Raw genomic sequence first — 144179 nt, forward strand, 5'->3', positions numbered from 1 at the left:
GTATTGTGGATACTGTTTTTGCACTCTTAATGTGAAAAATACATTTGAAAAAGTGATGAGTGATATAAAAAATGTTTGAAAATGCTTTAAGTGTTTTCTAATACAATCTGTGAGTGCATATAGGTATGTTTAAATGTTTGAAAGATTATATTTTTTCTGTTGCGAAGTGTGTGCCATGCGCTGCTAGCTTTGCTAGCTCTGTACACAGACTCTAGTGTGTTAATCAAGCACATGGTGACTAGCATGTGTGTGTTGCCTATATCCAAATAACTGATACAGCATTTTGGTCATTAGAAACTGTTTATTTGAATGAGTTACTGATGATTGGTTTGGCTCAGGGTCCGAAATTAACACCCGCCAAGCGCCAAATGCGGGTAGATTTTCCGTTTGGCGAGTATATCTCTAAAGGCTATCCGCCACAGTGGCGGGTGAATGTTCATACCAAAATAATAAAATTGTAAGCGCGCACGCGCTCTTCTGCTTCCTACGAGCAGAGAGAGAGAGCGAGAGCGAGTGAAGCCTTGTTTATACTTTCGCCTGGCTCCGCAGCGCGAGTCTCCGCAGACTGCGCGCGCACCTCCCCAAACGGACGAGGCGTTTATACTTGACGCGCTCGCCGTTGTACTATTCTTTGAAACGACAGGGGGCGACTCGAGTAATTGTCCTCTAAACCTTTAGGAATCAGCAGTGAGAAGAAGAAAGCTATATACACGTGACAGTGTTTATTTTAGTACACCGCCACCAACACCACAAAAATAATCGTGTAAAACCCAGTAAACCCTGAGATTATTACTCGTGACAATAAAACAAAATATATGGATATGAGAATGTGTATAAAACATAACTAAATTAACTATCTCTTACATATTTTCTAATTTCACTAAACATTTCATTAAGTTTCGTGAACATTTTTATTAAACATGGACCTTTATGTTCATTAAAAATACTTTGTATGCTATTGTATGCTGATTTTTTAAATGTAAGCAACTCATTTAGACGTGCAAACTGGGTGCCGGTGTGGTGAGAAGTTCGAGCTCGGCCAGATTCGGCTCGAAGTCGTTCATCTTCGGATGCGGCGCCGCGCGCGTTGTTACAAAAAATGTCGCGCACACCGCCAGGCGAAATTGGGTCTTGCGAACCCAACGCGCACGACCGCCCACACCGCATTGACGTCATTTTTGCCGCGCGCACCTTCGCGCTCGTGCGGACGCGTCGAGTATAAACCAGGCTTGAGTGAGCCCCGGCCGCGCGCGCGCACTCACTATTCAGAGCGAACAAGCGTCAAGCTTCCCCGTACTTTTTGACAAGCATCCTTGACAGGGCGGCCAGAGCTTCTTTGCAGCTCAAGTCGGCGGCGGTGTGTACGTACAGTTAACGCTCTATCTGTTGACGGTGCTGAGGAAAAAGGATATGTGAAGCTCCCGCCACTGGAAGAAGCGGTCGCCGCCCATTTGTGTCCTGCTCATCAAAGCCGTGCAGAGCGTCTTCAGCACTCGCGGATCGTGCATACTCCGCCGCTGGCCAGGCTGCTTCTGCTTTACACACCATGCATGGCCGGTCTTTTCTCGATAAAATTAGTTTTCTCATAGCGTTTGCAACGCAATACTCGTTCCCTTATCTCTCAGGGAACCGAGGTTACGTAAGTAACTTAGCCGAGTACATCCCTTGCACATGAGTCAGGAAACAAAACTGACAAAAAAATAAAATAAAATTATTTCACCCTAATGATAGTAATATTTCTTGTATTTCTCTCATTTTGATCAATATATATTGTATAAAATAATAATAATTAATTATTTATATATAAAAAAAATAATTATTTATATATATATATATATATATATATATATTTTATATTTTTTTATTTTTATTTATTATACATTTCAAATTTTGCTCTGGACAATTTTTTATGTTTGTATTCAACATAATATGCCTACCTTATTATCTCAATTAAAAGTACTGAAATGAATGTATGTGACAAAAAAAGGGCTGTTTATTATTTTGGCCGGTAAAAAATATGCTTGGCTGGTGGATTTTTTCATCTACCAGTCCCCGTGGCAGGTGAGCCAAAAAGTTAATTTCGGACCCTGGTTTGGCTTTGTTTTTGCAAGGCCGGGTTTTTTTCTTGTGTTTTATTTTTCTCTTTTGTGAGTGTCTGAAAATTGCTGCTGTGATCCTGAATCCTGTCCTGGCTGTGGACTCTTATCCCGGGTTTGGACTGGCGAGCCATCCCATCGTTTCGTACCTGGAAACAGAGGAAAAGGAGTTTTCTGATTGGGTAGGAAAGAACTGCATACATTGCTTTTTTTAAGTTTTCCAGGATTTCCCTGAAGACAAAATTAAGTCTTAAGACTGGAGCAACATCTGGGTTGAGCTGTATGTGGGACAGTCCTGGTACACATCCTAAACCAGTAAACACATCTTGGTATCCACTCAGAATGTCAGTTTGGTCTTTGTTCTCTGCTTTGTACACTCTTTTAATCAGTCCGAGTTTTGAGCACGCTTCTCTTGATTGATTCCTTTATTGTCATTGTACAGCCATACAATGAAATTTTTACTTGTTTCTAACCTTCCTAGGGTTACTGGTGAATCCTCTTCTACAATGTGGAATTCTGGGTCAAACTCATTGTCTTTGTAACCACATTTGAGCCTTACTTTACCCTTTGTCTCCATCGTGTGGCCAGAATATGTAACTAATGTGCAGTCAGACTTCTTCAGAGGTGTTTTCTTGTCAGAGGTTTTCTCAAAGTCTTTAAAGGACCACACGTTCCTCTCTGCTCCTGTGTCTAGCTTAAAGGTCACAGTTGCAGTTGTTTATTCTGAATTCAATTCTGAGTCCATTTCTTGTTTTCACTTTCCATGGTAGAGACTGTATTCATTTGTGTCAGCCATTTGCCAGCTGTTTGCTCACTTCGTTTAATTTCGATGGTACGTATAAACAATTCAGCATCTTCTTGTTCAATCTCATGGACTTATTTCTACAATCTTCTAGGTTTGCCTTTTTGTTGTGGTGTTTTGCACATGTGGCTAAAATGGTTCCTCTGCGAGCGCTCGTTACACATTTTGCCATAAGCCGGACACTTCCTTGGCTCATGTACGTCACCACACCTCGTGCACTCTTCCTTCTCTGTCCCCGTGTGCTTGACATTCGCCTGTCTGACAGTTGACTTTGTCTTGGTGATTTTGTTCACAGCCTCTTCTGCTTCTTCATGCAGCACTTTCATAATATGGCTTTGTGTTATTTAATTGGCACGACAGATATCCACTGCCTTTGCTAGGGTCAAACCTGTTTCCCTGAGAAGCCTAGCTCTCACGGTGTCATTGTTAACACCACAGACAATTTTACTCAAGTCATCAGTTAATCGTCCACATTCACAGTCTTTCGCCTTATTTTTCAAGTGAGTGACGTGTGCATCAATGGTTTGGTTCGGTCCCTGTGCTCTCCTGAAAATATGGAGTTAGGAGGCTTCAACTGCTCCGTGGTTTTCCTCTTGACACCATGTGATGTTTGTTGACTGTGTATTTTAATAATTCACTGAGACACCAGATTAATGCGTCTAACTTTATCATTTAATTATTTCTCTTTAAAAAACATCTACAAATGGCATCAGAGTCATTAAAACAATTTAACGAATGTCTGGAAGTGGCAAACACCATGGCTGATGAGTTGGAAACCCAAAAAGTAAAGTTTTTCATCATGGCATTTACCAAAATTTAAAAGAAAATGGCTCTGCACATGCCTCCCCCAAATATATCATTTAGTTTTTAGTTTTAGACTAAAAAGAAAAGAAAGAAAGGGAACTGAAGTCTCCAATGTTTAGAGGCCAGCACGGGATCATCCTAGCACAACGTGTTTGGAGGAAAAATTAGCAAAGACGATCGTAAGAAAATAATAAAACCAATTAACCACTCAGACCACTGGAATGCAGCTAATTAATGAAAAGGTAAGTGTGTTTTTCTATTTGTTTGTTCTGTTGCAAAATTGAAAGAATGAAAAAAAAAAAAAACTAAATAAAAAAATATATATATAACAGTAACACACAGTATTTCAAATAAATGATAAACACAGTCTCAAAATTTTCCAATATCAATTTCTGAAATTCAACCTCAAGTTTCTTAATTTCAAGTTCAATGTCTTGTTTTAAAATTCCAAAAGATTTGGGGAAAGTTATTCAAATATTAACACATTCTGTATATTCATAATTAATTGTAATTCGTTGTGGTTAATTGTTTATATATAGAGATACAACTATATGGGCTTTGTATTACCTTTTTGGGTAATTTAAAGTGTGTAAGTGATAACCAGTAGTATCGGTTATTGATTATTGATAATTAATAATTGATGATTAATAATCAATAATTGTCCATTCCCCCTCTTTTGAGCTGGTGTCGCTACAACACTCTCCGGTTAACCGGCAGGGGAGGGGGACTCGTGACTATTTTTAAAAACAATGTTCAGTGTCGTTTATTGTCAACGGCCACTTTTACGAGCTTTGAAGTCCAGGAAATTAATTTAAATTCCCTCTATCCTATTCTACTCTTGCTAATCTATCGTCCACCTTCATCTAGTAACTTTATCAATGAGTTTTCTGATCTCCTGGGGGATGCTTTGACGAGATATGACCGTATTTTAATAATTGGTGATTTTAACATTCATGTATGCTGCCCTGCTTCTGCTTTAGCTAAAGACTTTTTAAATGTAATGTATGTTTAATGGGTAAATGGTCCCACACACTGTCACGGTCATACACTAGATCTAATACTATCATACGGTCTATCGGTGGCTGATATTGAAATCAGTGACCTTCCACTCTCAGACCAGTGTTTTTTTTCTACACTTCTTCCAGTTCCACCCAAGCTGGCACCCGATCCTATTTTTTATTGGGTACAGTGGAGCGAATTCGAGCTGGTTTCCCTCCAGACATGCAGGGAAATAACATTGAGTCCACCTTCTCTCCCCAAGATATTCTTTCCTCTCGCTTTTTAAAACTGGTTATCAATACTGTTGGATCTGACATTCTGAACATTATCAACAATTATCAACTGTTTTAAAGTCACCACTGTGACTCCCATTCTTAAGAAGCCCTCACTTGATCCTGCTGTATATGAGAATTATAGACTTATATCCAACCTGCCATTCATATCTAAAATTCTCGAAAAATCAGTTTTTATGCAGCTGCAGAATTATTAGCTCATTCACTCTATCTCTGACATCTTTCAGTCTGGCTACAAAACCCTTCACAGCACTGAGTCTGCTCTTCTAAAAGTCCTCAATGATATTCTCATGACTACTGATGCTGGGGACACTGTAGCCCTAGTGCTATTAGATCTGAACTCAGCATTTGATTTCGTTAATCATAAGATCCTTTTATCTCGACTGGCACTCAAACATCCTCAGCGACCCACCTCACCTGTGGTGTGCCCCAGGGATCGGTTCTGGCACCTCTACTGTTCTCTCTGTATATGTTACCCCGGGGAACTATCATGAGTAGATTTGGTGTGTCTTACCACTAGATTTGACATCCAAATCTACATACCCATAAAACACAAAGATAGCCAAGCATTTGAGAGATTAGATGCATGTCTTCATCAACTTAAACTGTGGCTTACAAATAATTTTTTATGCTATTGAACGATGATCAAACCCAAATCATTCTATTTGGTTCAAATGAGTTCTCTAACAGTAATTGTACTGACCTAAGGACTCACACCACACCTCACATCCAACGTTAAAAAATTGTGTTTTTCATCTTGATAGTAGTCTTAAATTAAACAAACAAATTAACAGCACAGTTAGCGCTAGTTTTATCACCTTCGCCGGCTAGCCAAAGTTAACTCATATTTAAGTAGAGACAGCTTCGAGACAGTCATTCATGCTTTCATTTCCACACGACTGGACTACTGTAACTCACTATATGTCGGGCTTCCTCTGTCTGCAATCTCTCGTATTCAAATGGTCCAAAACGCAGCTGCCCGTTTGCTCACCGGCAGCCGTAAACGTGGTCATATTACCCCAATTATGCGCTCTCTACACTGGCTGCCAGTTCGATATCGAATTGTAAAATCTTAACTTTCACCTACAAAGCTCGTTGTAATCAAGCCCCTAAATTTAATCGTCAATCACAACCCACCCAGATCACTTAGGTCAAGAGATCAGCATCTTCTGTCTGCCCCTCAATCTCGCTTACGATGCAGAGGTGATCGAGCTTTTGCAGTGGCTGGCCCTCAGTTGTGGAATAACCTCCCACTATATGCTAGAACTGCGTCTACACTAGCTGAATTTAAATCTGTGCTTAAAACTCATATTTTCTCTTGTGCTTTCAATTCTTTGTAATTCTACTGCGTTTCTTGTCTTCGTTTTTATTTTTATTTTCGTGTTTCTAGTCATTTTTGCCTTTTCTGTTTTTTTTTTTTTTTTCATGTACTGCACTTTGGCCAACCAAGGTTGATTTTAAATGTGCTTTATAAATAAGATTTGATTTGATTTGATATAAATCATGGTTTTATCATCTGCAGTGCTTTTAAAGCATAAGCTTTATTTTTTTTTATTTTTTTTTGTTACAAAAGATTTATTTATAATTTAAAGTATTTGTAAAAATAATAATAATTTAATTTGATGAGTTTACTTTACTTTGCAATATGGCTTTTTTGAAAAAAGCACATCAAATAGTACAACAAATAGTATTTGTACAAAATACAACAATAGTACACACGGCACTGTCATTATTAACAGCAGCGCTAGAGGGCGCTTGACTTTAAAACGTAACTATAGGTGGTAATAAGCTGTTATTACTGTAATAAGCACATACAACCTTCTCTATTAATCACTTTCACCCTCTTTTATCCAGTCTAAAGAACTCTGTTCAACAAAAGCACTGCCCACTTACAAGATTATGAAACAACAAAACTTCCAAGAACTCTATTTATTTATTTATTTATTTATTTATGTGTTTATGTGTGTGTATATGTTAATGTATCAAGCCTTTTTAAACCATCTAACACATGTTGGTGCTGTCCCGCTTGTTGCAGAAATGATCTGTTTAGTGGTGAGACTGCAGTGAAAAGCAAACCCACTTGTCTTTGAAGTACTTTATTCTTGCAAGAAGGCCTTAGTACAGTTAATTCCCTTATAAGGTAATGCTTGGGACTTATCTTAGTCCCTTCATTAACGTAAGCTTGTGAAAGCACATATTCAGATTATCTACAGATCGTATCACCCTTGTCTTATGCAGCACACACACCTAAAGCTCTATATGGAAAGTTCCCCTGTTCCCTTTGACCCTCTTAAGCTTTACACCTTTTCTATCTGTGAAGCAAGAGATGCTCCAAGTTCTCTTGAAAAACACATGTGGTTTTAACACCCTTAAACATGTCATGGACCTATAGCTACACACATACACTCTCTTCCTATGACCCTTAAGTTTGCAGGCCAAGCTCAAACTAGGCTTTAGGTTGAGCTCGCCCTGCAAATTCAACACATCTTCATTTGAACAGATCAGATAAATTTCCATCACATAGAGCCTCTTTCACCTAGCTATCATCATATAGAGACTGTGTCTGTTCCCCGAATTTGGAAATCCAAAAAACGTTTAAACCCAACTAAGGTTAAAAATTTAATTGATGTTCAACAAATAAAAAACAGCTGTAATACAGATGAGCAAATGCTAAAGCTTGGGTTGCTGAATATTTGATCGCTTACTTCAAAAGCACTCATTGTTAATGATATGATTTCAGATAATAACCTAGATGTGCTGTGTTTGACAGAAACCTGGCTAAAACCAAACGATTACATTACTTTAAATGAGTCCACCCCGTAAGATTACTGTTATAAACATGAGCCTTGTCTGAAACGCAAAGGGGGAGGAGTTGCTGTAATTTATAGTAATATTTTCAAAACCACTAAGAAATCAAGTTTTAAATATAATTCTTTTGAAGTGTTAGTACTTGATGTAAAAATATATAGTATAAATGATAAATCACGTTTGAGATTTGTGCTGGCTACTGTATACAGGCCACCAGGGCACCATAAAGATTTTATCAAAGAATTTGCTGACTTTTTATCAGAATTAATATTGACTGCAGATAAAGTACTAAGTACTTGTTGGTGATTTTAATATACACATCGATAATGAAAAAAATGCATTGGGTTTGGCATTTAAAGACATTGTAAACTCAATTGGAGTTAGACAACACGTGTCAGGACCTACTCATCGTCGTAATCATAGTCTAGATCTAATATTATCACACAGAATAAATGTTGATGCCATTGAAAATCTGCAGCAGAGCGATGACGTCTCAGATCATTATCTAGTCTCGTGTAAACTTAATTTAGCCAAGGCTGCAAAGTCGACTCTGTGTTATAAATATGTTAGACCTATCACTTCTGCCACTAAAGTTTGCTTTATTAATAATCTTCCTGATCAGTTTCATCATCTTAGCATCCCGGATAGCTTCAAAGAACTTAATATTGCAACAGAAACTTTTAACTCTCTCTTTTCCAGCACTTTAGACACAGTTGCTCCGTTGCGCTTAAAGAAGATTAAAGAAAATAGTCCAATGCCGTGGTACAACGAGCACACTCGGGCACTTAAGAGAGCAGCCAGAAAAATGGAGCGCAACTGGAAGAAAACAAAACTAGAGGTATTTCGCATTTCATGGAAAGAGCTCGACTGCATACAGAGAAAAGCTGCTAGATCTGCTTATTTTTCAACCCTATTAGAAGAAAATAAACATAATCCTAGGTATTTATTTGAAACAGTGGCTAAACTAACGAAAAAGAAAGCTTCAAGCACCGAAGTTTTCCAAGCAGCACAGCAGTAATGACTTGACGAACTTCTTCACTTATAAGATTGATAATATCAGGGAGAAAATTATAACTATGCAACCGTCTACTACAGTATCGCATCAGGGAGGGCATTGTAGCCTCCCTGAGGAAAAATTTTATACATTCATTGCTATAGGAGAGAAAGAATTTACTAAACTACTCGTTAAATCATCTAAATCTACAACATGTATGTTAGACCCTATACCGACTAAGCTACTGAAAGAGATGCTTCCAGAGGTCATAGATCCTCTTCTTAATATCATTAATTCCTCTTTGTCTCTAGGATACATACCAAAAACCTTTAAGCTGGCTATGATTAAACCGCTTGTTAAAAAAAACGCAACTTGATCCTACAGAATTAGTCAATTACAGGTCGATCTCAAATCTACCTTTTCTGTCAAAGATATTAGAAAAAGCAGTGTCTTCACAACTGTTTCTTGAAAGAAATTATATCTGTGAGGATTTCCAGTCCGAATTTAGACCATACCATAGTACTGAGACTGCTCTCATTAGAGTTACAAATGATTTGCTCTTATCATCCGATCGTGGTTGTGTCTGTCTATTAGTGTTACTCGATCTTAGTGCTGCATTTGACACTATCGACCACAACATTCTTTTAAATAGACTAGAAAACTATGTTGGCATTAGTGGAATTGCACTAGCATGGTTTAAATCATACTTATCTGACCGTTATCAGTTTGTAGCAGTAAATGATGAGATGTCTCATCGATCACAAGTTCAGTATGGCGTACCACAGGGCTCAGTACTAGGACCATTGCTGTTCACTCTGTACATGCTACCCTTAGGAGATATCATTAGGAAATTAGCTTCCACTGTTATGCTGATGATACTCAGCTCTTTATTTCTTCAAAACCTAACGAAACTTATCAATTCACAAAATTAACGAAATGCATAACTGATATAAAAAATTGGATGACTCGTAATTTCCTACTACTAAATTCTGAAAACACAGAGATTCTAATTATTGGATAAAAAACTCCCACACGTAATAACCTAGAATACTGTCTAACACTTGATGGCTGCTCTGTAAAGTCTTCGTCGTCGGTTAGGAACCTGGGTGTGCTCTTTGATACCAATCTTTCATTTGAAAGTCACGTGTCTAGTATCTGTAAAACCGCATTTTTCCATCTTAAAAATATATCTAAATTACGCCATATGCTCTCATTGACAATTGCGGAACAATTAGTTCATGCGTTCATTACCTCAAGGCTAGATTATTGTAATGCTCTACTGGGTGGTTGCCCCGCACGCTTAATAAAAAAACTACAGCTAGTTCAAAACGCAGCAGCTCGAGTTCTTACCAGAACCAGGAAGTATGACCATATTAGCCCGGTTCTGTCAAAACTGCACTGGCTCCCTATTAAACATCGCATCAATTTTAAAATATTGCTGATTACTTACAAACCACTAAATGGTTTAGCTCCGCAGTACTTGAGCAAGCTCTTAACGCATTATAGTCCTTCACATCTATTGCGATCTTAAAATTCCGGCCAGTTACTAATACCTAGAATATCAAAATCGACTGCTGGCGGTAGATCCTTTTCCTATTTAGCACCAAAACTTTGGAACAGCCTTCCTACCATTGTCCGGGAAGCAGACACACTCTGTCAGTTCAAAGCTAGATTAAAGACACATCTCTTTGACCTAGCATACACATAATACATAGACTTCTATAATTCAGTGTTAGGCTGCATAGATTAGGTCAGCTGGAACCGGGAACACTTCCCATAAATCCTGATGTACTCGTTACATCATAAGAAGAATGGCATCTACGCTAATTTTAGTGTCTTTGTTTATCCCGAGGTTTTCCCGCAGCCTGCCGGATCCAGGCCGTATCCAGATCTGATGATGGACCTTCGCCTGGACCCGATGACAACGCAGTGCTGAAGTGCCAACTAGTCTCTCCCTATGGAGGATGCCTTTACCACTCTACAGATAAAGCGTCGTCGGGAAACTCAATTCGCGTATCTACCCCGAATTGATAAAATAAAATTTTGTATCAAAATTATAAGGAAACACCAGTACTTTGTTTAGGCTTGGTCTGTAGGGAATTCCAAACCTGCGCACATATATTCAAACGTACATAACTATAGAGCCAATTCTTAATGCGCATGTGACAGCGTTTCTCACAGGTTCGCGCTTAAAGTCTGTGTAGAGAGAATGGTGTCGTCTTAGCGGCCCCTAATTTAATAACAAATTATCGTTGCGACGGAAGCGAATCAATCAAAACTAACTTTAGCTGGAAAATAACTTTATTAAAGAACCGCTATAAAGCCAAAACAATCTCTGTTACCTTAAATTATACGTTTGTCTCTGTGGAGCTGCTTTGAAACAATCTACATTGTTAAAAGCGCTATATAAATGAAGATGACTTGACTTGAACATTTTATTACATTTTCAGCCATAAAACTGTATGCAATGTCTATTATTTTCTTATTTGATCTTTCAACTTGTCTGATAATCTTTATTAACTGCTGTGCACGATGAATCGGTTCGTCTCGAGGGGGTTGAGTCTTGGTGGAAGACCTTTGTCAGCATCTTTCTCTCCTTCTTCTCTGTCTTGCGAGCTCTCTTTGCGTGAATCCTCTGGAGGTGTTCAACTACAAGATCGTCCATAACAATCTCAACTTTGTCTGTCACATTAACATTTCTGTTTTCTGGTTCATCATCATCTGTTACACTCAATGCATTCAACCAGTCTTTAACATATTCAATTTCTGGGGAGTTTTCAGGAGAAGCATTTTCAGAAGAAGAAAAAATTATTCCAACATTTATTCCAAGCTTTATGTTGAATGTAACTAGTGATGTGTGTGTGTGTGTCTGAATGATGCCGCAGCTCTATATATATATGAAGAGTTTGGTTCCAAAACATGACAGAATAACACGGCGGATATCGCAATTTACGTAAAATGTATAATTGACTTTTCAATACCGACCCTATACAATACAGATTTTTGCGGGAACTAAATTTTTTTTTAAATGGCGTTTCTCGCGTTTTAGAACCAAACTCTTCATATATATGTGACCCCGCTTGTGAAACCCCGGCTAAAGTCGCAGAATCTAATTATGAGTTAACGAGCGTTAGTCATAGCCATAAAAATGACAAAAACAGTCCATGTGTGTTTATTGCTGTAAATGATAGATTATACCAATGGTTTTGAGATGCAATACTTACATTTTCATTTATAACATGATAAATACTGAAATTAATGATTTTATTGACACTACGTTGTACTTAGTGAAAAAAAAAAAAAAAAAAACGGACGTGGGCTTCCTCAACATTGATTTCAATTGTCTCTGGGTTTATTTCGCGCAACAACACTGCTGATTCGTATATCATTCGGTTCAGAAACTTCTTTTCTATTAAAAAGAGTAAAAACAGACTTTAATATCAATCCGCGAGCGGTGATCAGGTCAACACAATGAAAATAAAAGAGAGAGATTTAAGCCGGGTTTAGATGTCTGTGGTGATTTTTTCTTGTCATAGCCAATATTTTAAGAACTGCTTATTTGTTTTGTAGCTCAGTATTCTGCCAATAATATTAAACTTATTTTAAGGACATTTCTGCCTGCTACGTGTTATTTGCTGGATGTTAACGTTAATGCGTTGTTTTGACATCTGACATGGCTTCATCGGCGACACCAAAGTATGAGCAGGAACGTAAAATAGCTGCTTGCTTAAACAGCTTGCTTGATTTTAATCCCCAAATTATGATTTAACCGGTTTTATTGCGGATTATTTTCTGGAGGATGATTGTGATGATGAACAGGACACATTCTTTGACGAAACTGACGAGGAATTTGACGGTAAGTTCTTGTTATTATTTTTTTGTAATGTATATGTAAATGTATACTGTCAGTGTCCAGCCAATGTAATGCTAACACATATCTGTGATACAAAAATAGTGGATTTAAATGTTTATTACATTTGTTGATTGGGATTGAGTCAGTTTAAATTAATTACGTTTATGGCATGATGTTTATTTGTTTCATTACACTCTGAATTGAAGTCTGCTTACCACCTATAGGCTGTTTCTTGTTCCTATGCCCTCCCCTCAATTTATCAGATCCAGTCTGACTAAACTGAAAACATATTTTCTGATATTTTCATATAAAATGCTTCATTATCATATAAAATGCATCATTTAAATGTGGAATTAAACCCACTTCGCATTCTTGCATGTTACGCAATCATGTTTTTAGGTATCTTGCTTTGAATTGAAAAAAAAACGATCTTTGCTTTTTCAGGCAGTGACCAACATGATGAGGAGGACAAGCCAGTTTTGGTGATTGAACCCCAAGCTATTTGTCTGGCAAACATGAAGAGGGAACACCAGCAAGAAGAATTTGCTTCGAATGCTGGAAGTCCAGATGTGAAAGTGAAACTGAAAATCAGTTTCTCTTGCAACTGCAAGTATTTCAATGGGGAAAAGTGTTCTTTATTATTTTTTAAGAAACTCATACAGGTTTGGAACAACATCAGGGTGAGTAAATGATAACAGAATTGTAGTTTTTGGGTAAACTATCCCTTGAAATTAAATTTTATTTTTTTATTTTTTTACACCAGATTTACTCAATGTTACACCGTGGGCCAGTAAGAGAATGATAATTTCAGAGAATGAGAAATGTTATGTTATTTAATTGATATATTATTGACATTTCACTGCATTTTACTAATAAAGTTATACAAATCATTCCACTGAATTGACATGGTAATTGTTGCTACGATCAAGCTCTTGTGGTCCCCCCCCCATTCATTTCAATGTTTTTATGCTTTTAGCTTTTTGGACATGCACATCATAATAAATAGACCTGTTTTACAAAACTTTAAGAATTTTTCCACTGATGTGTCATATATCACTAAAAAGGGGAGAATCTCACCTTTAATGTGTTATATGGCACATATGGAGGATAACTATGGATCAAATGTGTTGCAGTTTTAAAAAAGAACCTATTTTTAATTGGAATTTCTCAAAAATATGATTTTCTGAGCCAGAATTTTAGAAAATCTTTGACATGGCCTTACTCAGTCAATATGAAAGATATCAAGGTTATATTTTCACAGAATGTTCTGTACATTGTGTAGGATGATTTTATGTAGAAAACATTGAATCACAAAAAAATTACTTTACCTGGGTTTTCACAGGCAGGGTCACATATATAGTTTGTGAAATATAGTTTTTTAGTGGACTCAAATGAAATGGGTTAACAGTAATAATATGCTCACATTGCTAGCGCAGTATGGCCTGGTTTCACAGACAGGGTTTAGATCTTGGGTTTGTAGAGGAAAGTTGAGTGTCACTCAGAGTCAAGAACATTCAAGACCACAGAGCAAAATCCTCAGTGTTAAAGTACACAGTTCAGAGTCTATATGAGCCCAATCTACAGAGAGGACAAAGTTACACTGGTATAGTGTCACTATATAGCAACGGATTTAAACACTCGGTTGGTCAGATGAGAGGAAGTTAATAACCACAGGAGGAGCTGATGATGTTTAAAGGAGGAGCTGTAACTATATATAATGAAGAGGAAGACTGACAGAAACAGAAAATGGCTGATAAGTGTGATCTGTGTCTGCTGGGACTGATCATTCTCTCTTCACTTCTCACAGGTAAAGAAATCTGTATTTTCTCTAAAGACATTTAGTGGAATTAGTCTGGAAAGAGTTCATTTGAACATGCTCAGTTTATTCTTGCACACATTCACGTTGTGATCTCAGAGTTGTGTATTGATACACACAGATCATACTGTATTATTCCTGATACTGGACATAGTGTCACTCAAACATCTGATGATGAAGAATTATCTTCATATTAAGAGTGTGTCAGTGATTTGAACAGCTCTCTGATAAAGACTAATAGTTTATTCTGGAGAGTGTGTTGTTTGCTTTAAGTCAGGAAAAATACTATAATTTAAAACTTCTGCTTTTTATGCTGGTGTGTTTTATTTTTCATTTATTAATATATATCATAATGATCACTGAGATATACTGTGTTTCAGGAACCAGTGGAGTGGATCATCTGTTCATCAGTTCTGGTGAAAATGTCTCTCTGTCCTGTAATAAAGCTCTTTCTGACTGCAAATCAACTACATGGACCTACTATGACAGTTATTCAGCAGTTGAACTGATTACTGGAGGGATAAAGAATAAAGACACAGAGAGACATGAGAGACTGAGTCTGGAGTCTGACTGCTCTCTGAACATCAAGAACGTCACAGGAGAAGATTATGGATTATACAGATGCAGACAATATGTGAATGGAGAACAACAAGGACTTGTTGCACGTGTTTATCTGCATGTTCTTCATGGTAAGTTTATGATTATGTGGTCAATTTAAAAAGGGCAGATATTTTCCCATTAAACTCAGATGATGATTAAAGAGTCTGTGATTTGTGTCTTGTGTTCAGTTTCAGTGTCTCCATCATCATCATCATCATCATCATCATCATCATCATCATCCTCACAGACCAGTCCAGAGATCAGTCCAGGCCGCTCTGTGACTCTCTCCTGTCAGTTGTATTCATATAGATTCTCCTGTTATTATTTGGTCAGGTCTGTGGGATTTAAGCTGTTGTGGGTGAATCAGGCTGGTGTTGATCTGAAGACAGACTCCAGATATCAGATATTATCATCATCAGATCAAGATCTCTGTATCATCACTCTGACTACAACACTCCTGAATGAAGATGACAACAGAGAGTGGAGATGTCAGCTTACTCGCAGAAATAAAGTCAAGACCTCAGTCAGATACACTGTCAAGTATTCAGGTGAGAAAACACTCTTTTCTGACAGATTTCTGGAAACTTCCACAGATTGGCTCTACTCTTTCTGATGGCTTCATACGTTTTGGAGTTGTAAAATATTAGTGGTCAAAGTCATAAACTGCATAACAATCCATATAAATCCCAATATTGGCCTCCTACATGGGTCATACATGATATATTGCATAAATCAGACGAGTGTATTAAAGCCTAGTATGACCCATGTAGGAGGTCGGCTTTAGGAATTATAAGGCTTATGTCCTTCATTCAAGCTGAAGGTTTATTTGCAGAAGCTCAACTGTGTTTCACTCTCATATAAACCAGGAATAAATTATACAGTAATCAGAGGTGTGGACTCGAGTCATGTGACTTGGACTCGAGTCAGACTCGAGTCATGAATTTGATGACTTCAGACTCGACTCGACAAAATGTACAAAGACTTGCAACTCGACTTGGACTTTAACATCAATGACTCGTGACTTCACTTGGACTTGCGCCTTTTGACTCGAGAAGACTTGCTACTTCCCATGAAAACTGGGGAAAAAATGTTCACACGGCCGCGCCGCTCTCAGTTTATCTGCATCTGTGAAAAAAATGTGCACCACCTGTATGCATGCAGCGAGCACGCGCGCTGCCTAAGCACGACATCCAATCACTGTAGTCCCACGTTGTTTTGATTCGACAGCATCTAAGCAGGCACATTGCAAGACAACCAATGAAGCGCAACACGCAACAACGCATGCTACGAATTTGAACGAATGCTAAGCACCTTATCGGATGTACCGTAACTTAACATAGCTGCCAACTCTCACGCATTCACTGTGAAACTCACGCAATTGACACTTTTCACACGCTCTCATGTCACACATCCATTTTCTCAAGCACAGAAAAATCGCAAAGCAAAGAGGACACGGAGACCGACAGACTAGACAGAGCAGGTTAGTTATGATATAAAAAAAATCTCAGCTCTCAGATTCTGTCACTTTTATTACGAAATTCAGACAAAAATACCGTTTTGGCGCTTGTAAATGTGACACGACAGATCCCTAGCGGCACGTGAACCGATCATATCTAGCTGATAGTAAATAACGTTAAACACGAATGAACACTGTTGAAATATACAGTACAACTTACCGAAATGTATATTCCTCATACATAATATCGACATATCAATCAAAGGGGTCAATAAAACAGCAGAAGAACAATTATGTCACATTACCTCAGGAAAGCCATTTAATGACCATAATGTTAGTTGGCTAGAAAAAAAGAGCTATAGAGAGTATTTTGCTAAATACTATATTGCATGTTTATTATATTTTTACTTATATCATTAAATAAAGTTGTTATTATAATAAAAAAACGCATTAGCCTATATTTAATTTGTTATTTTTAACCTTAAATAATACTGCCAGCTGATATAGGGCTCTCTGTATGTTTACAGCATTAGGTGAGTTGTTGTTTTTTTCTAGAGAAAAATTAATGCCTATCTTGTGTAGCCTACCTAATATTTATCCAAATGAGTCAATATTAAATCAAATCACAATAATTGAATTGAACTGAAATCATAAAAAAGCGTAGCTTACCAGAAATTGAACCATGTAAACATTGTAACATGTTGTCACTAAACCTAATAAAATTCAGTTTAGTTACAAAAATGTTTTGACAATCACAATACACTTATTGTGATGCAAAAATTACGTCACAATTATTAATAATTGCATCACAATTGCCCCACCTCCCCACACTGTATTTGATTAATGTCATTGTATAAAAAGAGGTTTAAATAAATAAAAATCTTACAGACATACATGATTTGTATACATTTTATTTCTGTGGTAATAGGACTTGAAATGACTCGAAACTAAAATGTTAGGACTTTGGACTCGACTTGAGACTTGTTGGCTTTGACTTGTGACTCGACTCGGGACTTGCCTCATCTTTGACTCGACTCGACTTGGGAATCGAGGGCAAAGACTTGAGACTTACTTGTGACTTGCATAACAATGACTTTGTCCCACCTCTTACAGTAATACAGTTATACAGTAATACAGTACAGTCTCTTCTCAACTACTGCCATTCTCCTCCTGACAGCTTGAGAGTGAAGTAAGAAGATAATAGATGACAGACTCGTGCACATATTCATCATTTCTGTGATGTGAAGCTCCAGTATTATGTGATGATGATGTTGTGTATATGTGGCATTATGTGTTGAACTGAACTAACAGACGTGATCCACAGATCCAGCTGATACAGCATCAGAAACTGAAGTCAGTGTGACTGCTGGATCATTATACAGAGGTACGACACGTTCATTTATACTGACAGCTTTATAACATTAAACTATCAGTCAGTCTGTAAATGCTTCATCAATAACTGTTGATAGTTGAATACCCTTGACTTCAGTCATGTACAGTTTCTCTTCTTCCTCTCATGTTTCCTGCAGTGATTGTGATTATTGTTGAGATGGCAGTGTTTGCTGCTCCTACTGTGATTCTTCTTCAGATCATCTGTGCAAGAAGAGCTGGTGAGTTTTGAGCCGCACACAATCTGATGATTCACACTCATCTGATCTGGAACAATCTGCAATCATGATAAAAACACATACGAGAGGTCAGTCAATGCTTTTATTTTGCAGGGAGGAAGGACTCGAAGCACCCAGAGGAAATAGAGATGCCGACAATATTAGAATAAAATACTGATGAGTTTAGAGCCAATCTGCAGCAATATTTACAATAGCAAAAACTTACAGAGGATGATGATGATGATGATACATTTTATTTGTAATGCGCTTTTCTCCAACCCAAAGCGCTACACAGTATAGTAAACATAATATAAGATGATTAAACAATAATTAAAAACAGAAAAATCAGACAAAAAAAATATAAATAAGATACACTTCAAAGACAGTAAGCATTTTTAAAAAGATGGGTCTTTAGAGACCTCTTAAAGCAGTCCAGAGTTGAGGAATTTTTAATCGCAAATGGAAGTTTATTCCACAACCACGGGGCGGTAACCGTAAAGGAGCGTCCACCCATCGACTTTAATTTGAATGTGGGCTGCTGTAGAGTAGAAGAGTCAGACGAGCGGAGAGAACGATTTGGAATGTAAGGAACAACTAGATCACAAAGGTATTCCGGTGCTATCCCATGAATGGCTTTATATGTTAAAATCAAGATTTTAAAATCGATACGTGCCGTTACTGGAAGCCAATGGAGTTCATAAAGAACAGGGGAAATATGCTGCTGAACAGTTGTGTGTGTTAATACGCGTGCGGCCGAGTTTTGGATATACTGTAATTTCTTAATATGTTTATCAGGGAGACCAGAGTATAGTGCATTACAATAATCCAGTCTCGACGTGATAAATGCGTGGATAAGCTTTTCCGCATCTTGCAGAGATATAAAAGGCCGAACTCTGGCAATATTTTTTAGATGAAAAAAAGCTGATTTTGAAACCAATTTGATATGGGCATCAAAAGACAAATGTGAATCAAAAATAACACCTAAATTTCGCACCTGTAATGCTGGGGCCAGTAAATCAGAATCAGTGATCAGATTTTGACAGTTAAACTTGTGCAAGGCTGTCGGCATACCAACAAGTAGAAATTCTGTTTTTGATTCATTAAGTTTAAGATAATTGGCATGCATCCATAACTTAATTTCTTCCATACATGCGCTCAGAGCTGTGATTGCAAGATTAGGATCCGGGAGTGTGTTAACATAGATCTGCGTGTCATCAGCGTAACAATGAAACCCCAGACCGTATTTTCTGATAATGTCACCAAGTGGGAGCATATAAATGCAGAACAAAGTCGGCCCTATCACTGACCCCTGCGGGACACCCTGCTGAACTAATGTGGCCTCAGATTTATGTTTCCCCATGCAAACATACTGAAAACGATCTGCTAAATAGGACTCAAACCATTTGAACACAACACCAGAGATGCCTAACAACACACGCAACCTGTTAAGAAGGATAATATGACATATAGTGTCAAAAGCTGCGCTTAAGTCTAGCAGGACTAGAATACTGCAAGCACCAGTGTCAGCAGAACCAAGTAGGTCGTTGGTGACCCTTACAAGTGCAGTCTCAGTGCTGTGTCCAGATCTGAAACCAGACTGAAACGGTTCCAAAAAGTTGTTATTGGACAGATATTGCTGTAACTGACCAACAACAACTCGTTCGAGAACCTTTGCCACAAAGGGCAGGTTCGCAATAGGCCTGTAGTTAGCTAAATTTCGAACATCACAGCCAGTTTTTTTTAGAACAGGTGTGATAGCGGCCACCTTAAGGGCCGGAGGAACCTGGCCAGTGGCTAGGGAGTTGTTAATAATTACAGTGATGGAAGGGCCGACATGTGATAAACACTTCTTTAGAACCTCAGTAGGCAAGGGGTCAAGAAAGCACGTGGATGAACTCATAGTCATGATCAATTTAAAAACATTGTCTACATTGACAGTAGTAAAGTTCGAAAGGGCAGTAGAAGGTGAGTTTTTTGAGTAAGACTCACTAGTCAGCAAAGGAGAGTCAAAGGAGATGGAGCTATAAATACTCTGAACTTTCTCTGTAAAATATTTGTTAAAATTATTACACATCTCATCAGAAAGACAGACAGTTTTCTTTTGAGATTTGAGAAGGCTATCAATTGTCTTAAATAACGTCCTAGGATTAGCAGCACCTTTATTGATAACGTGAGAGTAATATGCCTCTCTGCTAGTCTTCAAAGCAAGATGATACTGCAGCTGGTGTTGTTCAAACATTAATTTGTGAACGGTGAGGCCTGATTTTTTATACAACCGCTCAATCTTCCTTCCTTCAACTTTAAGTGCACGCAGATCATTTGTGTACCAGGGAGACGACTTGGAAAAAGATACAACTCGTTCTTTCACTGGTGCAACAACATTGAGAATTGAGGAAAGTGCAGAGTTGTAACAGTCAATAGAGCCAAGCACAGGAAGCTCCGCAACAAGGTTAGAAATCCTTTCAGGGTCAATATTCCTAATATTCCTAAAGGATATGACACGCTGTTTAGAAGACTGCAGGGAGGCAGAGATGGTAAATTCACTTGTCAGTAATTTATGATCACTAAAATTAACTTCATCCTTTGAAAGCTGATCTATACCAATACCCACAGAGCATAACAGGTCCAATGTATGTCCAGATTTATGAGTTGAAAAGTCGACATGTTGAATGAAGTTAAAACACTCTAACACATGCAGGAAGGCAGCTGCAGAGGAACAGTTTGGATTGTCGACATGAATATTCAGGTCCCCTATTAGCAGCATGTCTGGACAAATAGGACTTAGCAGAGTCAATAATTCTGCAAGTTCAGAAAAGAACCTCGCATCAGCCTTAAGTGGGCGATAGATTAAAACAACTAGTACTGGTGAAGTGCTGTTAATTTTGATAGTCAGGCATTCAAAAGATGACACAGCAGGTGTTGTAACTTCTGCAATAGACAAATCAGATCTATATAGAATAGCAAGACCACCACCTTTACCAGTGAGTCTAGGTCTGTCAATGTATGTGAATCCAGGTGGTTTGGCTAAATTAAGGTTGTAAAAGTCATTTGGTTGATGCCATGTCTCACAGAGACAGAGAAAATCAAGTTTTCTATCCAATATTTTATCGTGAAGCAGCGCGGCTTTCTTGTTCATTGAACGCACATTTAATTGAGCGAGTCTAATTTTAGAACTTGCGTTCTTTACGCGATTCTGCAACGACTTCTGAGGAAAATGTAAGTTAGATGAGCAGATGCCACGAAAATTAAGATGTCTTGAACGCCTAGATGAGGAGTGAAGTACATTTATTCCAACAGGCGAAGGATAGAAACATCGGCGGGAGCCACGATGCAAATATCTTGGCCGATGCAAAAGTTTGAATGATCGCAAAGTTTTAATAATACAGGTGCTGGGAGGCAGATGATTATCCAATGAAAAAAGCTCAGAATATGAGTACCTTATCATGTTGATGTTCCACAATCTTGATTCCAGTGTTCCACAGAATCCAGTTATAGCATAGACCAGTGAAAAGAATGTAGTAAAGGGAAACAGCATGCTTATATCCAATGGAATCCTGATAGAATTGTGAAGAGTCGCGGGAATCGTTCAGCGATTAAAATGCAGAGGCCGCAGCAGCATCAGACCGTTAGTAAATCCACACACGCAGACATACACCGACTTCAGCCTCGTTCAGGTGCCGCACCCGCCACTCGAAACAGGAAGACGCCGAGGAATCACCTCAAAAGCGATCAGCAATCCAAGCTCAACAGGAACCTCACATTTAAATGTTGAGATGAGAGGTAGGCCTAATAGGCTATAAAATCATTTAAAAAGTTGGTAGCAGAATAAAACAAATATTAAAATAACAAATAACTAAAACACATGGGTTGAGAAGCGGCATCCAGCTGAGCCAGCGTCCTCTCACACCCCAGATCCAGGATTGTTCATTGTTTTATTTTCTTCTTCTCAGAAAACAGAGAAAAAACTCTGAGCACTTATAGTGACATAATCAAGTTTAGATTAAAATGTGTGTTTTTTACATATAAAAAGACAGATTTATTTTCATTTATATGGATTTTATGGATATATTTGCAGACAGTGTTGAAAGTCATTCTCTTGCGCTTCATATGTAAACTGCTTTAAATATAATATTAATACAGTAATGGACAGACTCAGACTGTATAATCTCTCTCTGTTCTGTGTGATGGAGCTGATTTGAGGATTCTTGGATCTTGTCTGTTCATTCCTGGTTTTAGCATATTTTTTCATTTTGAATGATTGCTATAATTTTCTTAATAAACCGCTGCAGTTGTGTTTAATAAGTCTCCTTTCCTGAGATGTTTGTTAGGAATATGTTAATTCCCCTTCATGAGCTGGTAATGTATCTGTAAGTCCACTGAAGCGAGTTGTAGTTGAGAAGCCGCTTCAATAACCGAGAGCTAGATATTGGGTCTTAAACACCTCACGACACCCTGAAGGACCCACTGAGAGGTCAGACTTGAAGCACTGTTCCTGAGATGCTCTTCTTGGTGGTTAACTGTAAGCAGCAGACAGATCCAGCAAGAGGAGAACTGAGGATTCGGAGGCTCCTCTTGCCAGTCTCAGAGCTTCAATAACCGAGAGCAGGGCCGTCTCAGTTTAGTGGCGCTTCTGAAGCCAGACTGGTTGTTGTCCAGGAGGATGTTCTGTGTGAGAAATGGAGATAGTTGGTGGAAAACGACTCGTTCAAGTGTTTTAGCAAAGTGGTCCAGAAGTTCAGGGAGGCGGAAGTTAAATCAGTGGTGCTTGAGAAATACATCCCAGATCTTCCAGAGCATTTGTAGTGTTGATAAAGGAGTCTGGATCTGATATATTTCTCAAGGCTGGAGAGAGTAAAGCAGAACGTTATAATCCATGTGTGGAAACTCCCTGAAGACAGTTAATATCTGCTTTACAGACGCTCATGTGCAAATGCAGCTTTATTTTACCAAGCTGATGCTAATAATTACTTTACAGTACTTTTAAAATCTGTTTTATAATTCAGGAGTCATGAATAGTGGAAACCTTTTCAGTAACGAACCAATTTTATCACTAATAATTTCAATATTTTACTTCTAGAGTTTAATGGCATGCAGGAAACTACTAAAATAAAGAAGTGAAACTAGCAGTAATGCTAAGAATAGCCTGTAAGGGTGGATTTCCTGCAGGGGTTCAGTCTGCAAGACTGCCGAATGACTAAAGAAACGTTGTCAGCAAGATGGTAGAAAACTGCACATTTCTTGTCTATTCCACCCACTGCCACTTATACCAGCAACGGAAATAAGCGCAGTTACAACAGCTTAATATGTGGGAGAGCGTTGCTGTAGAGAGAGATGATATTGTATTGCAATATGAAGCACTTCAAAGTCAATACCAAATCAAAACTAGTTAGCACATTATTTGTAATTGAAAAGGTTTAATGACAAAATATGGTTATGATTACACTAGTTACAAAATAGATGTATGAGATGATGATAACATGTACCACTAATTGTACCCAGCATATATGAAATATGTTACCAGAGAGAGAGAGAGAGAGAGTATGAGGAAAGAGGTGGTAAAGAGAGAGAGAGAGTGTAGAGAGTATGAGGAAAGAGGTGGTAAAGAGAGGTAGAGAGTAAAACAAAAGAGGAGGTAAAGAGAGAGAGAGAGAGTGTAGAGAGTATGAGGAAAGAGGTGGTAAAGAGAGGTAGAGAGTAAAACAAAAGAGGAGGTAAAGAGAGAGAGAGAGAGTGTAGAGAGTATGAGGAAAGAGGTGGTAAAGAGAGGTAGAGAGTAAAACAAAAGAGGAGAGAGAGAGAGAGAGAGTGTAGAGAGTATGAGGAAAGGGGTGGTAAAGAGAGGTAGAGAGTAAAAGAAAAGAGGAGAGAGAGAGAGAGAGAGAGAGCCCCAAGAAAGGGACCCAGAGAAGAAGAGACAGAGCAACAGTTGCAATTGTAAGGCTGTAAGGACTGATTTCCCTGATAAAACAAAGCTCACCCTGCAATAAAGCCATAAAATGCCCCCTGGACAGCAGATAGCAAAGACAGAGCACAGGACATAGCCCTGACCAAACTTATCTCCTTGTCCCCTTGTTTGACTTCATCTCATCCCCCCCTCTCCCTCCTCAAGACACTGAAAGTTCATTAAGAATGTCTATATAACACATATGATGTATTTTGTGAATATGTTGTTTTTCCTTTTCATGTTTGGTATCATTTTAAGTGTCGCAGTGCGATTGGTAAAATGGTCTTAATTTCATTGCAGTCATTGGTTTAATGAGAAAGATTGAGAATTTAGGAGAATCCTGGATCTCCTCTCTGGCTGATATCTCTTTACAATATCTCCTGAAACCAGGTGCTCCCCCCCTGGGGTACATGGATAGGAAAAAACAACTCTAAACAACATTTGTATAACCCCTTTTGTTCTGGTCTGGTACTTAAGGCGAGGGGACAGAGCAGTCTTTGGGACCCTGTAACCAGGATCACCCCCCATACAGTGCTGTTTCAGGGTTCTCCTGTTGGAAAGCACTCTCACACCGCTGTGTGTCTCTGTCAGGAATACATTGCTTACTTACAAGTCATCTTTGAGTAAATGATGTCATGTATTTTCTGAATTGGCTTTTAATCATTTACTTCTGTAATTGGCATGATACATTTTTACCTGACAAATAAATGTTACATCTTGATTTATTCTGAAGTTTTAGAAATCATTCATTTTAGTAGATTAATGTGCAGTCTGGTGTTTCCGCAAATCTTTGTCCAGGATAGATCAAACTGAAGGCACTATGAATGGACCATGGGGCACATCTTAGGAAGACCTCCTGATTTCTGACTATCTCATGACTTAGCATGTTGTACGCTGCAAATATTATAAAAAAATTACACCTATGGGTCTGCAGTGAGCGGCTGCATAGGGTAAAATACTTGCACTGCACCCTCTGACTATTGCAGGATATTTTCTAATCAGAAACACAATCTAAATTTGATTATCATTTGAAATTGGAGTCAGATTAAGCGTGGAGCTAAAGTAATATTAAAACTAAATTCCAATAAATTAAGTGAACTTCACTGGAGCACTGAAAAGACATACACGCATTAAACCTTCGCCGTCGTTGGGCCAATGGGTGGTCCTTACACAATCTTGTTTTATCCTTTCCTGACCATGTGACTTTAACCCAAATGAGAGACGTTCAAACTGACCAATCAGATAATCACACTCCCCCCACCGCACTAAAGGTGTGACAGTTCATCGACCCCGAAGTACACACATCTTGGCCTACAGGCCTTGTTCACTATCAGCCCCTCTGTGCCTTTAGGAGCTACAAATGCTCCTTGTGGGAGAAAGAGGGGTGGAAAACAGTAAAGCAAATGTCTTTGTTCCTTTCAGATATCTTGGATTATTTTCAGTCCTACACTGAATATCTGATTCAATCCCTCCGCAGAAGTAGCAGTGCTTCACCTTCTGAGAATATAGTTCCCAGTGTGTGTATGGTTAGAAGAGGCTGTGTCTCATGTGACCTTGTTATTTGAACACGCTGTGACTATACAAATCTCTACATGGAAATAGGAAAATGTTGGCGTTATTTTGTCACTTATTGGGAGCAGTCGGGACATTACTATTATTATTATTACAGATCGGGCTCGGGTCGGACTCGGGCTCATTTAGCTTCTCTCCTTTCATCATGCCCATAATATACGTGCAGAGCGCAGGCTACTGTATGAAATATTGTTATATTGATAATATTATAAATATGCAACGCAATATGCGATTACGCGAGTGCAGTGCATCAGGTGACAGTTGAGCATGCAGAGCATCAGGGAGAAGTTGGAGCGTGGGGAGTTACTGAAAGTTCCCAATGCTTCAGGAAAAGCTGCATTTTGAAAGAGTTTTGATTTGATCACCACAACAAACACTGAGCCTGAAGCCTTCAACAGTGGATGCTGTTCTTCTTCTTCACAACACTCACCAATAAACAGCGAATGATGACCAACGTACATGTACAAGTTTTTTTTTTATTATATTTGTATTATTATCTAACGTTAGCCAGTTGGCGAAGAGTTCTTTGAAACGTTGTTCTTCAGTAAAGTTACTTAACATCTAAGAAAGGTCGGCCGTAAATCTTTATTCACTGCTGGATCACATTTGGCTATATAATATTCTCCACTGCATGCTTATGCTTCTCTGTAATGGACAGTCTGTATTAATATCTGTGGGCATAATTGTCGGTGGTGGTAGTTATGTTTGAGGCCTATAATAAAATTGTACCTCTTAGTAGCGTGTGTGTGTGTGTGTGTGCGTGTGCGTCTAGCAGAGACAGCGCGCATCAGAGAGAGCTTACAGTGATATTGATGTTGGTCTCGGGTCGGGTCGGGTCGGGTTCGGGGTGATAAATTGCAGACGTTGTCGGGCCAGGGCCGGGTTAGGGCTTGAGAAAACTGCGCGAGTTCGATTGAGTCTGTGTGTGTGTGTGTGTTTGCCACATTGAGAATGTTGTACAGGATCACCCCTTCATTTGTGTGTATGTATGATATGCATTGTTTTGGATCTATTGATTTTTTTTTTTGACAAAAAATGATCAGAATTTTTTCACCCACTTAACTTTGTAGAATCGAGTCAATTTTTCTTGTGTGTGTTCAGTTGTCAAACTTAGGAAAAGTAGCCAAGTCTTGTACCGCTCAGATTAAGGAAAGTATTTTTTTTAAATAAATAAAAATAATTTTGCCCACATTTGTCCCCAATACGGTTTTAATTGGACATTGGACATTTCAGTGAAACTTAAGGTGTGTGAAAACCCCGTACACGTCCATACACTTGAGATGCACAGAGATGATCAGATACAGGACATTTCTGATTACACACACTAGATGTGTTCAGAGATTTCCAGTATACCAGCAATTGCTGATGTTGTAATGTTTAAATCCTGGTAAGCATGAGGCCAAGAAAGTTCTCAGTTCTCAGTTCTTATAGATTTATTAAAATCCTAAAGCAATCCAACAGTGCCAGATGTTACATAATGGTCAGCATGTACAACACACTTCAACTCTTACTCTACACCTTTTATAGGTGACAACATGTGGACTACAGCGCCATCTCCTGACTAATACACTAACACTACATTCCCCCATTACTTAAAGGATTAGTTCACATCAAAATGAAAATTTCCTGATAATTTACTCACCCCAATGCCATCCAAGATGTCCATGTCTTTCTTTCTTCAGTGGAAAATAAATTAAGTTTTTAGAGGAAAACATTTCAGGATTTTTCTCCACACAATGGACTTCAACGGTCACCAAATTGTCCGAATCAATGCAGTTTCAAAGGGCTCTGAAGTGCTTCAAAGGGCTCCTCACGATCCCAGCTGAGGAATAGGGTCTTATCTAGCGAAACGATCGAACATTTTCTAAAGCAAATAAACATGTATATACTTTTTAACCACAATTGTTCGTCTTGTGCTGGTGTGCGACGCGCCAGGCATTACGTAATCACGTTGGAAAGGTCACGCTAGACGTAGGCGGAAGTACCGCCCCATTGTTTACAAGCGTGGAGAACACTTAGGGGGCGTTACCCTCGGTTTGGGACGGGACTGGAGTATTTTGCAAAATCTCCTTTGTAAAAGCTTTACAAGGCATAACTAGTCCTCACTTTAGATGAGCTCATAAAAACAGTTAACTGACCACAACTAAATGCTTTATAACTACCTGAATTAACCATTAATTATTGACACACTGAGTAACTATTACTATATGTCTGAATAATAAGATGTGAATTTACATTTAAATAGTTGATTTATGTAACCCAGGTCATTAACTCGGGTCACTAATATTAATAATTAGTATTATTTTATTTATATCGCAATAAAACTAATAGTCAGAAGAGAACATGTAGTAAAATGTTTTTATTTTATTTTATTATAAAAAGGAAAAGGTTCCTGAACTGATTGCTGATTGGTGAGGTGAAAGGTTAGCCCCGCCCCCTGTTGGAGAGTTCCAGAAGATCGCGCACAAGCAGAAATGTAGAGAGATTGCGAACGACACGAGAGTGAGAGCAGATGCGATTGAGTGATTTGAGGGAGAACAAACTGTTTAATAATCCAGCAATAGATTATTAACAAGTTGAGAAGTAGATTTATGAGGTATTAATTCTTTAAAAAGCCCACGCTTTGAGAAGAGTGCGATGTGAATCTGAACGCGACGAGAAGAAAAGACACTGACGTGATAGGATCTGAACTAAATCTTTTTTTGTCTCTGATTTATTTTTCTCCTTGGTGAGTACCAATTTCTTTATAAGAGATGTATTTAGGTAATGTGGATACTGTTTTTGGACTCTTAAGCCCTATTCGGACGGGACTCGTTTTCCAAACGACGTTTGAGTTACAATTCTTATCAACCTAACTTACGTCTGTGATTTCATGTACGGATTCGGAGACTAACATCTCCGTGTTTATTACCGAGGTAGGAGTGTCTGTGTTTTACATGTGGGCATTGCAGAAGATCACGTGTTCAGAATGCGTGGGTTGCGTAGGAAATTTGATCAAATGTATTTTGAAATTAAGTACTTTTAAAATTAAGCTCTTTGAAATATAAAGTAAAACGTCCTAACGTATTTTTAGTGTTTTGTAAACATTTTATAAAAATCGTAGTATAAAAAAAACTAAACATACATTTATCATCATGATTTTACAGAACTGGGTTCTTATAATAAACCCACTGGAATACATTTTTTTTTTAACTTATATAATTTACACGTTATGTAATTAAGTGCAGAAATGAAAGTAATCTTACCTGAAACTGATATTACAGTAGCCAGTCTTAACAGTTTACGTGATTTGGCTCTTCTTGTTGATTTCATTTTTTTATTTCTTCGCAGTGTACCGAACACATCTACATCCATTATCGGTGCGCAAACAGCAGAAACTTGAATACCGGCGCGATATTGAGAGATTGTACGGTAGTTCACGTTGACCAGAACACACAAGAAAAAGCGTTTTGGAAAAAAAAAAACATTTTCGGCAATCACAGACATTCGCATTCGGACGGGATTAGATTTCTCTGAGGACCGCCGAGTTTGATGAAAAACAGTAGATAATTTGCTCTGGAATTTTTACAGAAGTCGTGTGAGAAAAAGACAGACATGGCAGATTCGGACAGGATTAAAATCTCAAAGTACGTCTTTGAAACAGAAATTTCTCTAACGTCCCCCTGTGAAACTAGTCCCGTCCAAATACTTATGATGATTTAATCAATGGAAAATGACAAATTATAATATTATAAAATAAAAGTGCAAAATTCTAAATGTTATAAATGCATAAATGTTACATTTATATAAAGTTAAAAAAATATATATTTTCATAAGTGTTTACAACATGTATGATAAATAAATTTTGCTTTCCCACTAGAGGGAGACACAACATAAGGATGGAAACTATGAATGGCATTAATCACATTGATTTAGTAAACTAGTTATCATGATTTAGTAACATTAACCAATGGAAAATAGAAAATAATAATATTATAAAATAAAAGTAAATATTTCAACAAATTCCAAATGTTATAAATGCATGAATGTTATATTTATATATATTTTATAATTATATGTTATTTTCACAAGTGTTTAAAACACGTATAATAAATAAATGTTGCTTGCCCACTAGAGGGAGACACAACATAAGGATGGAAACTATGAATGGCATTAATCACATTGATCTAGTTCATTTTTATAACTTATGGTGTACTGACAGAATTGTTTTAAACAATTAGTGTACATATAATCTGTGAAATGCTTATGGATTATTAAATGTTATAACATATATATACACATATGTTATATTTATAAGTATTTATACCATATATGGTGCACTTATTATAAATGTTGTAAACACTGATTTATTTTTTCACACAGGTAAAGGATTCACACAGGTAAAGTAATCAACAGGTTTATTTGCAGAAGTATGTGATCGCAGCGATGGAAGCAGGAGAGTAACTGATGAATACAGTGTTCAGGATAGATGTCTGTTCTGAAATGGAGATCGAGGCAATGACTGAAGACGGATGAAGGAAGAAGATGACTGAAGACAAGTTGTTCAGGTAGGTATCGTGCAGGTAAGGAGTCAGGTAAGTGCATGCAGGTGAGGGCCAGAGAGGATGATGGGAAATCATGGAACGATTTATGACCAATTTTATGAACATGAGCCCATCATATTATCACTATATAAAAGATTGGTAGTAAATTAAATATAAATAAATAAAAATGTAACTTTAAAAATAAATATTTGTTTGTAAAAATGAAACAAATAAAAAAATAAAATACAAAACTACAAAATATGGGCTAACTTTACATGTAAAAGAGTGAAGTGAACTTTTGAACAAAAGAAATGGACTGGGGCTTACTCGTCCAGCCACTCGAGATCTAAAAAAAGTCTCTGGTCACAACCACTCCTGTAATTAGGAAAACATTACATTTCGAGTTACTGAATATACTTTTTCTCCATTGGGTCACCTGATGGAGTTTTAGGACACCATTAGGTCACTTGATGGAGTTTTTCGGTTCCTTGCCACTGTTGCCTTTGGCTTGCTCAGTTGGGGATATTCTGGGGATATTTAATTTGATTTTAACAATCAATAAATTCCACTAGAAACAAACCTTGTTGTATTATTTTAATTTAATACTGTGAAGCTGCTTTGAATTTAATACTGTGAAGCTGTATTGTGAAAAGCGCTATACAAATATACTTGACATGACTTGACTTTGCATGTAGACAAACGTTTCAGGATTTAATTCTAGTTCTTGGTGCAGTTAATGGCTGTTAAAAGGTACAATTTACATTTTTGTATTTTCTTGCCTTGAAAATAACTGAAAGGTTTTCTTACCGAAACCTTTGGGAGGACCACAATCTTTAATAGCAAGACCTGTCCAGGCCGGCTCAGCCACACAGTGCTGCACATAAGGGTTGGTTTCGACCTTCTGCTCTTGACCACCTCCTCTGCTTTGGGGCAATGGGTCGTCCACCCCTCCTGACCAATCAGCCTTGCCACTTTTGCGGCTGAAGGCCTCCGCAGACTGAAGTAACCTGACAGACAGAATGACAAGACTTTACTCATGCAAGTCATTTGTCACAGTGAATCAGTCTTGAATTAATGGGTGCCAATGCTGTATTGATAGATTTGGAGACTTACCGAGAAGATAGTCTTTCCTTTGAGCATATTGTGAAAGCCGCCACTTATCACAGAACGCTCTGTCTCCAGAACAGCCAGATTCACTGTGCTGCCTCTTAGATGGAGGCTGGCCCTGCAGTGAGACAGGAAACACCTCCACAAACTGGCAGAAAGACCGCCGCGTGCTGGTTTCAGCAACTGCTGCTGTCCCCTCGACTGAACAAGTCCTGTATAAGTGAGGAATACAACATTTATAGTAATATAATATACAAATATTTTGTGTTATGTCCTTGATGAATGAAGAGACATACCCAGCCATAGAGGATAAGAGCTCGGCTGCCTCCACCAAGTCCTCATCAAGGACCGCACCGGCGCTACGGGCCAAGTATAAATGTATTGAGTCCTGTTGGTGTGCTGATAAAAGTTTGGCGTCCACCCCAACCGCCCTACGCACGTCCTGTGTGGAGATTATGTGATAACATAATAACAGTGTTATTAAAACCTTTATTCTGAGATGACAAAGTCGCACTGAAAACAATGCCTGCAAACTATAATGCACTTACTTTTGACAATGAGATGGGATGATGTCAGCAGAGGAAGATTTGGGCGATAAGGAGCTTCTCCGCCGGGGTCCATGTCAGGCTGGTTATTGACCAAAAAACCCAGACGAATAAGCTCCTTCGTCAACGCCACCTGACAACCTCTATCAGGCAACAGCGTGCAGACATCACGGAAATCCCAAACCCTTCCATTGCGAATCCACTCTCTTGCAGAAGCCTCTGCTCTCTGGACCTCGGCTGCCCTTTCAGCATCTGTACGGTCTCGGAGGCATACAGTGGCCAGATGTAAAGCGATGTCCTCCTGCGGCTCGTGGCACTGCAGGCAATGAATTTTGATGCTTTCAAAAGATCTGGAAAACAAAAACACATGATATAATATATTATACAAATTAAACAATCATCTGAAAGAACGATACACAAATTAAATAGATTAAATAAAATAGATAGATAGATTGATAGATAGATAGATAGATAGATAGATGGATATATATAAAGAATATCGTGCAAAAGTTAATTTATTTCAGTAATTCAAACATTAATATATTAAAGGTTGTATCAGCGATTTCAGGCCCAAAAAAGCGCTCGTGCACGGCTGCATGCGAAGTCAGAGCTGAAGAAGAAGCCAGCGTCTATCAATGAACAAGAGAAATGGCTGAACATGGCTGAGTCAATAATCCCAAAGAGAAGGAGGAGGATTAGGGTGAGGGAATACCATCGTGTTTATTCCAAGACACGGATAGTTGTCAGGAAGGCTTTTGAAAGGTGGAGAGAACTTAAAGAACTGAAATATTTTAAATCGTACGCCGAGGTTTCACTGTTTCTTCTGGACAGGTGAGTAGCTGCTAGTGCTGACTTGTTTGGATGTGAACTGTGTGTGAAAATATCCTTCTTGAAAAATATGAGTGAAGCTCGACTAAACTTGGGTAGCTCTAGCTAACGTAGGCGACATGATGCACGAAACGGGAGGGAGGGGCGAGCTAACTTGGTTTGTTTGGGATCCCGCTTCAAACACAAACAGAAGTGACGTCACCCACAATCGCTGATACAACCTTTAATATTAATAAACATATTAATGGCAAAGGTGTAATTACACTATTCAGCACAAACAGGGCTACTATAATATGTGAGCAACATGTTTGCATTTTACATAGGCAGTAAGCCATAATCATCAAAAGTATAACAAATAAAGGCTTGAAATATCTCACTTTGCGTGTAATGAGTGTATATAATATAGTAGTTCCATCTTTTAAATTGATTTACTGACATTTTTTTACCTTTTTAACACACACACACACATCGCTGAAACACTAGAATGAATCAGTCAAGCCTAACCCTAACCGAAGCTCATCATGCAGCCTGTTATCATCATCACAAGCGAATATACGCATGTTATTACATTTATAAACGTTAATGAACTAATTGTTACCAGTAAAACCTCCGGGAATGACCCACGCTTGTTGCTCTCTGGACGGCGCCATCTTTGTTTACACAAGTCACTGGAAACGGAGACGCAATGGCTGCTGGGAACTGTAGTTCTACTGAGAAATTGCGCTGAATGTGAAAATGTCGTCATCAGAAGAATATGATATGGAAAGTTTCTGTTGTGCTCTAAAAGTACGAAAAATATCGTTACAATGTTTACATGGTACAATAACTGGTAGGTTACTGTTTTTATTATTGCTTGACACAAATTTTCAATAAATTTATTGTGATTTGAATCCGATTCGATAAATATTAGGTACAGATACATGTTCATTTTCCTCAAGAAAAAAAACATATCTCACCTAATGCTGTAAATGCCCTGTCAGCTTTTATTATTATTAAAGGTTAAAAATAACAACTCAAATGAAATATAATAGGGTTTTATTATAATGTTATAATATTTTAACGATATATGTAAAAAAAAAAATGTAAAAAATAAATAAAAATAAATATGTAATATTGTGCACATATTTAGCAAAATACTCTCTATAAGCTAATTTGTCTAGCCAACTAGCGTGCTATGGTCATTAATGTTCCTGAGGTAAATGTAACGTCACGTGTAGGTTATAGTGTTCTCCAGCTGTTATTGAGCTCTTCCACGGGTGAAAAACACTGACTGATGGATATTATGTATGAGGGATTTACATTTCGGTAAGTTGTACTGTATCTTTCAACACACCTATTGTTCATTCGTGTTTATTTGCTATTAACTAGTAGTGAAGAGTAAGAGATGATCGGTTCAGGTGATACAGAGATCTGTCACATCACATTTACAAGCACCAAAACCGTATTTATTGTTGAATTTCGTGATAAAATGGACAGAATCTGAGAGCTGAGAGTGTGTTTCATATCAATAGTAACCTTGTCTGTCGGTGTCAGTCCTCTTTGCTTCATGATTTTCCTCTGCGTGAGAAACTGGATGTGTGTCGTGAGAGCGAGTGAAAAGTGTCGATTGCCTGATTCTCAGCATTGGCAGCCCTGCATGAAGTCAAATTAATCTCCATAACACACCACTGAGGATTTGTTCTGCATGATATCAGCATTGACCAGCAGGTGGCGCTGTGTGCATTCCAAACCTGGAGAAATCAACCACTTTTACACACATCAGGCTGGAAAGCTTTAAAGCTTCATGAAGCTTCATCTCACCATCACTACCTTCAGGTTCACTCAGCTCAACAGTTATACGCTATATTAGCAATAATGATTATTTTGGGAGACATGGATGAGCTTTGATTGGTGGTTCCCATCATGCACTGCAACATTAGGCTTTATGTTTATTTCACCAGTGATGGTTGGTTGGTCAGATGAGAGGAAGTTAATAACCACAGGAGGAGCTGATGATGTTTAAAGGAGGAGCTGTAACTATATATAATGAAGAGGAAGACTGACAGAAACAGGAAATGGCTGATAAGTGTGATCTGTGTCTGCTGGGACTGATCATTCTCTCTTCACTTCTCACAGGTAAAGAAATCTGTATTTTCTCTAAAGACATTTAGTGGAATTAGTCTGGAAAGAGTTCATTTGAACATGCTCAGTTTATTCTTGCACACATTCACGTTGTGATCTCAGAGTTGTGTATTGATACACACAGATCATACTGTATTATTCCTGATACTGGACATAGTGTCACTCAAACATCTGATGATGAAGAATTATCTTCATATTAAGAGTGTGTCAGTGATTTGAACAGCTCTCTGATAAAGACTAATAGTTTATTCTGGAGAGTGTGTGGTTTGCTTTAAGTCAGGAAAAATACTATGATTTAAAACTTCTGCTTTTTATGCTGGTGTGTTTTATGTTTCATTTATTAATATATATCATAATGATCACTGAGATATACTGTGTTTCAGGAACCAGTGGAGTTTATGTGTTCATCAGTTCTGGTGGAAATGTCTCTCTGTCCTGTAATAAAGCTCTTTCTGGCTGCAAATCAACTACATGGACCTACTTTAACAGACATTCAGCAGTAGTTAAACTGATTACTGGAGGGATAAAGAATAAAGACACAGAGAGACATGAGAGACTGAGTCTGGAGTCTGACTGCTCTCTGAACATCAAGAACGTCACAGGAGAAGATTATGGATTATACAGATGCAGACAATATGTGAATGGAGAACTAGGACCTGCTGCTTATGTTTATCTGCATGTTCTTCATGGTAAGTTTATGATTATGTGCTCAATTTAAAAAGGGCAGATTCTCCCTTTAAACTCAGATGATGATTGAAGAGTCTGTGATTTGTGTCTTATGTTCAGTTTCAGTGTCTCCATCATCATCATCATCTCCATCATCTTCATCATCATCATCATCTTCATCATCTTCATCATCATCTTCATCCTCACAGACTGAGATCAGTCCAGGCCGCTCTGTGACTCTCTCCTGTCAGTTGTATTCAGTCTCCTGTGATTATTGGGTCCGTTATGGGGGAGTTGAGCTGTTGTGGGTGAATCAGACTGGTGTTGATCTGAAGACAGACTCCAGATATCAGATATTATCATCATCAGATGACTGTCTCATCACTCTGACTACAACACTCCTGAATGAAGATGACAACAGAGAGTGGAGATGTCAGCTTACTCACAGAAATCAACTCAAGACCTCAGTCAGATACACTGTCAAGTATTCAGGTGAGAAAACACTCTTTTCTGACAGATTTGTGAAAACTTCCACAGATTGGCTCTACTCTTTCTGATGGCTTCATACGTTTTGAAGTTGTAAAGTATTAGTGGTCAAAGTCATAAACAATCCTTATAATCCCCAATATTGGCCTTCTACATGGGTCATACATGATATATTGCATAAATCAGACGAGTGTATTAAAGCCTAGTATGACCCATGTAGGAGGTCGGCTTTAGGAATTATAAGGCTTATGTCCTTCATTCAAGCTGAAGGTTTATTTGCAGAAGCTCAACTGTGTTTCACTCTCATATAAACCAGGAATAAATTACACAGTAACACAGTAATACAGTAATACAGTACAGTCTCTTCTCAACTACTGCCACTGTAAACTGTGATGATGAACACAAACTGCATGTCATGATCGATATGAACATATGATGTTAATGTCCTACAGGTGATGCGTCTGAACATTCATCTTCTGCAGATCCAGTCGCTTCACCAACACTGATTCCAGTCAGAAGCTCAAACTCTGAGAAGACATCAAGCCGAACTACAGCAGCAGCTCCTACACAAGGTTCATGATCACATGATCACTGTATAAACAGATTTATCTTTGGTCAATGGCGATAGTCATTCTCCTCCTGACAGCTTGAGAGTGAAGTAAGAAGATAATAGATGACAGACTCGTGCACATATTCATCATTTCTGTGATGTGAAGCTCCAGTATTATGTGATGATGATGTTGTGTATATGTGGCATTATGTGTTGAACTGAACTAACAGACGTGATCCACAGATCCAGCTGATACAGCATCAGAAACTGAAGTCAGTGTGACTGCTGGATCATTATACAGAGGTACGACACGTTCATTTATACTGACAGCTTTATAACATTAAACTATCAGTCAGTCTGTAAATGCTTCATCAATAACTGTTGATAGTTGAATACCCTTGACTTCAGTCATGTACAGTTTCTCTTCTTCCTCTCATGTTTCCTGCAGTGATTGTGATTATTGTTGAGATGGCAGTGTTTGCTGCTCCGACTGTGATTCTTCTTCAGATCATCTGTGCAAGAAGAGCTGGTGAGTTTTGAGCCGCACACAATCTGATGATTCACACTCATCTGATCTGGAACAATCTGCAATCATGATAAAAACACATACGAGAGGTCAGTCAATGCTTTTATTTTGCAGGGAGGAAGGACTCGAAGCACCCAGAGGAAATAGAGATGCCGACAATATTAAAATAAAATACTGATGAGTTTAGAGCCAATCTGCAGCAATATTTACAATAGCAGAAACTTACAGAGGATTGTTCATTGTTTTATTTTCTTCTTCTCAGAAAACAGAGAAAAAACTCTGATCACTTATAGTGACATAATCAAGTTTAGATTAAATTTTCTTGGTTTTATGGATATATTTGCAGACAGTGTTGAAAGTCATTCTCTTGCGCTTCATATGTAAACTGCTTTAAATATAATATTAATACAGTAATGGACAGACTCAGACTGTATAATCTCTCTCTGTTCTGTGTGATGGAGCTGATTTGAGGATTCTTGGATCTTGTCTGTTCATTCCTGTTTTTAGCATCTTTTTTCATTTTGAATGATTGCTATAATTTTCTAAATAAAACCTTTGCATTTGTGTTTAATAAGTCTCCTTTCCTGAGATGTTTGTTCCCTTTCATGAGCTCGTAATGTATCGTAATATACATTACGGGGTGGTGGTGGCGCAATGGATAAGACACATGCCTTTGGTGTGAGAGACCCGGGTTCGAATCCACTGTGAGACACCAATGTGTCCCTGAGCAAGACACTTTACCCCTACTTGCTCCAGAGGCGTGCGACCTCTGACATATATAGCAATTGTAAGTCGCTTTGGATAAAAGCGTCAGCTAAAATGAATAAATGTAAAATAAATGTAAATATAGAATAGTAAGTGTGAGTATTAATGGGTCGAGTGTTGATGAAATATATGTGTTTTCAGCCGTTTCTTGAAGATGGCTAAAGCCTCATCAGCTCAGGTTGAGTTCGGCAGGTCGTTCCTCCAGCAGGAACAGTCCAGGTGAAGGAATGTCTGTTAGGCGAGCAGTGCAAGAAAGAAGAAATTCGATTTCTGATTGGCTACAGCAGTCAGATGACATCACAGGTGCCCTGATAGGCTGTAAAACATCATCAGCTCTTTTGTCTTCAGAAAGCTGTTTGTCTGTAAAAGTGTCACACAGATGGCTAGTTGGGTTAAAAAGTGCATCACGTCATGGAAATGCTCCACTACACCTGATGATGTGTGATCTGTTTTGGAGCAAAGCACGCTGGGTTAACTCTCGAGGGTCTTTCTGTACTCAATGCGATCGATTCACGTACTCAATGCGATCGATTCACAGTGAAGACGCTCCGCTCCTGCCTGGCTCTCTTTAAGAGGGATGAGAGCAAAGCATTTGCACATAGCGGTCCAGTCCCACTGCTTTGTTTATGAGGCTCACAGGTGGAGCTGGCGGAGGAGTTTGAGTCGGATCTCTGCCTTTATCAAAACTCAGCCGCTAGCTCCTCATGCCCAAACCAGAAGCATCGGCAGGCCCGTCCGATCCGGCAGAGAGCATGTTGTTGGCCCGGTCTATCTCTGAGGAGAGTTGAGACAGATGTTTTAAGTAAGCCTGTCTCCTCCCTCTCTCCAGGAGTTGGACATGATGACCCTTGCCATGGCCGGTGGAAAAGAGGACTCTCCTCCAGATAGATTAGAGGAGTGATTCCTTGCCAGGCAGTGGGCCCGGCTGGAGGCGATTCCTGTTGCACACCAAGGCGATGTTGCAAGCCGACTAAATGAAGGACCTCATCAAGGCGAGGGAGTGTCTCCAGATGCAGTCCTGGAGCTCCGGCGCTCCACAGACCTCCTGAAGTCCTGAGGCATCGGCCACTCTCTTCCTGCAATAGTTGCCATTGAGTGGCATCTGTGGGTAAACCTTTTGGGGCTCAAGGAGGAATAAAAGTCTTCCGGGCTTTTAATAACCCCATTGAGACAGTGGTCCAGAAGTTCAGGGAGGCGGAAGTTAAATCAGTGGTGCTTGAGAAATACATCCCAGATCTATCTTCCAGAACATCTGTAGTGTTGATAAAGGAGGCTGTATCTGATCTTTCTTCCTCAGAGTAAAACAGCACATTATAATTAGTGGTCGACTGATATTGTTTTTTTGATGGCCAATGCCTATACCGATATCTTCGAGTGCAGGGTGGCCGATGGCCGATATAAAGCCGATATTTATATATTTATATATATATACTGTATATATTTAATCAATATTTAATAAATTAGAAAACAAATCTTTAAAACAAACGTGCTTATACTTTAGATGGCTGCTCTCTTCTCAGGCGCTGGTGTTCTCAGCGCCGCCCGTCAAAATAAAAGTCTGGAGTGCCGTCAAAATAAAAGTCCCACTTTAAACACATCGGCCAATCAGAAAAACTTATCGGCCGATGCCGATATTTTAAAAATGCCAAATATCGGCCTATATATTGGCCTTGGTGATGTATCGGTCGACCACTAATTATAATCCATGTGTACAGGGGCGTAGCAAGCTTTTCAAAGGTGCGGGGGAAGGATGTGGTTTGTTTATTAACAATAAAAACGCAACATTTGCTAAGAATTATGGATCTTGTCGTCAACGTCAAGCCAACCGATCTAATAATGTTTATGGATGAGTAAATACATCGCTGTTTTTATCATGACTGTGATATGAAGCAAGTCGGGATTGCTAAGAGACAGCTATCAGCTCCACACGCGACGCGAGTCCCGCGGATATAAAAGGAATATGGACATTTCATTCTACCGAACTACACGCAAGTGCAGAATTACTACTCACAGGTCAGTTTATTAGACAAATTAAACTTGTGAGGTAACGCAGCGCTGTTTCACTTGGTCTAACATTACACTATACACTGAAAGTATAACATTTCAATGTGTTGAAATGTATGTGTTAGTTTGTCTGTATGAGACTAGCAGTAAGCTAGATCAACATTAGAATAACATACAGATCATATTCTAACATTTTATCATTGTTGAACTCTATAACATTGATTAGTTTTATGTAAATGTGTTCACCTGTTTAATAAAGTACATGTAGGAGCGGTCGAAGTCTTGGACGTGGAGCTCTCGTTTATATACTGTCTATGGGAGCTCTCGGCATCTCGAAAACACCGCGCTGATATTGATTCTCGTTTTAGTTCTCCTTTTTTTTTCTCCTAAATCTGCTTGCCATGGTCCATAATGTTTGAACGAAACAACAACAGCGTGCAGATAGACATTACGAACTACACAGTTGTCCACGTCTGTCACCTCGGTTACTATCAGAGGGCTCTGGTTGATATGGCAGTACGAGCGGAAACCAGGGAGAACGCGGATATGACGCCAGTGACGGCGAACAAAACGGAAATAAAGAAACGTGACGTGTCTTCGAATTAAATTACAAATTTCTCCTGGTTTGAAAGTTATTGGAAACAGTCGGGATAATGTAAGTACACAACTAAAAAAAATATATAACATAGATATAGTGATTTTTGCTATTTTTAAAGCAAAAAATTTACATATTGTACCTTTAATAATCCCAGGGGGAAATTATTTTTGTTACAAACTCCAGATATACAAACAACATATATATATAAAAAAAAATATATATATATATATATAGATATATATATATATATAAATGCAACCAACAACAACAACCAACTGACCAATGAACACCAACTACCTCTCATTTAAAAGAACCAAAAGTGGTCTTTCTGCCCTCCTTACAGGAGACAAACTGTTCAGCAATCTTTTATTCTGTTTACCCTGTCCAGCTTGTCTTTATGTACATGGCACACAGCAACACTGTTGAGGCGGGTTTGGGTCATGGTGCTGTGTAGCCATGTGTTCAGCCTCCGGAGGCTACTGAACCTCCTTTCTGACTCTGCTGATGACACAGGCACAACTAGGAGGAGTCGGGCAACTGTTTCGACTTGGTCAAAGAGACCACGGACCTCTGGGGTCATCCCTTGAAGAACAGCAACAATTTCAGCATTAGACTGGAAGCTGTACTTCATTCTGAACAATGCAAGCTGAACTAATTAGCATTAGTCTAAAAGACGAAATATAATACCGAAATTCTCGACATGTCAACAAAACATAAACAGAATATCTTCCCAAACACATATCAAGCTTATTTAAAAACCTAGAAAGCATAAACACTAATTCAAAGTACCTGGAAAAGGGAGATGTAAATATCCATAACCATAAGTTCTACCAGAAAGACTTGGGAGAATAAATACTGTGACAAATTATACATTTATTAACTGCCCAGCAAGCAATAAGGTTATTTGGCGTAGGCCCCGTCCGTAGCTCGCAATCTGAGGGTCTGGACTCTGCATATCCTGCCTGAAGATCAAAGCAGGGGCGCAGCCGACCCCCTTAACGGCATGCAGGAAACTACTAAAATAAGAAAGTGAAACTAACAGAAATGCTCTCGTTTGCAAAAGAATATCCTTGTGTTCAGAGTAGATGTGTGTTGAGCCAGTGCGGTTCACAATATGCACTTCTCAGACATGTTTCACACACATGTAAAGACACTTAACTGTGGTATAGTGTCAATAAATATCAACTCTAGCATGATTTACACACTCAGATTGTCAGGAGTGTGACAGCGCCAACATGTGTATTACATGGTTCATGATACTTTAACATACACACATGTAGCGCCCTCTCCCTTAGATTTAAGCGGGATGGGGTCCTGGGTTAGTTTATTATTAGATCTCTCTAAGTAACCTCTGAATATTATTAACTTTATTTCAATAAACCCTTATCTCAATATTGGTGTGCTTATGAACAGACTAAAATAACCACAAAGTCTTGTAAGTGAAATAGAAACTTGAAGTAGTTTACTCAAATAAAATGGTGAAAATCGAATAGAAATTGAAAATAAAATAATAGTCAAGACCACAGACACACACACTGTCAAGAGTTCAGGTGAGAAAACAGACAAAACTTTCAGAGATTAATTTTGACTCTGGCTTCATACATACTGTCATTGTGAAATAGTTCTGATCTAAGCCATTCAGTTCATTATTTGGCAAAATTCCATTGCCAGATGATGAGAATGTTTATAATAAATAGATTTCTCTTTACAGCGAGGTGTCTGTGGGCTGTGCTCTAAGTGTGACATTATATGATTTCCGTAGTGTTTTCATAGCTGTGATCTCACTGTTGAGGTCTGGAAACATGTTACTGCTGAGTGAGAGAACTCACAGTTTGACCACAATAGAGCCGTGATCATCTCTGAACCCAGTTGATAAATTTAAAGACTGCCCTTCTGCTGGTTCTGGCATCGGTCCAGAGAGTTGGCGATCTGTCTGATCTGCTCTTTCAGTGGACGCATCGTGCCTCGAGTTTGGGCCTAATCTCTAGTCATCCTACCACCTGCCCTCTAGACCCCGTCCCCTCACACCTTCTACAAGCCGTCTCTCCCACACTTCTACCAGCACTCACACACATCATCAACTCATCCCTCCATACTGGCATTGCCCCTACAGCATTCAAGCAGGCTTGGAAAACTCCACTGCTTAAAAAACCCACATTAAACACATCACTCAGAGAGTTACAGACCTGTCTCTCTCCTACCATTCATAGCGAAAAGACTTGAACGAGTTGCTTTCAACCAAGTGTCATCTTTCCTGTCTCAGAATAACCAGCTGGATGTCAACCAATCCAGCTTCAAGAAAGGGCATTCAACCGAGACGGCATTACTGTCGGCCACAGAAGCCCTGGGGATCGCCAAAGCTGCTTCCAAATCATCAGTCCTCATTCTCCTGGATCTGCTGCCTTCGACACTGTGAACCATCAGATCCTTATGTCCACCCTCTCATCCCTGAGTATCACAGGTACTCCACTCCACTGGTTTGAGTCCTATCTCACAGGTAGATCCTTCAGGGTCGCATGGAGAGGCGAGGTATCCAGAGCACATCAACTGACCACAGGGGTTCCCCAGGGTTCAGTGCTTGGACCCCTCTTGTCCATCTACACCACATCACTGGGACACATCATACAGGCTCATGGTTTCTCTTACTACTGCTATGCTGATGACACACAGCTCTTTCTCACATTTTAACCAGATGATAAGCCACAAAATCACTCTCCAGAACATTCTCATTCACGGTTCCTTGCTGGTGGAATGATCTCCCCACCCTCATCCGGAATGCAGAATCCCTGACAACATTCAAAAGACAGCTGAAAACTCATCTCTTCCGTGAGCAAAATAATTATTTTATTTTCCTTTAATCCTCCCTTGTCTGACTTATGCTACTCTAAGCAGTGCCTGAACTTTGCATTTTGAGCACTTCTTGCGTTGTTTTTGCCTCTTCATGATGACTCGCTTGCTGTATTCCTCATTTGTAAGTCGCTTTGAACAAAGGCATCTGCTAAATGACTAAATGTAAATGATTGGCTCGCCATGTCCAAACCACAGACAGAGCATCCATGGCAGGGACAGATCAGGATTCAATAGGGCAATGACTCAGATGACATAAGAAATAGAAAAAAAAAAGAAAAAAAAATGGCCTTGCAGAAACAAAACAAAAAATAATCATTATTCAGCTGTTCAATAAACTGTTTAAATTAAATAAATTGTCAGTGTCATCACGTTTGATTTGGCCTTAATCCAGATAGTTTCATTCTTCTTTCATGTGTATTTCTAACTTTTCCCGTTCGTCTCGATCTCTCTTTCCGTTGGATTCTATTACCCTTAAAGCGTGACTTCTGAGGATATTTTTCTCGAAAATAATCTATTTTTAACATTACGTAACTGCCACCTAAAATAATGACAAGTGACAGGTGAGCTCGAGTTGAGCCGAGCATCCGCTCTGTCAAATATCTCCAATAGGCAATAGTCAGAGGAGGAAAAGAGCTCTTTTGATGAGGCACAGAATGTTTTATGTTTATTGCTACTGAACACATCGGTTTCAATACAACACTTAAACAAACATTCTCGAGGTTCTCTGCTGGCCGCCGAGGGAACTCTGAGCGAGAACACACTCTCTTTGTCGCTGGTCCTCCGTTGTTCACAGGCCGCGCTCTTTTCCTCCTGGCACGAACATCAGGAATGCTGCGTTGTTTATCTGCCGGGCGTCCTTGTTGATGAGGGTCCCGCTGGAACATATGCCTTTTCAGCGATGTGGGCTGTAGCTCGACATGGCTCAAGGCAGTGAGGTGGTTTTCCAACCACAGGACGGACATAAGCGAGCCGTGACGGGGTCCTCTACGGGACATTGTGGGATTATTACGTGTATCCCGTATCTTTACACCCCCTCCACTGTCGCCAGCTGTTGGGTCCCTTGTGCATGGGCTCAGGCTGAGTAAGGGGAGTGCATGATCGTGAGCGCTCCTCGAGAAGCTCGGGAAAGAAAGTGGCGGGTCTCTGTGGGACGTTCATTTGGCACCCGAGTCAGAGACACTCGTGGACATAGCATCGTCCTCACCACAGCCGAACAAGACCATTTCCAGTGCTTCAGCCGGAAGGCAGACACTGTCTCCGGTGTATGGCAGTGGAGCTCAGGCGTGCGAGGGCTGGGCCGAAAAATTCAGAAGTAAATAGTTCCTATTTCTAATAGGTTTCATGTGTGTTTTTACTTCATATGACAATATACTTCATGCATGTAATTTGAAAAATTTACATATATTACATGTGGGTATGGGTATATGAGGATGTTTCATCACTCAAACTCAGGTGTGGTGATCTCTGTCCATTTCTGCTCATAGTTTAAAGTTTTATTAATTCCCTTGGGGCAATTAGTTCCGTCTACATTGGTGGTTCACATACATAGACAACACAATACATTTAAATACTAGGCACAAAGGTATATAGTGCAAAGGATGTGTGCTGTCCCCTATTATTTTATGTGCCGTCTTCAACACTTCAACACTTAACAATCTTGTGGACGATTATTCATTTATCAATTTAATCCAGATTACATGAACTAGTTCCTACCCCGGGTTTACATCCAACACTCAACACTTTACATGGGTTTTTTGTAGAGGAAAGTTGAGTGTCACTCAGAGTCAAGACAATTCAAGACCACAGAGCAAAATCCTCAGTGGTAAAGTACACAGTTCAGAGTCTATATGAGCCCAATCTACAGAGAGGACAAAGTTACACTGGGATAGTGTCACTGTATAGCAACGGATGTAAACACTCGGTTGGTCAGATGAGAGGAAGTTAATAACCACAGGAGGAGCTGATGATGTTTAAAGGAGGAGCTGTAACTATATATAATGAAGAGGAAGACTGACAGAAACAGAAAATGGCTGATAAGTGTGATCTGTGTCTGCTGGGACTGATCATTCTCTCTTCACTTCTCACAGGTAAAGAAATCTGTATTTTCTCTAAAGACATTTAGTGGAATTAGTCTGGAAAGAGTTCATTTGAACATGCTCAGTTTATTCTTGCACACATTCACGTTGTGATCTCAGAGTTGTGTATTGATACACACAGATCATACTGTATTATTCCTGATACTGGACATAGTGTCACTCAAACATCTGATGATGAAGAATTATCTTCATATTAAGAGTGTGTCAGTGATTTGAACAGCTCTCTGATAAAGACTAATAGTTTATTCTGGAGAGTGTGTTGTTTGAGAAAAAAGACTATGATTTAAAACTGATATGTTTTATGTTTTCATTTATTATATCATAATGATCACTGAGATATACTGTGTTTCAGGAACCAGTGAAGTGTTTGATGATGTGTTCATCAGTTCTGGTGAAAATGTCTCTCTGTCCTGTAATAAAACTCTTTCTGACTGCAAATCAACTACATGGACCTATAACAGCTTCAGTGATTCAGGAGTTAAACTGATTACTGGAGGGATAAAGAAGAACGACACATAGAGACATGAGAGACTGAGTCTGGAGTCTGACTGCTCTCTGAACATCAAGAACATCACAGGAGAAGATTATGGATTATACATCTGCAGACAATATGTGAATGGAGAACAACAAGGACCTGATGCACGTGTTTTGCTGCATGTTCTTCATGGTAAGTTTATGATTATGTGGTCAATTTAAAAAGGGCAGATTCTCCCTTTAAACTCAGATGATGATTGAAGAGTCTGTGATTTGTGTCTTGTGTTCAGTTTCAGTGTCTCCATCATCATCATCATCATCATCATCATCTTCTTCTTTTTCTTCTTCATCATCATCATCCTCATCATCATCATCCTCATCTTCATCATCCTCACAGACTGAGATCAGTCCAGGCCGCTCTGTGACTCTCTCCTGTCAGTTGTATTCATATACTGGACTCTCATATAGATACTCCTGTTATGATTGGGTCAGTTCTAGGGGAGTTGAGCTGTTATGGGTGAATCAGGCTGGTGTTGATCTGAAGACAGACTCCAGATATCAGATATTATCATCATCAGCTCCAGATCAAGATCGCTGTATCATCACTCTGACTACAACACTCCTGAATGAAGATGACAACAGAGAGTGGAGATGTCAGCTTACTCAGGGAAATGAACTCAAGACCTCAGTCAGATACACTGTCAAGTATTCAGGTGAGAAAACACTCTTTTCTGACAGATTTGTGAAAACTTCCACAGATTGGCTCTACTCTTCTGATGGCTTCATACTAGTGTTGGGTCCGAGTCCACCTTTGTCGAGTCCGAGTCAAGTCCAAGTCCTTACCAATCAAGTCTGAGTCCAAATGGGCCCGAGTCGGACTTGAGTCCGAGTCCTTAACATCCGAGTCCGAGTCGAGTCCAGCTGAGTCCACAAATATTTCAATGATTTGAAATTGACCTTTCACAAAGACCCGATCCTCTTAAAGGCAGGGTAGGTAGGATTTTATAAAAACAAAAAATGCAAATTTGTTTAAACTTTCTATATAAAACAATACATAATTAAAATGTAAGTACTCTGAAAAAAAGAGTATAAAAATCAAGTGACTCTAGACCCTTTAATCTGCATTAAACACAGCTCATTATTTCCATTCGGGACGAAACAAAGGATTGGCTTAGGCGACTGTCACTCTCTCGCAACCATGGCAACCACCCTTTTGCCACGGGATCTGCCCACTTGCGCGCGCACGTTTGATTTGAGGAATTCAAGAGGCATGGAACCTGGGAATAGCAAAACAATGTCAGAGAAAGAGCAATCAAAATTCACATTACCGGCATGCAGTTAGTGAAGGCAAACAAGGCAAAAAAAGAAGACAGTACAAGAAAAGGTAATGAACAAAAAAGTCTTTGGATAAACAAAGAAATAAAACGCCTGTCAATATCGTCGTGGATTTCCAGCGACCACCCCGTCCTCGACCTCTACTTCCTCGGACCCTAGTTGCACGCCACGGCCTCTTGCACGACCTCCTGCTTCGCCCTAAAATTATTTTTATTTTACAAAAGGGCATTTTACAAACCTACGTTTTGCGCATGTGCTCCTGCACGCACTTTTCCAGTCACAACACAGCAATCAAAGGAGGACGCGCTGAAAACTGTAATGCTGTTCTCTTTCTTCATAACTCGTACTGAGAAGGTTTGAGTTGCAAAGGAATTTGTGACTGTTTCACCTGTTCAACCACATCAAAGTTTCGTAAGTAGTAAGTCCGTGCTTTTTCTCTTTTTGTTCTTATGTGCTGAAGGGCCGCTGTGCCTTGGTGAAACGTGAAGAGCTCTTTTCCAAAACGCCATAAACCTAAAAAGCTGCCTCAAAGATCCAGCAAAAGTAATGATTATGAATATGTAAAATATTGCAATAAGACATTTTAATTGTTTATTAATTTCTGTGTCGGCTGCAAAGATGAAGTTGACGATAGACTCGCGATCTTCGCAGTAGGCTAGTGAACGCACCAGAGAAATGCACATTTATTAGGCTACATAGTTTTATTTTGTTTTGGATGGTTTTGTTTAGAACCAGCTTTCTGTAAATATATTTCACATTTTTTAGGCCTGTGAGGCGAGGGATGATATAATCTCCAGTTCAAGCACCTTATGTTGTGATTGATAACCTATATTTATTTTTATGTATGTAATCCAGAAAATTGGTTAATGAAAAAAATATTAAAATTAAGATACAATTAATACAAAACGAAATTCGTTTTAAAGAAAGGCTTTGTGCTTTCTGTTTTGAGGTCTCTGTGAAAGTTTGAAAGTCTAAGTGCCGCTTTTCAGAGCGCTCGCGTCCATAATGGAGAACTGTCACGTAATATTGTTTTTTCCTCATAAATGCAAACACGAAAAATAAAAGACAAAAGACGTTTTTAAAAAGACAAACCATACATTTTTGAAAAAAAAAATTATGGATTTATAGCGTTTTGGGGAAAATGGATGGATTTATACCATTTTGAAAATGTTTTTTTTTTACTTTGAATTGATCATCAACAATATTGTCGTTTGATTTAATAATCACTGTTGCAAGAAGTGCCTAGTTAAGTTTTTTTTTTTTTTGTAAGTGGAAAAAGTAGGGGCTGCCAAAGATTCTGTTTAGTTAGCTCCTTTTTTGTTTTTTTCTATAGCCTACAATAATATAGGTCAAATGCAGCAAGTCAAAAGACATACTGGACCTTCTTTGCCAGTTTGCACACATTTCTTTGAAGGATGGCAAAAATATCGCCTGAATATCGATATCTAGATATTGGAAAAAAATATCGAGATATTCATTTTTGTCAATATCTCCCACCCCTACATGCAGAACACCATACTGTATATGTTATGAATCTTACACGAAATTCATCTTCATCACAATGTAACTGATGGTAATGTAAAAAAGTGTATCAATGCAACCTGTTTTTAGCTTATATAACTAGCTCGTTAGCGAATCAAAAAATATATATTTTAAATTTAAACTTTACCAATATCAATATGTTAGGTTGATAGTGAGTACTAAAATACATCTTATTTGTTTATATTCATAAGCAATTAGCATTAGATTTTTTTATTACATGTGATTCTGACATGATGTCACTACATGCACAACCCGGTCTCACCCCAAAATGTCATGTACTGACGGGTCTTGACCATACGGCAACATACGACGAAAAGGGTACCCCTAAAACGTCCATATGAGACGAAGACATAAGCGCACCAGCAGCGCTTCCTAACCCGAATCGTCACATATGGACGTTTTAGGGGTACCCTTTTCGTCGTATGTTGCCGTATGGTCAAGACCCGTCAGTACGTGATGTTTTGGGGTGAGACTGTGTTACCATGCACTGTGCTCCTTCCTCTCCGCTCGTCTTATAATGCGTGTTCAGCTCAGCGGTCGGAGTCGCGCGTTCATGTGTTTTGGGGGCGTGGCTTTGTAAGGAGCCCAGAAGGGAGGGGGTGGAGTGAATGGAAATAATGAGCTGTCTTTAAAACAGTCGTGAGAGGTCTACAGACACTCGATTTTTATACTTTCTTTTTCAGAGTACTTACATTTTAATTATGTATTGATGTATAAATAAAGTTTAAACAAATTTGGAAAATAAGTTTTTTAGACAAATCCTACCTACCCTACCTTTAATTATTGTTGCTACGTCTGACGAGCCATTCTGCTCTCACTCCACACATCATGCTCTCACACAGTGAAAAATTTATTGTGGAGCTAAGACGATACTGACAATGCGCCGACAAGACAGAGCAGGTTCCTTTTGGTATAAAATAAAATCTCAGCTTTAAAATTTAGTAATTTTTGTGAAATTCAAACAATAAATACCATTTTGTGGCGCTTTACTGTATAGCGCCTTAGTTCAAGCAGCATGTGAACTGATCATCTATTTTAGTTATAGCACGATTTAAACATGAATGAACATTAGAAATGCAAAAAGATGTCAATACACACCTTTTGGTTTGGTTTGTTTTTTGTCAGACAAAAATGGTGGATATCTGCATTATGATTGGTCACATTATTCAGAATCTGCAAGGTAATGCTCAAGAATATGCAACACGATGCATTAAGAGCCAGGGGTAAACGTTTGAGCAAGAAGATGGTGATGTGTACATTTTTCTTATTTTCTTTTACATGTTAATATCGTATTTAGCCTCTGAAGGGCAGTATTAAATTAATTAATACATTTTTAAACAAAATAAGAACAATTTACACGCCCTGCCCCTGGCTCTGAATGGATGTTTCCTTCTTGAGCATCACTGAATGTTTGCAGTGTTTGTAATACCGGTAGTTGTGTATGAATCCCAGTGTGAAAAGATGGATCTCAAAATCATACAATCACTGCTAGTAAAGAGTCAAATATGCAGAAGATGCTGGAAAAGCAAAGAATGTGCAGGAGCTGGAGGATTCTTCTGAAGACCATTGGGTAGTTTAACGGTTCGGGACAAACAAGGGACTCACTAACAACCATAAAAAAAAAAAAAAAAAAAAAAAAAAAAACAGTTGTGAATCATTCAGGTAATGACAGTATTAAAAATCAAGCTATGTAATTTTTGTATTTTGTGTTTGTATTTTGTCCTGTGGACTAGGCTATACTTAAACATCTGTAATGTGAAAAAGCTTTTTCAGGTTTTTATGATCCTTGTTATTAAAAATAACACTTTGGAGGTTCTGCAAGGTGGATGTAAACTTATGACTAAAGTGTAAATGTAACAAAAATCATAACATTATTAGACCTCAAAATGTTACAATGGTTATCACGTTCTCATGTTGCTATGGTTACTAAATCATCACAATTTCATGACTCACAGGACTATAATTTAGCGGGTTCACTCCCACATTTAAATGCAGTTATCACTCCTTAAACTTTACAGTGTGAATGTAACCACTGGTCCTCTAGAAGCATGAAAAACAAAACTATTATTTAGATTGTGAGTAGCACTCCCTTTAAGCCATCACTTAGGCTACTTACCGCGTTCTGCACTCTCACTGAAACTCTCGTCATAAACACTTAAATTGTCCGCATTGCAGTGAATCTCTTATTTACATCGCGTCTAGACTTTGTTGTTTATGAGGAGATTTGCGAAAGGATAAAGCTTGCGCTGATACTGAACATTTTGAGCGAATTCTCCGCATGGTGACTCAAAACGCCTCTGATTGGCCACTGCGTTCATGCGCATAATATACATGTCTGTGATTGGATACAATGCTCAACGCTGAAACAACACAATGTAAGTAGCGTCGTTTCATTTTTGAATAATAAAATATTGTGTCCTCCAGTGCCCGGACTCGACTGTACTTGGCAAATTTTCCGAGTCTAAAATGTCTGTGTCAAGTCAGAGTACAAATTCACCCGAGTGCGTGACAAGTCCGAGTTCATTCAAAATTGGACTCGAGTCCGAGTACCCCAACTCTACTTCATACGTTTTGGAGTTGTAAAATATTAGTGGTCAAAGTCATAAACTGCTTAACCCTCTGGGGACCAAGCTGTTTTTGGGGTCCTTGAGATGTTCTGACATGCTCTGACATTTGTGCTTTTTTCAGTTATTTATAAACATGTTAATGGCAAAGGTGTAAATTCACTCTATATAGCACAAACAGGGCTACCATAATATGCGAGCAACGTGTATGTAGATGTTTGTATTTTTAAGAGAATAATGTTTATGCGTGGTTATTGAAAAAAATAAAAATGAAAGTTGCTGAATTAAGACCACAAAACACATATTAAATATGTGTCCACAAGACTTTTGACTAATGGATGTTGTCCCTTTGAGTTCTAGCTTCAAAATTATGTGAAAATAGTCTTGCTTTATCGTTCACAAAAAAATACATTGATTTAAATGGTGTAAAACAGGTTTTGCTTGGAAAGCCAATATGCGAGGGGGAGGAGTAGTTTACACCTTAGATTACCCAGTCCCACCCACTCTGCATAATGACTCTGCATAATTAGCCATTCATTCAGGTGTGACACTGACTGAGCCACAATGCAAGGACAAAAGATGTATTTAGAAGAAGACTTATATTGACCATTTAAGATTTCGCTTACATCTATCTTGTAAATATGTTTTGCTATTTTATTAAAAATGTTACAATTACAACAATAATTACAATTTCAACAATATTTCAAGTGTACTCTTTCTTTGTAAAAAAGAAAAAGAAAAAAGATTATAGGCCTACATTTTATCATATGTATTCATTAGTTTGAATATAGCATATATATATATATATATATATATATATATATAACGTTAGATATGAGCAGAAATTGCTAAACAAAAGTTATTTGATGTGGCAGTATATTCTACAGTAGCCTAAAAACTGTACCCAAATCTAGTCAACAAGTGACTGACTGTAACGTTGTTTTTATGAAATATCAGGGCATATAAATGCTAATTTGCAGTTTAATACGTTGCTTATACAAATACATTTTATTTCAACATATTCCAGTCGATTTTTACTCATCTCAGTAGGCTATAGCAAAGCAGTTTATTCTTTCACACAGATGCGCGATTCATATTTAGGCTAAACAGTCTTTACAAATATGTACCCTTCATTCATCTCACAGAAAGGCGAGTCATATTATAGAAATGCGATTGTTCTTTTTGCGGTTTACATAGGCCTACACTAACGTTATTCCATAACGTTATTCCACATCAACACTTGAGAAAAGAAAACAGCCTACCTCACTCCTCAGCGGGATCTATTGCTCCTCATATCAGGAGATATTGCTCCTCATATCAGCACTGTTCTGAGGAAACTTTTCTCCATAAGGTAACGTTAGGCTATATTATGCCTCACTCGATCGCGACGCGCTTTGTTTACAGCTGATGTGGGGGCGTTTCACAGACTGAAATGGTTCTCAGAATTTGCATTTGAATAGCGCGCGCTCTCCGGGGAGTGGTCAAATTACTGTGAATCATCTCGTAATGAGGTCGACTGGAGTCGCTCTCTTTGTATACAGATTACAGAAACTAAGAATATTTGTTTTTTATATAAATTACTTCATTTAAAAGATGCGATCTCAAGCTTTATGCCCGTGGGTCTGTTTGCCTGTTTGACTGAATTTTCGCGGAGTTATAGATCATTTTCGAACGCGTTTCAAATGGGAGTTTACTGACAGAGAGAAGGCAGAAATCGCATCATGTTAATTTTTCTTTATTTGTCAAAAAGCAAAACACTTTATTTTTATTGTGAGTAAACAGAAAAAAAATAGAAACTGAACAGGATCGATTGATGTATTACACGAAAATGAAAGATCAAAATTAACAGAGCATTTAGTGTTTATTTTTCATTGCTAAAAAAAAAAAACGAGCAAAACGCGCGGGCGCGTTTTTGGTCCCCAGAGGGTTAACAATCCTTATAATTCCCAATATTGGCCTCCTACATGGGTCATACATGATATATTGCATAAATCAGACGAGTGTATTAAAGCCTAGTATGACCCATGTAGGAGGTCGGCTTTAGGAATTATAAGGCTTATGTCCTTCATTCAAGCTGAAGGTTTATTTGCAGAAGCTCAACTGAGTTTCACTCTCATATAAACCAGGAATAAATTATACAGTAACACAGTAATACAGTTATACAGTAATACAGTACAGTCTCTTCTCAACTACTGCCACTGTAAACTGTGATGATGAACACAAACTGCAGGTCATGATCGATATGAACATATGATGTTAATGTCCTACAGGTGATGCGTCTGAACATTCATCTTCTGCAGATCCAGTCGCTTCACCAACACTGATTCCAGTCAGAAGCTCAAACTCTGAGAAGACATCAAGCCGAACTACAGCAGCAGCTCCTACACAAGGTTCATGATCACATGATCACTGTATAAATAGATTTATCTTTGGTGAATGGCGATAGTCATTCTCCTCCTGACAGCTTGAGAGTGAAGTAAGAAGATAATAGATGACAGACTCGTGCACATATTCATCATTTCTGTGATGTGAAGCTCCAGTATTATGTGATGATGATGTTGTGTATATGTGGCATTATGTGTTGAACTGAACTAACAGACGTGATCCACAGATCCAGCTGATACAGCATCAGAAACTGAAGTCAGTGTGACTGCTGGATCATTATACAGAGGTACGACACGTTCATTTATACTGACAGCTTTATAACATTAAACTATCAGTCAGTCTGTAAATGCTTCATCAATAACTGTTGATAGTTGAATACCCTTGACTTCAGTCATGTACAGTTTCTCTTCTTCCTCTCATGTTTCCTGCAGTGATTGTGATTATTGTTGAGATCGCAGTTTTGCTGCTCCTACTGTGATTCTTCTTCAGATCATCTGTGCAAGAAGAGCTGGTGAGTTTTGAGCCGCACACAATCTGATGATTCACACTCATCTGATCTGGAACAATCTGCAATCATGATAAAAACACATACGAGAGGTCAGTCAATGCTTTTATTTTGCAGGGAGGAAGGACTCGAAGCACCCAGAGGAAATAGAGATGCCGACAATATTAGAATAAAATACTGATGAGTTTAGAGCCAATCTGCAGCAATATTTACAATAGCAGAAACTTACAGAGGATTGTTCATTGTTTTATTTTCTTCTTCTCAGAAAACAGAGAAAAAACTCTGATCACTTATAGTGACATAATCAAGTTTAGATAAAATTTTCTTGGTTTTATGGATATATTTGCAGACAGTGTTGAAAGTCATTCTCTTGCGCTTCATATGTAAACTGCTTTAAATATAATATTAATACAGTAATGGACAGACTCAGACTGTATAATCTCTCTCTGTTCTGTGTGATGGAGCTGATTTGAGGATTCTTGGATCTTGTCTGTTCATTCCTGTTTTTAGCATCTTTTTCATTTTGAATGATTGCTATAATTTTCTTAATAAAACCTCTGCAGTTGTGTTTAATAAGTCTCCTTTCCTGAGATGTTTGTTCCCCTTCATGAGCTCGTAATGTATCGTAATATAGGATAGTAAGTGTGAGTATTAATGGGTCGAGTGTTGATGAAATATATGCGTTTTCAGCCGTTTCTTGAAGATGGCTAAAGCCTCATCAGCTCAGGTTGAGTTCGGCAGGTCGTTCCTCCAGCAGGAACAGTCCAGGTGAAGGTCTGTGAAAGTGATTCTGTGTCTCTTTGAGATGATGCACCACAAGACACCGTTCACCTGCAGAACACAAGCTTCTGGAGACACATCGGTCTGGAGTAGTGAGTTTAGGTGTAGAGGAGCAGAGCCAGTGGTTGTTCTGTAGGAAAACATCAGGGCCTTGAATCTGGTGCGAGCGGCTGTTGGAAACCAGTGCAGGTTTATGAGGAGAGGAGTGACGTGCGTCTCTTCGGCTCGATAAACACACTCTTGCTGCAGCATCTGGATCAGTTGCAGAGGTTTGACAGTGATGCTGGAAGGAGAGAGCATTACAATAGTCCAGTCTGGAGAGAACAAGCGCTTGGACAAGGAGTTGTGAAGCTCCGATAGGAAGGGCCTGATCCTCCTAATGTTGTATAAGGCTAATCTGCAGTTCTAGCACTGTGGTCTGTGGAGTTCAACTGATCATCAATAGCTGAGTGGAGAAGTTGTGATGAAGTGTTGGGTTGGCCGAGACCATGAGCAGTTCTGTCTCAGCAAGGTTTAGTTGAAGGTCCTTCATCCAGCAAGAAATGTCTGTTAGGCGAGCAGTGCAAGGAAGAAGAAATTAGATTTCTGATTGGCTACAGCAGTCGGATGACATCACAGGTGCCCTGATAGGCTGTAAAACATCATCAGCTCTTTTGTCTTCAGAAAGCTGTTTGTCTGTAAAAGTGTCACACAGATGGCTAGTTGGTTTAAAAAGTGCATCACGTCATGGAAATGCTCCACTACACCTGATGATGTGTAATCTGTTTTGGAGCAAAGCACGCTGGGTTAGCTCTCGAGGGTCTGGCTGTACTCAATGCGATCGATTCACAGTGAAGAAGATCCTGCCTGGCTCTCTTTAAGAGGGATGAGAGCAAAGCATTTGCACATAGCGGTCCAGTCCCACTGCTTTGTTTATGAGGCTCACAGGTGGAGCTGGCGGAGGAGTTTGAGTCGGATCTCTGCCTTTATCAAAACTCAGCCGCTAGCTCCTCATGCCCAAACCAGAAGCATCGGCAGGCCCGTCCGATCTGGCAGAGAGCATGTTGTTGGCCCGGTCTATCTCTGAGGAGAGTTGAGACCATGTTTTAAGTAAGCCTGTCTCCTCCCTCTCTCCAGGAGTTGGACATGATGACCCTTGCCATGGCCGGTGGAATAGAGGAGTCTCCTCCAGATAGATTAGAGGAGTGATTCCTTGCCAGGCATGTGTGGCAGTGGGCCCGGCTGGAGGCGATTCCTGTTGCACACCAAGGCGATGTTGCAAGCCGACTAAATGAAGGACCTCATCAAGGCGAGGGAGTGTCTCCAGATGCAGTCCTGGAGCTCCGGCGCTCCACAGACCTCCTGAAGTCCTGAGCCATCGGCCGCTCTCTTCCTGCAATAGTTGCCATTGAGTGGCATCTGTGGGTAAACCTTTTGGGGCTCAAGGAGGAATAAAAGTCTTCCGGGCTTTTAATAACACCATTGAGACAGTGGTCCAGAAGTTCAGGGAGGTGAAAGTTAAATCAGTGGTGCTTGAGAAATACATCCCAGATCTATCTTCCAGAACATCTGTAGTGTTGATAAAGGAGGCTGGATCTGATCTTTCTTCCTCAGAGTAAAACAGCACATTATAATCCATGTGTAGAAACACTCCCTGAGACAGATTAATCTCTTCTTTAGAGACGCTCATGTAGTGTGTGCATATACTTTCTGTTTGACCAAACTGGAACTGATGCTAATAATTACTTTAAAAATACTGTTTCATAATTCAGGAGTCATGGATAGTGGATAACTTTTAAGTAACAAAACAATTTTATCACTAATAATGTAATGATTTTATTTCTAGATTTTAACGGCATGCAGGAAACTGCTAAAATAAGGAAGTGAAACTCACAGTAATGCTCTCGTGTGCTAAAGAATATCCTTGTGTTCAGAGTAGATGTGTGTTGAGCCAGTGCGGTTCACAATATGCACTTCTCAGACATGTTTCACACACATGTAAAGACACTTAACTGTGGTATAGTGTCAATAAATATCAACTCTAGCATGATTTACACACTCAGATTGTCAGGAGTGTGACAGCGCCAACATGTGTATTACATGGTTCATGATACTTTAACATATACACATGTAGCGCCCTCTCCCTTAGATTTAAGCGGGAGGGGTCCTGGGTTAGTTTATTATTAGATCTCTCTAAGTAGCCTCTGAATATTATTAACTTTATTTCAATAAACCCTTATCTCAATATTGGTGTGCTTATGAACAGACTAAAATAACCACAAAGTCTTGAGAAAATATTGAGAAAATAAAAGTCAAGACCACAGACACACACACTGTCAAGAGTTCAGGTGAGAAAACAGACAAAACTTTCAGAGATTAATTTTGACTCTGGCTTCATACATACTGTCATTGTGAAATAGTTCTGATCTAAGCCATTCAATTCCTAAAAGTGACTTCCGACATGGGCCATAATGGGCTAAAATAGACTGTTGTTTATGAAACACAGTGCAGGCTAGAAAATGAGGACAGTTTTACTCTTTTAGATCATTCTCATTAAATCCTCTATTCTCTTAAGCTGCTAATTACCTGTCCGCTTGCAGTAATTAACGATTATTTTAGTTATATTTTACAATTATAGTAATAATGATTATTTTAGTTCAGTTTAATTTTAAGAAAGGAATATTTGACAAAATTCCATTGCCAGATGATGAGAATTTATATAATAAATAGATTTCTCTTTACAGCGAGGTGTCTGTGGGCTGTGCTCTAAGTGTGACATTACATGATTTCCTGAGTGTTTTCACAGCTGTGATCTCACTGTTGAGGTCTGGAAACATGTTACTGCTGAGTGAGAGAACTCACAGTTTGACCACAATAGAGCCGTGATCATCTCTGAACCCAGTTGATGAATTTAAAGACTGCCCTTCTGCTGGTTCGGGCATCGGTCCAGAGAGTTGGCGATCTGTCTGATCTGCTCTTTCAGTGGACGCATCGTGCCTCGAGTTTGGGCCTAATCTCCAGTCATCCTACCACCTGCCCTCTAGACCCCGTCCCCTCACACCTTCTACAAGCCGTCTCTCACACACTTCTACCAGCACTCACACACACCATCAACTCATCCCTCCATACTGGCATTTCCCCTACAGCATTCAAGCTGGCTCGGGTTACTCCACTGCTTAAAAAACATTAAACAGAGAGTATAGACAGAGAGAGAGAGAGAGAGAGAGTAAAGAGAGTGTGTAGATAGAGTGTGTAGAGAGTAAGAGAAGGTAAAGAGAGATAGAGAGTGTACAGAGAGAGAGAGTGGAGAGAGAGAGAGAGAGAGAGAGAGAGAGAGAGTAAGAGAGTGTGTGTAGATAGAGTGTGTAGAGAGTAAGAGAAGGTAAAGAGAGATAGAGAGTGTAGAGAGAGAGAGAGAGAGAGAGAGAGAGAGAGAGAGAGTAGAGAGTGTGTGTAGATAGAGTGTGTAGAGAGTAAGAGAAGGTAAAGAGAGATAGAGAGTGTAGAGAGAGAGAGAGAGAGAGAGAGAGTGTGTGTAGAGGGAGAGAGAGAGAGAGAGAGAGAGAGAGAGAGAGAGAGAGTAGAGAGTAAGAGGAGGTAAAGAGAGATAGAGAGTGTAGACAGTGCCAGTAATTACAGCACTGCTGTTGAATCCTCAGAAATACAATCCCTCATACATTCATTCCAAATACAGGAATACCCTAAAAACCAATTCGGCATCAATCAGGAAGTACAAGACCTAAACAACATATTCTACAAAACAGCACAAAAATGTAATTTGACAATTGTTAAACCAAAGAAAACATATTTAGAGACTGACAAATGGTTTGATTTGGACTGTAAGGCTCTGAGAAAAAACCTCAGAAATTTATCAAATCAAAAACATAGACAACCAGACAATCCGGACCTCCGCCTTCTTTACTGTGAGGCACTAAAACAATATGAAGCCACACTCCGGCGGAAAAAAGCACAGTTTTTGCAAAACCAGTTTGAAGAAATCGAAAAATCTATAAACTCACACAAATTTTGGGATAAATGGAAATTGTTATACAAACCAAATCAAGAAGTTCTGGCAATCCAAGATGAGGAGAAGTGGAAAAACCACTTCCAGGAATTATACACCCCAACTTAAATTCAAAATTATAATCAAAATGAAATAATTAATAAACTAGACAATTTGGAAAGATCAATTAAAGCATATCAGACCCCTTTAGATTTCCCCATAACAATGAAAGAATTGGAAGAAAAATTAGGAGTCCTTGAGTCCAAGAAAGCCTGTGGTGTAGACAGCATCCTGAACGAGATGCTGAAACACACAGACCAAAGCTTCAGACTGGCCATGCTCAAACTGTTCAATGATGTTCTGTGTGTCGGGTTCTTCCCTGAGATCTGGAACAAGGGCCTCATCAGCCCCATCCACAAGAGCGGAGACAAACTAGACCCCAACAACTACCGAGGCATCTGTGTGAACAGTAACCTGGGGAAGGTTCTCTGCAGCATCTTAAACGCCAGACTTTTACACTTCCTTATGAAGCACAATGCCTTGAGTAAATCCCAAACTGGCTTTCTCCCAAAATGTCGCACATCCGATCACATTTTTACATTACAAACACTAATTGACAAATATGTACATCAAAACAAAGAACAAATTTTTGCTTGTTTCGTTGATTTCAAGAAAGCATTTGATTCAATCTGGCACGAAGGATTATACCTAAAGCTTATCGACAGTGGAGTAGGGGGGAAATTCTATGATTTGATCAAATCGATGTACACAGCCAGCCAATGCGCTGTTAAAATTGGAAACCAAAGAACCGAATTTTTCCCCCAGGGGCGCGGAGTGAGACAGGGCTGCAGTTTAAGCCCCACCCTCTTCAACATCTACATCAACCAATTGGCCAATACGTTAGAACATGCTCCCTTTCAAGGTCTCACTCTCCACGACACAGAGATCAAGTGTCTTCTCTACGCAGACGACCTGGTCCTCCTGTCGCCCACTAAAGAGGGGCTTCAGGACAGCCTGGATCTGCTGGAGGATTACTGTCAGTCCTGGGCCCTGACCGTCAACCTCCAGAAGACTAGAGTCATGATGTTCCAGAAACGTATTCTCTATACTCCTGCTATTATTTGGTCAGTTCTGTGGGAAGTTGAGCTGTTGTGGGCAGGGTGGGAATTATACCGCGGCCACGCGGCCATGGCCGCTGTTGCCCTACACTTTGGCCTTCATGTCCCGTGAAAAAAAAATCATTGTACGGCCACAGTGGCCTGTGTGCCCTGGCCCTGTCCAAATTCCATGTATAAAGCGCCAGTGCGGCATAGTGCGCTTGCTTTAAATTACAGCGAGCAGGGATCTGATTGTTTCACACGGACCGTTGTTCAATGTTCAGGAAGCACACCATTGCGCGTGATACATTTAGAATTTAGTTGGCGCGATGGCGGAGAGTAAAGATGTCCATAAACGGCAGAGAACGTCTAAAGTTTGGGATCGTTTCCTTTCAGCGTCGCTGAAACAAGGTAACGATTCTGTCCCTCGCATTTTTTTTTAACCCAGCGCCAATATTTCCGCCCGTGCCTAAGCCTATACATTGATGTTCGCTGATTTTAATCCCATACTGTATTTGTAGTGATGTCGTGATGCGGTTTGACTACATATGATGTTTAGCTTTGATGTTTTTAAGTAGTAAACGAACGTATTCACGTTCAATTGCAAGAGAGTATAGCTTAAAAAAAGAACCCCTTCACTCACACACACACACACACACACATGCACCCTCGTCTCTCTCACGCGCCAGTCAGACCAATTGCGGCAATATCACATATGCTTAAACTTTTATGCAGCCACGCAACAATAATTTCAGGATGCATTCACCGTATACACCGGGACGTGATGGAGGAACAAATATTGTATTGCAATCTTTGCGAGACCTTGTTTGTAGGCTATGTCACAAAAAACAACAAAAAATGAAACTCCCCAGCCTGCTTCTCCAAATCCACTCGTACTTTTGGGGAAGACATAATCGGCTATAGCAAAGTAATTGAGCATAGAACATTTTAATTAACAAAAAAATATAATACTACAAAACGTGCTAATATACTTCAACTAGCCTAAGTGAGAAACAAAATGCTGTTCTTTTTCTATTTAACAAAATGCATATTTGCAATAAAACATCCCCCTTTTCAAAGCTACACTTATTTTATTTTTTTATAAATTGTATACATTGTGTACCTGTTTGGCTTAATATTTTATATTCATTTCATTTATTTTTGTTCTCCGGTGGGTAATTTGCAGAAGGTGCAATCCTTTTTTTGTAATGTTGTATTAAGAAGACAAAACTAAGGCCAAATGGCCTTTACTATTTAAGTTTGTATTCATAGTTTTACATGTTATTCATGTTTTACAGTATAAAGTTGACTTAACTGAATTGTTATGTTGGCACTGGCACTTATAAACACTAAATGGGTAAACATTTCAATAAATAGGCTTAGTTTTGGAACCAAATGTTGGAGTTGGAATAAATACCTCTGTTGTCTTTTTTTTTCTTTTTTCTTTTTTTTTTTGAGAAATAAAAGCCAAATGCTTGATCATTTTCGTTATGCATTATTTGTTTTGGTTGTTTAAAAACACACTCATTTTCTTTTATCCGATTATTTTATACCTTCTGGATGAAATGGTTCTCTCGCTCACACTCACATTGTCACATGATATAGAGGACTGAATGAATATTTTGAATGCTTTTATTGGCATTTGTGTTGTTTCTATTGTTGTGTGAGGGTGTATACCTTCTGGATGTAATGGCGCGCTCTCTCTCTCTCCCTCTCTCTCTCTCTCTCTCTCTCTCTCTCTCTCTCTCTCTCTCTCTCTCTCTCTCTCTCTCTCTCGCTCTCTCTCTCTCTCTCTCTCTCATTAAAAAATGTTTTTTTTTTTTTTTTTTTTTTAAAGTCATAATCCATGTCTTATTCCAAATTAGGATGTTATGGTATCAATCTGAATGGGAAAACCATCGAATTGTACTCTATGGCCTTTGTGCCCTGTCATATGGCCTTGGTGCCCCTAAACAAAAAGAAAAGGTAGAGGCCAAATGGCCTTGCCTCTAAAATTACATAATCCCCACCCTGGTTGTGGGTGAATCAGGCTGGTGTTGATCTGAAGACAGACTCCAGATATCAGATATTATCATCATCAGATCAATATCACTGTATCCTCACTCTGACTACAACACTCCTGAATGAAGATGACAACAGAGAGTGGAGATGTCAGCTTACTCAGGGAAATCGACTCGAGACCTCAGTCAGATACACTGTCAAGTATTCAGGTGAGAAAACGAATGAGTCTCATGAATCAGTGTTAAAAGTCATCCTGTGTTTTAACTAGTTAAAATATAATGATGCTTTTGTACAGTATGAATCATCTGAACAAACATTCGTCCTTTACAGCTCCAGCTGATTCAACGACAGCAGCGAGTCCTTCTACACGAGGTACATGATGATGATGATGATGATGATGATGATGATGCTTTTACGCCACTGATGATGTTATTCACAGCTTCGTCTAACATAATTCTATAGAAAATATGAATGTTACCATATAGATATTTTACCTCAGTGTATATACTGTTTTGTCTGTCTATAATTGTCCCAATCTGCCCTGTCCGTCTCTGACTCTGTGCTCGATCTCTTCTTCAGTCACAGTGATGTCTGGCGCTGCAGTCGCTGTTCTCCTTCTGGCTCTTCTCTGGCTGATCTGCAGAAAAACAGCTGGTGAGTTACGAGGGAAACGCCTATTCTCAGAATTTTGAAGCCTTTAACTCAAAACCGTAGTGCCACTGCACACCGATAACAGTGCAGCGATCTGAGCTTGTGTTTGTCAGTGGGAACTGCATGAATCTATGGCGAAGAGGCGTGTCTGCGGCAGCCAATCGCGGCTCAGAGCCTGCAGAAGGGGGCGGGGCATCTGCCTATTAAAGCAGCTCATATCCGGCATTGGGATCAGTAGGCATGTCGCGATAATTAAATAACCGTCTGATCGCGATTATTTGATCTAACCGCGATTGTTTCAGGCAACCGTGATTATTGCGCTCTTTTAAAGGCCTACGGCACAAGGGGGAGTCATGGACCAAAAGAAACAGACAAGCACTAATTAAGTTTTCCTGCAATATATTCAAAGTCATCTGAAGCCATTCCATAGCTTAATGTTTGGGAGAAGTATATTTACATCATTTAACTAAAGTTCGGAAAGCTCGTCTTCCCTCCCCTGCAGCTGTCAATCATTCTCCATTCAAACAGCGCGGGCGCCTCGCCCGGTTACGGCAGGATGCCCGGCAAAACGCTATAATGCTTGATCTGTAGAAAAGGGGCTATGGATTTGCATAAAATGAATTTAATTGTCTGGAGTTTGCTGTTTTTAAACGACTCGCTACCGTGTGACTGTTAGATCACACACATCACAAGGACTATGAATTGGCATCAAACGCACAATAACTGGAATTTAAAACTGAATAACCAAATGATCAATAAATTGTTGGACAGATATACACTGTACAAAGCGCTCTCCTTCAGCGCTTCCTGCCTCTAGTTTGGGCCTATTAAAGCAGATCATATCCGGCATAGGGATCAGTAGTCCTGTCGGACAACATGGCGGTAGTGTCCTAAATAAACCACCAAAGTGAACTCATGTAATGGCCTCAGTACAGACTAGCCCGGCACCTTCTTCAACCTGCGCTCTCTGAGAGACTGAACCAGGGAGAAGACATGCTGTCCCTGGACAACGTGTTCCCAGGGGAATGGTCCCTCCATCCCCATAGCATTAATCTGGAGTATCTTTGGCAGGGCAGAGGTCGAACTCTTTGCCTCTGAAGGCAACTCTCACTGCCCAATATTCTTAACAAAGGACAATACGAGTAAACATTCTGAAAGGGAACGACTCGGTTACTTACAGTTCCCTGAGATAAGGGGAACGAGTATTGCGTAGACAGCCGTGCTATGTCACTACACGACTGGCGTTTGTCTAATTAAATATGATTCCTTTGCCCCGCCCCTGCCCCGATTGGCTCGCACAGACACGCTGCTTCGCCATAGGTTCATGCAGTTCCCACTGGCCAGCCAATAGATGCGCTCAGATCGCCGCACTGAGAAAAGGAGATTCCCCCTTAGCATCTAGCAGAGATGCAATACTCGTTCCCGTTATCTCAGGGAGCTGAGGTTACATAACCGAGACGTTTTTATCTCTCACTTTAATGATTGAACAAAATCTTATTGCTAAGATTCTGTGTTTTGCACATGTGTGTTTGATCATAAATACTCATATTTCATGAGGCACTTGTTTTCAGATAATAAAAGAGGGACTGGCGACTCTGCGGTGAGTTCAGTAATGCAGTGATTTAGATTTGATTACTGTCTTTAAAGCTCAATAAAGTGTCACTCATGCAGTTTAACTGTTTGTTCTGAAGGTCAAAGATGAGGATGAACATACAGGGACGTATGAGACGATCAACATGTCCATTCCTCCCGCGGCAAGAGCCAATGTGAGTCCACTAAATCACCAAACATTACAATAGTTCAATAATGTGATTTACTAAAGGCTTTTGTGTTATTCTACATATTATAGTGAGAGATATGTCTGATGTGTGTGTTAAACTTGACTCTCTGCATGTTTGCATTGATGTTTAGGAGCAGACAGATGATGTGACTTATTCTGAGGTCACTTCTTTCAATACAAAGCCAGTAAAATCACTCAGTGTGAGTAGATACCAGCACCTGAGTTTGACTCTCAGATAAATTAAGCTCATGCTCTGATAATAATAATAATAATCGCACTGGTTAAAACATTGATAGACAGAATCTGTTCTTTCAGGATCATGATGATACAGTGACTTATGCTGCCGTCAGAAGAAGAGAAGATCAACCACAGGATCAACTTTACGCCTCTGTGAACAAGAGCAAGACCTTCACTAATAAACATTAATGATCCAGATCATGAGCTCATCATATCAGGAGCAGACGGGAAGATTTCATCGCTCTGGGGTTTGGAGGAATTATATATGTGTGTGTGAACGAGCAGATATTTGTTGAATGTCCTGTGAATATGAATGAGGTTTATTGTGAATCATCATCTGGTCAGAGCACAGAGTCTCATCTATATCATCACAGCCACAGTAAAGTTAGAGACTGAAGCCCTGATGTGTTTCATACAGGCCAGACTCAATCTAGTGTCTCTCAAGCCTCTTCCATGACTGGAGTCTGTTTATCCGCTGGATTTCTGTCTGAAAACCTTCATCTTCATGCAGAAGCTCATGCTGAAATGATCCTCTTGCTTCAGCTTGTATATCCGCTGTTTCTTCTACAGAGAGACGTCCGTCTGAGAATTACATCAGTGTCTGCTCACATTATATAGTCATAAAATATTTTTCAAAAATTACTTTGCAGTGTGTTTATGTCACAATTAAATGTCAGATATGACTTATTTTCCACTTGTGAACACTTTTGTGATATTTCATGCCATATCTAACAAATTTGTGAATATTTTGAATAAAAAAGGAAAAATGACAAAAGCAGATCATCATCATTCAGCTCTGTTGTTGCTGCGGTGTGTCACGTGACAAGCAATGACGCGGCACCATTGAAACCATAAAGTGGTCCATACTTTTTTAACTTGATAATATATGACTGTTATACAGTATAATTTAGATATCTCAATTTAATAATAATACTTACACTATAATAAATTATCATATTTATATTTCATATTATATTTTACATGAGAAAACATAATAGGCCTGCGAACATGAGAAAAAGGCCAATAAAGATTGAGAATCAATGTTCAGAAATGATTAATTATTGTTATATTTTGAACCATGCTGTATAGCTGTGTTTTGTAGTGTGTTTGTTGACAAACTCAAACATTTGTTTGTTTTTAATTATTAAAAAATGCCATTATTTTACATGAAAAAGTTAATAATAGTATTTTAGTTTGTCTTGTGTATTGTTTTGATGAGAACATTTTAATCTGTCATATGTCCATATTACAATGAACCCCACCTATGGGGCATGTTGTCACATTACACTTTCTAGGTTTAAGTACATTGAACCTTAAAGGGTAACTAAAACAACTTTTTTTAGTTAATGATCTGTAAGACTGGGGCTTTATTAATGCTGTTCATTGATTCAAGTAATTTTATTTACATTAGTGTTTTAATTCTACAATATATGGTGTAAAACGTCTGAGTGCTGCCCTCTTCAGGTTGAACAGTGGCGACCGCAGTTGAATCTTCCTACTGGAAGTTGTGACGTCAGAGGGAACCAGCTAACCACGGCCTTGCCTACAGAGAGACGCGTCTCAGAAGACTTTTGCTGTATGATTCAGTTTAATTCAGATGTCTAGGTCGTTTGCCTGAATGATTCAGTTAACAACACTTTCCAACCGGTAACTGCAAACAAACAAACAAAAGAGTTTTACAACAACAAAACAACTTACAATCAACAAGAGAGTCTCATCTGTCATTCCTTCTCATGATCCACGACACATAACCCCACTCCTGGAGTTCAGGGAAACACACTCTGCATATTAATATTTTATTTAGACTTTGTGATTTCTGAATGCTGAGCCGATTCACCATTCCAGCTTAAATTTGGTTGATAATGCAGCCCTAGATGATCCTTACACACAGGGCCTTAAACTAACTTTTTGCCACACATGCCAATGGCCGGTGACTTAAAGCTACACTGTGTAACTTTTTAAGTTGATTCTTAGCAAAAAACACTTTGTTCTATCAAAAGTATATGTGCTCATTCATGTGTAATTACTTCCACCAACTAATAAAGTATTCTCGTAAGCATAAAATCTGCCATTTATAATACATATGAGCGAGTCGCCCGAATGTTGCGCCTCCATCTTGAAAATACATTCGCCAAAGAGGGACAGACCTGGAAACTCAAGTTTCGCCTTTCGCGCTTTACACTCAGTGACACCGAGACGAATGCGAGGGCGAGATTACTCGCGACTGCCGGTGTTGTGCCGAATTTCGACCCCCTGCCAAATTATTACCCACCTAGTATTGGTAGGTTTAGGATTAGTTGTGGGGGAGGGGTTAGGATTAGGGGTGGGGTTAGGATTAGGGAATCAGGAACTGACTTCAACGAGGGGGGGGTCGTTCAAATTTGGCAGGGGGTCGAAATTCGGCACAACACCGGCAGATTTGAAAGATAGTGTGTGTGTGTGTGTGTGTGTGTGTGTGTGTGTGTGTGTGTGTGTACTCACATTTGAAAGAGAGAATTAAAACGTCAACGCCACAGTCAAATCAGCAAGACCAAAGTCAATATTGGAGTAATTTCCCAGATGGAAAGAGCTCATGAGGAGCAAAGATGTTAAAACGGAAGTTTCCTGCTTTCTTCTCGACAGGTAATTCAGCCTAATTGTGTAAACTCAAAGTTTTATAGTTGTCTAACCATAGCATGGTTGTGCATAACGCCAGAGCGACCTCTAGTATAACTTCATCCTCGCGTCAATGGTGAAAAAGTATTGTTTACCTTGTAACATAAATCTGTGCTGCGACGGATCTCAGGTGATGAATAGTTTTTAAAGGCACAATTTTTTAAGCTATATAAAAAAGGACACTGTAAATCTGAGTTATTTTTAATTGCTTTTACTTTGTACACATTGTAACGTTAGCCTAATCTGATTATGCTGGGATAGCCGATTCCACGGGTGACGTTTGCCTCCTGACATCTGTCCTGTAGTTTTATTCATTTTAGACGTATTATTGTCATGGACGAAGTGGAACTGGAAGCCGCATTACAGGAATAATACGGCCACCGTAGGAGTTAAAACGCCCTCGGAATTGAAAGGAACAGAAACTAATATTCACTGGGTAGTCATATACAATTTCACCGCTAGATGGGGGAAAATATGGCACAGTGTATCTTTAAAGAAGACACGTTGTACTCTAAAATCTCCCAGAACTGAGGCAGCTCTCCTTAGACTTCTGTGATAAAAACTGCACAAATCATCAGAAGTTTTATTTTACAGGCTTATTACCCAAACCCAATTAGACGGGAATATGTGCTTAAAGATTTTGATACGGTTGAACGGTTGATACCGTTTGTGTTTTTTGTGAAACAAATATTGAAAAGTTAGAGCATGTCTTCTTTTATTGTGATATGAATTGGTTAAGGTCTAGGAGGGTTGAAATGCCACCCCTCACGGTGAAGTTGATTAGGTTTGGTGTTTGTCTGGAAAACAAAGATTGTGAGTTTGTTATTAATTTCTTGTTATGTTTTAGAAAGTTTTTCATTCATAAATGCAGACGGTTTAAATCTAAACCCAACTTTAATCAGTGGATAAATGAGGTTAAGCTCTTGTGCAAAAAAAAAAAAAAAAAAAAAAAATTCAGAAAGCCCTTAAATTGATTTCTCTTTTGGATACATTTAAATAAATTTAAAAAGCCCCTTTGATTGATGTATTCTTTGCACTAGAAGCGCACAGGAGCGCAGGAGCGGAAGATCACACGTCATCAGTGAGAGTGGAGAGGATGTGGCGCCTCCTGCCGGACACTCAGAGAAACACTCACACAGTCGAGTCTTCTTCATTTATAAAGGGGTTTAACTATGTAGATTGTTCCAAAGCGGCTTTACATTGATAATAGGAAATTAATTGTTTGGCTTGGGGGTGTGTTGTCTTTATAGCAGCTCTAGAATAAAGTTATTGTCCAGCTAACCCAGATAGCATGTAACCATTGAAACAATGTTGAGTCAGTGTTGATGCGTCAACGCTGATTACATTGAAATGACGTTAGAAAGTGATGTTGCTTTAGCATCACTCTTGCACCCTCGGTTAATATTGAAATAATGTTCAGATTTCAACCACAAATCAATGGTGTTAATATTGCTTCAACATTACAAAGTGATGTTGTTTCAACGTCACTTTTGCACCCACATTTGTTGAAACATTATTAATATTGAAGACAAAAACATGCTCATAACATTGAATCAATATTCAACCAACTATATTAATAAAAAATTAAAAACCCTGTTTCAATCACATTCTTCTTTGTCCTTTTAATTCATTCAACTCAAAGCACTCAATTCCATGTAAAAAAAATAAAATAAAAAAAACATCATACAGACTCAAAAGTAAACCAATAAACAAATAAACCAATGAACAAAAAAAGCACATTCATTTGTATCTGGAGGCACCGACGGAACAGTTGCACGTGCTTGAAGTGCAGTTGCACCCGCAGTGGCGCCTCCAGAGATTTTTCATAGGGGTGGCCAGATGGGGCCACTTAAAATCTTGGGGTGGCACACCAAAACTATAAACCATAATTTCAGAATTTTATTCTACTGTTGTAGTAAACCGGCCTGTAGAAAAATCAGAAAGACTTAAGGAAACTCCTACTGATATACTTTGGTTTATTGTGTTATATTTAATGTTACTAATGATATAATGTGCATAGACTAATAACAGTACAGTTAACATTTTGAGTTAAATTTGGCACTTAAAAAGCACGTCATGACACATAATTCCCAGTCTTCTTTTACTAAAGAATATTTTTTACTTATTTACTTACTGGTAGTCTTCTTCGTCTAGCAGAGCACCTAGCGCTTTCAGATGGCCAAAACGCTTCGGTGGACACACGGCCTTCACTGCTGGTCTGGGATTATCGGCAAGGAGAGGAAAAGTGGGAAACTGCTACTGTTTCCTCTCAGACAGGACCAGTGTCCTATACTGTGGTTGGCAAGGACTGTCTGAAGAATTCCTGACATTCCTCACACAGTTCCTTGACTTCTTTTACAAGTTCAGTTACAGTTCCGATCAACTTTTGTAAAGCAACATCTTGTGGAGAATAAAAAACATTACATCAAAAATCCCTACTCCATCTACCTTAATGATATTTCTTAAAATAGCAATGTGGCCAACTATTTGCACACACTTATCTCTTGCACTATTGACAGAGTGTACTTTTCAGCGACAGCTTTTTGTGAAAAAGTGTTTGCCAAGACTTAGGCTATGGAGCACTGGACCGTCAAAATGTGTCTGACTTAAGTTGCACTCCTTAAGGGCTTTGGTGAGTCTGGACTTGGCATCTCAGATAACCTTTTCACAACTTGCTGTAAGGGTAAGTGAGGCTTGCGCAAAAGACGTTTTATGTGTCTGTGTAGCCCTGCACTATGACTAGCCTATATTTTGTTTTTCTTTCACCAAAAAAATTGTTCAAGATGCGAAAGTTCGTCGAGACAAACTTAGAAGTTGGCTTGAGAAAGTTTGGAGCAGAACGTTTTTTGCTAGGCGGTTGCTAGGATGTTATGGGTGGTCGCTATGGTGTTGCTAGGCGGTTGCGAGGGTATTCTGGGTGGTTGCTATGGTGTTGCTAAGCGGTTGCTAGGGTATTTTGGGTGGTTGCTAGGCTGTTGCTAGGGTGTTCTGGGTGGTTGCTAGGCGGTTGCTAGGGTGTTATGGGTGGTTACCAGGCTGTTTTGGGTGGTTGCTAGGGTATTCTGGGTGGTTGCTAGGGTATTTTGGGTGGTTACTAGAGTGTTCTGGGTGGTTGCTAGGCAGTTGCTAGGGTGTTCTGGGTGATTGCTAGGCCGTTTTGGGTGGTTGCTAGGGTATTCTGGGTGGTTGCTAGGCGATTGCTAGGATATTTTGGGTGGTTGCTAGGGTCTTTTGGGTGGTTGCTAGGTGGTTACTAGGGTGTTCTGGGTGGTTGCTAGGCAGTTGCTAGGGTGTTTTGGGTGGTTGCTAGGCGGTTGCTAGGGTGTTCTGGGTGGTTGCTATGGTGTTGCTAGGCGGTTGATAGGGTGTTCTGGGTGGTTGCTAGGTGGTTGCTAAGGTATTTTGGGTGGTTGCTAGGCAGTTGCTAGGGTGTTCTGGGTGGTTGCTAGGCAGTTGCTATGGTGTTTTAAGTGGTTGCTAGGCGGTTGCTAGGGTGTTCTGGGTGGTTGCTATGTTGTTGCTAGGTGGTTGCTAGAGTATTCTTGGTGGTTGCTAGGCGGTTGCTAGGGTGTTCTGGGTGGTTGCTAGGGTGTTGCTAGGCGGTTGCTAAGGTATTTTGGGTGGTTGCTAGGCAGTTGCTAGGGTGTTCTGGGTGGTTGCTAGGCGGTTGCTAGGGTGTTCTGGGTGGTTGCTATGGTGTTGCTAGACAGTTGCTAAGGTGTTGCTAGGCGGTTGCTAAGGTATTTTGGGTGGTTGCTAAGCGGTTTCTAGGGTGTTCTGGTTGGTTTCTAGGGTGTTCTGGGTGGTTGCTAGGCGGTTGCTAGGGTGTTCTGGGTGGTTGCTATGGTGTTGCTAGGCGGTTGCTAGGGTATTCTGGGTGGTTGCTAGGCGGTTGCTAGGGTGTTCTGGGTGGTTGCTATGGTGTTGCTAGGGTGGTCTGGGTGATTGCTATGGTGTTGCTAGGGGGTTGCTAGGCGGTTGCTAGGCGGTTGCTAGGGTGTTCTGGGTGGTTGCTATGGTGTTGCTAGGCGGTTGCTAAGGTATTTTGGGTGGTTGCTAGGGTGTTCTGGGTGGTTGCTAGGCAGTTGCTAGGGTATTCTAGGTGGTTGCTATGTTGTTGCTAAGTGGTTGCTAGGGTGTTGCTAGTCGGTTGCTAAGGTATTCTGGGTGGTTGCTAGGGTGTTGCTAGGCGGTTGCTAGGGTGTTCTGGGTGGTTGCTAGGCGGTTGCTAGGGTGTTCTGGGTGGTTGCTATGGTGTTGCTAGGCGGTTGCTAGGGTATTCTGGGTGGTTAGGCGGTTGCTAGGGTATTATGGGTGGTTGCTATGGTGTTGCTAGGCGGTTACTAGGGTGTTCTGGGTGGTTGCTATGGTGTTGCTAGGGGGTTGCTAGGCGGTTGCTAGGGTGTTCTGGTGGTTGCTATGGTGTTGCTAGGTGGTTGCTAAGGTATTCAGGGCGGTTGATATGGTGTTACTAGGTGGTTGGTAGTTGTCACAGATGGTTACTATGGAGTTTTTATAGAGTTCTTAGAATGATCTTGGCATGATTTAACACTTAACTAATCACTATTAGCATGTAGCTATTCACTGCTAGCATACTTACTAACGTAACCTCTGTTCTCTCTAGAAGAGGGAACAAGTATTGCGTAACCCGCCGTGCTCGCGCCATGAGCTCACTCGCTTCAAGCGACAAAAACCAGAGAAAGCAGCCTCTGAGCCTACCTATATACACTAAGCCATGCCCCTCTGACGGGCTGTGACGCGTGCAGCGCGCCGAGCGCACTCATTGGGCATGACGTCAAGCCAGGGCTCAGCCATAGGCTGCTGCAGTTGCCGCAGGGCAGCCAAGTAAGCTAGTAAGCCTGCTCTAGGTCTGCTGGCTGCTGCACTGCGTTGACAAGATTATTAAAATTAAGGATATTTTTTGGCTTCATATCTCGAGAAAAGATGACTTTACCCGCAGCGTAAGCTACTTACGCAATACGAGAGAACCTCTCGTAAGAGAACACCGTTTAATAAAAAATAAAAAAATATTGTTTTGTTTCTTTTTCCCACTGTGAACCGTAACTTAAAACCAGTGTTGTAATGTAACGGAGTACAAATACTTCGTTACTGTACTTAAGTAGAAATTTCACGTATCTGTACTTTACTTCGTTATTTAAATTTATGTCAACTTTCACTTTTACTCCACTACATTTCCTAAATAAAATGTATACTTTTACTCCGCTATATTTCCACTAAGCATCTTCGTTAAAGTTAAAACCGAGGTAGGCTATTTAAAAAAAAAAAAAAAAGTTAAATACTGTTTTTATTGTTTTGCTGTAATATCACAGTAATGAGTAATGTGGATTCGCTCTCTGACTATTAACTATCTGCTGTGATATGACAGCAAATTACTGTAAAGATACCTATTCAGCTGAGAACGAAGGCGCCATCTTCAGGTTACTGGCTATGTTACGTGTAAGTATGCTCTCTCTTCAAAAAAAGAAAATATTCTTCCAACGAATAGTAATGCAATCATTTAACCTATTTAAAATTATTTCATAACGTTCCAACAACAAAAAGTCCGTACTTTAATAAGTCTGACATATGCTCTCTGATCCAGCTCTCTTACAACAGCAAGTGCCTGCAGACGACACGATGCAGGAATGTATTCTTGGCACTGACGATGCTGTCTGATGTATAAAGGTAAGTTACGAGGTTAATAAAAAGTGCCTATAGTTAAAACAAAAATGGATTTCTAAGCAGTTAGTTATGTGGTGTTAGAGATCTGGCTAGCTAGCAAGTTAGCGTTTCATAGTGGTGGTTGAAAATCCCTGACATTGGCATGAAAGCAGCCGAAAAATGACTTTAAAAACTTAGAAAAGTGCTTTTCAGCAGTTGATTATGATGAATTATGTTTTTGTTACCAAGTTTTGTTAAAGAACGGCTTGCAAATCTTTTATTTTTTATTTTTTATGATTCTGTGTTTTGTGCAAAGTGAACGTAATCGAAATTTATTAAGTCTTTGGAGAGAGGTGAATAATCTTAAACACATTTTTTTGGTGAAAGAAAAACAAAATATAGGCTAGTCTCTATAGTGCAGGGCTACACAGTTTGAGCTTGAAGAATGGGCGGGATGTCCCGGGGTATTAGCTCGACACGGCTGGTCATCCATTTTGCATTATCACTGTGAACTTAGAAGACGACGCACACGAGAATAATTGCTGAGATATTATTTACCGTGTTGACTGTAACTTTACTTAAAGGAGAACTCGGCAACTCTAGCGAACTCTAGTCACTTCTTCGCTGATTTTCCCTTTTGTTGTTGCATGTTTTCCCCACGAGCTCCCCCTACAGCTGTGGGGCGTATATTTCACAACACGGTCGTAAAAAACTCACTTGCGGCAGCCTCCTCCCCCTCTCTACCGCTGCTCATGTACGTTTGTTATGATCGGAGCAAGCCAACTGTATCGTGTGGAGCTATGTCATCCGAGGTGGCCGGTGAGTAATCTGGTAATACATCATACATGCGTGTGTGTTTATGTCGAATTGCCGTAAAGCAATTCGTGTTTCGCGCTCGCGCTCGTTCTCGTTCTCATTCTCGCTTCTCCCGAGACTTCCAATTTCTGTTAAATTAAGGATAATTTTTGGCTTCATATCTCGAGAAAAGATGACTTTACCCGCAGCGTAAGCTACTTACGCAATACTCGTTCCCTCTTCTAGAGAGAACAGAGGTAACTTTAGCAACCGATACGGTTTACTGAACAAACGATGGCCCTGTCTCTAAATAAAGTATGTCAGTACTTCTGCAACCGACTAATAAAAAACGTAACATTTGAATTAATTTCCATTAAGGTGCAGCATTTAGAAAATGAACTGTAGCCTACTCGTCACGCTGGGACTTCAATGAGGCTGAAGACATGAGGCTCCACTCTGGCTCCACATGAGGGCGCTCACAGGGCGAGTGCAGTTCCACTCTGGCTCCACATGAGGGCGCTCACAGGACGAGTGCAGGATGAATGGAGGTCTATGGCGCTATATCCATCAAAATCCACTTTTCTCAGGATATAATCTTTTGTCTAGTAATTTGAATGTTGTATTCGAAAGGAGATGCAAAGAAATTACACATTGCTGGGTGTTAGATTTTTTAGTCACTTATTTGCTTTAAAAAGTCTTTTAAAACGTCAATGACGTCATACACATCGTAAGACCAGAGATACTGCTTTACGGCAATTCTTCAGTCACTTTGGTGCATTCGCACTCTGCACTTTCTTTTCTCTCGAGGCATCGACAGCACAGCTGACACAGGTAAACACACAACACAGCTGACACAGGTAAACACACAACAGAAACAACACAGCTGACACAGGTAGGTAAACACACAACACAGCCGACAAAGGTAAACACACGACACAGCTGACACAGGTAATCACACAACACAGCTGACACAGGTAAACACACAACACAGCTGACACAGGTAAACACACAACACAGCTGACACAGGTAAACACACGACACAGCAGACAGAGGTAATCACACAACACAGCTGACACAGGTAAACACACAACACAGCTGACACAGGTAAACACACGACACAGCCGACAGAGGTAAACACACGACACAGCCGACACAGGTAAACACACAACACAGACACACGACACAGCCGACACAGGTAAACACACAACACAGCCGACACAGGTAAACACACAACACAGCCGACACAGGTAAACACACAACACAGCCGACACAGGTAAACACACAACACAAACAACACAGCTGACACAGGTAGGTAAACACACGACATAGCCGACATAGGTAAACACACAACACAGCTGACACAGGTAAACACACAACACAGCTGACACAGGTAAACACACGACACAGCCGACACAGGTAAACACACAACACAGCCGACACAGGTAAACACACAACACAGCTGACACAGGTAAACACACGACACAGCCGACACAGGTAAACACACAACACAGCCGACACAGGTAAACACACAACACAGCTGACACAGGTAAACACACGACACAGCCGACACAGGTAAACACACAACACAGCTGACACAGGTAAACACACAACACAGCTGACACAGGTAAACACACAACACAAACAACACAGCTGACACAGGTAGGTAAACACACGACATAGCCGACATAGGTAAACACACAACACAGCTGACACAGGTAAACACACAACACAGCTGACACAGGTAAACACACGACATAGCCGACACAGGTAAACACACAACACAGCCGACACAGGTAAACACACAACACAGCTGACACAGGTAAACACACGACACAGCCGACACAGGTAAACACACAACACAGCCGACACAGGTAAACACACAACACAGCTGACACAGGTAAACACACAACACAGCTGACACAGGTAAACACACAACACAGCTGACACAGGTAAACACACGACACAGCCGACACAGGTAAACACACAACACAGCCGACACAGGTAAACCACCACTCCACCACAACAAACTCTGCTCACGGACACAATCTCAGCAGAGCCCTGCCCACAGAGCTCACCACAGACAGACATATTAGAAATGCTCGAAGATTCAGCACCCAAGGACGACTTCCTGGAAAACAGCCAGGGAAGCCAGGACAGCATATTACAGCCTCCGACAACACCTGAGCAACAGCCCCTTTCACTAGACACGTTATCCCTCTCCCCAGCATCTCCACTTCTGTGTTTCTCACAGAAAATGGAAGAACTGGTGCATGCTGGAACCAAACTATCCCACTCTTTTGCTGCAAGCCCCCAGATACCAACCAAAAAACGATGGGCACCGCAAACACCAAAGCCTGCGGGCCCAGCTCGCCCTCGCCCTTCTGTGAGAGCTCTTCGGCCTCTGCCACAACGCCAGGGCCCACACTCTCCTCCATCTGCTCGAGGTGAACCAAAAACAACTGATACCAGCTCTCAGTGATATGTGTCGGGTCCCCGCTCTGATAACAGTAACTTTCTCAAATGTTTACAGAACAAGCGGGAACCCAGTGTGCCTGTATCTTTCTCTATTGTTCTATTACAAGATAGAAAGTCTACGGCCTTCAATAGCCGTACAGCAAACTCAACTAATCTGGTGCCTATTACATGTCAATCTAAGATTGCTGTGACAAAAAGTAAGACTGTCAAGTTAGCACTTTAAAATATTTGTTCACTTAAAAATAAATCACTTCTAGTCAACGACTTAATAACCACAAACAACCTGGACTTTATGCTTCTAAATGAAACCTGGCTAGAAGACAGCTGCAGTGCAACAGTCCTCAATGAAACAGCCCCTCCTAACTTTACTTTTATGAGTGTCTGCAGAGCTGTTAAGAGAGGTGGGGGTCTAGTTGCTCTTTTTAAAGATATCTATCAATGTAAGCAAACATCATTTGGGAATTACCCGTCTTTCGAATATCTGGGTATTGTGTTAAAAGGTGCTCCATGCATTTTACTCATCATTATTTACAGGCCTCCAAAATACTCTCCAGCCTTTGCTGAGGACTTTACAGAACTGTTATCAACAATTACCTCAGAGTTTGACTGTTTTGCCATTGCTGGAGATTTTAACATCCATATAGATAGTGCAGAGAACAATATGGCAAAAGAAATCAAAACTGTTTTAAAAACGTTTGATCTGAATCAGCATGTACATGGACCCACACACAATCGTGGACACACTCTAGATTTACTTATCAGTAAGGGTCTAAACATTTCATCGATTGTTATTAAGGATGTAGCACTGTCTGATCATTTCTGTATTTTCTTTGATATATTGATCTCTCCTGCCACTGAAGCTAGATCTGTGTCTGTCAAGAAGAGATGCTTAAATGAGAACACTATATATTTATGAAGGCTATATCCTTAACACCAAGCATATCTGCAGACTCTGTTGATTTTCTCCTTGATTCTTTTAACTCAAAAGTTAAAGGTGTAATTGATGATATTGCTCCTGTGAAAGTCAGGAAGAAGAGTGGCAGACAAAAAGCACCTTGGAGAAACTCAACAGCAGTGCAAATTATGAAAAGACAATGCAGAAAAGCAGAGCGCATGTGGCGGAAGACAAAACTTGTAGTCCATTATAACATCTACAAAGACAGCCTTCATGCTTTCAATATGGAACAAGGCAAAGCTAGACAGACTTTCTTCTCAAATATTATAAACAGCAATTTAAACAACACTTTTTGCTTCTGTAGAGAGACTGACAAACCCCCCAAGCCAGGTTCCCAGTGAAATGCTCTCAGACAGCAAGTGCAGTGAGTTTGCTTCTTTCTTCTCTGAGAAAATCAATAATATCAGAAAGGTGATCAGCACATCCTTGAGTTGCACTGGGGTCAGACAGATCAGACCACCTGAGAAAGTAGTTACTATGTCTGATTTCAAAGAAATTGATGGCAAAATTTTGGAAGAAACCTTACAGCAACTTAAAACATCAACCTGCGCTCTTGACATGCTTCCCACATCTTTTTTCAAAAGTGTGTTAAACAGTTTAGAAGCAGATCTTCTAGAAGTGGTAAATGCCTCACTTCTCTCTGGGAGTTTTCCAAACTCCCTGAAAACTGCAGTTGTCAAGCCCCTCCTGAAAAAGAGCAATCTGGATAAAACCATATTAAGCAACTATAGACCGATCTCAAATCTACCTTTCATAGGCAAGATCATTGAAAAAGTTGTCTTCAATCAGCTGCACCACAGCACAGAGACAGCGCTCATAAAGATAATAAACGATATCCGCTTAAATACTGATTCAGGCAAATTATCAGTGCTGGTGCTACTCGACCTCAGTGCTGCATTTGACACTGTCGATCACAACATACTTCTGGACAGGCTGGAAAACTGGGTGGGGCTTTCTGGGATAGTCCTAAAATGGTTCAGGTCATACTTAGATGGGAGAGGTTATTATGTGAGTATAGGAGACCATAAGTCTGAGTGGACATCCATGACATGTGGAGTCCCTCAAGGCTCAATTCTTGCGCCACTCCTGTTCAACCTGTATATGCTCCCAATGAGCCAAATAATGAGAAAGAACCAAATTGCTTACCACAGCTATGCAGACGACACACAGCTCTATTTAGCCCTATCACCTAACGATTACAGCCCCATTGACTCCCTGTGCCAATGCATTGATGAAGTCAACAGTTGGATGTCAAAACTTTCTTCAATTAAACAAAGACAAAACTGAAGTCATTGCGTTTGGAAACAAAGATGAAGTTCTCAAGGTGAATGCATACCTTCACTCTAGGGGTCAAACAACTAAAAATCAAGTCAGGAATCTCGGTGTGTCAGACCTTAGTTTCAGTAGTCATGTCAAAGCAATAACTAAATCAGCATACTATCATCTGAAAAATATTGCAAGAATTAGATGCTTTGTTTCCAGACAAGACTTAGAGAAACTTGTTCATGCTTTCATCACCAGCAGGGTGGATTACTGTAATGGACTCCTCACTGGCCTTCCCAAAAAGACCATAAGACAGTTGCAGCTCATACAGAACGCTGCCGCCAGGATTCTGAGCAGAACCAGAAAATATGAACATATCACACCAGTCCTCAGGTCTTTACACTGGCTCCCAGTTAAATTTAGGATTGATTTTAAAGTATTATTACTGGTATATAAATCATTCAATGGCCTAGGACCTCAATACATTGCAGATATGCTCACTGAATATAAACCCAACAGATCACTCAGATCACTAGGATCATATCAGCTAGAAATACCAAGGGTTCACTCAAAGCATGGCGAGTCCGCTTTTAGCTATTATGCCAGCCGCAGCTGGAACCAGCTTCCAGAGGAGATCAGACGTGCTCCTACAGTAGTCACATTTTTTTTTTCTTTTTTTTTTTTCTTCTATGTAAAGCACTTTGAATTGCCATTGTGTATGAAATGTGCTATATAAATAAACTTGCCTTGCCTTGCCTAAACACACGACACAGCCGACACAGGTAAATACACAACACAGCTGACACAGGTAAATACACGTGCTAGAAGAGTTTCTGTTTTGTTTGTTTCTGGTCCCTCTTCGGACGCCACAATGCCATCAAGCGGTATCTCTGGTCGTAATCAGTCCTTCACTGATCAACCAGCGTTCATTAGCAGAATGCTAGCGTGTTATGGGCAACAACAACTCAACCTGTTAGAAATTGAAAGGACATAAGTACTCGTTCATTCAACTTTCGACCTATAACCCATGTTGAACTTGCCAAACCTACAATCAAATCTGAGATTTCTCAATGGCAATCGGGTGAAAGAGACAGATTTAGCCGTCTAGCCCCATTGACTCCCATTCATTTTTCACTCATGGGCGATCGCCCCCAGTGAGCTCTGGTGGAACTACAACCACAATTCAGTACAATAGGACTTAATAGGGAGTGGCCAGGCTCTTCGTAGACGGGTTCTGGTAGTAGGCTATAATCTAGGGATGGCTGACGCGAAACTGACATTCCGAAGCTTTTCGAGTTCCCGAAGCGCAGATGTTTCGAAAACACTGATCCGAAGCGGGATTCAAAACACCCATGTCACGTGACTGCGGCTAATTGAAGCTTCTGAGAGTTTCACAAGTGTTTCGACAGGTGGCATGGTCCGCCAAATCAGCGTTTGATTGGCACGGTCGGGAACATACCACACAATCGCATATCTGTATAAAAGTGAAGTCAACGCATCTTGACCTCGTGGGTTTTTGTGAGAGGAGTTTGATTTTGAGATAGCGGATTTTTGGTGATATGGTGACATTTATAGTGCGATTTGTTTAGTTATATTTAGGCTTACATTTAAATTTGCACAACACATTGACTGATAGGCTAGAGAAAGACAGAGTATACATATAGTGACACATTAATAGATGCATAGATAGAAATATATATAGACAGATAGACTAATAGATAGATACATAGATAGATAGATAGATAGATAGATAGATAGATAGATAGATAGATAGATAGATAGATAGATAAAAATGGAGGCTCCCCAGAAGAGATGCCGTACATCTGTGGTGTGGGAGCATTTCCACTTAGAAACCCCAAATAAAGTGAGATGTGTGTATTGTGATCGGCAGCTAGCCTACTGCAACAATACATCATCCATGATGCGCCATTTGAGGAGCACTCATCCTGCCATTCTGCAGGTGCAGAGGATGGCATTCCCCCTGTACCTCGGCCTGCTACTGACACTGCTGGGCCATCTAAGCATTGTTTGAAATATAATTATTTGTATGTCCATGCTAAAAAAAATTATCTTTGCATGCCAGCAACAAGTGTCCCTTGTGAGAGGATGTTTTCAAAGGCTGGAGAAATTATCTGTAAAGAAAGTAGTAGGCTAAGTCCTTCCACAGCAGAGAAATTAATATTTTTGAATAAAAATCTATAAAAAAAGTGAGACATTGTGGCTTGATTTCTTTTATATATTCATTTTGCAGGACCAAAATAACATTATGCACAGTGAGGAGCCTACAGGTTACAAGCTTCATTTTATTAGAAAAATAAAATAATAAAAAAACAACAAATCTTTTAGTGCCTGTTGTCAAGGTTGTTTCAGATCAACACCTGCAAGTGACCACTAGGTGTCACCGTTGAGACGGGTGTCTGCACAATATGGCACATTTGCTTCAAATGTTTCATTGTTTCCCGAAGCCTCGATCTGGCCACCACTAGCAACGGGTACAAAGTAACAAAGATTTATTTCACACAATGGAAGTATAATCCAAGAACGAAACAGCACGTGAGGCACATAGCGAGCACAAACACACACAATCACCGACAAGGACATGAAGGGAACTTAAATACACAGATGATAACGAGACAACAGCTGAAGACCATGACGATGATGATGACTGGCAGATGTGGGCCAAGGAGTATCATGGGAACTGTAGTGCAGACAATGACGATGACAGTGACAGTGAAGAAGACGATGACAGAGACAAAGAACGTGACAATGAACGTAATGGTGACTGTACTTGTGTTCACAATAGCAGCCTTCAGTTTTCAGTTCCAGCTTGTCCTGAAATTTACTCTATCTTCATGTTTTGTTCTCCAGAAAACATGATCTTGAGGTTGTTTGCAGAAGGCAGATCTACCGGTGCTCACCGATTCAAGCTGATCCCCCCAATCAATCCTGATCTCCATTCCATCAGCTTTCTAGAATTATACAGGGCAATAAACTGAGTTTAAACTGCACATTTAGAGCGTTTATAATGCAGTCTTCTAATGATATATGACTATCTACTCCAACTCACTGTTGAAATATAAACATTTAAACGGTCATAGTCAAACGTAGTCAAAAATTCATTATAAAATGGATTGTTCCAGTTCTTGATTCTGATTGGTTGAGCCGCGTTCGAAGCCTAACAACACCCCTTTAGCTGTTCTACATCCACTGTAAAACAGGGCTTATTGAGACGTCACTGACTGCTACAGAGGTCAAATCATAAATTATATTTTAACCTCTTGGTTTCTTACACCAAAATCTATACAAATATAAATGAATTCATAGAAAGCTGTTCTACTAAACGTGGCAGAATCATAAAATAATCTGATCAAATGAATGTACATGTGATTGACGATGACCTGAGCTCTTGTGAACTAGTGTCAGATATAAAGACTGAAGTACGACGTTATAAGATCAGTCTGGACTCACCTGAAGATCCTTTTACGCAGTATAAAACAGATGAAGATGATGAAGATGAAGATGAAGATGAAGAGAGCAAACAGCCACCACAACTGATCTATACAAGTGATCAAATATCAGATCAGCTGATCTATAATGATAAATCAATATTAGAGTTTATGTTTAAAGCTCTTGATGTTTTACCTGAGTTCTGGAGAGACGGAGTCACTTCATTCACATCTTTAAAACACAACGATCACAAATATCAGAGAATATGACAGAAAACATTCACACTGGACTGAGTCTGAATCAGATCTGAATCAGTGTTTTATTAGTGAATTAGACACACGTTTATCAGCTGAAACTCACCTGAGTTTGGAGTCGCTGCAGTTTCATTCCTCACTGAAAAACACATTCACAATCATCATGATTCACTTACAGAAGATTCAGTTCAACACAGAGTTTGATTCAGGACACACTGATCTCAGGGATTCACCGATACCAACATTTTGGCCGATACCGATAACCAATAGTTCTTTATATTTGAAAGCCGAATAACTGATATATTGCCCGATAAATCTAAATCTAAATTTCTGAGAGCCTGATTACAAACAAAAGTCTCAACATTAAATACCAAGCACACAATTATATATCGGCCGATACTGATAACATTAAAAATGATCATATATCGGCCGATAACATTAAAAATGGACATATATAGCCCCATAACATTAAAAAATGAACATATATCGGCCGATACCGATAACATTAAATGTACAGTATGTCATTTTTTTCGATAATTTCCATAATATTTGAACGAAACAACAACAGCGTGAACTACATTGTCCACGTCTGTCGCCTTGGTTACTATCAGAGAGCTCTGGTTCATAGCTCTGGTTACCATGGCAGTACGAGCGGAAACCAGGGACAACGCGGATATGACGCCATTGACTGCGACAAAACGGAAATAAAGAAACGTGCCATGTCTTTGAATTAAATTAAAATTTCTCCGGTTTGAAAGTTGTTGGAAACAGTCGGGATAATGTAAGTACACAACTAAAAAAAATATATAACATAGATATAGTGATTTTTGCTATTTTTAAAGCAAAAAAGTTACATATTGTGCCTTTAAAAATGAACATATATCGGCCGATCCCGATAACATTAAAAATGGACATATATCAGCTGATAAAACAAAAAATTAACATATATTGGCCGATACCGAAAACATAAAAAATGGTCATATATCGGCCGATACGATAACATTAATAATGGACATATATCGGCAGATACCGATAACATTAAAAATGGACATATATCGGCTGATACCGATAACATTAAAAATGAACATATATCGTCCGATACTGATAACATTAAAAATGGACATATATTGGCTTATACCAATAACATTAAAAATGGACATATATCGGCCGATACCAATAACATTAATAATGGACATATATCGGCTGATACCAATAACATTAAAAATGGACATATATCCGCCGATACCGATAACATTCAGATGAACATATATCAGCCGATACCGATAACATTAATAATGGACATATATCGGCCGATCCCGATAACATTAAAAATGGACATATATCAGCTGATACCAGTAACATTTAAAATGGACATATATCGGCCGATACAGATAACATTAAAAATGGACATATATCAGCTGATAAAACAAAAAATTAACATATATTGGCCGATACCGAAAACATAAAAAATGGTCATATATCGGCCGATACGATAACATTAATAATGGACATATATCGGCAGATACCGATAACATTAAAAATGGACATATATCGGCTGATACCGATAACATTAAAAATGAACATATATCGGCCGATACTGATAACATTAAAAATGGACATACTGTATATCGGCCGATACCAATAACATTCAAATGGACATATATCAGCCGATACCGATAACATTAATAATGGACATATATCGGCCGATACGATAACATTAATAATGGACATATATCGGCAGATACCGATAACATTAAAAATGGACATATATCGGCTGATACCGATAACATTAAAAATGAACATATATCGGCCGATACTGATAACATTAAAAATGGACATACTGTATATCGGCCGATACCAATAACATTCAAATGGACATATATCAGCCGATACCGATAACATTAATAATGGACATATATCGTCCGATACTGATAACATTAAAAATGGACATATATTGGCTTATACCAATAACATTAAAAATGGACATATATCGGCCGATACCAATAACATTAATAATGGACATATATCGGCTGATACCAATAACATTAAAAATGGACATATATCGGCCGATACTGATAACATCAAAAATGGACATATATCCGCCGATACCAATAACATTCAGATGAACATATATCAGCCGATACCGATAACATTAATAATGGACATATATCGGCCGATCCCGATAACATTAAAAATGGACATATATCAGCTGATACCAGTAACATTTAAAATGGACATATATCGGCCGATAACATTAAAAAAATAACATATATTGGCCGATACCGATAACATTAAAAATTGACATATATCGGCCGATATATCGTGCATCCCTGATTGATGTGTTTCACTGAAGTGTCTCTCTCACCTCTGAACATGGTCTGAAGACTGTGATGAGACTGTGATGAAAGAAAGAAGCATTAGAGAATCATGTTAATGAAAGATTAAATATGAAAACAGAGGAATGATGTGTTGAGGGTTGATTTACTCCTGAAGCGTCACAGAGGATCTCATGAAGGACATTCACACAGCGAGATGTGACGAGACGATCAGATGAGACTGAAATAGCAGGATTACTCAGTGTTTCAGGATATGATGGATCTGCTAACAGACGCCCGTCCTGAACACACCAAACACAAGAGGATCAGATTATGAGTGTATGCGTACGTGTGTGTGTGTGTGTGTGTGTGTGTGTGTGTGTGTGTGTGTGATAGTCACCTCTGAGAGCCAGCTCTGCTCACAGACTCCATTGAGTGTGTGATTCAGTAAATCAGAGGGAAGTTTGTACACAACCCTCTCCATCTCTCCACAGGACACACTGATGTTATTCATGTTTCAGAGGAAGCTGTTATATAAATCACAGAACAAATTATTGTATATTATATTGCATGACAAGTGTTTTTATTACAGCAAACATGTAAAACAGATGTATTGCAATGTACAGTATGTCATGTATTACACCTCTGTAGATGCTATCTTCAGTCTAAAAAATGTATTCAATCAAGTAACCAAGACCTGGAGCTTGTAGGTTTTTAGAGATTGAATTCAAATATTAACATTACTGCCCTAACTATTTCTGAATAGGATGTCTACTTCACAAATATTTGGAATAGTATGGAAATATAAGGTTCAGATCAACATATATGGAAATCAAAGAGTCATCGGTGGAGTCTGGATGTCATCTAGTGGAAAACTTTGGTACTGCGCACAATAAACTCATTCCTAAAGCTCATTTATTGAGACATCAACCTAGCCTGGGTTTCCCCATGCTGCCTTGTGCGCAGCGCGATTTTATTCACGCTGCTAGGCAGTCTGGATACCATGGACCAGATTTTTGCCTCAGTTAGGGAACCAATCACAGAACGGGGAGGGAGCAGCAAGACGATGACGACATCTATGCGACACACCGAAGCAGTTTGTTTATATCTATGGATCTAACATGAGACGTAAAAATATATGCATATTTTTAGGAACACATCTACAAAAATATGCCTGTATTTCAAGTTGATAAAATAATTTAAAATCAACATCAGTTTATTTGTGCCGAAGCGCCACGCCCTCCCAGGATCTATAACGTTACCAAGGCCACTTTCATTTTTTTAAAAAATCTTCATAACCGCGCGCGCGCGATCTGCTTGCAGTCGTCGAGATAGATGCTGAGGAGTTGAAGAAAAGAATAGCTAGTGGAGATTGTAAAATTGTCGACAATACGTCATCAAAAATAAAGTCCAGTGTGTGGGAGAAATTTGGAGTTATCTGAAGAAAATATTGTGAAAGGCTTTGCTGCAAACATTTTCGTGTTGGATAGCCACAAATGTGGAACTTCATCCCTGAGGAAGCACGCAGAAACTGTGGTAAGAAAGCAGTTCAATCGAACGGTATTTTTCATATTTAACACTGTTAAGTATGTGTGGTGTGCAGGGCGTGTTTGAACCCAAAATCGTCAGATGTAGGCTAGACTAAATTGCGTGGCATATAGTGTTGTAGCCGCGTCTGTTCGATTGGTAAAATGTGATAAGGCTACTCAGTTTTGTGGTAACGTTAGCCATGTTCTTCATGTACCGGCCTTTTGGCAGCTTCGGCTGAAGTTGTCCTTGTGTTAATTGTCGTGTAATAACTTCTGTATGACCTGGCAATAAACATTTTTGTAAGTGTGTCTATAATGTGATAGTCTAGACTCCAAACTGATTTTATTTCGGGTGCGGGTCGGGTGTCGGAACTATTTTAAGCGGGTCGGGTGCAGATTTTAATTAGTGCTGTTGACGGAAAACGGGTTGGGCGCGGTTTCGACTTCATGGCTTTGTGCGACTTCATGCAGCTCTGCGCAATCCGATCGGTGGCTGACTTGAAGCAGTGCATGCCGGTTAGAAATTGTGTCCGACTTGATCCAGCGCCGACGCCACGTGACTGTGACGTATGCCATCAAAGTACCGCGAGAGTGATTCGAGAGTAGCCGGAGAACTCAGCCAGTGCAGCTTCTCAAGAGCGGCTGCACGAGGGCTGATGACGACACAGCTGTTCCACGATTGGCCGGATTCACTGCATGACAACGATCACATGTGTTTCGTGTTTATTTGAACACCTTTAGTTCCTCTAACGCTCACAAATCAGTTTTTTATAACAGTAAACACTCTTTTCATGTAGTTGCGATGTTATATTGTGTCATGTTTATTAAATTAAAACTGATTAAAAAACGTAGACTCCGCTTCATTGATAGTAGCTAGCTTATGTTTAACTTTATTCTTGTTCAAACAGACGCTGTATGAAGCAGTACATAAAGTATTGAATGAAAATGTCTCTGAAACATTGTAATGGCCTTCCCCTTTAATTTGTTTTGCTTTGCGTCACCACTAGATGGCGGAATACATTTATTGCATATAAGGGAAAGGAAACAGAGTAAGAGTATTGTCACGTTTGTTCTTGAGCTAACCAGCTTGAGAAAATGGTTCAAGCTTTAAGCTTTAGTATCCCTTTGGCAAGCAGAGCGAGGTATGTTTAGTTTGTTTTCCCTGTATTTCTTTGGTACCATGTGTTGATTTCTTTGAACACAGTTTATTTTGTGTATGTTGTTTTGAGTTTATTTTGTTTGATATTTATGTATTGTTTCTTTGTTTTCTTTGTAGTTTTACGGTGCTACCGTGCTGTGATGCGATTGTTATGGTGCTATGAAGTCAATGTGTGAACACAGTGTTGTGATGCATGGAGAACGTTTGCAACAAAGAAACGAGACAATGAACACTTCAGCAATGAAGTTTATTGCATCTTAACAAAATAAATCGAAAGCACCCGTCAATAACTCTCTGCCTCTTTTCTACGAAGCTGAAGGGCCGCTACAGTAAAACTCGCTGCTACATATGAGGTTTTCATCGTGTTGCTGTTGTTTCATCGCGTGAGTGGGACACTGGACTTTGCATCTAAAGCGCTGATTGCATCGCGTCACGTCAGCACGAGACGGATACCTCATCAGGATTGTAAAATCACACAGTCAGTTTGGAACGCGGCTCATTCATGAACGTTTGGATGGTGATCGCATATCAACGTTACTGTTACAGATGAAAAGGTAAACTTTCAGTAAAAGAACGTTACATGAAGTAAGACTGCAAATACAACTTCCTGGACTGTGTGAGTTGAAACCTTTACAATTAAAGACACTTTAGATGTTTTTTAATATTTTGAATTTTAAAGAAAATTGAAGTTTCAAGATATGAAGTTGAATGAGTTGTGAAATATTGATTCATGATGTTCAAGTTATTGATTTGAGTATTCCTTTACAAGGTATTGATCGCTGCAGGTTAATGCTGGGTTTATATTTATAGTATACGTTACAAACACGTGTAAAATGTTGAATGTCAAAGAATTTATGATTGTGTTGCATATGCAATTTGACTTATTACCATTGCTGATTAATTGAGTGTCTAAATTATAGATGTCTGATATGAGCAATGCATTGCTCTTAAGTTTGTAGACAGACAAAATGGAAGACACAGTTGAGCAAATGGCAGCGCAAGCAAGTCAAAGTTTAGTTTCTGATAAGGATTTAAATGTTCAAACAGAAATGCAACCGTTTAGATCAAGATCAAGTTCTCGAAAAAGAAATCGTACAGAGAAAGGCCTAGAGATGCATAAACAGGAGGCAAAGAAGCAAGAGAAAGCTTTTAATAAAGCTTATGACTCCTGGAGGCATACAGCTAAGGAATCTAGGTCTAAATTGAAAGTCTGTTGCACACATAAAGAGCTTGAACATATATTGAAGGACATTCAAACTAGACATGATGTAGTTACCCAGCACTATGCTCCCTTATTGCGTAATCAAACAACAACTGCAGAGATTGTTAAAAGAGTAGATGTTTGTGCCACATTGACTGCAGAAATTTCTGATTTGGTGAGCAAACGAATAGAAACTGTTGAGCACGTTCAAAACAAAGATGTGGTAAAAGAGAGAGTAAGGCAGATATTAAAGAAAGATGATTATGCATCTGTCTTTGGTTGCACCAACACCGATACCATCATCTCAGAATCATCTCAAGCTTCAGAAAGCATAACAACATCGGAGACCTCTTCCAAAGCTTCCAGTAAACAAGCTGATGCAAAAGCAGAACTCGCAGCCAAAGTAGAGCAAGCAAAGTCTCTTCAAGAAATTCACAATCAGCAGGCCAGACTACTTGAGATGGAGAATAACTGGAAGCTGGACGAAGCAAGAATGCTAGCAGAGATGAAACTGAAAGAATCAGAGATGCGTCTAAGACTAGAAGAAGAAAAGACAAGGTTACAGATGCTACAAGCAGATAAAGAAGTCAAGGTAGCCGCAGCTCGAGTGAAGGCCTACAACAATTGTGAGAGTAATCTTGAAGAGGAGGAGGGAAGAGGTAATATGAACCGGTCTGCATGGAGAGAGGCTGATAACCAACCCCAGCTGAATCCTCGGGTAGAGTCATTCCATCCTCGACAAGTATTTCAAGAGGTAAAGACAACTCATGAGACTGAAAACTTGGCTCAAGTGTTAGCGAACTCTCTAAGCATAAGTCGATTACCTGTCCCAGAGCCAACGACTTTCACTGGTGATCCTTTGAAGTTCATTGATTGGAAAATGTCATTTACAGCACTTATTGATCGTAAATTGATTCCTGCAAGCGAGAAGATGTTCTACTTGAAAACCTATCTTGCTGGAGAAGCTCGAAAAGCTGTGGAAGGTTTCTTTTATAGAAATTCTGACGATGCATACCAGGGCACCTGGAAGGTCCTTGAAGAGAGGTATGGAAATCCGTTTATTGTTCAGAGAGCTTTTCGAGAAAAACTCATGAGATGGCCTAAGGTGGGAGTAAATGACCCACTTTCCTTGCGAGAGTTCACTGACTTCCTACAAGGCTGTGTTGAAGCTATTCCACATGTTAAAGGTTTGGCTATTTTGAATGACTGTGAGGAAAACTATAAACTACTCAAGAAATTACCAGAGTGGATTGTACGTAAATGGAGCAAAATTGTGGTTGAAGAGTTAGACATGACTGGCGCTTATCCAAGCTTTAAACGATTTGCAGAGTTCTTGCAGGAGGAGTCAAAAATAGCATGCAATCCATTCACTTCTTCACTTCTACTGAGTTCTAAGGTTTCAGATGAGATATTTCCCAAAAGAACAAGAGCTTTCAACACAAATGCTCAAGTTAAAGATTCAACAAGAACAGAATTCAAGATATCACCATGTTCTGTCTGTAGGTGTGAAACGCATAGTATCTTTAAATGTCCTATTTTTGCAGAAAAGTCCATGGATGACAAAAGGTCTTTTATTCGTGAGAATCATATCTGTTTTGGATGTCTGAGAAAGGGCCATATTTCCAAAGATTGCAAAAGACGGCATATTTGTGGCATATGTAGCTTTCGCCATCCAACTTGCCTGCATGAAGATAGAATCAGAGGGCCTATGAATGTGTCAAGAACGGGGTTCACTCCTACAGAAGTGCACACAAGTCAAGTTTTAGAAGTTCAAAAGGTTATGTCTCATACAGTAACACGACGTGCTTCTGCTACCTCTAGCATTGTTCCTGTTTTTATTTCAACAGTGGATGAGCCACAAGATGAGATTCTCACTTACGCTTTACTTGACACACAGAGTGATTCGACTTTTGTGTTGAAAGATTTTCTTGATGAGCTCCAAGTAAGCAGTCAAGCAGTGAAGCTGAGACTTAGTACTATGACGACCACAGATACAGTCACCGCAAGTAACAAGGTTAGTGGCCTGCAAGTTCGAGGACTCCAAGGTGGGAAATGTATTAAAGTACAGCAAGCCTATACTTGTGACTTTATTCCTGTGGATAAAGCTTATATTCCAACTAGAAAGACTGCACTGCAATGGCCTCACTTCAAACACATTGCCAATGAGTTGCCACCACTCCAGACCTGTGATATAGGATTATTGATTGGATACGATTGTCCTTCAGCATTAGCTCCCTTAGAGGCCATTATTGGCACTGAAAATGAGCCTTTTGCACAGAAAACAGAGCTCGGTTGGAGTATCATTGGATCTTGTAATCCCTATCTGGACAGACAAGGAAGTCAAAGTTTCATTCATCGAGTCCTAGTGAAAGAATTGTTCGTCCCCTCAGCTAATGATGTCTTAAAGGTATTAGAGTCGGACTTTAATGAGAAAGGTTATGAGGATAAATATGTTTCCCAGGAAGATGTCCGTTTTATACGTCTGCTTAGTGATAACATCAAACATAAAGAAGATGGACATTTTCAACTGCCCCTTCCTTTCAAGAGCATTAGTCCTCCCTCACTACCTAATAACAAGAAGCTTGCTATGGTACGTTTGCAACATTTAAAGAAGAACTTTTATGTTGATGATGGCTTGATTTCTGTTCCATTGATCAATGAAGCAAAGGAGTTGATTGTCAAAGCTCAATCCCTGTGTAAGCATGGAGGATTACGCCTTCACAAGTTTAATTCAAATGAGAATGAAGTTCTTCGTTGTGTGAATTCATCAGAGTGGGCAATAACAACTAAACCTCTTAACCTGACTCCTGAAACGACAGGATACGTTCTGGGCATTCAATGGTCCACAAAAGATGACACATTCAGCTTTGACATCAAATTGAAAGATCAGCCTGTAATACGTCGGGGGATTTTGTCAATTGTTGCTTCCTTGTTCGACCCTATTGGGTTTGTTGCTCCGTTCCTCTTGAAGGGAAAGTGCATTTTACAGGAGTTGTGCCGTAAAAATATTGGATGGGACGATCCTCTTCCTGATGACTTATTCCTACGGTGGGAGGTGTGGAAAAGTAGTTTTCATGACCTGAAAGATTTCAGCAATCAAAGATGCTATCATCTGTCATCCTTTAGTAACCCTGTCTGGACAGAATTGCAACTTTTCTCTGATGCAACTAACCTGGGGTATGGCGCATGTTCCTATCTTAGGTTCAAGAATGACAAAGATGAAGTACACTGTAGTCCTGTAATGACCAAAGCTCGAGTTGCACCCGCAAAGATCAAAAGCATTCCGAGATTGGAATTGTCTGCAGCCAAGGAACCAGTGGCAGTTAGGTAGAGTAGTTGAGGTCACTCAAGGGAACGATGGCTTAGTCCGACGAGTTAAAGTTCAAACAGGAGAACGAAAACTAAAGACTAAGTTAGGGCATCACTCTAAACCTTCAATCATTGAGCGACCAATTCAAAAATTAGTGGTTCTACTTGAAAGCGAATGATTCATTGATAGTGACTCGAACATTAGACAATTGGGTTAAACACAAGGTATAAAATTATTATTTTTTTGTTGTTGTTGTTGTATTTTGTGTGTTATGTTGAAAAAGGGTCATTGAAGGTTGAAATCATGTATGATATTTGTATGGGTTTGTTTTGTTAATTTATCATAACATGATTGGTGGGAGTGTAATGGCCTTCCCCTTTAATTTGTTTTGCTTTGCGTCACCACTAGATGGCGGAATACATTTATTGCATATAAGGGAAAGGAAACAGAGTAAGAGTATTGTCACGTTTGTTCTTGAGCTAACCAGCTTGAGAAAATGGTTCAAGCTTTAGTATCCCTTTGGCAAGCAGAGCGAGGTATGTTTAGTTTGTTTTCCCTGTATTTCTTTGGTACCATGTGTTGATTTCTTTGAACACAGTTTATTTTGTGTATGTTGTTTTGAGTTTATTTTGTTTGATATTTATGTATTGTTTCTTTGTTTTCTTTGTAGTTTTACGGTGCTACCGTGCTGTGATGCGATTGTTATGGTGCTATGAAGTCAATGTGTGAACACAGTGTTGTGATGCATGGAGAACGTTTGCAACAAAGAAACGAGACAATGAACACTTCAGCAATGAAGTTTATTGCATCTTAACAAAATAAATCGAAAGCACCCGTCAATAACTCTCTGCCTCTTTTCTACGAAGCTGAAGGGCCGCTACAAACATTATTTGGCAAATACTGCATTTATTTCACTTCAGCTGTGGTAAAGTATGCAAACACCACGTGAGCGGTCACTACGGGAACCAGAAAGCGTCCGACTTCACGTCTCCATTTGCAGCTTCTCCCCGCCTGCACGCGGCTACTCTCGCCGATCGGTTTCCATCCAGCCGCAGCCGATGTCGAACACACCTTGAAGCTTCGATGCGCGCATCACATAAGCGACACAATAGGCTTGTTCGACTTGAACCGGCGCTGCACAGACCGATCGGTTTATGACATCAAAGTAGCGCGAGAGCAATTCAAAAGCATATAGGAGCCGTCTACTTTCTATTCGCTATCGCGGTACTTTGATGTCATTCACCGATCGGTCTGTGCAGCGCCGGTTCAACAAGCCTAATTTGTAGTGAAGCCCCGTATCGAGGCGTGTATTGGTTGACTAGAGTCACGTGATCGATGACAAACGAAGCCTGTAGGGGTAAAATCTTTGCGTGGCAGGGGGAGCTGCCACTCGACCAGTCACGGATATATGCGCCTGCCACTGCTTTATATGCGCCGGCCACTCGACCAGTCACGGATGTACGCGCCTGCCACTGCATATATGCGCCTGCCACTCGACCAGTCACAGATATATGCGCCTGCCACTGCTTTATATGCGCCGGCCACTCGACCAGTCACAGATATATGCGCCTGCCACTGCTTTATATGCGCCGGCCACTCGACCAGTCACGGATATGCGCCGGCCACTCGAACTTACACTATATGTAAGGTTTAAAAAAACAAACAAATGCAGCGCGCGTCTCGTGGATCGCGCCGGCCAGACCAGCCACACAATCTCTCACTGTTTACATCTATCAGACTCTCCTAATGATACACAAAAGCACACATACAGTGCAATACATATCTTATTTACCTATTTCTCATCTTATCTGTTTTTTTTTTATTTGCTCTTTTTACCCGTATGGGAGCGCGCTCGTGGCGAAGCGTCGCACCAGCCACACGATCTCTCGCTGTTTACGGCCACTACCAGCCACACGATCTCTCACTGTTTACATCTTTCAGACACTCCTAATGATACACGAGAGCACAAAGACAGTGCAATACATATCTTATTTACCTGTTTCTCAACTAAATCTTATTTTTATTCGCTCTTTTTACCCGTATATGGGAGTGTGCGGTCGTGGCTCTGTTAGCGTCGCGCCGGCCATACCAGCCACACCAGCCACACAATCTCTCACTGTTTACATTTATCAGACACCCCTAATGATACACAAAAGCACACATACAGTGCAATACATATCTTATTTACCTATTTCTCATCTTATCTGTTTTTTTGTTTGCTCTTTTTACCCGTAAGGGAGCGCGCTCATCATGGCTATAAGCGCAGCAGCCACACGATCTCTCGCTGTTTACGGCCACTACCAGCCACACGATCTCTCACTGTTTACATCTTTCAGACACTCCTAATGATACACGAGAGCACAAAGACAGTGCAATACATATCTTATTTACCTATTTCTCATCTTATCTGTTTTTTTTTATTTGCTCTTTTTACCCGTAAGGGAGCGCGCTCGTGGCTATAAGCGAAGCGTCGCACCAGCCACACGATCTCTCGCTGTTTACGGCCACTACCAGCCACACGATCTCTCACTGTGTTTACATCTTTCAGACACCCCTAATGATACACAAAAGCACACATACAGTGCAATACATATCTTATTTACCTATTTCTCATCTTATCTGTTTTTTTTTTATTTGCTTTTTTTACCCGTATGGGAGCGCGCTCGTGGCTAAGCGAAGCGTCGCACCAGCCACACGATCTCTCGCTGTTTACGGCCACTACCAGCCACACGATCTCTCACTGTTTACATCTTTCAGACACTCCTAATGATACACGAGAGCACAAAGACAGTGCAATACATATCTTATTTACCTGTTTCTCAACTAAATCTTATTTTTATTCGCTCTTTTTACTCGTATATGGGAGTGTGCGGTCGTGGCTCTGTTAGCGTCGCGCCGCGGCCATACCAGCCACACCAGCCACACAATCTCTCACTGTTTACATCTATCAGACACTCCTAATGATACACAAAAGCACACATAAAGTGCAATACATATCTTATTTGCCTATTTCTCATCTTATCTGTTTTTTTATTTGCTCTTTTTACCCGTATGGGAGCGCGCTCGTGGCTACTGGCTAAGCGAAGCGAAGCGTTGCACCAGCCACACGATCTCTCGCTGTTTACGGCCACTACCAGCCACACGATCTCTCACTGTTTACATCTATCAGACACTCCTAATGATACACAAAAGCACACATACAGTGCAATACATATCTTATTTACCTATTTCTCATCTTATCTATTTTTTTATTTGCTCTTTTTACCCGTAAGGGAGCGCGCTCGTGGCTAAGCGAAGCGTCGCGCCAGCCACACGATCTCTCGCTGTTTACGGCCACTACCAGCCACACGATCTCTCACTGTTTACATCTATCAGACACCCCTAATGATACACAAAAACACACATACAGTGCACAGTACAGTGGGACGCGTACCCACCAGATTTCGTCATGAGTCATTTTGTACCCACCACTTAACTTCCGTCCATATTAATTTGACTTTTGGTTCGATTTTTTTTCACCGTTTTCAGTGGTTATGTGGAGCAATATGAGAGAGAAATTTGGTAATCATTGTCTGACCCAACAAAAAAACACTATAATATTCATTTTATTTTATTTTCCGTGTTCGCATTTATGAGGGAAAAAACAACGTGTCAGTTTATGGTTACGGACGTGCAGCGCTCTGAAAGCGGCACTAAAAGACTGCTTTAAAACTTTCACAGAGACCTCAAACAGAACAGCTGCCTTTCTTTAAAGTGAATTTCGTTTTGTATTAATTATATCTTAATTTTAATCAATGTTTCATGAACCAATTGCCTGGATTTAATATAGCTATAAAAAGTAGGCTAAATATAGCAGAATCATACGGTGACGCATTGCTGCCACATACATATTATTTTTTCACCTCAATTATGTCTAATAACGAGATCTTATGTCGTTTTAAAATAACGATGCATTTTAATTGTTTATTAATGAACTAGTCTTTTCTAAATCAGTGTAGGCTGCCTGCATACTTATCTCCACATCTCCGCTGTAATGTAGCCTAGATGCGCCTTTCATACGGACAGGATTACATAATCAGATGGTAGCTACCGTATTTGCTTTCGTTTGGATTTTTTTTTCTTTGGTGGACATTTTTTTTCAGTAACTTTATAGTTATATTTCTCATGTCTGTGAGGCTTGTCTATACACTGTTTGTCAGTTCATTTTTGAGGCGCGCTCCAATTAACAGAGATCATGAAAGCGCGCCCTGTTCGTTTTTTTTTTTTTACAGAAGGCACACCGTTTTCTTGTTGTTGTGAGTTTACACAAATAAAAGTAGTTGCGACTGATGTATTATTATATTCTGTATGATCAGAAATGGAGTATTTTAAGTTGTTTCCACTGTTGATAGGAAAATGCGAGTGATGGCACCGGCACCTCCATCCATGTCATAGTGCGCGCTCCACACTCTGCACAAACACTTGGATATGCGCTTCCTAATAGCAAACATTTATCTAGGTTAACGTTAGAGCCAGCGGCCATGCCAGACGGATAATCCTCTTCATGTTTAACTAATCAAATTCTGTTGCATTTTATTGCGGCAGTTTGAAAAGGGCGGCTGAAACACTTAGCCTATACAGATAAACGCCAAACGCTGGTGTTTTTCTTTAAACAAATTTGTTTAGGCTTTAAAATAAATATTGTTTATGGGCTAATTAATGCCACAATAATTTATTTATTTTATTTGTTTCTTTGAATACCATTGAATATTTTCATTGAATGCATTGAATATTTGCTATGCACCGCTATGCCATCCTCCCATAGAAAGACACGTTAAGAGCCACCTATTTTCTTTATAATAAAGGGTTTCTATGAAAGGAAAACGCTTAATGTATAATTAAATGCATTGCGTTCATATTCTTTATCACTGAAGCTTTTTCTTTATTATAAGGGTGTATTATTCCATTAAAAAAGGACTGTTTATAAGGTGACAATCCGTTATACATCTTGAATATTTTTGTATTGTATTGTATCTTCTGTTATAAACACGAAGATTGACATTTCGTTAAACAAAATAAGAACACAAGGTGTAAAAAAAATAAACAAATTAGGCTATGTTCTGTTAGATGTTCTGTTAATTATATCTCTAGTTAATGAAGATATAGCCTATTAACAATCATTCATAATCATTACTTTTACGAAGTGGACGAGCGGAGCGGAATATTCAGAAATGCGCTCTCCACTCAGGAGCTCTGATCGGAACAAACCCGAACCTCACTGTCTGCTGAACTTGCACAGAAACATCAAAATATAACCAGCTTTTTAAAATGGTTTTTAAAACTAAACACTATTTTAGCACAAATTATGAGCTTATTGGCGATTTTTTTTATAATCATTGACAAAATTAGAATATAGTAAAAGTTTTTTTTTTTTTTTTTTTTGAAACTTTTGGGTGGGCTTGTTGAAAAGTGGGGCCGTGCCTGAGCTACAGGACATCGTCTTCCAAAACATAACCTGCGCGAAAGAGAGAAAAAAAATGAATGCGTCATTGTACCCAGCACTTCTGAAAATGCACTTCCGAATGCGTCTCTGTCCCCAGCACATTTCAAACCAATGACGCCCATGACTGTATGTGTGCTTTTGTGTATCATTAGGAGTGTCTGAAAGATGTAAACAGTAAGAGATCGTGTGGCTGGTACCCAGCAAACACATTTACGTTGTGGCAACGTCTCTGGCACGTTGCATTTCTGCTATGGCAACGTCGCTGTCTACGTGCTCGCAACATTGTAACAACGTAGAATTGTAAGACGTGACAGGGCTGTAGCAACGTTGTTGCGCGACATTCAGCAACTGAGAGACGACGTTCTGACAATATTTGTATATGGTGTATTTTGTTAGATAATTATATACTTTTTATTGTTTATCTATATTATTATTTAATGGGGCTATCAACACCTGCAAGTGTAGCCTACACTTTGAAGAGTAAAAATGACAGAAGGTTTCGTTAATTCAACTTTATTAAAACTGCATATAATCAAATTGCACAAAAAAAAGAAGAAATAAACGAATATACAAATGTATTTTAAGTATAATAAATAAAACATAAAAAGCAAAGGCAGATCAGAACATTTAATGAACAAAACCGGGTCTCTATGGCAGACAGTAGCCGAGCAGGTGTCACCGGGGAAACATCCACAAATCCAGAGCAGCAAAGAAACGAATGAGACTAAATAGCGGAAAAATCAAATGAAAAACTAAACAGTGCGAGCGATGCTTCATTAATCACATTAGAAATTTAAGCTGTAGGTTGTGTTTGACAGCTGAGGTAGGCTAAACGCAATACTCACGTAGCCTTGCTCGATGATGAATGAGAACACAATGAGCCCAACAACAGGTGGTTGGAATTTAAAAGGCTGATTTTCCCGCTTCAGGGCAGTGACGAGTACATTATGTAGTCCAGTGGTTGTCAAGACACCCTAGGCACAACCTTAAGCAATGGCCCTGAACGATGGTTTAATGCCAACATTGTGACAACGCTGTAACAACCTTCACTACACAACGTAGTTATAGCAACCTTTTGGCCATGTTGTTAAAACGTTGTTAGAAGGTTGGTTACGTTGTGCCAACGTTCTGTGTTTGCTGGGTAGTGGCCGCAAACATGCAGCGAGAGATCGTGTGGCTGGTGCGACGCTTATTCGCTTAGCCACGAGCGCGCTCCCATATGGGTAAAAAGAGCAAATAAAAAAACAGATAAGATGAGAAATGGGCAAATAAGATATGTATTGCACTGTATGTGTGCTTTTGTGTATCATTAGGAGTGTCTGATAGATGTAAACAACAGTGAGAGATTGTGTGGCTGGTATGGCTGGCGCAAAGCTAATAGAGCAACGAGCGCGCACTCCCATATACGGGTAAAAAGAGCGAATAAATAAAGTTTAAGATTTAGTTGAGAAATAGGTAAATAAGATATGTATTGCACTGTCTTTGTGCTCTCGTGTATCATTAGGAGTGTCTGAAAGATGTAAACAGTGAGAGATCGCGTGGCTGGTAGTGGCCGTAAACAGCGAGAGATCGTGTGGCTGGTGCGACGCTTCGCTTAGCCACGAGCGCGCTCCCTTACGGGTAAAAAGAGCAAATAAAAAAAAAACAGATAAGATGAGAAATAGGTAAATAAAATATATATTGCACCGTATGTGTGCTTTTGTGTATCATTAGGGGTGTCTGATAAATGTAAACAGTGAGAGATTGTGTGGCTGGTGTGGCTGGTATGGCCGGCGCGAAGCTAACAGAGCCACGACCGCACACTCCCATATACGGGTAAAAAGAGCGAATAAAAAATAAGATTTAGTTGAGAAATAGGTAAATAAGATATGTATTGCACTGTCTTTGTGCTCTCGTGTATCATTAGGTGTCTGAAAGATGTAAACAGTGAGAGATCGTGTGGCTGGTAGTGGCCGTAAACAGCGAGAGATCGAGTGGCTGGTGCGACGCTTCGCTTAGCCACGAGCGCGCTCCCTTATGGGTAAAAAGAGCAAATAAAAAAACAGATAAGATGAGAAATAGGTAAATAAGATATGTATTGCACTGCATGTGTGCTTTTGTGTATCATTAGGGGTGTCTGATAGATGTAAACAGTGAGAGATTGTGTGGCTGGTAGTGGCCGTAAACAGCGAGAGATCGTGTGGCTGGCGCGACGCTTCGCTTAGCCACGAGCGCGCTCCCTTACGGGAAAAAGAGCAAATAAAAAAACAGATAAGATGAGAAATAGGTAAATAAGATATGTATTGCACTGTATGTGTGCTTTTGTGTATCATTAAGGGTGTCTGATAGATGTAAACAGTGAGAGATTGTGGCTGGTGTGGCTGGTATATGGCCGGCGCGACGCTAACAGAGCCACGACCGCGCACTCCCATATACGGGTAAAAAGAGCGAATAAAAAATAAGATTTAGTTGAGAAATAGGTAAATAAGATATGTATTGCACTGTCTTTGTGCTCTCGTGTATCATTAGGAGTGCCTGAAAGATGTTAAACAGTGAGAGATCGCGTGGCTGGTAGTGGCCGTAAACAGCGAGAGATCGTGTGGCTGGTGCGACGCTTCGTTGATTCGCTTAGCCACGAGCGCGCTCCCATACGGGGAAAAAGTGCAAATAAAAAAAACAGATAAGATGAGAAATAGGTAAATAAGATATGTATTGCACTGTATGTGTGCTTTTGTGTATCATTAGGAGTGTCTGATAGATGTAAACAGTGAGAGATTGTGTGGCTGGTCTGGCCGGCGCGATCCACGAGACGCGCGCTGCATTTGATTGTTTTTTTAAACCTTACATATAGTGTAAGTTCGAGTGGCCGGCGCATATCCGTGACTGGTCGAGTGGCCGGCGCATATAAAGCAGTGGCAGGCGCATATATCTGTGACTGGTCGAGTGGCCGGCGCATATAAAGCAGTGGCAGGCGCATATATCTGTGACTGGTCGAGTGGCAGGCGCATATATCCGTGACTGGTCGAGTGGCAGCTCCCCCTGCCACGCAAAGATTTTACCCCCTCTCAATGAAGCCTCACTTTAGGCTTGTTCGACTTCATGCAGCTCTGCGCAATCCGATCGGCGGCTGACTTGAAGCAGTGCATCCCGGTTCGAAATTTTGTCCGACTTGATACAGCGCCGACACCACGTGACTGTGACGTATGCCATCAAAGTACCGCGAGAGCGATTCGAGAGTAGCCGGAGAAGCACAGCTTCTCAAGAGCGGCTGCACTGGGCTGCACAAGGGCTGATGACGACACAGCTGTTCCACGATTGGCCGGATTCACCGCATGACAACGATCACGTGTGTTTCCCGTTTACTCGAACAGCTTTAGTTCCTCTAAAGCTCACAAATAATTTTTTTTATAACAGTAAACACTCTTTTCATGTATTTGCGATGTTATATTGTGTCATGTTTATCAAATTAAAACTGATTAAAAAACGTAGACTCCACTTCATTGATAGTAGCTAGTTTATGTTGAACTTTATTCTTGTTCAAACAGACGCTGTATGAAGCAGTAGCTACATAAAGTATGACTGAAAATGTCTCTGAAACATCTGTGTATTATTTGGCAAATATTGCATTTATTTCACTGCAGCTGTGGTAAAGTATGCAAACAACACGTGAGCGGTCACTACGGGAACCAGAAAGTGTCCGACTTCACGTCTCCGTTTGCAGCTTCTCCCCGCCTGCACGCGGCTACTCTCGCCGATCGGTTACATCCAGCCGCAGCCGATGTCGAACACACCTTTTCAGTCTCACTGTCCAGTCACGTGCGCGTTTCGCTTTGGGTGTCAGAAGGCTCGAACTTCAGATCGTATTTAACGAGTCATTGTTGCCTCAGTCTGGTTGATATTTACAATTACTGATATTGACATTTAATAACAGATGAACCTATCAGACAATGTCCTTATTCATTGTGTGTGTGTGTGTGTGTAGAGAGAGAGAGAGAGAGAGAGAAGGCCTACATTAAATCTTATTGAATCATATAAGCTTATAAGCTATTATATTTTATTGTCACACTTTAATGGGAAAATGAATTTATTTAATGAACAAATCAAACACAAACATGTAACGGCCCATTCACACCGGACGCCGAAGCGACGCCGAAGCGGCGCGGAACGGAGGCCGCTTCCTTTCGGCGCCCATGTTAACCTATGGTGTCGTTCACACCAGACGCGGAGCGCCGCGGCACGCCGCGACCGGCCCGCGCCGTGAAGCGCCAGTTTCGGCGTCTGGTCTATTTTTTGCGCGAGCCGCGAGTGATTCGCGTCCATTCCGGCAGGAAGTCACACCAAGAAACGAGACATCCGGTCAATTGTCAAAATATAAGCAATTTTCAAATTAAAATACCGCGAGTATTAACAAAAAGTATTGATACAAGAAGTGTACAAACTTCTTGGTTACAGAAACATGGTGTATTCATTTTATGAGGTTATTTACTTACCCATGATGTAAAAAAATAGCTCTGAATAAACAACAACTGAGCAGAAGCGCTTGTCGACCGCCGCGAATACGCGTCTAGTGTGAAAAGGCAGGCGCCGGACCGCGCGTGATTTTCCGTTCCGCGACGCTTCCGCATCCGGTGTGAACCAGGCGTAACCAGGGGGCAGCGTTTCATATTATGTTGAAGCTTCCCCGGGCACCGCCATTGGCTATCAGACCATCACCTACTGTTAGCATCCCATTGACTCCCATTCATTTTGGCGTCACTTTGACAGCGAATAACTTTACATCTGAGGCGTTTAAAGACTCCATTTGTCCATTATTTATTTCTAAAGAAACACGAAAATGTATAAAAGGCTCCATTACCTTGTATCTTACGTTATGGCCCCGTAGAAGCAGTTTTTGTAAAAATAGGCTAACGATTGCATCATACCAACGCGACTCTCTGTCGCACAGTAGAGAGATTACCGTATGGACAGGAGGAGAAGCTCGCGGGCAATCGGGGGGACGTGGAGGCAAAATGGCAAAGTAATTAATCAGAATACTTAGCAAAAGTTTCTCCTGCTCCTAGCTCATGGACACCTCCTACTCACACTCTCTGTCTCTTCAAGTTTCGGAAGAGAATGATTCAGATTTCGTTTGGCACAGCTACAAGAAGACAGACGGGTTGCTCACGTCACATCTACGTCGTCAAGCTCAGTGTGAGTCTGCGCAGTACGCTCGAACATCAGGAAGTTAGTGCTTCTAATTGACTTCACTTGCCTCCGTTGAATCCAATGGGGTCGCTGTGTCCAGTTTATATACTGTCTATGGGCGTAACACAGGCTTCTGGCTGCTTTATTTTAAATAAGCACCAGATGGCGCTGTTCTCGGCGCTGTTCTCGACACTCTCGAAGCTTTGAATCTTTTCCCGGAACAGTCAGGGGAAAGCCTCAGTGATTCATGAGGCTTCATTTCCCCATCCCTAGCGGGTACAGGCGGGTGCGGATTTACACAATCGGACCCGTGCAGGACTCTGGTGTACACATAAATCTCTGACCCATCGTCTTCTTCTTTGTTGAATATCTGTCGCTCTACATACGTCATCTGGTATAATTGAAACGATTGGCTATGAGCTACGTGCAGGCGCATTTGATAGACATTTGTAGCGCCCAATAAACGGCTCTGGGCATTCGTAAACCACGCCTCAAATACGAGAAAATGAACATGTAGTTCCCAGACCACGTCTCAAAGAGAAAGTGGTCTGACTTTAGCCAGGCTAACATCAACCTAAAATCTGGCCCAAAACTTTTCCAGATATTTAGCATTGATTTTCTTGAAGTTTTAGGGTTGAAAATGTTTTGTAAATATATATATAAAACAACAATATGTATTTTATATACAGTATTTAAAATGTTCATAAACTTAAACTTCATAACTTTTTTAACTTTACTTTGTTTTACTTCTTCATTAATCTGAGAAGTGTACCCTTTTACCCTGTTAGTTCACAGTGCATTAAGTAATGTTAACAAATACAACTTTTGATTTTAATAATTATTAGTGAACGTTGAAATTACAACTAGAAAATTTGCGAGAAGTGTCTCGAACGAAGGGATTAGGGGACTGTCCGAGGAACGAAGGGATTAGGGGACTGTCCGAGGAAGGAAGGGATTAGGGGACTGTCCGACGAACGAAGGGATTAGTGGACTGTCCGACGAACGAAGGGATTAGGGGACTGTCCGAGCGAGGAACGAAGGGATTAGGGGAAGGAAGGGATTAGGGGACTGTCCTAGGAAGGAAGGGATTAGGGGACTGTCCGAGGAACGAAGGGATTAGGGAACTGTCCGAGGAACGAAGGGATTAGGGGACTGTCCTAGGAAGGAAGGGATTAGGGGACTGTCCGACGAACGAAGGGATTAGGGGACTGTCCGGCGACGAACAAAGGGATTAGGGGACTGTCCGACGAACGAAGGGATTAGGGGACTGTCCGAGGTGCTGAAATAAAAAACTGTCCGTTTTCTCTCTTTCTTTACTTTTTTTACCCAAATGATAGCTACTGGATTATAATAACTCACCAATTATAATCCTCTCCTCTGTCAAATTTGCCATCGATAATTCCATGCTGCTTTGCTTGGGTTTAATGATAATACAAGAGTCCTAATTACCACATATAGGGACAAAAGCATGACAGACTTGAGCAATGACGCCTTCGACGTGTGATTTCGAGAGCACTAGGGAACGAGCACATTCTTTTCGCCTGTTTGGACACTTCACACACGTTTGCACTGCCTGTTTGATTTACCAGTTTACACGTTCATAACGTGCGTTTTGTCCTACTCAAAACACACGTTTTCGACGGCCATTTTTGTTACGATAAATGTGCGTCAAAAACGTTTTCGGTGACCCCAAAGCGCATGTCGAGAATTTGCGTTTTAAATATCACGTTAAGAACGTGCGCTTTTACGGCAAATCTGTCGAAACGCACGCTTTTGACGTGTCAGTGTGCAATCAGACGCCTGACCAGCCGTCTATGAATACTTTGGCTTGCCATAACCAGCACCCAGTTTATGCGTCTAAATTAGTTGCTTACAAAAGGAGCGTAATAGCAGACATAAGCCATTTTAATAAAAACAAAGGTCCATGTTTTACACAAAATGTTCACGAAACTAAATAAAAAATGCTTATTGATATTAGATAATATGCAAGATATCGTTATAGCTGAATAGGCTACGCACAATCCATTTATTTTGTTCTAATGTCACAAGTAAATTTTTTTAATAAATAGTAGGTTTACTGCTTTACATGATTCTTTTGTACTGTGGGTTTGGTGAAGTGTACTAAAATAAAGATTCACGTGTGTACCTTAATTCTTCTCACCGCTGAATCCTGATGGTGTGTAGAGGACAAGAACTCGAGTCGCCCCCTGTCGTTTCAGAGAATATTACAACGGCGAGCGCGTCGAGAATAAACGCCTCGACTGTTTGGGAAGGTGCGCGCGCACTAAAAGCCAGGCGAAAGTAGTATAAACATGGCTTGACACTCACTGGACACTGCACTTGTTCGCAATCACACAAGTTCATTATTTACATCCCATGTGCGTTAAAGCCTTGCCGGTAAAACATTTCATTCGCTTGCTGTTTTTTCAGTATCTTCTGATGACACTATAACCTGTCAAACAGCGCCAGATTACTGGACTTTATCTTCTGCATCTGATTGTGCTAATACTGTCAAATACACACAAGGTTTACATAAACATGTGTAAAGTGAATGTAATCAGTGTTATGCTGACCCTTGTTTTTATAGTTCACCCAAAAATTGAAAATTCTGTCCTTATTTACTCACTCTAATGTTGTGAAGAAATGAGAAATGAAATGAAGATATTTTGAAGAATTTCGGTAACCAAACAGTTGCTGATCTCTATTGACTTCCATAGTAAATACTAGGCTATATAAGTCAATGGTGACCAGTAGTAGCCTAAAGTAGATCAATCACGTGCACTCGCAACAGAACAAAGACGAACGCAAAGCCGGAAGCGTTTATTGCTCTGCGTGCGTGCTTCAGTATAGAAATATTTGTATAAAAGTATAATTTAGTAAATGTAGGTCTACTTTCTTGCCAGATTTTCGTGATGTAAAAAAAGAAAAGAAAAGATATTTCTCTAGTATAGCCTATATTGAGCTGACTTTATCAGTGATCAGACCGATGATGGATATTACGATTAAAACTGTTTACTGTGACTCTTTTTTTTTTTTTTTTTTTTTAGTTTTGCGCTTTGAAAAGTGAAAGACTTCCAAGTATTTTAAGGACCTGCGGGAAACGAGGAAAATGCATTGCATTTTTAATTGAATGCATTCATTTTTATAAAAAAAACAACAACAGCATTGGAGTTCAATCTCGAGCATCAGAAACAGCGATCGCTTATTTACTTCAGAGTCGCGTAAGTTTCATGTTCAAAATATCGCACATGTTTTTCATAAACGTGTTACACTTCTGCATCCCTTCTTCTTCTGCAAGAATAACCTACCTAATTTTTGGCAATGTGGTTTATGAACCTGCCAATCAGGAAAAACGGTTCACGGTCAAACTGCATTTAAACATAATAGCCTATATCTGTGCAACGCATTTCTTACCTTTAGCGGCTCGTTTGCTGAATGAATGAAAAAAAACTATCATGTGTTTCATCAATGAAATTTTAGAGCGCGAACCGCTGCTTATACGTCATTCAGGGAGGAGCCAACATTTAAAGTGTCCTTGAGTGACAGCTGTCGTGTCTATTACAAGTGTTGAAGAGAAGGTGTGTTTGCTGCTGCTGCTTCTCATGTAATAGTCTGACTCACTCATATTGGAGATAGATACCACAACTAAATTTCCCCAAATGTAAATGCCACTACATGGACCTGCAGCGACTTATTTGACCGGCATACCCGCTCCTTTTTATTTATTTATTAACTTCTTAATAATAGCCTACTCTGTATTATACTGGCACTGGTAATCTAGCGTGCAATTTAATCTAGTCAGGAAAAGAAGACACAAAAGCGGGAATATGTAGCAAATCAAACTTTATTAATGAAACAGAAGATCAGTGGGAAATATTCCTCTAATTTAAGTTTTATTATTTTAGTTTAAATTTTCATAGTTCATAGTTTTCGGTCACGTGACTCGTGCGGATACCAGCTGTAAGTCTGCGGAGAAACATCTACATTACGGGGAAATGCACCGGCTATTTCTTACAATGCATCGTTTCATTTCATCATCACAATCAAATGTCATTTTAATTACACATTTTAATTACATTTATTTAGCAGCTAAAATAATAGAACATTTAGTAATTCGCACATTTAGCCTACTGCAACTATAATAGACTGATCATGATAGTAGTTTCATTTTGAATAAAAAAAGCAACTGATTCTGTGAATTTGCATTCAGAAATGAGAAGTCGTGCCATATATGACATACGATGAGCAAAAACACTTATTTAACACACATATTAACACACTTCACACAGGCTCTTGCGGACAAACGTGGTCTGTGATCCCAGTGATCTAAACATTTAATAAAATGACATTTACAACAAACTTGTATTATTAAACATTGAAATACACATGCCTTGTTTAAAACAAAGTGAAAATAACAGTGTCTGATGTACGGGGATAGTTACTGGTCAAGTCAATCTTCTTTGGAAAAAGAAAATCAAGGTTATATTTGTTTCTCACACGCATACTTCATTGTAATAATGTTAAATGTTATGGGGAGGAGGCGGGAACCGGCGAACAGCCAAAGACTTTAATACAATAAATGAAAAACACACAGAACGCAAACTGCTGTCACACACACATATATACCAGAACACACACACAGGCCTGTCCTCTCTCGATCTGTCCTGATCCTCCGGGAGAGACACCGGTTATCTCCATCATCAGCAGTCACACACTCGAGCCCTAGAAGATAATCATTATTATATATTTAAAGGACATTGACATGTTTTCAGGCATTTTGGAAATATTTAGGCCATCATACACAAGAAATACCCAGATTAACTAAAGTTCACTGCTGCCTTCACCACAGGAGTTAATAATTAATATCATTATGCTAATAAACTTATGAAACGATACGCTTTTAAAGACTCGAGGTAAAGCATGAGACATGAAGAATAGGCTCACAAAGGAGTTATTTGGGCTACTTTATGCATGTATTTACATTATTTTACAATTATAACTATATTGTACATTGTATTCGTGTTTGTACTTTGGCACACCTTTCATTCTGAATAAACAATGTACGTCTACATTTTCAAGGTTAATATCTTTATTAGAAATTAATAATTGGCATATGATCCTGCACTCAAAAAATGAACCGAATTCATTGATCAGTGTTATTCCGTGTGACAGTGACGCGTTACAGACGCGCGTTATTACAAAGCGCGTGCACGCTGCGAGGACGACGCTCGAGCTGTTTATGTCAAGTCAAATATATTTGTACAGCGCTTTTCACAATATTAAATTAAAATAATACAACAAGGTTTGTTTCTAGTGGAATTTATTGATTGATAAAAATAAATTAATATTCCCAAAATATCCCCAACTGAGAAAGCCAAAGGCAACAGTGGCAAGGAACCGAAAAACTCCATCAAGTCCGCGCTTCTAATTTCGAAATCCGTTCCCACGGGTTTGTAAACTGTAGGCTACTCACGGATTTGCGGCTCGCCCTCATTTTAGCACCAGGAGGAGGTACTACATTGTTAACGAATTTTACTGTATATTGTTTTATTGTGTATTAAAGTGGAATACACCAAATTGTCTTAACTGCGTCTGCATGTTTAAAGTGATCCTCAATTGTAGCGGGTATGGGGTGGAATATACGATTTAATATGAATGGCGTGCATCAAAATCTTTTGTTTATTTGTGATAATCTTAGCACTTTATTATTATGGTCTAACCTGTATTATGACTGATATTTGACATTTGCTTTGTTCCTTTTTTGCAAGTTTTAGACAAAAGCGTATTTTAAATATATAGCCTAAAATGTAATAATAATAATAATAATTATTATTATTATTATTATTATTTGAGTTTATAACTAATGAGTTCACTTATATGTTTGTCATAAAATAATTAATCAAAGCTTTATTTTTTATAGACTATAACCTTTCACAGTTTTAGATAAAATAGGCCTTTTTTTTTTGCATAATTTTTGCTTAAATTTTTTTTTTTTGCAGACCTTAGTTTCAGTAGTCAGGTCAAAGCAATAACTAAATCAGCATACTATCATCTGAAAAATATTGCAAGAATTAGATGCTTTGTTTCCAGACATAGAGAAAGACTTAGAGAAACTTGTTCATGCTTTCATCACCAGCAGGGTGGATTATTGTAATGGACTCCTCACTGGCCTTCCCAAAAAGACCATAAGACAGTTGCAGCTCATACAGAACGCTGCCGCCAGGATTCTGAGCAGAACCAGAAAATATGAACATATCACACCAGTCCTCAGGTCTTTACACTGGCTCCCAGTTAGATTTAGGATTGATTTTAAAGTATTATTACTGGTATATAAATCATTCAATGGCCTAGGACCTCAATACATTGCAGATATGCTCACTGAATATAAACCCAACAGATCACTCAGATCATTAGGATCATATCAGCTAGAGATACCAAGGGTTCACTCTAAGCATGGCGAGTCCGCTTTTAGCTATTATGCCAGCCGCAGCTGGAACCAGCTTCCAGAGGAGATCAGACGTGCTCCTACAGTAATCACATTCAAATCCAGACTCAAAACACATCTGTTTAGCTATGCATTTACTGAATGAGCACTGTGCCAATGTTCGTCCGACTGTTTGAACTGTACTGTATTTTATTCTATTTTTCTAAACTGTTTTAATTATTCTTATTTCTTTTATTATTTTAATTTCTTCTATGTAAAGCACTTTGAATTGCCATTGTGTATGAAATGTGCTATATAAATAAACTTGCCTTGCCTTGCCTATTATTACTTTCATTTCATTTCATTTCATTTCATTTCATTGCTATACAAGTTCTTAAAGGTCAGTTACAAAAAGCATACCTTGATGATCAAACTTTAATTTATTTGTTTAGTTTTTAAATCTGACCCTGCATAACAATAATGTTGTTGTTAATAATCAACATATCCAAGACTGTAAAAAAATAACTACCTTTTTTCTTAATAAAAAAACAAAACGTGTGTGTTATTATGTAATCAAACCAGGATTTAAAGAGTTACAACTCTGAAAAAGAATGAATGTGTGCAAATGTTAAGAATAACCAGCCCGTCTGGAATAACTAACCACAAACTGGCAGTTGATGATTTCCCGCCACTTTGCCTTCTCAGAAGTCATACACACATGTAAGTGGTCACGAACACAACATGCTCATCTCTCACCCTCATCTCCTGAAAGTAGATCATCACATCATCATAAAACACATTAATAAACATCTCGCCATCGTGCATTCTTCATCAGATTTCAGTTATCTTATTCTTTACAATACTAATAGGAAATATACTGTTTAAACAGAGGTAGATTACATGAGTTCAGTGTTCAAACACATTAGCTTTCTAAAAAACAAAGAAAAGAAAAAAGAATAAAAAAAAGATTATGTAAAATGTAAACAATCATGTTTATGAGCTGAAGTGTGAGAAAACGGGTTGCTGGAGCTTCAATAAGTTTCAGTAGCATTATTAATTATTTTCCTCACTGAATTACATATTTTCTCGAGGCTCACACTCACTCCTGCATCTCGATCACTGAGACTATTTCTCATCAGTTATCATTTATTAAAATGCACTCAAAAGAGTAAAAAACAAAACAAAAACAACAACAACATTTGCCATTAATCTGTGCGCACATTAATACACACTCTTAAACTGGAGAGAGCGAAGAAGGAAACAGAAGAGTTTAAACTCTCTTTTACATTTGATTTAGATTAAATATGACACTCATTAATGAAGTCAAGCACTCAAACTACATAAAGTCATCGTCCAGAAGTTAAACAAAACTGATGAATATAGATGTAGTCGATGCACTGGTGTTGAAAACTGCAGTGTTTTAATGTTTTAAATTATGCGCGCGATAAGACGATCTCATGAAAGTGTGTATCTATGCCACGAACTTTATTTATCGTGCCATTTATACGCCAAACATGTTTTTACGTGCATATGTTACGCGCTGTAAACCTGTTGCGCTGGAAATTCATGTTTCTAAACTCTAGTCCTGAGAAAATAGTTCTGTTCGCACTCGTGGCTTTGTAAATCTGAAACTGTTGTGCGTGTGAGATTAATCTATAGATTAATTAATTAACACTTTTAGGATGAAATCTCGGGAAAGTTTAATACTCGAGCCTCCAGATCTCTCAGGAATCAGCTGGACTCTCATCTAACCCGTTTTGTCACACAAGTTATTTGGGATATTTTATGCATGTATTTACATTATTTAAAAATGATAACAATATTGTAGGCTACATTACTATATTTGTGTTTGTACTTCAATTGTACTTTGGCAATTTCATTCTGAAGAAAATAAACAATGTACGTCTTTCAAGATTTAATATCTTAATTAGAAAATAATAATAATTGCCATATGATCCTGCACTAAAAAAAAAGTGAACATAAATGATCTGGATTTACTGAAGTCTAAAATAGACTTCGATATAAACGGCGACCAGCTTGAGTTTGATAAGTGTTATTCCGCGTGACAGTGACGCCTTACAGACGCGCGTTATTTTCAAAGCGCATGCACGCTGGAGAGGACGAGGTCGAGCTGCTCATGTCGAGGATCATTTTATGAATCTGCTTTGACTCATAAGAAAAGAGTTTCAGAATCTAAATGAAACTCGATATGATCATGTTCACATATGATCACACTCGATATGAGCCTGTTGACCGTCAATAGAAGAGATTTAAGGCATGTTAATTACGTAGATAAACCTGTCAATTTAACTGCTACACAATTGATATTTCTACCTGATAGTTAGCCTATATAAATAAATTAAATTTGATATGAAAGCATTCTCTTAGCACTACAGAGTTCTCCTAAATAACAGTAAAAGCTCTTAACGGATCATCTTGGCCAATCACAGAGCTGGAGTGGCTCAAGAGAATCCGTGTAGCCTATCATTCGATCAGTCGTTTTTTATTTAATATTAAAAGTAGAAAAATTAGAAAACAGCTTGAATATTAGATTTTCTAACATTCTAATATTAGAAAAATAGTCCTCCGCGAAAAAAATAATCGCAATAAAATGTAGGCTATTTTTAATTTATTAATAATAGGAATAACTGAAACCGAACGTACGCAAAAAGCACTTATTTCGTACGGCCTTATAATCGTGTAAAGAAGTTACGTGTTCATGTTAGGGTAGAGTGGGGGAAACCGTAGTCAAGATACATTTTTACTGTTGCTATGCACTACGTTGATAACGGGGATATTCAAATGGAGAAGCTGACACCAGCGACAGGCTATTTACTTCAGCATTGCGTGATACTATTTCAAAGTGATTTCAGTCATTTTGACAGATAATAAATTATAGGCTATTCACCTGTGAAAACAAACCTGGAAAGAGACGTGAGGATTTAAGGAGAAAAACGAGAGATTCTGTGCATTCCAGAGAATTATTAACGGGATAAATCGTAAATTAAATTCGGGAGAACAGACCACAGATGTGCAGTATGATGTCATTGTTCATACTATTACAGCGGAATGCAAAAGGAACAAAGAAAATAATCATGAGGAAAAGAAAGCAGCGACTGAAAAGAGCTCTTGCCATTGATATTCTTGTTATAACATGTCACGTTAAAATACGTTATCCTCATGTTATTCTTAAATAAAACATGAAAGAAAACGGACAGCTCATTGAGTGGATCAGCTTTATTTGCAGCACAACCTTATGATTTGAAATGATTCGTTTCAGTCTTTTTGAACGGAAAAGTTCCCCAAACCGGAAGTGCCACCCATAATTCAACACGCAGTAAACTCGCCAGGAATAAGGTGGATAGGTGAAAACTTTCGCGCTTGGGTGTGTATAAAGTTAAAAGCGCAGATACAGAGGGGCCAGGCCATGCAGTGCCTGATATGTGAGCATACGGATTTTAAAAGCATTATATTTTAGGGGCTCTGTATTCTAGTCCTTATTTCAGGACAATTATTCCCTTGGCGACGCGTCACGCAGTCACACACACACACGTAGCCTCGCGTTTATTTCGCTTTCCCCTTTTATTCAAAATATTCACAAACTTGCTAACTAGAATGAATTGTATGATATATTTTGATTGTCAAATATGAGAAAGTGAAGGTGTTCTGTCGTTTAAACATTTAATTATCATTGATATAACGCGTAATTCAGAGGATATGTCGGATTTACATCGCGTAAATTCATCAATCTTTTGAAAGCCCTTTGAACTGGGAGAAAAATAGAGCAAACCTTATTGTTTCATACACAATAAGCATCTGATATGAATAAAACACTTCGTAAAATTATAATGTAAAGGATTATTATTGCAGCTTGCATGTGGAATCTGAATAAAAAAACTGTTTGTTGTTGTTGTTTTTACAGTAGCTTACTTTTATTGTAATGTCTGAGACCTAAAATAATGATGTGGTTGAAAACACTGAATTGTTGTGATATGGGCTATAAAAAGCACCGAGTGCCTCTGTTTCTGGCTCAGCTCAAACCCAATATATTATTTTCTAATACCCTGACCCTAGACTGTAAAACTGGAGTTTATTGTTTAGATGTGGTCAGGATATTGAGAACCACTGTAAGGAGAGGGCGTGCGGAAAGCCCTTATATGGAGATGGCGTGGGCGTGTTTAATGTAAATGACTAACCTCGTGCACGCTCATTTAGAAACACTCTAAATTCACCAACGATGATTAGAACAAATTCATGTGTAGGCCTACGAACGTGTTGTGAATTAGGCGGATACTTTTTGTGACAAATCCTGTGTAAATACGAAATAATCCACGCAGTTATTAGTGAAAGAGACCCATTGTGGCCATTTAACTTGTTAACTGTTTTAAATGCCTCCGTTTAATGGAATAAAGATTTTGTGTGTGTGTGTGTGTGTGTGTGTGTGTGTGTGAAATAAACACGTGTTTGGAACTCATGTCTCAATCTTTCATATTGATGTACATGATAAATAACTAATTCCGTGGAAATCAGCATGGATGATCGTTGTGGTTTTTTTGTTTTTTTTGTTTTTTTTTTATGTAGCGATAAGGATATTAGAAATGCTATTTTTCTGTCTTTATTTGGTTAAATATCGTGGGTCAACGCATGGAAATTGACAAATTTTGTGCTAAAAATAAAATCAAGTAAGTGTCACACAGAATTATAGCTTGTTTTTTTTTTTTTTTTTTTTTTTTTAAAGCTTAAGATTTCATATTTTGTGCACCAGAAAAAACAAAAAACAAAAAAAAAACTATTTTGCATTTGTTTTTCACTGTAGCCTATATCTACTTATAAGATTATTTCGGAAAGATTTATTAGTAGAAAACTGAAGTGTATGAGAGAAATGTGTGCTTTTTTATACTAAGGGCCACTTGGAATGTAAAGAACAACATTAGTATTTATTTTATTAGGAAATACCATATAGCCTACATGTAAAGAATGCAAACCAAATTTTTCATATTTAAAAAACGACTTTAAATTATATGTAAATCTTTTGGAACAAACAAAAAAGTGCTGAATATATATGCTTTGAAAGCACTGGACCAGGTAATTTTTTCTATTTTTTTATTATTATTATTATTATTTAATTTCCTGGCAGCTAAGGTTAATGTCATAATGTGAATATGTAGGCTAATAATTAATAACAAATGATCATTGCAACGGAAGTGAATCAATCAAAACTAACTTTAGCTGGACAATAACTTTAGCCTATAGAGCTGCTGTAAAGCCTAAACAATCACTATTACTGTAATCTCATATTATCTCTGTAAAGCTGCTTTGAAACAATCTATATTGTTAAAGCGCTATATAGGCTAAATGAAGATGACTTGACTTGGGCCTATAATTAAAGCTGACTCGACACATCAGGCGATTTCAGTTTTTCTGCATGATTTGTGTGTAACAAACATGGATGAGATGATAAAATGATGGGACCGTTACTGTGCGTTCACACCAAACGCGAATAGCGCGTCAAATTTAGTTGGACGCTTGAACATTTTGAATCCATTCGCGCGTCCAGAGCGAAATTGACGCGCGTAAAAAGCAAAAGTTTGAAGCGAAATTGACGCGAGGCGAAATCCGCTTCTTGTGGGCGGGGCAAGTGCGAAGCGGTTGTCTGTTTGCAAGATGGCTGATGTTGATCGAGCATTCCTCGAGAGAGTTACCACTCTGTATTTGTTTTGGAAAGCAGAACAGCGGCATATTTGGCGAGTTTCACCATTCACACACACACACACACACACACACACACACAAGCTTCGCTGTTTTCCAGCCTCTGCAGTCTCACTATGACATTTACATTTACATTTAGTCATTTAGCAGACGCTTTTATCCAAAGCGACTTACAAATCAGGACTAAATTAAGCGAGTCATCATGAAGAGGCAAAAGACAACAACGCAAGAAGTGTTCAGAATAACAACAACAAAAAGGTTTTGTTGTGAATTTTCTAGTTATCAAATAAATACATAAAACATCAATTTAATTTATCTTTTATATGAAATTAAACTTTTTTTGTCGAAAATGCGGCTACATGCGGTAGCCTGTATGAGAACATGAATGCATTTCCAGAGCCGCTCTGAGAGTCACTGAAGTTCATCAGCATTTTACAATTTCATTAAAGAAAAACTATCATTATATCATTAACACACGGAAACTCAAAGGTCTTCACCACAACCCGTCAAAATAAAAGTTCGGTTTTACTTGATAATACTGTATATGTTGTAGTAGAATTTAGATATCTCAATTTAATTAGAGGCCTAATACTAACACCAATAATAATAAATTATTATATTTATATTCCATATTATATTTTAATGTTTCTTCTATGTTGTAATTTTAACAGTGTAAATGTCAGTTGTAGGCTACCGCATGTAGCCGCATTTTCGACAAAAAAAGTTTAATTTCATATAAAAGATAAATTAAATTGATGTTTTATGTATTTATTTGATAACTAGAAAATTCACAACAAAACCTTTTTGTTGTTGTTATTACTACAATGGTTGCTTATTATTAATATTCGAGCATCAGAGAAAATGTCAGACATGACCAAGGCAGCTCTGTCATAATGTCAATAACACTTCTATAAATGACTCACAGTTTCTCTACAGTTATTGAGGAATCTTCAGGTTAAAATGTGAACGGTCCCCAACCCTATAGATCTAACAGTAGAAACACTCGCCGGGGTTAAACCCCAGTTGCTCAGGCGGGGCATGTTGTCACACTGAGTTACTAGGAGACGCTATTAGAACTATTCTATTCTATTCTTTTATAAATTCTATTGAGAAAACACGAGAAAAAGGTAACTAAAGACCGAGAATCAATGTTCAGAAATTATTAATTATTATTTTTTTAATTATTTTTTAACCTCCCCTATGGGGCATGTTGTCACATTACACTTCCAGTCAGAGTTAAAAACATCCGGGGCTTGGGGTGGGCGACAAGATTACAGGAATTCATACAGACTATATGGTGTATTTGTAGGCGGCCTATATGTTAACAGCATTAAAACAATATTATTCATAATTTAATATGTAGTCCTAATTCATATATACACACCACCAGACTCTCTCTCTCTCTCTCTCACACACACACACACACACACACACACACACCACAAATGTTGAGTTTCGATGTTTTATGGGGACATTCCATAGACAACATTTACACTGCGAAAAAAAAAAAAAAAAGTTTTACACTTACTATATATACACATTTTCAGTCAAAATGTCTAAAAATTCTTAAATCAAGATGCAAGTATAGCTAAAGTTCAATTCGCTCATTTCGCCTGGTTCTGGTTCTGGTGTTATACACGCGGAGTGATACAAACGGTGAACAGTCCCAGTGCTGACACTGCTGAAATATCCCAACACACTCGAGGACCATGCAAATATATTTATACTAACAAATTGTGTTGATATACATTTATACTTATAAATTTAGCATTTATACTCATCAACCTTGTTCCTGACGATCTGCGTTTTGAATTATGGGTGTCACTGTCACTTCTGGTTTGGGGAATTTGTTCGGACGGAAATCACTTTGAAATATCACGCAATGCTAAAGTTAATGAACATTTTTGATTAAGGCAACGTATGTATAGCCTACCTGTCAACCCTCCCGGTTTTCCCGGGATTCTCCCGTATTGCTATCCCGCTATCATTCCGTTTAAATAATTTCCCGTTTTTAATCTTTCTATCAAAAATGTAAAAGACATCCCACTGGGCGCAAAGCAGTTAAGCAGAAGCCCCGCCCTCGGCGGATTTCATTGGTTAAGGTCACACTGACGGGTTTAGGGATCAGAGTTTGGTGTAGCCTACAGCAGCTGAAGTAGTTTGGGGGATAAAAAAAAAAAATCGCGCGAAGAAGAACAATATAAAAATATATTAAAAGAAAGTCACGCACGATCAGATATATTTTTTGGTCAAACCTAATTTCAGTTTTGATGACTGAAATATTGATACAAAGTTAGAATATTAATAGGCCTAATGAAAAATAGGAGTGGCTTATTTCAATACTTAATTGACGACAGAAACACGACGCAGCTCGTAGTTTCTTTTGCGCTTGATATTGAAGAGTTTATTTCTATTTTTATATTGCTGCGAGAGATTGTTTACTGTGGCGGGCTGAAATCACTCACGTTGTGCTTCTCTCTCTCTCTCTCTGAGTGTGTTTGTGTGTGAGAGTGAGAGAGATCTCTGAGTGTGAGAGTGAGAGAGAGAGTGAGAAAGAGAGAGAGAGAGAGAGAGTGCTTTCGGTGCTCGATTTAAATCATTCGGGGAAATCGATTTAAATGATTAGTCCTAGCGACGCCCGGGGTATAGCCTATAAAGAAAAAGTATCGGTAACTTAAAAGTATGTTAAAAGTATCTTAATAGCCTACACTGTAGGCTATTAACACTGTAGGCTATTAACACTGTAGGCTATTAATAAAAAAATAAAAATAAAAACATAATTGTACTAGACAGGTGTGAAATGAATTATTATTAATGAGGAGAAAAACACAAATACATAAACGCCAGTTCATAAACGCCAGAGGAGAACTGGCCCCCGACTGAGCCTGGGTTCTCCCAAGGTTTTTTTTTTTTTTCTCCATTGGGTGACGTGATGGAGTTCTAGGTCACCGTCAGGTCACTTGTTGATGGAGTTTTTCGGTTCCTTGCCACTGTTGCCTTTGGCTTGCTCAGTTTGGGATATTTTGGGAATATTAATTTATTTTTATCAATCAATAAATTCCACTAGAAACAAACCTTGTTGTATTATTTTAATTTAATACTGTGAAGCTGCTTTGATACAATTTGTATAAAATCTACAATTTTTTACAATTTTTTATAAATCACAAAATGTTAAAATCTACACAACATGTGTAATTTTTAACATCTCTTTTTACAGAGCGCGTAAAAAGCGCTCATTTTATAAGAGCGCGCGACACTCGCCATCACTGTGAATGGTATATGCAGTGTTTGATGTTCTCAAACAAACAGGCCAGTGTAAATAAAGGTTATTTATGTACAATATTTTGTCAGTTGCTACATTTTAATTTAATTCAAAGTGCAAACTCGGTGAACTTTATATCTCTTCATGAACTTTTGTCAAAAGCAGCTTGAAACACGGTCTTACACTGTGTGCACATTCTGCCCTCGACTGTTGATTAAACGGGTAATATTTTTGCATCTGCCCCTTTCGCTTTATTGTTAAAACTTACACAATTTGTGTGTTAAAATGACTTACACATTTATTGTGTTAAATTTGACACCATTTGTTGCCCCTGAACACACTCACTACATGTGTTAACTTAAAACTGACACAACATGTGTTATTTTTAACACATATCTTTTTAGTGTAGTTTATTTTGCGCTTTATTTGAAGCGATAGAGAGCGCGCCGCATTTGCGCGTGATATAGCTACTGAAGAGTTCATTTGTTTTTTTAATTGCTGTGAGATTGAGGTGAGAGTGAGAGTGTGTGTGTGTGTGTGTGTGTGTGTGTGTGTGTGTGTGTGTGTGTGTGTGTGTGTGTGTGTGAGAGAGAGAGAGAGAGAGAGAGAGAGAGAGAGAGAGAGAGAGAGAGAGAGAGAGAGAGAGAGAGAGAGAGAGAGCTCCGAACTACGATTAAACAACAAATATTTACTTAATTCGTATCATATTTCCCCTAAACCCAGAGACCTGTTTCAGGCCAAACTTTCGGTGCTCGATTTAAATCATTCGGGGCAATGATAGTCCTAGCGACTGTAGTAGGGGAGGCCGGGGACGGTTGTAACACTTTTTTCTTCAGCACCTAAACCGACCTTTTTTTTAGCTACACGTCTGAAACTTTTAGGCAAAGTACCCATATTTGTCTACTACAGATGGCAACAATTTAAATTTCTTCAAATATATCACAGACTTTGTGAGATGATCATGAATATACAAGGTGGTCCACTACTGGGGTAGGTTGTAACACATACTGGGGTAAGTTGTAACAGGTAGACAAAATGCACAAAAACTAAGGGTTTTTATTAACAACATTTTTATTTTTAAATGAATGGCTGCAACAATAAAATATGTGTGAATATGGGGAGTGTATGTGCATATTTTGTGTGTTCTTCTCCAGGTTTGTGGATGCTGTATGTTGAATTCCACCGCGAGTTGATAGGCAAACTGCATCTCGGTTTAATCAATTTTTTTATATTTGGACTGAAAACAAGACAAAAATACTAAGTAAGACATTTTTTTTTTGCAGTGTATGTGTTGGTATTTATTTAACTTTGACCTGATTTTAAATATGTTATTTATCATTCACAAATTAAATTGAGTTTGCATAAAAGGTCCAAATTAAGGTCACTTTCAAAACACGTGTTACAACCTACCCCGCCACTGTCACTATACTGTTTAACTAGCTGTATTAGCATGGTGCTTTGGAATTAGTAGGAGGTTGATACACCATTCTTTACTATAGAAACTACAGTTTGACCTGATATAACTCATACAACATTATCTACAACAGTAGAAGTACTAAACAAAATATTATATTGTTATGTTTTTTTACCTAAGAATTTGATTTTCTGCTGTAGCTTCAGGAGAGATTGCAACGCAGACTTGAAAACCTCCGTGTGCGATCGTAAAGGAAGCCTGAGGAAACTGAAACTGTCACATAACTCATATCTTATCCCTGATTGGTGGAATTGGTAGTGTTACAACTAGCCCCGTGTTACAACCGTCCCCGGTCTCCCCTATACACTGTATTAATAAAACAAAACCACATAAGTGTACTGCAGGTGTGTGTACGGAAGCCCTGAACCGCAAAGCAAAGCAAAAACAATCTGTGAAAAAAACAAAACAAATCTAGCATTTCGAGAATACAGTCTTCCGTATTAGTTGCGTGTGTGCTTGCCGTTGTTCCACATCGCCGCACAGCATCATGACGCGTTTCACTGTTATCTGGGCTTTCAACAAAAGGAAACTCTACAGGTGCCAATCTACCATCAACCATTATAGGACGTTATAAAATACACCGCATTCATATGTCTACTGTAGGCATACACTAAAAGCGCTTTACATTCATATCAGGGAATGTCTCCTCACCAGTGCCAGTGGTTTTGAGGAAATAATGATGGAAATAATGCCAGTGGTTATTATATCTGAGGAAATCACGGGATCCGGCCAAATGATTGCAGAATGATGCACTTAAAATTTATCCAGAGCGTATTTACGGTGAAGAGGGAGACAGTGTTAAGACACTGTTAAGTGTTCTCGACCCAGATGGCGTTGCCTATAGACGAGCACGAAAACACTGTCACAGTTTAGACCAGATTGTGAACTCCGGCGGAGTCTGTGAACGCCATGCAACGCCATGGAAATGCATGTTGGTAGATTAGCACCTGTGTAGAATTTCCTTTTGTTGAAAGCCCAGATAAAAGTAAAAAGCTACTATTTTGTGTAGATCCATGTCCGAGGCAGGTCGACTTCACAAGCGCATTACACACACACACACACACACAGCGCGCCCGCGGAAACACGCGCTCTGCGCCAGTGGACGCGCACTGTTATGAATGCGCGCACACAGGCAACTTCTACGGAAGACTGTATTCTCGTAATGTTTCGACTTTAATCGCGAAATGCTAGAAAACATTTTTTTTGGTTTTTTTACAGAATTTTTTTTTACGTTGCGGTTCAGGGCTTCCGTAGTAGTGAAACTGATGAGGTAAAAATAAATACCATTAAACAAACCAAATGTGAGACGATTAGGCTACTAAGTTTGTGTGGGACATGTTACCAACACTAAAACGTAACCTGAAACTGTTATATAATGTCTATCTAACTTGTCTGTCTATCTTTATTTTATATGTTATCTAAATTCAACATCACTGAGCCCAAATTAAGGCATCAGCATCATGTCGATAACTAGTTTTGAAACAGTTCTGACCAAGTCCAACAAAATAAATAATGAACAAATAAAATATAAAACATGAAATTAGATCGTCAGTCTTATAGGCTATATATTAATAAAATATATTAAACCAAAAACTTTGATATATTTTTAGAAGGGGTGTGAATTAAACAACCACAGCAGGAACAAGTTCCGAATCACCGCTCCACATTTTGATTGACAGCTGTCACAGCCTACTAGTGACCGTGTTTACTCCTTTCAACCATTGGATGGATTTAAAAAACGGCTGTTGTGTTTGTACTTCTGACGAAGCGCTGTTAAATACAGGTGAACAACTACACCGCAAAAATAATAAATAAAACGCTTTCTTAAAAAAGGCAAAAGAACGCCTGCACGTTTTCTTAATGTTCATTTTAGTTAACAACACTTTCCAAGCGGCAAACAACAACAAAACAACTTACAATCTTCAAGAGAGTCTCTGCTGTCATTCCTTCTCATGATCCACGACACATTCCCACTGTTTCCTTCAGTCTTCTGCACTTCCTGAACACTTCCTGAACACACACACACACACACACACACACTGACCTGCTTCTCCTCCATCTGTGTTTCACCCTCACAAACTCCAGCTTCATGTTCCTCAACTTCGTGTGAAGTTGAGTGTAGAATTTAAATAGTTCGTTTAAAACGTAAATCTCGAGTCACTCGTAAATGCGCGCCTGTCATTTCAAACGAAAGGAAGGAGAAGACACGTAGTCATATGAGGAAATACGCGAGAGCCAATCAGCTGTCGCGGTGCTGCTTCCGGCGGCAATTTTTGAAATGAACGAGTGCAAATGCGGAAGTCCAAGGAAAGGAAGTCGCTGATCTGGCAAAACTCACTGTAAGTTGATGTTCATGTTGGCCAGTAACACCACTAAAGGCAGAGCAGAACTGATTACTACAGTTTGAAAGAAACAAAGGGAAGTGTCCAAAAAAGGTGAGCACTAGGTCATAAAACAATAACTCTCAGAATAGCATATGATTAAATGATTATTGATCTAGAAAATGGAAATATAGGAAATAGTTGTAATTTAACAGAAACGGTTGGACATGTTTTTTTTTTTGTTTTTTTATAAAAAAAATTCTGTAATTAGGCTACTCGCAATTAATCACACACATTTTTATACTGTAATTTAACATTTAATATCCAAATGAACGAAACAACAGAGGTAGTAGGCCTATATTTTAAAAATATATGTAGGCTAAGTCTTTTATGAATTAAGGCCATTAATTAAAGCCATTCTGCATTAATTTATAATTATAAGCTATACATTTTAACATTTAATAGGCTTTTAAAAATATAACAACTTTTAATTTAAGTAAACTTAAAACAATCTTAACATAAACCCATTATAATGTCATATTTACCTATACATTTAAAATAAAATAAAAAAATAACCCAATTACATGACTCAACAGGCTGCATTTGGGTTAAAAATAGCCTATTAGAACTACATGTAAAATAAGGTCTAGGCAAAATGCAGCGACATTCATAAAAGTTTAAGAGAAGAATGAAAAGTTTCTCTAAATGAACTCTATAAAGACCATCAGTAAAAATATCATTGATGGTTTTGGGAACGGGAGTCCGAGGATCAGGACTGTGTTTCTGCCTCGTCTAACATCATAACATCATATTCTAAACAATCAAATGCTTTGTAATAGTCAAAAGAGGGGCTAAAATATATAGGCTATTATTATGTCTGCATCAATATGCTAATATAATACTGATTATATATTTATCTTCTTAGGAACAGACACACACACAGCGAGTAAAGGGAAAACAACTTGTTCTTCGTTTTATTACTTTGTCAGCATCAGCCAAACAACACGTGACCTGGAGCGCCCTCCAGTGGCAACAGGCCAGACTGAATTACCCCAAAACATCTCAGTTTCTCCCCTCTTAATCACATTTTCATATCTCCAAACTTATAGAAACACAGGGAATTCATCTTAAAGTATGGCAATAACGGGATCACTTTCTAATGTAACTGAACACTATAGCTGGTGTCACTCCAGATGAATGTAAACTCAGTTATGAGGTATGCAACACAAATCATGACATTTGTCATATATTTTCTTTCTTTTTGAACTACCCAAACTTTAAACGTTTTATAAGTGTAGCCTGTTATGTAGTCTGTGGACCCGGACAGGAAAACTCCTAACACTTTGGGAAGGTGTCGTCCGAGAGCTGTGTTTCAGGTGCACAAGTATACATTCGTTTCTCTGTACCGTTTCCATTACGGCATCTATCCACATTATTAGCAGCCTCTTCATCCTCCTCATTTTGCCAGATTTGTAAAATGTCCCCCGACTGAAAACTGTTTTTAAAAGAAAACCCACCACTTCAGGTCGACTTTGCACTGGAGCCATCCTTTATTTTTTTTCGGGGGAACGCGTGATCCGATCTGTTATCCAGACACAGAAGCCACTTGATGAGGACACTGTGTCCTGATTGCCTTTAAAAGAACGGTGATCGCATGTTAATAGTGTAAACGCAGCTGAAGGATCCTACTAACGCGGCCTACCGTCAGTGTTGCCAAGTCCAAGGTTTTTCCGCAGTCTTGGGCTACTTTTAAGCTGTTGCCGCGGGTAAAAAAGTTTGCGGTTTGATTTCCACCCCCGTAAGTACGATTCTGACCCTCCAACGCCCCTAAACATCACTCAAAGTTTCTGACTTCAGCATTTGATCGTTATGATCACAACTTGTAGTAATTGCTTTAATGAGCTCATTGTTTCTGCTGTAAATTGATACATGTTAGCTAACTGCATGATTTGTGTTATTGAACTGTATATTTCTGTATAATATGGGCATTATTTGGACATTGCTGCCTCTGATAACAGAATCGGGGGGTGCGAAACGACCACCATTCAACCCGAAATAAGTAATATAACCATTCCAATGACTCCGAAGCTGTTCAGTTAAGGTAAAAAAAAGGTACTTAGTTCACCTTTAAAGTTTATGTAGTAGACTTGAGTTCATTCTAGCACTTCCAGAGTTACCACTAGGTGGTACTGTGCTTGTGTTGTGTGGGAGTTATGTGTGTCCCTTCCAGTGTTGTGCAAGTTACTTTCAAACTGTAATACATTATACATTACTTGTTACTGTTATTTAAAAGTAATCCTTTACCTTACAATATTACTGTCTCAGAATTGTAATGCGTTACATTACTCCTGTATTATATTTGAGTTACTTTCACCAAAATAACTACAAGTAGAACTTAACATTCTAAAATGACTAAGGCTGTAACGATATGCTATATGAAACCGCGTTGCGAAATCGCGACACTCAGATCCACGAACTTGTGTCGCGGTGTGAGAAAGCAAAATAACGACACCTCCCTTCCAACTCCCAGAGTTATCCTTCCCATCCATTCCAGATCCAATGCTACCACATCTTTAAATTAGTATTATTTGAAATTAACATTAGGCTATCAAATACGTGGACCTACACCACAAAACTAGTTGAGGATAAATTCTTAAAAATTGGGCAATTCCAGCGTTATGAACGTGACATTTGCAATAAAAAACTTGAAATATAAATTCTCAGAAAATGCATTTAATACCAATATATTGAAACGTCTGTTTATATACTCCATTAATAAAGGACTGACATTAGAAAAATATCAACGTTAAGAAGGTTTCATCCAATCAGAGAGTCGTTTAATGTATGACGTGTGTCAGTGCCTAGTCAGTAAGAGACGAACGAAATATGAATGCTCCGATGCCGAAGATTAATATCTCATCTTTCCTTCAGTATATAGTGGTCTTATGTGAGCGAGTTAATGACAAGAATGTAAGTTGTTTATTTCCTTTTATCTTGTGATGTTATATATCCGTTTAAAGCAGATTTGTGTACTTTATTGAGTTATCACGAGCTCGTTTTGCTCACCATCGCGGCAGCTCGCGCCAGCGTCTAAGCGCCAAGTTCATCTCTTATGTTTAATATAAGTAATGCATGAGTACTTTCATAGTGTGAGATATATCTCTGGATGGTGATTTATATGGTTGTTTGCCTGTATTTGTGTAAATATTGTGTTATGTGCTGTTTCGTATATCGGGTGTATATACTGCCTGTAATGACACTATAATGGCGTCTCATATAACTAACTCCATGTGCGTCCCTTGAACGCCACCTTGTGGATTATCTAGGAACTGCAATAACTTTAATAATGTAATTACCAGTACCAGCTCGCCTCGACTCAGCTCGGCTCGGCTCGGCTCGCGTTTCGCTCCGTTTTCCATTGCGGATAGTACCTCCACAATATTACCTGGACGTCATAGCGACGCCGCAGGAAACTGCCTTGACTTAATCTTTTACGCGAGACGCGCGAGACACACCCGCTACCCACACACACACAGGGCAAAGGAGGAAATCTCCTGTTTGCTGTTTTTGGATGTTTTTGTTTTTGCTGTTTTTTATTCAGGATACTCCGTCAGGCGCGTGCAATGATGACGCAGTGAATGACGATTCTCTCTGACCAATCAGCAGTCTGCCGTGTTTTCACGTCACATTTTAGTATCGCCTCAGCTCGCTTAGAACCTCGCCGGAGGTGGTACGAAAAAAAGTACCTGGAAGCAGGTACAGGTACAACTTTTACACAGTGGAAAACCAAACTGAGCCGAGTCGAGCTGGTACTGTGTAGTGGAAAATTTCTCTCGGGCGCGTTCAGTACTGCGAAGATCGTGAGTCCGCATCGTCAGCTTTGTCAGCAAACGACACAGAAAACACTTGTTTATTAATAAACAATTAAAATGTCTCCTTGCTATATTTGACATATTCATAATCATAACTTTTGCCGTCTTTTTGTAACAGCTTTTAGATTTCTTTTCATTGGCAGCGCCACCCGTACGCGTCACCACCGCACCAAAAACATGATTGCGTGATGAAAACATGATGAAAAACATCACCTAAACATAGGCTAACTGGTTAGAAAGAAAACACAAAACAAATAGAGTAGGCTAATGTGCATACGTCCATCTTGCGAATGTACAGTCTTCTTTTACCATATTCTCCCATTAGCCGCTTTTCCACTGGCCAGCGCGAGCAGCTGTCATTTTAGTCTTACACACTTGGACACCACACGCGGCTATTGACTGACCACGAACAGGTAATAACTTGCTTGCATTTTTTATTCGTTAATGTCTCGCGGGCTTGCAGTTTTTTCCCCCGTTTTTTTTTTTTTTTTTTTTTTGAACAATTAAATTTTGGGCTTAAAGTCTGTTGTAACGCAAGTGCTACTGAACATGTACCGAGTAAAATATTGCTGAAAATGGATTAGTAATGCCTAACACTACTGCGTTACAGCAAAAAGTAATATGCTACTGTAATGCATTACTTTTGTAACGCGTTACTCCCAACACTGGTCCTTCTGGCGAAAGACGCGGTGTCTCGATCCCCGTTCTCAGGGAACAAGGGTTACAGTCGTAACCCGAGACGTTCCCTTTCAAAATGGAGCTCGCGCTGCGTCACACATTACCCACACTGCCACACTGAGGGGAGCACATGCCACAACAATGGCTGAGACTACAGCACAATACTGGCAGCTTCAAGCAGAAAAGCCAAAACCTTTCACCCCTTCTGGTCACACACTAGACTGTCAGTCCCTGTGGCCACTGCTCTCACTGCTATCATGCCTCAATGAGCTCACTAGAAAACCAACTTCCCTCACTACAGGGACATTATTGAGATGGCCTTACCACAGGCCTGGACTTGAAAGCATCATCTACCTGGAACTCAGACTTCAACATAATGACTCTCTGAAATGAGAATATGTATGACTATCACCATTCACCAAAAATAAATCTACACAATCACCACAGGGTGATAGTCTGGGTGATACACTTGAGACATCACGCACCTGGAGCGGTGGCTTCAACACACTTTTTTTTTTTTATTATTTTTTTTTTTTATTGAACCACACAACAACAAGATACATACTCTAGCAGAGGAACAAAAAAACAATACAAACAATTACAATAAGGGGCATATTCAGAAAAAATTTAAAATAACAAGGGAGCTATAAAATAACCTGAACAACAACCTATAGAAACAAAGGAGCAGTACAACACTCAAAACAGTAAAAATTCTGTTATGTCACAAAGTATTTTTTTGGCTGACTTGTACATTTTAATTTTTTGGAGAGATGAAACAAAAAGTTTAAAATCATTGATGAAACAATTAAATGACGGCTTAGAATTTTTCCATTTACTGCAGTGAATATGATATTTACACAGAAGAATGATCACATTAATTAGGTCCGATACGGACATATCCAAATTTTCCACAAAATACAGAATTTCAACAGTATCAAGCAAAGGAACACCATCTATTTTTAGAGACAACCAAACCTTGATATCTTTCCAAAACTCTTTGGTAACCGGACAAAAGACAAATAAATGTTCTACTGTTTCCTCAAAATTTCCACAAAAGACACAAGCGTCCACCATGAATTTAAATCGCTTTTTAAGAAATTCAGCAACTGGATAAATATTACGTATTATTTTGAAATGAGTTTCTTTAACTTTGGGAGAAACAGGCCATCTAACATATTTTGAGACAGCCTTTACCATAGTGGACTGCGATAGAGATTCAGGAACCAGCAGTGGTTTGTTAAAATCTGCATATATTTTAGATCTTAACACCAAACCAATTACCTTGTTATTACATTTCTTATCAATTAAATCTAGACCATTAATCAGTAGGGCCGGAAGAGAAGGCTCACTACTGTAAAATTTTAAGATACCACAAATTAATTGTAAAAGGGGAAGAGGAACGGCTTTACAGATTTTGTCAAATTCTCTTGTTGTACAAGCCACGTCATATTTCTCTTTGAAACTCTCAAAACTAAGGAAATTACAACTGCGATCTAGGATATCAGTCACAAATAAAATGCCCTTCTCAAACCAATTCCTCTTAAATAATGATTTTTTATTTATTAAAATGACCCTATTATTCCAGAGTGTGGATCTATGGGGAGTAAAATTATGTGTAAATATCATTTTCCAAAAATGAAGGATTTTCTTATGGAAATTAGACATTCTAAGAGGGATTTTATTAACTTCAAAATCACACCTTAAAAGAAATTCCAGGCCACCTAACTTATTGAACAACCTTCTGGGAATGTGGAACCACATTGAATTTGGTTGAGAAAGAAACTCTTTAATCCATTTAATCCTAAACACACCTATTAGTGCCTCAAAGTCAATGGCCTTAATTCCACCTTCATTATAATCTCTGACTAGTTGAGATCTCTTAATATAGTGGGTTTTATTTCTCCACAAAAAATGGAATAAAACAGAGTTGGCTTTACTAATATTGCTGGAGGAGACATAAAGAGAGTGACAAGGATAAGATAATTTGGATATACCTTCAGCTTTAGACAGAAGAACTCTACCAAATACTGTTAAATCTCTGGTTAACCAATGACTTAAGGTCTTTTCCGTGTCAACGATTCGATTGGCAATATTTACATCTTGCCTTCTAATTGGGTTTTTGGATATTGTGATTCCTAAATATTTAACTTCTTGAACAACTTTAATATTATTAATGGTAGAATCCACACTTGTATGAACTGGAAGTACTTCATATTTATTTAAATTGAGAGTTAAGCCAGATGCTTTGGAGAAAGTTTGAATGATATTAATTGTTTTTTCAACCATAGATTTGTCTTTTAAAAAAATGGATGTATCATCAGCAAATTGGCTTAACCTAAACTCTTTATCAAATATAATAATGGCTTCAACACACTGACTCTCTGAAATGAGAGGAGGCCACTCGCTCACCACAGGGTGATTATCAAGCTATTTATTCAAACTCGAGGTCGTGATCTATCTGGAGCTCTGGGGAGCGGAGGCTTCAGCATACGGCCCTTTACTCTCTTTAGCGAGAGGAAGCCCACTCACTCACACTGAATGATATCAAGGGGGCTCTCTTGTCAAAGTCCCTCCGCAAAGTTTGCGTTCTTGAGCCACCAAACACTGTGAGCGGCCAGAACGCATTAAAAGTTTTCTGTTTTCAGTGAGAACGGTGTCGTGTTAGCGGCCCCTAAGCTAATAACTAATGATCTCTGCAATGAAAGTGAATAAATCCAAACTAACTTTAGCTGGACAATAACTTTATTCTAGAGCTGCTATAAAGCAAAAACAATCTCTGTTACTTTAATCTCCTACTATCACTGTATAGCTGCTTTAAAACAATCTTATATTGTTAAAAGCCTATAGGCTACAACTGACTCCCATAGTTTACAATAATAGTTTTACATTAGATTATAACAATAGATTTATTTTCCTTGAGAAAATTTGCCATGTATTGTACCTGATATCCAAAATAATCAATATTGAATCGAATCGTAATCTGTTGAAAAGGCCAGCTATGCATATATTGAGACATTAGCACCCCCTTGTGGCTTTAAGACGCATTACTCTGATGACTCAGTAATTTCCTTTTAACGGGTCAATATTGACCGGACGGAGAGCTCGTATAGAGACTTTGCTAGTGTCCTGCTGTTATTGTTGTTGTTGCAGAGTGCGTTCATATACAAAACCACTCATACGTTACACTTCAAACTACTCTGTCATACCCTCTACTACTTGTACTGCAATTGTTCACTCAACTCAATCCTGCGACTGTAAATGTCTCTACAAGCCTCGATCCATTAAAGTGTACTTCGTCTCTGACCGGACGACCTATGTCTGCTCAATATCCACCAGCACCACACTAGTCTACCCAACAATCGAAATCGAATTGAATTGTGAAATTTGTGTCAATAGTACCCAGCCCTACTGTATACATTAAAGATAAATACTTATTAAAAAATAGAAAAGCTATTCAATCAAGAGCAGCGAGTGATTTCCTTGTCTTTTGTTGTTTTTTATTAACATTAAAAACACAGACAGCAGTAATGCACGGATCCTGTACACTTAAGACATAACCTACTATGTTTGCTAGGATGCTCACCTGTTGACTGTCATAATGTTTGTGTTAATTTGTCCGTTCAAGCGCAAGACTTAAAAGAGAACTCAATATTCGCTGTTTGAGACGTGCTTCGGATGGGCTAGTGAAGAAACTAAAGATTAAAGATGATATTAAGATATTAAAGATGCTTGTAATACTAATGTGTTGCGCAGCAATCGACATAGTACACAATCATTTTGATCATCAAAGTACCAATTTATAGAGACCAAACATGGTTTAGGTGAGGTTACATTGACCATAGGTTCTATCATAAAAAACACAGTATCAAAGAAATAATAGTTTCAAAAGAGACTAGAGAGTAGATCATCCTGGGATGCATGTTCATTTAGAGATCAGTTCGTCTATAAATGAATGCAGGAGAGTCTGTTTTAAGGACTGTTTCTGTCTTTCCTATGGCCGAGGTCTTCTTGACCACATGACCACATTTTCCACAGCAATAAAGACATCTCAGAGTCTTTCCTGCTCTCTTGTCTCTTTTGGGGGTGTTTTTAATTACTGAGAGCAGGCTTTAAAGCTCAATCAGCACTCATTTGTATTTATGTATACTTGTGGACATATCAGTTTATCATACTTCATGACATTTTCCTTTATTTAAGGTAGAAGGCCTGTTTTTTTTTGTTATTTAGTTTTATAAAAAAAAATCATTGTTAAATTTGACTTTTTTTCTGTAAATATATCTTTATTTTATAACTTTGAGAAGTAAAAATTACAGAAGTGTTTTTTATGGACATCTCACATTAACATGATATCTTTGCACATTCCATTTTTAAGGAAAAAATACACGTTTTTTTCAGTAGCAAACATAATCAGTATTTTTTACAGTGATGCATCATCATTAGAGGCAAATGAACACGAGAAGTGCTCATAACACAGAGTTTCAGACATCCTTTAGAATAGCACAAGCTAGAACAGGGAGGGATTAAAGAAAAGTGAAAGATTGTGGAAGAAATACTTTTGTTGTTGTTGTTTTTCAGCAGGATGTACAGTAGTTAACCCAGTCATTAATTTGATCTCACCATTTGGTGACAACGTAATCAATGTGAGTCACAGTGATCTTAAAGTGTAACTCACAGCACAATCACTGTGTGATCTCCATATGAGCTCATCCCAGCTAAAAATCAATGTTCTTGTTCTATGAATGTTTTGAGAATATCGTGTTATTTTGCAGCTAATTTTATTTTTGCTACCAGAATGTTCTGGTAAAAGGTAGGTTATAACGCTCTCTAAAAACATTCTTAACATTTCTAGCCGTGGTGACCTCACATTGTCGCCATAATATGAGCACACTGGAGAGATCACTGGGAAGTGATGACAGAAGAGATGAAAGTTTCTTGAATATTGTCAGGGATTCAGCATTTATGTTGATGATTTCATAGCAAGATGTTACACATACATATTAAAGGTAATATCTATATGACTACATGACTGAACAAGACACTTCTGAACCCAGAAGAGATATACTGGTTCTTGGACCAAATGTGAATCCAGTTCCCAGGACTTTTACCTCCACACCTAGTGGATCAACAGATACACCTGTGTCAACTCCAAGTCCCACTTTCACACCAAGTGGACCGGCTGTAGCTGATGCGCTGGCGAGTTCAGCTCGAGCTATTGCACTGGCTCCAACCACATTGGCGTCAGCCCTAGCTGAGGCGTTGGGGCCTTTGGCTTGTGCGTCAAACACACTGAATGCAGCTTTAGCTCGTCCAACTCCTGCTTCTGCAAAAGCTCCAGCCTTGGGGACTCTCTTTCCTGGTTTGTTCTCAGGACCATTCGCATATGCTCCAGTTCCAGCATAGATGCCCTCTGCACAGGTAGCTGCTGGTCTGTCAAATGTGTCAATCATGTTTATGGCATTGGCTACACTAACACCAGCTGATGCAAGGCTTGTTCCAGGCCTGTCTGAAGTTTGAAGTTTATATGGTTTATGTTTAAAGTCACTTGAAACAGTGAAATCTACGCTGGGTTGTCCTTCCCGCAGATGTCTGGTATAAATTATATCAGATTCTGAATCTGAAAATAAAACATATTAGCATTAATGCAGTGCATATGGACAGACATTTAAAACTAACACACAAGGGAATTAACCTCATAGCTGTCTTCTTACTTATTTTAAGATTAGGACATTATGGAGATGAAAAAATATTTTTACTGAACCTTGCAATATGTTCAAGTTCTGTGGTTGATGTGATTTAGTCTAGGATTTGTTTTGTCTACACAATCCTCTAAACAGAGTGGCTCTAGTTGTTTAAAAGGCCTATAAAAATAAAAGCAAATGTGATATTCTGCATCTTCATAGTTTGTTATGCTAATCCCTCTTGTGCAAGGAGATGTCCAGGAGACGTTTTCACGGAGTTGGAAAATGTGGAGCTGTTCTCTATCAGACTAGCAGTAATGTGTAGTGGGTGTGCCCTAACTATTGTGTTTCACTATCACTTGCATTCAACTATGATTTCGGACACCAGTTCAAATGGCTGTCCCCTCAGATAGTGCCCTGTTAAAGACTTCAACCACAGCCTTAGATTAAATAAATTGTTGGAAAAAGAAGACATTAAATCTGTGAAGATCTCAGCAGAGGAGGATTAAACAACTCCACAAACAGCATTACCAGCTTCACTTATTACTAACCAGTGGCCGTATTCACAAAACATTGTATCTTTCCACTAAGAGTTCTCCTAAATAGCAGTAAAAGCAGTAATAAAGTAAAACTGTTAATCATAAGTGCAATAATGTGTAATGGCTGGAAAGTCAGTTGTAGTTCTTGTGTTTCTCTATTTTCTAATGAGAAAAAAATCTAATACTAACTCTAACTAATGGTCAATAATCTCTTAATTATCTCATTAAAGGACAAGTTCGGTATTTTACACTAAAAGCCCTGTTTACAGATCGTTTCTGATGAGCGGTTAAGATTAAAATTTGGACACATGCTGCTGTCCCGAGAATTTTAAGTTTTTGTCAAAAAAAAAACTTGGAGGGGGGGGGGGGCGAAAGAAACCTAAAATTCTCGGGATAGCAGCATGTGTCCAAATTTTAATCTTAACCGTTGTATTTCATCAGAAACGATCTGTAAACAGGGCTTTAAAGGTGAACTAAGTAACTTTTTTACCTTAACTGAACAGCTTCGGAGTCATTGGAATGGTTATATTACTTATTTCGGGTTGAATGGTGGTCGTTTCGCACCCCCCTGGTGCCCGTGAGCGGAAAATAGGCACTTGCAACTTTGGGGCGGCGGGCCACCGGCCGCCGCGTCAGGAAGTCTCGCGTGATATCAGGTCTCGCGATGTAAACAATTGCTTTACGGCCAAAAGAAATCTGCTAAAATGCCGTCATTATTGCGCTCCCTCACGCTGTCCGAACCCCAATGAAGAAGACGTTTTAAAGAATGTCCCATCTGCTTTGATGTCGTTGATCTACTAGCCTCTGGTGTCTGAGAATAGGCAACAAGTTTTTACAACAGTGTTGTCAAATATCTATTCCGAAGCTGTGGGGGGAGCTCTAGAGAGAAACCTGCGAGCAAAAAGCGAGAATACAGCGAAGAAATCCCGAAGTTACTGAATGCAGCTTTAAGTGTAAAATACCTAACTTGTCCTTTAACTTCAACACTGCTTCAGTGTTCATTTTAACACCCTGTATGTAAGGGATGTTGATTTAACACTGGGGATTTTGCTGTGTATTGAAAATTTTTTATTTTTATTTAACCTTTATTTAACCAGGAAAAGTCCCATTGAGTTACAGTAACTCTTCTCCCAGGGAGTCCTGGCCAAGATAGGCGGCCAAAAAGTTGCAAAGAAAAAAACCAGCCTGGTCTCATTGTTAATACGTAGGTATTAATACGTAATTCTCAAAGATAGAAAACGTACGTTTTTGTACGTTTGGATACATGCTGAAACGTATAATATGGACGTATCTGCAACGTTTAAACGTAACATTATTACGTTTTTACAGCTAAAAAATGTAAACTATTTATGAATATTCCATGTCATAAAGATCTGTATAATTTACCCGTATACCATTTTATAGATTATAAATGTAAAATCCCTTAACCCTCCTACTCCCACACCTAAACATACCCATTTTACAATATTAAAAGGATAAAACGTAATGGACAGATATGTGTAGGGAAATGGCAGTTTTATTAACAATATAGCATTAAAAGATAGTTTGAGCCACTAATCCTACCCCTAAACCTAAACCTAACAATTTCTTAAAACTACGTAGGCTACAATTATAAAGAAAAACAACAAACACTTATAATCACAATAGTTTATTTATTGAGAAAATGTCAAAACCGGTACCAAAAGTCGTTCACTTGACGATGTGTCGCAGTCCTCTCCGGCAATAGGCCTATATAATAGTTTTGTATGAAGGTAAAGTTACAGAGCAGAATTTAAGTTATTAATCCATGAAAATGTTAATCCGGTTTTGGTTCGCTGTTCGCTCTGTGAAGGTGAAGGCGCGCGCGCTTCTCCATTTCAAATGTAGTACACCTTAAACACGGTATGTCGCAATCTGTGACGAAGCATTCGAGAGCCAATGAGCGTTTGATATCACTGCGGTAAATCATGTCGTAACGCTTCGGGCGCAATTTTTGAATTTGAATTCACCACGAGCGCGGGATTTGACGTTTACGGTCGCTGCTGAGAATGGAGATGAAGATCGCTGGATAAAGGGCTGAATTTGGATCTGTTTCTTGCAAACAACGTATGGATTCTAAAGATTTGGATTACATCAAGCTTATAAAATTTATGTCTTTTGTGAAATAATGTTGTGTTTTAGTGTATTATGGGTCTATAGGAGAAAACGCCTTTTGTGTTTAACGGTAAATAAACCAAATATTACAAAATGGTTAAACGACTAAAGAAGGTATTTTTTAAGGTTTAAGTGTATTCTTGTTTAACACCATGTAGGCTAATCCTCTGAAACGAGTTTGCAGCACAAGGCACGAACAGAGTGAAATGTTATTATTTATGAGTAACGTATTAATAAATGCGACTGAAAATTTAATTGATAAGACAACTGAACGCAATAGAGTCAAAACATTAATGCCACGATTTTAATATGCATAAATAAGAATACGTACAAATATGTACGTCGGTAAAGTTGTTAAATACGTAAATAAATTACGTTTTTGTGCTGTCAATATGTAAATGTTATACGTTTTAGTGCTGTAAATACGTCAGTATTATACGTTTCTGTGTGTAGGGTAGACTGGGTACAGTTGAGACATAGGTACAGTTGAGACACCTTTAATAACTTGCGTTCGCAGCAAGCACAAGTTGTGATTTTTGCTGTGCACATGCATATTAGTGTCCTCTTTGTTTGTGGGAAATTTGAACAGTGGACGCATCTCCGATCCGAAAATATCGGGTAAAGTTTTTTTTCTAAAGTAGGACGTTCACTTCACCATGCACTCTCCACAGTGAATAGCTTATTATCCCTATATGACTGTTAAACGTAACTGGTATCACCACAAACTTTATTCTGTGCCCTAAAAACTGGCATATTTCATGGTATTGTGTCATGCAAGGTAATTGCAAAATCTAGAAAAATGTGCGAGGTGGCCAGCGGGGTATAGTTGAGACACACGTGTACCAACTGTACCCCCGATAGAGCTCTATTAGGAAACACACTGTTTAATTGTGCAGTGTTATGATAACAGGTTAAACGCCGTAATTAGCCAGCATAGGACGCAAATGAAAATAAAATTTGATATTTGTGATATTTAAACTGTGTATTATTAATAAATATTTTTAATATCTTGTTCCTGCTTTATAAATTTTAACCAGTGCTAATTTAAATAAAATGAATGAATATAAATGGTTGAATAAACAAAAATGTTGCCCAATTGTTATTTTCTTTATTTGTCTTTATTTTTTATATTTACAATGAATGGTAAGTTATCTTTACATCATTGAAAATGGGTGTCTCAACTGTACCATGCACTGTCTCAACTGTACCACATATGGGTACAGTTGAGACAAGGTTGAGACAAAAAGCACCTTATTTTTATTAGGTAATTGTGGAAAATATAAACTACTTGTGGGTATTATTGATTGATAATATCTTTGTCTACAAGCTAATGAAATGTCATGTGGCATGCCATGTGGAAATTCACTTCTTTTCAGTATCTATTTTTTGTGTGAAAAATCAAAACGCAAAAAGTGTCTCAACTGTACCCAGTCTACCCTATAAAACGTAAATATATGTACGTATGGTAGAACTACACTTTACGTAAAAATACACACGTAATCTCATGAGATCACGTTGCAGCAACATTAAAAAAGACAAAAAATTACATACTACACAATAAAGTACTAATAAAGTAAAGCTGCCGTTTTTTAACCGTACATTCACCAGTCCCACACAACACACTCTCAAAGAGTGCTTGGGAATTTACACCCTATTTATACACACAACATTTACCAAAGTACACAAAATTCACTAGAACTTTTTTTTTTGTGTGTAGTTTATTTAAATGTAAACTCTACATTTTAGTAGGCCTATTATTTTGCTGATGTTGGTAAAATATGAAACTATTAAAAAAGAGTTACCTTCATCTGCAGTGCTGCTTAATTCTCGGTTTTCAGACATTTCTGGTTGTGGCAGGTCTAAAAAGCTCAATAGGTCTTCGGTGGTGTCGCCGGAGCTGGGCTTCAGTCCTAAAAGTGCAGCTTCTGTTAAAGTACATTTATACCCCACAAACTGACTAAAAACACGTCCAAAAGGAATGAGGACTAGCCCAATATCTCCTCACCCTCCAATCACAGTTGAGAGCTGTGGGATTCCCCTGAACATTTCCCCACTCTGTTTTACATATATAGGAGTCACAACAATCGAGTTTGAACACGAGTTTGAATACAGTTTTTTATTAATAGAATTGCTTTAGAAAAATTCAAGCATATTTATGTGGCATTGACTTAAAGGAACACACCTTTATTTTGACCACCCGACAAAATAATGGATTATCAAAAATAATCACTTTTCAAAATGACAATATTTGTGCTCGTTCTGGACTCATCTGCTTGCTTCATCCTCCAACATTACTGTCTAATGCATTAAAGCATGTTTAGCGCTTCCACATTCAGCATTTTAGAATCACTAATTTACACTATAAACTGCGTGAGACACACATGCACAACATAAAGCACAGGCTATATTCTGAAAAACCAAAAGAAATTAAATAATTCTCTAGACTCTGTTCTGGGGATGTTCAACAGAACTAACATTCCCAGATCAAAAATTATTAAATGGGTTTTAGTTCAAGTGAAATAACGAATAAATAACTAAAAATGTTCCAAACAGCAAACTGAGTTTTTCTGCTGGAAAAACAGGATCAGGATCTGCATGTCACTGAAATGCCAGGAAAAATACCTGTGTAGGGTCTGGGCGGGAGAGTGGGAGGCAGGACTGTGATTAACTTTTGCTACACCAGATGTCGTATAGGTCACACAAGTTTGACCCATGCTTTTTTACTTAAAGGTGAAGACCCAACATTATGTATGTTTTGTAGGATTCCTTTAACTGTCAAACATATTTTATTAGATTGTCCTGGTCATAACATGAGTAGAGTGCTTTTTTATGAAGTTACTTCAGTTAAAGACATTTTTAATGAGATTATACCTTGAAAAGGGTTTGGATTTTTTATTATGTTAACTTGAAAAAATATATTGTATAATATGACTGATTATTTTTGTTCTGTTTTATTGTATTTATATGATATTTGTGTTTTTGTAATTTAATTTTTGCCATGAAGATAGCTCTGATTGCTGACATGGCATTAAATAAAAAAGATGATGATGATGACTAACTTTTGACTGTGGAAAAGTTCTCTCATTATATTGCGCAACAGAAGCGTCAGTATGCAAAACTACACCGCTCACTGCTCATGACAACATGTTGTCAGCCTACCAGAACCAGTAATAACCTTTTTCCAGCAGGCTTCTGATTGGCCAACATGGCTTTACGGTTATGGTTATATCACCACCTGTTGGTTTGGCAAGCTCGTTTTCACGTGGACAAGATTTTTTTTTTTAAATGGAGGAGGATAAACTTGTGTACATGTGGACTAGGCCCAAGATGAAATCAACTGAAAATAAAATACATTAAATCTGTGAAGATCTCAGCAGAGGAGGACATTACCAGCTCCACTTATTAAAACAAAACCACATAATTGTAGGCTACTAGACAGGTGTGTACGGAAACCCTGAACCGCAAAGCAAAAAACAGAGAAAAAACAAACAAATCTAGCATTTCGAGATTAAAGTTGACACATTTCGAGATTAAAGTTGACACATTTCGAGATTAAAGTCGACACATTTCGAGATTAAAGTCGACACATTTCGAGAATAAAGTTGACACATTTCGAGAATAAAGTCGACACATTTCGAGAATAAAGTCGACACATTTCGAGAATAAAGTCGACACATTTCGAGAATAAAGTCGACACATTTCGAGAATAAAGTCGACACATTTCGAAGATAAAGTCGACACATTTCGAGAATAAATTCTACACATTTCGAGAATAAAGTCGACACATTTTGAGAAAAAAGTCGACACATTTCGAAGATAAAGTCGACACATTTCGAGAATAAATTCGACACATTTCGAGAATAAATTCGACACATTTCGAGAATAAAGTCGACACATTTTGAGAATAAAGTCGACACATTTCGAGAATAAAGTTGACACATCTCGAGATTAAAGTCGACACATTTCGAGAATAAAGTCGACACATCTCGAGATTAAAGTCGACACATTTCGAGAATAAAGTCGACACATTTCGAGAATAAAGTCGACACATTTCGAGAATAAAGTCGACACATTTTGAGAATAAAGTCGACACATTTCGAGAATAAAGTTGACACATCTCGAGATTAAAGTCGACACATTTCGAGAATAAAGTCGACACATCTCGAGATTAAAGTCGACACATTTCGAGAATAAAGTTGACACATCTCGAGATTAAAGTCGACACATTTCGAGAATAAAGTCGACACATTTCGAGAATAAAGTCGACACATTTCGAGAATAAAGTCGACACATTTCGAGAATAAAGTCGACACATTTCGAAGATAAAGTCGACACATTTCGAGAATAAATTCTACACATTTCGAGAATAAAGTCGACACATTTTGAGAAAAAAGTCGACACATTTCGAAGATAAAGTCGACACATTTCGAGAATAAATTCGACACATTTCGAGAATAAAGTCGACACATTTTGAGAATAAAGTCGACACATTTCGAGAATAAAGTTGACACATCTCGAGATTAAAGTCGACACATTTCGAGAATAAAGTCGACACATCTCGAGATTAAAGTCGACACATTTCGAGAATAAAGTCGACACATTTCGAGAATAAAGTCGACACATTTTGAGAAAAAAGTCGACACATTTCGAAGATAAAGTCGACACATTTCGAGAATAAATTCGACACATTTCGAGAATAAAGTCGACACATTTTGAGAATAAAGTCGACACATTTCGAGAATAAAGTTGACAAATCTCGAGATTAAAGTCGACACATTTCGAGAATAAAGTCGACACATCTCGAGATTAAAGTCGACACATTTCGAGAATAAAGTCGACACATTTCGAGAATAAAGTCGACACATTTCGAAGATAAAGTCGACACATTTCGAGGATAAAGTCGACACATTTCGAGAATAAAGTCGACACATTTCGAAGATAAAGTCGACATATTTTCGAGAAGACAGTCTTCCGTAGAGGACTTCCGCGTGTGTGCTTGCTGTTGTTCCACATCGCCGCACAGCATTCATAACGGTGGCGCGTTTTACTGTTATCTGGACTTTCAACAAAAGGAAATTCTACAGGTGCCAATCTACCAACATGGCATCAGGCTACCATTATAGGTCTTTCATATGTCTACTGTAGGTAAGACACTCAAAGCGCTTTATATTCATTTCTGGGTATGTCTCCTCAACCACCAGTGCCAATGGTTTTTATATCTGAGGAAATAATGATGGAAATAATGCCAGTGGTTTTTATATCTGCCAAATGATTGGATAGGCTACAGAATGATGCACTTAAAATGTATCCAGAGAGCATTTACGGTGAAGAGGGAGACAGTGCGGTTACTGTTAAGTGTTCTCGACCCAGATGGTGTTGCCTACAGACGAGCACGAAAACACTGCCACAGTTTGGACCGGATTGTGAATCTACTCCGGCGGAGTGTGTGTGCTCGTCTATAGGCAACGCCATGGAAATGCATGTTGGTAGATTAGTGTAGAATTTCCTTTTGTTGAAAGCCCAGATAAAAGTAAAAAGCTACTATTTTGGTAGATCCATGTCCGAGGCAGGTCGACTTCACAAACGCATTACATACACACAAACACGCACGCACCGTGCCCGCGGAAACGCGCTCTGCGCCAGTGGACGCGCTCCGTGCCCGCGGAAACACGCGCTCTGCGCCAGTGGACGCGCACCGTTATGAATGCGCACACACGCAACTTCTACGGAAGACTGTATTCTCGTAATGTTTCGACTTTAATCTCGAAATACTCTTTTTTTTATTTTTTTTACAGAATTGTTTTTTTACGGTTCAGGGCTTCCGTAGTAGTGAAATTGATGAGGTAAAAATACTCTGAACCCCAAGTAGGGTGACCACCATTAAACAAACTAAATGTGGGACGATTACTAGTTTGTGTGGGACATGTTACCAACACTAAAACATAACCTGAAACTGTTAATGTCTATCTAACTTAAAAAAAAACAAAAAAACATTTGTATTCTGCCTTTCAGCTGATAAAAATACTTTGTTCTTTAGTCCCTTCCATTACACCATTACATCACAATAACATGTCTTTATTTTATATGTAATTTAAACTCAATATCACTGCCCAAAGGCAGCAGCATCATAGCCTAGATAACTAGTTTTGAAACAGTTCTGTCCAAGTCCAAGTAAAATCCAACAAAATAAATAATTTACAAATAAAATATAAAACAACATATTTTTAGAAGGGCTGTGAATTAAAACAACCACAGCAGGAACAAGCTGATCAATTCTGTTAAATAAAAATGTTAATTTACCGAATTATCCACTTGTTTTCTGACAGTGAACACACGGAACGAATCACCGCTCCACATTTTGATTGACAGCTGTCACAGCCTACTAGTGACCGTGTTTACTCCTTTCCTCTCAGCCACTGGACAGGGTTTAAAAACGGCTGTTGTGTTTGTACTTCTGACGAAGCGCTGTTAATTACAGGTGAACAACTACACTGCAAAAATAATAAATAAAACGCTTTCTTAAAAAAAGCAAAAGAACGCATGCACGTTTGACAGTATGCGCAACATGTGCCATAAAAGCGCATCTTCTGCACTAAACATGATATTCTCATAGTTAAATTCAGGGATTAAAGTATTATTTTATGTGTTTTTCTGTAAATGGAAAGATGTTGTTAGTTAATGTTAGTGTTTAATATTCACTTATGTTAGAAACTCAGAGGACTTTCTGTAATGTTTTTTTTTTTATTTTGTGGTTACCATTATGCAGAAGAGTGGCGACTGTGTTTAGATTACGGCTGTGGGCACTCAGTATTCACTACACATTGATTAAACCTCATCCGCAATCCTGCATAAATACACTGTAAAAAATGAATCATGAGACTTGTAATTTTCATTTAAAAAATTGAGATGATAATTAACAATTTTATGTAGCCTATTTTTTATAAGAAAATTGTGGTTCAGTGTTTTGTTGAAAATATTGAGACCATTTTACTAATAACACCAAGAGAAGCATTTTCCTATTTTTTTTTTAAGGAAACATGCACAATTTTAAGGCTTGAATTGAGGAACTGATAAACCTCATAAAATTAAGGATTAGGGGCTACCTATTTATTAGCTCATTTATGCGGTTTTATTTAGAGACACCATTGTTTGTTCCCAGCATGCTTTGCACATGGCTGGAAATGGAGAGTAAATCTTGAAATGTGTTTTTGAGTAAAGGGAAACATCTGTTAATGTTTAATGTTCAGGTATGTTTGACATTTGAAAGAGTTTCTATTATGTTAAAGTTTTGATCGTTACCATTGTGCAGAAGAGTAGGGCTTATATGGTTAGGTTGTGAATAACAGCGTTCGTTCAACAGCTTATTTTTTTGAGTGAGGAGGAGTGGCTTTAAAGTTAACGTCAAGTAAATTATATAAAGAAAACTTCAAGTAAAATATACAGGGACAACTTAGAGTAAATGCAGTACAGGAACACTTCAAGTAATTTCTTAAATAATACAGCAATAAGCTGAGAATAATAATAATTCAGTCACTGAAGGCATGTTGAATGGGCTCTTACACAAGGCATGATCATGCGGTGGACGTTTTCTGGGAAAACTTAAATGTTTTCCTACAAGTGTTGATGCTCTCAAAATAATATGCTTATGTTGTATTCTGGCATGTTGAAATGTCCTGTGCATAATAATAATAATGTTCCGCTCCACAGAAAGAGGAAGTCAAATAGGCTACATGTGTTTCTACATCGACACCATTTCAAGCATTGCAGGAACTTTCCAAGAAGGTTTCAGCATTGTCATGTGGGATTAACTGAAAAACAAGCAAAATAACATTTCTTCGAAACACGTGAACTTCCGCTGAAGCGTCTATTGTTGGTGTGGCGGTCTCTTCTCTGATCATTAACAGGGACAACAGTAATACTTACTTTATAATCAGAATATAGTGCGTTAAATAGTCAGGCCTAGCATTAATTTAGTTGCTCAGATGTAAAACGACACAAAAGACGTGTTCCTCTTCGGCGAAACTCATTTCAATCATCAGTTTCCACACTTCCAAGTGAAAAACACATCGACACACTGTAAATGAGAGATTTATGCCTGCACTTCAGTCCAGATTCCCTGATCAGGGGTGCGTTTCCCGAAAGCATCGTTAGCCAACTATGGTCGCAAGTTCCGTCGTTATCAGCATAGTTCAACGATTTGGTGTTTCCCGAAACCATCGTTCCAACGAACGCTCGCAAACAGCATCGCAAACGTGTGTGGTTGGAACGACAGCTCTCGATGTACAGAAGCATAGTTTCTAGCTTACATGAGATGTAGACTGAATAAATCCTTATCTTTAGCAAAATAAGCAAGCTGACATTCAGTAGGCTACAACCCGTGTTATTTATTTAGAATACATACAAATGTAATTTACGTCTTTTAGTTTGTCAAGAGATTTAACGCACCGTTTTTGAAGACTGCGCATGTGCGAACATGCTCCACTATGTAAGAACGAGCCAAATATTGAGTCTGGTAATAAAGCAAAATAACTGAGAAGAATTAGAAATGGTCTTCGGATGCCATGTCTGTAACTTATATGACAAAATCTAGCGTTAATTCGATCTCAAACAGATTAATTAAAATAAGTTATTAGTCCACCACGTGCGAGACGTCATAATCCAACGTGGTTGAACAATACTTTGCGACAGACGGTTTCGGGAAACAGTCGTGACTAGTTGATTTCTCCAACGATGCATCGTGCTATGGTAGTTAAGCAGCGAGCTATATAGTTGTACGCATAGGCGCCGATTTATGTTTTCCTCCGTGGGTGCTCATGGGCGCACGCCCTTTAAAAAAAAAAAAAAAAAAAGTTTGCATTTCAGATTTCAGAACCTTAGGAAATGGACAGCGGCCGACACTTAACAGTGTTAAATTTGAAAAATACTGTTCGATAGAACTGCTTGGTTATAAGCGTGCTTCCTCCGCGATAAAGTTCCACATTTGCGGCTATCCAACACGAAAATGCATGCAGCAAAGCCTTTCACAACATTATTTTCTTCAGTTTTATCGACAACTTTACCATCTCCACTAGCTATTCTTTTCTTCAACTCCTTAGCATCCATCTCGACGACTGCAAGCAGATCGCGCGCGCGCGCGGTTATGATGACTTTTTAAAAGTGAAAGTAGGTAGGCCTATAGTCAGACTAGAGACTCCTGGGAGGGTGTGGGCACAAATAAACTGATGTGGATTTTAAATTATTTTATTAACTTGAAATACGGGCATATTTTTTATATGTTCCTAAAAATGTGCATATATTTTTACGTTTGCACGTGATTGTTTTAAACCCGTGTTTAGACCCGTGTTTCCCCCGTGTCCGACCCGACCCGCACCCGTTTGAGGAAAATTTGCGGGTAGGCTACCCGAACCCGCGCAGGACTCTGTCACTCAAGTCCACACAGTAAAAATTAGATTTGTTGACTCACCATTGCGGTTAATTCTTCAGAAGGAACAGAATTAAAAGAACTGCTCTGCAGCTGCGTACAGAGCAGGGTCACTAAAGAGGCGTTTTCATCCGAGAAACGCTGTGATTGGTGGATAGGATATGGAGCAGGCGATACCATAGATATCTATGGGCGATACTACTAGACTGACAGCGACATAACCAATCACAGTGTGACAGACGCTTCACATAGCACCAACTGCAATGATTCATTTTAAATGAATGTAGCCAGAGCGCCTACTGGCAGTCTGGCACACGTGGTTGCTCGGTATTTTCCGTGGGTGCTCGAGCCCCGGAGCACCC

At 39.0% G+C, this 144179-nt stretch overlaps 4 protein-coding genes and 1 long non-coding RNA gene across 6 annotated transcripts; 3 read left to right on the forward strand and 2 right to left on the reverse strand.

Moving 5' to 3' along the window:
* Positions 1 to 17932: 17932 nt before the first annotated feature.
* LOC311302445 (uncharacterized protein) lies at positions 17933 to 33308 on the reverse strand. Of its 2 annotated transcripts, none has more exons than XM_084428329.1 (6): positions 33152 to 33290; positions 31823 to 32169; positions 31571 to 31716; positions 31281 to 31486; positions 30975 to 31174; positions 17933 to 18187 (listed from the first exon to the last, which is right to left on the reverse strand). In XM_084428329.1, the coding sequence occupies exons 3-6, from the start codon at positions 31576 to 31578 to the stop codon at positions 18011 to 18013; spliced, it is 591 nt and encodes a 196-aa protein (XP_084284455.1). In that variant the 5' UTR covers positions 31579 to 31716; positions 31823 to 32169; positions 33152 to 33290; the 3' UTR covers positions 17933 to 18010. The 2 variants fall into 2 exon arrangements, with proteins under 2 accessions (XP_084284455.1, XP_084284456.1); XM_084428330.1 differs by lacking the exon at positions 17933 to 18187 and adding an exon at positions 30025 to 30694 and having other exon boundaries at positions 33246 to 33308.
* Positions 33309 to 34336: 1028 nt separating this feature from the next.
* LOC311302278 (uncharacterized protein) lies at positions 34337 to 37565 on the forward strand. The gene is made up of 8 exons (XM_084428010.1): positions 34337 to 34462; positions 34588 to 34762; positions 35152 to 35457; positions 35555 to 35926; positions 36373 to 36492; positions 36714 to 36773; positions 36919 to 36999; positions 37111 to 37565. The coding sequence occupies exons 2-8, from the start codon at positions 34702 to 34704 to the stop codon at positions 37164 to 37166; spliced, it is 1056 nt and encodes a 351-aa protein (XP_084284136.1). The 5' UTR covers positions 34337 to 34462; positions 34588 to 34701; the 3' UTR covers positions 37167 to 37565.
* An 8805-nt stretch (positions 37566 to 46370) lies between these two features.
* Positions 46371 to 54406, forward strand: LOC311302534. Its single transcript, XR_014629581.1, has 5 exons — positions 46371 to 46496; positions 53495 to 53614; positions 53836 to 53895; positions 54041 to 54120; positions 54232 to 54406. It is a non-coding gene; the product is annotated as an uncharacterized lncRNA (long non-coding RNA).
* Positions 54407 to 62557: 8151 nt separating this feature from the next.
* On the forward strand, positions 62558 to 65475 carry LOC311302517 (uncharacterized protein). The gene is made up of 5 exons (XM_084428462.1): positions 62558 to 62628; positions 64197 to 64225; positions 64317 to 64391; positions 64537 to 64605; positions 64721 to 65475. The coding sequence occupies exons 1-5, from the start codon at positions 62562 to 62564 to the stop codon at positions 64829 to 64831; spliced, it is 351 nt and encodes a 116-aa protein (XP_084284588.1). The 5' UTR covers positions 62558 to 62561; the 3' UTR covers positions 64832 to 65475.
* Positions 65476 to 130983: 65508 nt separating this feature from the next.
* LOC311299224 (uncharacterized protein) lies at positions 130984 to 136317 on the reverse strand. The gene is made up of 2 exons (XM_084422688.1): positions 136199 to 136317; positions 130984 to 131660 (listed from the first exon to the last, which is right to left on the reverse strand). The coding sequence occupies exons 1-2, from the start codon at positions 136236 to 136238 to the stop codon at positions 131065 to 131067; spliced, it is 636 nt and encodes a 211-aa protein (XP_084278814.1). The 5' UTR covers positions 136239 to 136317; the 3' UTR covers positions 130984 to 131064.
* Positions 136318 to 144179: the final 7862 nt, after the last annotated feature.

Source organism: Rutilus rutilus (genome assembly GCF_951802725.1).
Source record: "Rutilus rutilus genome assembly, chromosome: 1".
Lineage (NCBI taxonomy): Eukaryota > Metazoa > Chordata > Actinopteri > Cypriniformes > Leuciscidae > Rutilus > Rutilus rutilus.

Excerpts from the sequence above, each read along its gene's own strand:
- LOC311302278 (XM_084428010.1), top strand. The coding sequence starts at position 34,702 with ATGGCTGATAAGTGTGATCTGTGTCTGCTGGGACTGATCATTCTCTCT. Across the intron at positions 34,763-35,151 it reads TCTCTCTTCACTTCTCACAG|GAACCAGTGGAGTTTATGTG; the intron begins GTAAAGAAATCT and ends ACTGTGTTTCAG. Across the intron at positions 37,000-37,110 it reads CATCTGTGCAAGAAGAGCTG|GGAGGAAGGACTCGAAGCAC; the intron begins GTGAGTTTTGAG and ends TTTATTTTGCAG.
- LOC311302445 (XM_084428329.1), bottom strand. Across the intron at positions 31,175-31,280 it reads AAGGAAAGACTATCTTCTCG|GTTACTTCAGTCTGCGGAGG; the intron begins GTAAGTCTCCAA and ends TCTGTCTGTCAG. Across the intron at positions 18,188-30,974 it reads TGGTCCTCCCAAAGGTTTCG|ATTGTTCCAGATCAGATGAG; the intron begins GTAAGAAAACCT and ends TCATGATTGCAG.
- LOC311302517 (XM_084428462.1), top strand. The coding sequence starts at position 62,562 with ATGTCTGGCGCTGCAGTCGCTGTTCTCCTTCTGGCTCTTCTCTGGCTG. Across the intron at positions 64,392-64,536 it reads CTCCCGCGGCAAGAGCCAAT|GAGCAGACAGATGATGTGAC; the intron begins GTGAGTCCACTA and ends ATTGATGTTTAG. Across the intron at positions 64,606-64,720 it reads AGCCAGTAAAATCACTCAGT|GATCATGATGATACAGTGAC; the intron begins GTGAGTAGATAC and ends CTGTTCTTTCAG.
- LOC311299224 (XM_084422688.1), bottom strand. The coding sequence starts at position 136,238 with ATGTCTGAAAACCGAGAATTAAGCAGCACTGCAGATGAAG. Across the intron at positions 131,661-136,198 it reads AAGCAGCACTGCAGATGAAG|ATTCAGAATCTGATATAATT; the intron begins GTAACTCTTTTT and ends TTTTATTTTCAG.